At 40.9% G+C, this 142,614-nt stretch overlaps 1 protein-coding gene across 1 annotated transcript; it reads right to left on the bottom strand.

The window, feature by feature from the left end:
• Positions 1 to 49,360: 49,360 nt before the first annotated feature.
• On the bottom strand, positions 49,361 to 132,893 carry PRKCI (protein kinase C iota). Its single transcript, NM_001133474.1, is given in 18 exon segments — positions 49,361 to 52,325; positions 56,267 to 56,382; positions 57,992 to 58,081; positions 59,406 to 59,485; positions 61,862 to 61,987; positions 62,982 to 63,069; positions 70,632 to 70,767; positions 73,218 to 73,304; positions 73,925 to 74,022; positions 74,790 to 74,966; positions 80,781 to 80,839; positions 82,755 to 82,809; positions 85,524 to 85,664; positions 88,097 to 88,182; positions 92,655 to 92,705; positions 95,698 to 95,787; positions 120,242 to 120,363; positions 132,547 to 132,893. Coding segments are annotated over 18 exon segments (1,764 nt in total). The 5' UTR covers positions 132,621 to 132,893; the 3' UTR covers positions 49,361 to 52,237.
• Positions 132,894 to 142,614: the final 9,721 nt, after the last annotated feature.

Genomic DNA, 142,614 nt, shown 5'->3' with positions numbered 1-142,614 from the left:
TCTTCACAGCACTTTAATCATTTTCCTACCTGTTCTCTTCCCTTTACACTTGACTCCTCCATACTTGTTTTGTGTTACTGCTACTGCCAGTGCACAGTATCTTCCCCTCGTTGAGTAGGGTTTCTCCTCTGGACTGCTTTCTCCTCTTATCTGCCAAGTCAGTACTGGATCTACAAGGTCCCCATTTCTACTTTTATACCTTATAATAAGGTATAAAATAAGATGAAAACCAGATGCTTAAAAACTATTAACCTCATCTCCCTGAATAGTGTCACGCAGCACTTCCTTTTATTTTTTTCCAGCTTTTTTTCCTTTCTTTTCTTTTTTAAATAAGATAGGGTCTAGCTATGTTGCCCAGGCTGGAATACAGTAGCTGTTCATAGATGTGATCATAGCATACTGCAGCCTTGAACTCCTGCACTCAAGCAATCCTCCCACTTCAGCCTCCTGAGTAGCTCGGACTATAGGTGCCTGCCACCATGCCCAGCTGTTCTTTCAGGCTTTAGCTTAGGCTCCATGCAACTGGAAGGAAAGAGAAAAAAACAAAAAGGAGTAGCCAGAAATGGTAAAATAGAGAAAGATCATGTTAGAAATGTTTGAATTTTCAATATTTAAATTGCAAAAAATTCTAAAATCAATGTAATAGTCACATTAAGTGTATTTCATTATCAATTCTAGGAATTTCCTAAGTGTTTAGAAAGTTAAGCAGTTTAATTTATTGCAAATCAGAAACTTTTTTCTCTGACGTTCTCCTGGAAAAAAAAATGGGAAGAACTATTATCTTGGCAACAGCTCTATGATATTGCCAAGCTATGATTTGCAAACCATAAATTGAGAGATGCTGAATTAGTAGTGCTAGACTCTACGTAGCTCAAAGTGCTTCACTTATTCTTATAAGATACATACAAGAAATCCCCTTTTTTAACAAAAGGGAAGTTGAGACAGAGTTTAGGTCGCCTGCTAAGCCACATTGCTCATCGGTGATAGAACAGGCATTGAAACCAAATGGACTTGACCCACATCCACGGAGTTCTATTCGTTTTCTCAGTCTTCTTGTGCACATTCAAATAAGCCATAAGGACTACTTCAAATTATTCAAAAAGAGCAAATATTAAAACTCACAGGCTGGGTACATTTATCACAACCCACAATAATACTTATCCTTACTATGAGCAATGCTCTCTGATCATTCATTCTGTTTTATTCTGTTTCTTTGTATTTAAGTCCACTACTAATGCATTGTAATCTGCAGTTTAAGAAACAATGAATTAAATAACAATAATCAATGTTAACATTTATATAGCGTTTACTATTGCTAGGTTCTGTTCTAAGCACTTTACATATAATAATTCATTTAATCTTAATAACAACCATGTGAGGTAATGGCTATTATTGCCCCACTTTATAGATGAGGAAAAGCATAGAGTTATACCCAAGATCACACAGCTAGATAAATCCTTTGCTTAGATTGTGAGAAAGACTGTCCTTGATTTTTAAATCTGAGTTCTATGTAGGATCAATATGGAGGTAAAAAAAAATAGGATATCAAAGTTTATGTCATATGATTTGGGGGTCACTAAAGATTCTAACTCCTTCACTGCAATATGAGATAGTGTTTGAAATCCCTAGGAGAGCTGGGCGCAGTGGCTCATCCCTGTAATCCCAGCACTTTGGGAGGCCAAGGTGGGCAGATCACGAGGTCAGGAGATTGAGACCATCCTGGCCAACATGGTGAAATCCGGTCTCTACTAAAAATACAAAAATTAGCTGGGTGTGGTGGCACGCACCTGTAGTCCCAACTACTCGGGAGGCTGAGGCAAGATAAGCACTTGAACCTGAGAGGCGGAGGTTTCAAAGAGCCGAGATCACACCACCAATGCACTCCAGCCTGGCAATAGAGTGAGATTCCGTCTCATAAAACAAACGAACAAACAAACAAAAAACTGAAAATGTGTTACTTGGAAGGGAGTAAGCATTATTATTATTATTATTATTATTATTAATCTCTAAACCTTAGTGCTTCAAGATAGGCAATATTGTCCCCACTTATCAGATGGGAAAATTGATATTTTGAGTTTATCTGGAAACTTTGCTGGAGTTTGCTGTCAATATCAGATTAATTACTTATACTATAGAGTACTATTTTGATGGAACACAATGTAAAGCAACTTTGATTAGAGGAGGGCGTAGAAATCTTCAGAATGGGGCCGGGTGCAGTGGCTCATGCCTATAATCCCAACATTTTGGGAGGCCAAAGTGGGTGGACCATCTGAGGTCAGGAGTTCGAGACCGGCCTGGCCAACATGGTGAAATCCCATCTCTACTAAAATACAAAAATTAGCCAGGCATGGTGGTGCATGCCTGTAATCCCAGCCACCTGGGAGGCTGAAGCAGGAGAATCACTTGAACCCAGGAGGCAAAGGCTCCAGTGAGCCAAGATCATGCCACTGCACTCCAGCCTGGGTGACAGAGCAAGACTCCATCTCAAAAAAATAAAAAATTAAGCAAAATAAAATAAAGAGATGATCGGGGTGTATTCATGGTATGGCTCAGGGGAGGGAAAGCTCAGGGGAAGGACTAAAGTAGGTAACTGGGAGCCACCAAACGGTAGGATGAGAATTGTAGTGGCCTCCCTGGGGTTGCCTGCCCAGCCCCCATTTCTTTTCGTGGCTTCTGCCCACCCTCCTGGACTACAAGGCCGTAACAGTAGGGCTTCATACAGCTATGGTTGACCTTGCCCCCAGTCACAGACAGTTGGACCAGGAATAGACACCTGAGCCAAGTGAGGCCAATGATCACTTCCCAGAAGTGTTTGGAATGAGCACTGAAAGAGTCTAGTCTCAGCTTGGCTGGTGTACTGAATGGAGGAAACATAATCTCAGGAGCTATTGGCAGTCATACTTGCTTATTGTGGAGTAGAAAAGAAGAGTAAGCCAGTCTGCAGAGAGAAACCAAAATGAGGCAGATGCAAGAGAGGAGCAGATAGAGTGTTGATAAGACTCAAGTCTTAGATTCCAGTTTGTCCCAGAGGCTGAGCTGTGTTTCTGCCCTTGGATGCTCTTGCAACCTTTAAATGAATCCTCTTTTTTGGCTTGAGCTAGCCATCATGGGTTTCTGTTACTTGCAGCCAAAAGAGCCCTAACTAGGCCGAGCACAGTGGCTCATGCCTGTAATCCCAGCATTTTGGGAGGCCGAGGTGGGCAGATCACTTGAGGTCAGGTGTTCAAGACCAGCCTGGCCAATATGATGAAACCCCGTCTCTACTAAAAACATAAAGCATAAAACATAAACAAAACATAAAAAATGCCTCAGCCTCCCTAGTGGCTGAGATTACAGGCGTGTGCAACCACGCCTGGCTAATTTTTGTATTTTTAGTAAACCAACTTTATGATTTGCTTCCTGTCACAGAAGTAACTCTCTATTTTCAATGGTTAGAGGGCTGTGCTGTCCAATACGGTAACCACTAGCCACAGGTGGCTACTTAAATTTAATTAATTAAAATAAAATATTTAAAAATTCAGTTTTTTAGGGTTTTTTCTTTATCTTTTCTTTTTTCTCTTTTTTGTTTGTTTTATGAGACAGGGTCTCACTCTGTCACCCAGGCTGGAGTGCAGTGGCGAGATCTTGGCTAACTGCAACCTCTGCCTCCCAGATTCAAGGAATTCTCCTGCCTCAGCCTCCTGAGTAGCTGGGACTATAGGTGCATGCCACCATGCCCAGCTAATTTTTGTAATTTGGGGTAATTTTTCACCATGTTGGTCAGGCTTGTCTCAAACTCCTGACCTCAAGTGATCCATCCGCCTCTGCCTTCCAAAGCGCTGGGATTACAAGCGTGAGCAAGGTGAAAATCAAAAGAAAACTGGAAGTGAGTACCGCAGAAACACTAGGGGACAACTGTGAAGTACCTGAACCAGTAATTGCAAACTATGTCCCTACCTCCCACTCTATGCAATAACTTGGGGAAAAAAAAGGATATTAAGTTGGCTCTCTGAGAATTACCTGTAAAACAAACAAAAAGAAAGAAACAAAAATGGGAAGGAAAGAAAGAGGAAAGGAAGCAGAGAGAGGCAAAGTCACTTTAAAGAGAGAAAATGATTCTCTGTTCAGAGTAAAATTTGACTGGATGCATTAACAAATCAAAATAAATGTATCCTTCAAAAGGCATAATTGGTCAGCAGGGTTACAAAATTATCTCAGTTGTGGAGATTAAAGAATCAGCCTCAATGTATTCAGAAAGTAAATCAGGTATTTACCTTCCCTTATTCTGATTTTTTTTTGTTTTTTTTTTTTGAGATTGAGTTTTGCTCTTGTTGCCCAGGCTGGAGCGCAATGGCACGGTCTCGGCTCCCCGCAACCTCCACCTCCTGGGTTCAAGCAATTCTCCTGCCTCAGCCTCCCAAGTAGCTGGGATTACAGGGATGCTCCACCACGCCTGGCTAATTTTGTATTTTTTTAGTAGAGACAGTTTTTCTCCATGTTGGTTAGGTTGGTCTCAAACTCCTGATGTCAGGTGATCCGCCCACCTCGGCCTCCCAAAGTACTGGCATTACAGGTGTGAGCCACTGCACCCGGCTGATTTTTTACCCATGAAATAAGCTTGTGATTATAATGGGGCTTCTCAAACCATTTGCACCTGGAGTTCTGTGCCAGTGTAAATGCTCCAGTTCCTTTTCTAACTGTAAGCACATGTATGGCATGCTGGTTGTGTGCTTCCAATGCTGTACGTTTAGTTAAGATGAGTCTGCTCATCACAGACCAGATCAATCTTGTTTGTTGACAAAATCGGGTATCTGAACCTTCAAGGCAAAGAGCCAGGTTCTAATTAACCCAGATAACCTTGGTCTGGCCAGGTCTCTGGTAGACAGCAAGATGACCTCCCTACCAACTCCCTGACCTGTTCCAGGGACGCATCTTCAAAATATTATTTTCTAAGTAGGATCAGGAGAAACTGTGGCGATCCTTAATGGATTCTGCCATGGCCTAACAAGAACAGAGAACCAGAGGGGTTAGATATGGAAGACTATGAGACAGATGGGTTAATCTAAAGGATGATAGGAAAATGAGAGGGCCAGCAGCATTCTTACCTAGGAAGTACTGGGCACTTCAGAATTGAATATCCCCATAAGAAAGTTGTTTGATGAGACCCAGAACTGACTTACTGAAATGAAGAGTAGCACAACCAGTGTTTTTAAATAGAAAACTTTTCATCTTGACTTCTTTTTTTTTTTTTTTTTTTTGAGACAGAGTCTCACTCTGTCATTCAGGCTGGAGTGCAGTGGTGCGATCTCGGCTCACTGCAACCTCCAACTAGATTCAAGCAATTCTCCCACCTCAGCCTCCCAAGTAGCTGGGACTACAGGCACGTGCCATCACGCCTGGCTAATTTTTTGTATGTTTAGTAGAGACGGGGTTTCACCATGTTAGCCCGGATGGTCTCAATCTCCTGACCTAGTGATCTGCCCACCTCGGCCTCCCAAAGTGCTGGGATTACAGGCGTGAGCCACCGTGCCCAACCTCATCTCGACTTCTTACTACCCAAAAAGTACCCATCAAAGCACCAGAGCAATTTTTCTGAAAGTGGGATTTGCCAAGTGCCTGCACCAGAATCATCTAAGGAGCCTGTTAAACATATGGGTTCTTGGGCCCTAGAACTACCAAATTAGAATATTAGGGATCAGAATGCAGGAATCTTCCTCCTTTAACCCTTTTTTTTTTTTTTTGAGACAGAGTTTCACTCCATCACACAGGCTGTAATGCAATGGCTCGATCTTGGCTCACTGCAACCTCCACCTCCCAGGTACTAGCAATTCTTCTGCCTCAGCCCCCAAGTAGCTGGAATTGTAGACGCGCACCACCATGCCTGGCTAATTTTTGTGTTTTCAGTAGTGACAGGGTTTCGCCATGTTGGCCAAGCTGGTCTCGAACTCGTGACCTCAGGGTGACCCGCCCACCTCCACCTCCCAAAGTGCTGGGATTACAGGCATGAGCCACTGTTCCCGGCCTTCTTCCTTTAATCTCTATTAAGCAAGCTCCCAAGTGCTTCTCTGTCCTCTCAAGTTTGAGATGCTCTATACCAAGTGAAGGGAAGTATACAGAAAAAGTAAAGGGAACAGTTCACCTACCCAAAGGGTGACCAAGGGACAATGGTGGCAGCAGGGTCACTCAGATTGGCCATTCAGGCAGGCAGGACAAAAGTGTAATGCAGACTTTCCTAAGAGAAGGAACAGGCCTGACTGTCCAAGATAGGCCTGCTGCTCCACCACCTTGAAAGTAGTGTTTTAAATGCTCTTTAGCAAAATTGGCATAATTAAGTAAAAAGAGCACTCTGGAATTCTCTCTCTGTTTCTCTCTCTCTCTCTTTCTCTGTCTCTCTCTCTCTCTCGGCAACATGGCAAGACCCCGTCTTTACTAAAAATACAAAAAAATAGCCTAGCATAGTGCTGCACACCTGTGGTCCCAGCTACTCAGAGGCTGAGGTGGGAGGACTGCCTGAGCCTGGGAGGCAGAGGTTGCAATGGTCCAAGACGGCACTACTGCACTCCAGCCTGGGTAATGACCAAGACCCTGTCTCAAAAAAAAAAAAAGAAAGAAAAAAATGTCAGGCCGGGCACAGTGGCTCACGTCTGTAATCCCAGCACTTTGGGAGGCCGAGGCAGGCGGATCACGAGGTCAGGAGATCGAAACACGGTGAAACCCCGTCTCTACTAAAAATACAAAAAATTAGCTGGGCGTGGTGGCGGGCGCCTGTAGTCCCAGCTACTGGGGAGACTGAGGCAGGAGAATCGCTTGAATCTGGGAGGTGGAGGTTGCAGTAAGCCGAGATCGCGCCACTGCACTCCAGCCTGGGTGACAGAGTGAGACTCCGTCTCAAAACAAAAAAAATTTTTTTCAAATCCTTTGACTCAACAATTATTCCAAGAAATATATCCTAACAAAGAGAGTGGAAAAAATGCTAAACGATGTATAACAAAATATGTGCATCAACGGCATTTACCATAACAAAAAATTAGAAACTTTATTTTATTTTTAATTTTATTTATTTAGAGACAGAGTTTCGCTCTTGTTGCCCAGGCTGGAGTGCAATGGCGCGATCTTGGTTCACTGCAGCCTCTGCCTCCCAGGTTCAAGTGATTCTCCTGCCTCAGCCTCCCGAGTAGCTGGGATTACATGCACCCGCCACCACGCCCAGCTAATTTTTTTTTTTTTTTTTTTTTTTTTTTTGAGACGGAGTCTCGCTCTGTCGTCCAGGTTGGAGTGCAGTGGCGGGATCTCAGCTCACTGCAAGCTCCACCTCTCGGGTTCACGCCATCCTCCTGCCTCAGCCTCCCGAGTAGCTGGGACTACAGGCGCCCACCACCACGCCCGGCTAATCTTTTGTATTTTTAGTAGAGACGGGGTTTCACTGTGTTAGCCAGGATGGTCTTGATCTCTTGACCTCGTGATCCGCCCGCCTTGGCCTCCCAAAGTGCTGGGATCACAGGCGTGAGCCACCGCGCCCGACTAGAAACTTTCTAATTTGAATTATATCAATCATGATGCATGCAACTCCTCCATCCTCTTCTAACAGAAACCATCTGGCTCACTTACTCTGGCCTTAGGGTATTCTCTGAGCAAAGGATGGTTGCTGAATGAGTCAGGAGCAGGGACCAGAACCATAGTCTAACCAAAAACCTAGACTTAGCCTGACCCAAAAAAGCCCAGCCCAGAGGGTTAATACTGATTAATTAGGCCAGTTAGACTTTCTCTTTTTACAATTTAACAGGAAAAGACGGAGTTAGTTAGCCAAGTGGAATTTATGCATTTTCCCTTATAAATTAGTTATATATGAAGTTATATATTAAAACCCCAGGCAGTAAAATGATTATTTGCAAATATGCCTAATGTAAGTATTAAAGTTATTTTCCAGAAAAAAAAATGTTAACAACACTGTTGTTTTATTCATTAATGTTTCAACCACTTCCCAGTTAAATTAGTTATGGTAGGTGGTCAACATATTCTTTCAATTGACAGCAGGGGAAATAAGTGTTGATACTAAAGTCTTACACTCACGAAGTTAACTATCCTGGATTTAAAGCTCACTAGAATTGGCCTCTGTGGGAAATAAATATTGGCTCTGTTGCCAAAATCAGAGAATGGATTTCTAATGAATAGATTTCTTTTGCACAGGTAATATAGATTTTAAAGAAACCACATGGTCTCATTAAAGGTTAATGTAAATGTGAAATTACTACCCTGAAGTTCCATCAACCACTTTGTCGATTTTTAAATAAATCAGTTTCTCAAATAAAGCGCTATATAATATCTTTATTTAATGATTATTTTATTTTATTTATTTATTTTTGAGGAGTTTCACTCTTGTTGCCCAGGCTGGATGCAATGGCGTGATCTTGGCTCACTGCAACCTCCGTCTCCCGGGTTCAAGCGATTCTCTTGCCTCAGCCTCCCGAGTAGCTGGGATTACTGGCATGCGCCACTACGCCCAACTAATTTTGTATTTTTAGTAGAGACGGGGTTTCTCCATGTTGGTCAGGCTGGTCTTGAACTCCTGACCTCAGATGATCTGCCCGCCTCAGCCTCCCAAAGTGCTGGGATTACAGGCGTAAGCCACCACACCCGGTCTATAATATTTTTAAAATGTGCTTTAGTCAGCTTCTCCTGAATGGACAAAGGCCAGGCTTTCAGTATTCAATATTTAAATATTTTACACATTCTAAAATACATATTAATAAAATAAATACTGCATTTTACGAAAGTGGAGAACAACATGCTAATAAATGTTGCAAAATTATTTAGTTGTAAACAATCATCCACACTGAGGTAGACTTCTGAGGCCATTCACTAAATACATATGTATTGCAGAGATCATGGTGGGCCAAAATAAATAGGAAGTAAGAGTCCAGTCTCCTGCAGGCCTCTGTGACCTCACCAGCAGCATCACACCTGCTCAGATGTTCAGCTGAGATCTCTACCTAAACTGGAAGATCTTCTTATGTTGCCTCTCCAGGTTTGGCTTCTTGCTTCAGAAAATGATACCAATCATAATCTCTGCTCCATCTATTGTTCAAATATCAAAATGTCAGAAGTAGGCTTCAGCTGTCAATCAGCTGTATTGAATTTCTGTCCTTCAGGATATAAGTACTCTGCACTTTAATTCTTATCAAAGCACAATTGTGAGGAATGCTATTCATCAAAGATTGCCTGGAGGACTGCAAGACCATTTACTCTTTAGACACGTTATTTTTCCCTCCTTGGATTTTTCCCTTGGATCAAATCAGACTATTAGAAATGTTCAAACTTAAAACATGAAGAGTTCCCTTTCTGAAGAGGATTTTTTGGCATTATGTTTTCTATCTGTATATGGGATTTTCTAAGAAGGAGCCACCTATCTTTTGTTGGTTGAGGATGACTCGGTGTTTTCTTTATGAGAAGCCATGACAGAAGTTTCTGTTGGGCCTTAACTGCTTTGCTTCTGTCTTACAAAAACTCAAGAGGATTCTTTTTTTTTTTTTTTTTTGAGACAAAGTTTTGCTCTTGTTACCCAGGCTGGAGTGCACTGGCACAATCTTGGCTCACTGCAACCGCCGCGTCCCGAGTTCAAGTGATTCTCCTGCCTCAGCCTCCCAAATAGCTGGGATTACAGGCACACACCACCATGCCTGGCTAATTTTTGTATTTTTACTAGAGACAGGGTTTCACCATGTTAGTCAGGCTGGTCTCAAACTCCTGACCTCAGGTGATCTTCCCGCCTCAGCCTTCCAAAGTGCTGGGCTTACAGGCGTGAACCACCATGCCCAGCCCTAAGAGGATTCTTATTAATCACATTTTTTCGCCAGCTCCTTAGAAGCTCAGGATCACACTTGTAGGCTACCGCTAGCTGCGATTGTGTGTTGACTATCCCCTTGGTTTGATTTTATTTCCCACCTTAAATTTCTCGTTGCTCTCATTTCAGCTATGAGACAGGGAAGAGAGGGGAAGGAGAGAGGGGAGGAAAGAGAGAAGTCCAGGATAAGAGAAAGATAAACTGAAAGTTCTGGTTAATATGTCATTTGTTGACTCCTTTTGCATGCAAATAGAAGTGCCATGTCCACCTTATAAACACTAAGATGACTTTCATCTTAGAACAAAGTATTTGTACCAAGAGGATCTCAGAACTAAAAGAGAAAGAGAGAGGGAGAAAAAAAAAAAACTTTGTCATTATTTTCATCCATCCTGTCCATATAGTTTAATCAGATAATTTGGGTTAATGAGTAGATATCCATTCCATTAGCTTTAAGTCACGTGGAGGTGGTGGATTATAAGGAAAACTGGAACTGGAACCAGAAAGTCCTCAGGCTCCCAAGTAGCCAAGTACACCTTCCTTTCTTCATAACTTTGACTTACAAGTGGTATTGTTAGAGGCGTGTGAACCAGAGCAACTACATCTAAAATAGAAGCCGGGTAAAATAAGGCTGAAACCTACTGGGCTGCATTCCCAGACAGTTAAGGCATTCTAAGTCACAGGATGAGACAGGAGGTCAGCAGGAAATACAGGTCATAGAGACCTTGCTGATAAAACAGGTTGCAGTAAAGGAGCCAGCCAAAACCCTCTAAAACCTAAATGGCCACAAGAGTAACGTCTGGTCATCCTCACTGCTACACTCCCACCAGTGCCATGACAGTTTACAAATGCCATGGCAACATCAGGAAGTTACCCTATATGGTCTAAAAAGGGGAGGCATGAATAATCTACCCCTTGTTTAGCATATCGTCAAGAAATAACCATAAAAATGGGCAACCAGCAGCCTTCAGAGCTGCTCTATGTATAGAGTAGCCATTCTTTTATTCCTTTACTTTCTTGTTTTTTTCTTTTCCTTTTTCTTTTCTTTTTGTTTTTTTTTTTGAGATGGAGTTTCGCTCTTGTTGCCCAGGCTGGAGTGCAACAGTGCCATCTCGACTCACGGCAACCTCCAACTCCCGGGTTCAAGCGTTTCTCCTGCCTCAACCCCCTCTCCCCCCAACCCTCACACACACACCTACCCCCCGTCCCAGTAGCTGGGATTACAGGCACGGCCACCACCCCTAGCTAATTTTGTGTTTTTAGTAGAGACGGGGTTTCTCCATATTGGTCAGGCTGGTCTCGAACTCCCAACCTCAGATGATACGCCCGCCTCGGTCTTCCAAAGTGCTGGGACTACAGGTGTGAGCCACAGCACCCAGTTTATTTCTTTACTTTCTTAATAAACTTGCGGCTCACGCCTGTAATCCCAGCACTTTGGGAGACCGAGCCGGGCGGATCACGAGGTCAAGAGATTGAGACCATCCTGGCCAACATGGGGAAACCCCATTTCTACTAAAAATACAAAAATTAGCCAGGTGTGGTGGCACGCCTGTAGTCCCAGCTCCTCGGGGGGCTGAGGCAGGAGAATAGCTTGAACCCGGGAGGCGGAGGTTGCAGTGAGCCGAGATCGCGCCATTGCACTCCAGCCTGGCAACAGTGCGAGACTCCATCTCAATAAAATGAAATAAAAAATAAATAAACTTGCTTTTGCTGTGGACTGCGGACTTGCCCTGAATTCTTTGTTGCGTGAGATCCAAGAACCCTCTCTTGGGGTCTGGATCGGGACCCCTGTCCTGTAACATATTTCTGGTGACCACAGAAGGGACTATAGTGCAGAAACCCCCGACCCAGCGGCTACCTTTGGGTAAGTGTTGGGGTCTGGTAACATCTTTCTCATGAACCACAAAAGGGACAATACTGAGGAGACCCCCTGACCTGAAGAAAATAGACTGCAGCACTGATTGGATGACTTTGGGTAAGTGATGGGGTACCCAGATAAAGAATGGGATTGGGTTAGAGGCCCAATTTAGGAGAGTTAGAGTCTCTTCTAAAACAGAGTGCATTAGAGGTCCCTCTTAATAAAAGGCAAGGATGCGGCCAGGCATGGTGGCTCACGCCTGTAATCCCAGCACTTTGGGAGGCCAAGGCAGGCAGATCACGAGGTCAGGAGTTCGAGACCAGTCTGGCCAAGATAGTGAAACCCCATCTCCACTAAAAATACAAAAAATTAGCCGGGTGTGGTGGTGTGCACCTGTAATCCCAGCTACTCAGGAGGCTGAGGCAGGAGAATAGCATGAACCCAGGAGGCAGAGGTTGCAGTGAGCTGAGATAGCCCTATTGCACTCCAGCCTGGGCGACAGAGCAAGACTCTGTCTCAAAAAAACAGACAAGAATGCTTCTCTGACCTCGGGGTTAGAGGCCCAACTTAGAAGGGTTAGAGTCCCTTCTAAGATTTAGGGTATTAGAGGCCCCTCTCGGTAAAGTCCCTCTCGGCTAAGAACAAGTTTGGCACTATGGGATGCTATTCTCTTTGGATTAAACTGTTTGCTGATGGCTGTGGGTGACAGTGTTAGGCATGTACAGGATCATGGAACACGGGGAGCTTTTTCCTCCCCAGAAGGGGAAACTTGAGAGCTGATGGCACTGCTGGAAAAGATCCCTTTGCTACTGACAAGCGGCCGCCTGAACTTTTCATTGTCGGCTGCAATGAGTGGGTCTTTTCTCTGGCTCCCTAAGCTCTTCACCTTCCCCACTCTGCCGCAGATAATACTTTCCTTCTCTACTTTTCCTTTCCTATCTTTTCTGGTACTCTGGGCAACCATCTTGGCCAGAGACCACGTGTTGAAACTCCAAGTCAGAGGTTGGATCAAAGGTGACGGGCCTGGCCGGGCACGGTGGCTCACACCTGTAATCCCAGCGCTTTGGGAGCCTGAGGTTTGGGATCACGAGGTCAGGAGTTCGAGACCAGCCTGGCCAGGACAGTGAAACCCCATCTCTACTAAAAATACAAAAATTATCTGGGCGTGGTGGCGGGCGCTTGTAATCCCAGCTACTTGGGAGTCTGAGGCAGGAGAATAGCTTGAACCCAGGAAGCAGAGGTTGCAGTGAGCCGAGAACGTGCCACTGCACTACAGCCTGGGCAACAGAGTGAGACTCTGTCACAAAACACAAAAAACAAACAAAAAATGATGAGGTTCATCTGGGGCAAATTTAAGCCTTGTCAGTTCGATATTGGTTGCTAAGCAGAGTGGCTAATTATGTTTTATCACACATATTTTGCTCTGGCCAAAACAAAAAAATATAATTTCCCTTTATGATGGGGCTTGGCCCCCAGGGCGATGGTACCACAAGCCTGATCAGTAATGCTGCTCAGGGAAAGGGAACCCAGAAGCCTGGCATGCTGGCAAAAGGGTAAGAATTTCCTACCAGTCAGATTTCTGGCTTATCTCTCTGTACAGATGGTTGAATGAATGGTTAAAACAAAACAAACCAACCAAACAAACAAACAAAAAACAGTGCTTATTTCCTCTGTAAAGTTTTGATTAATGTGAAAAGAATTCTAAGGCTAATCTTAAGCTGGTGTATTTTGTGCTATGAATTTGTTTTTCTGTGTTGAAGGGTACTTTAGGATAAAACACGGACTTGGAAAACCTGTAAGCCCACTTTTCAAGACCACCCAGCAAGCTGGTCAGTAACAAGCTTGGCTGCAGGTCCCTGAAACAAAAAAACTGGATGAAGTCTCCATCTTTTTTTATGTTCTTGGGAGCTTGACCTTTTTACCATGTGGCAGTACTTTATTTTGGTCTCTGCCATCAGGGAACAGGAATTTTAGGGTTTATATCATATTCATCTCTAAAAATCATATTAAATTGTTAAAAGCCTTTGGAAGCTCAAAATTAACTACTCTAGGCTCATTCCAGGAAAAAAAGTGGGGACTGCCCGTGCTGTAGCTCAGAAGCTGAGATTTTACACTTTCACAGTGGTGGTCCAGGTTCGATTCCCCACCTAGGAAGTAAGTTGTTTCTGGTTTAATATCTGCATAACCTTGACTATTCTCTTCTCCTCCACAGACTGTCTTAAATTTTCCTTTCTCTATGTACCTGGGAGGTTACCTTTGGTAAGGTTAAAAAGCCAGAAATATCTGCCATTTGGCATAAGAAATTCTAAAAGAACTTTAATAAAGAGTGCTATGGTTAAAATCAGTTAATTAAAAGTAGATATTCAAGCTCTAACAGCCTGGACTCCTTGGGAAAAACAGGAGGCACAGGAGACACCTTTCCTGGCCGTGTTCTTCCAAGGGCTCCACCCTAAAGCCACTAATGCAATTAAGAAATTTAAAAACCAGGCCGAGCATGGTGGCTCATGCTTGTAATCTTAGCAGTCTGGGAGGCTGAAGCAGACGGATCATGAGGTCAGGAGATCGAGACAATCCTGACTAACATGGTGAAACCCCGAATTCACTAAAAAATACAAACAATTGGCCAGGCGCAGTGGCTCACGCCTGTAATTCCAGCACTTTGAGAGGCCGAGGTGGGCAGATCACCTGAGGTCAGGAATTCCAGACCAGCCTGGCCAACATGGTGAAACCCCGTCTCTACTTAAAACACAAAAAATTATCTGGGTGTGGTGGTACGCACCTGTAATCCCAGCTACTTGGGAGGCTGAGGCAGGAGAATCACTTAAACCCGGGAGGTGGATGTTGCAGTGAGCCGAGACCGTGCCACTGCACTCCAGCCTGGGGGACAAGAGTGAGACTTCATCTCAAAAAAAAACAAAAAACAAAAAATTAGCCGGGCATGGTAGTGGGCACCTGTAGTCCCAGCTACTCAGGAGGCTGAGGCAGGAGAATGGTGTGAACCTGGGAGGCAGAGCTTGCAGTGAGCCTAGATTGTGCCACTGCACTCCAGCCCAGGTGACAGAGCAAGACTCCGTCTCAAAAAAAAAAAAAAGAAACTTAAAAACTGGCAAATGAAAAATCTTACACCTACTGTAGTAATCTTCTTCTGTCTTTCTGTGTACCTATATATGTGTTGTGTATAATGTTTATACAAAAAAGCTCTAATTAATTGGCTTAAACAAAAATAAGCACTTAAATCAAATATTTCAAAAGCATGGCCAGGCGCGGTGTCTCATGACTGTAACCCCAGCACTTTGGGAGGCCGAGGTGGGTGGATCACCTGAGATCAGGAGTTCAAGACCAGCCTGGCCAACATGGTGAAACCCCGTCTCTACCAAAAATACAAACATTAGCCAGGCATGGTTGTGCCTGCTTATAGTCCCAGCTACTTGGGAGGCTGAAGGAGAAGAATCACTTGAACTTGGGAGGCAGAGGTTGCAGTGACCCCAGACTGCACAATGCACTCTAGCCTGGGTGACAGAGTGAGACTCTGGCTCAAAAAAAAAATATATATATATATATATATTTTGAAAGCAAAATACAAACTGTAATGCCTTTTAGTTCATGTAACTTCAGTAATCTTTGGGAAATAAAAACAGCTTTAAAAATTATTGATAAAAACATTTAATCTAAATTATGCAGGTCAAATATTAAGTTTGCTAAATGCTTTAAGGTCATAAACTGCTTCTTTAACTTTTAAAAATTGTTCAATGGCTATGTTAAAGCCATTAGATTCTAGATAAGGCCTGCAGACATGTGGAATTAGCCATGCCCCCTAGCTATACAAAGAAGATTATAAAGAAAGAGATTTTATGTAAGAAAAGATCTTGTGTGATAAATTCTTGTTCTAAAGTAAATTGATGGGTTGTTTAAAAGGAGGGATGTTTAGGGCAAGTCACAAAGTCCAAGAATGTCTCAGATGGTCTGTGTAAGTCGTGAAAGGGAATTTATGCAAGAAATGTACAATTCAAAGGTTGTTAGGTCTCCTAAATGCTTCATAAAATGCCACTATGACTCTTACTGTACAACTTGCCTGCTTAAGTAAGGTAAGGCCTGGGGCTGTGTGGAGTTAGCCTTGCCCCCTAGCTATGCTGGAGAGTCAGCCCTTATCTGCACTTCTGCCTGGTGTGTCCTAGGCTAAGCTTCACACCTAGTACACAATTAAAATGGTTTACTAACCAGGGTTTTCACCAAAAGTAGAAGTGGCTAAAAGTTAACATTGTGACATGTAATTGAGACTATTGAATAAACAATTTTACATGTAAGATGTCTAAGGAAAGTAGAATGTACTTTTGGTAAAAGATTATAACAAGGCATGGGAAGATGGTCTTATTGCCTAAAGGGTTAAAGAATTGTTTTAAGTTAGATAGAGTAAAGCTAAAGGTTTAAACAAGTTATGGAAGGTTTATAAAAATTAATTTTAAGAAATTCTGCATGTGAACATGTTGACTAAAGTTAAAGGGGTATTATTCAGTTTTTCCATAAATTAAATATTGGAATAAAAGCACAACAGGTTTTTCTTAGCGCACTAATCTGCTCTTTCACAAAAAAAAAAAAAAAAAAAAGAAGGGGTTATAAAAGGTTTATAAGAATCTTACCTTACGGCTAAACATTAAAATTGGATAAATATGTCTATAAGGTTTTATTAAAAATTGGGTTTAACATTAATAGTACATTAATGTGAAGGTGAAATTTGGCTTATTTGGTATAAAAATCATACAGGAAGCATTATCAAATGTGGAATGGTATTTTGCTTTCTTTGGACTATATCTGCATAAATGTGTTATTGGTATAAGTTCCAAAGTTATGGAAACTCCTATAATTCTAATATGACTTAGTGTATGTTATTAGTAATTATAATTGTTATGTAAAATTTTGTGTGCCACAAAAGTAACCAAATTTCCTTGTCAATTGTGGCTTTAATAGCGGCTGTCCTAAAACTTTTATCTTCCACAGACAATTGTTGTCTTGTTTTAATCCTCTTTAGCAGGTGGTTTATAATCAGTTATAGAACTCTAACAGGTGTTCTTAAATGCAGGTTTTTCTGTAACTTTGGAGACTGTGACATCAAAATAGAGGAAAAAGCTTTCAGAACTCTCAGAGAACTAAAATATTAGTAACTATCAAATAGAAGTTAACTACATGGACTAAACTGAAGAAGTCTAATCTTTTTAACTTTGCTTAAAATGCTGCTGATCCTTTGTTTTGTTTTTCAGAGTCAAGAAAACTTTTCTTTTGAGCTATTTACAGCTTTTAACAGTTGAGTATATTCCTATGAACAAAATTTGGAGCATATTTGTTTCTCTCTACCTGATTTCTCCCAAATTTGGAAAGTAGTTGTGAGTATTCTTAACTTATGGCAATACAGTTATTTGCATAGGTGCAATAAGAATCTGTTTTCTTTTGTAACAGGACACAAGTGGAGAAATTGCTTATTTTGCCAAGGCTTTGACTGGAATGGTGTGTTTTTCTTTAGGGAATTAAACTTGACTTATAGAGCCAATAAAAGCCCTGTGGGGAAGTGGCCTCATACCTTGCCTACAACAGTCCCTGTGCAGGGTTTCTGACCTGTGGTGAGTAAAGAATGTCACTTTCCGACAGGTCCAAGAGCTCCAAGTTATTTTGGACCTCAAGAGGAAAGAAATTTACCCAACTCATATGTATTTGAGGTTACAAACCCATAGTTGGGCTCAGCTTTAAAAAAGCCTTATCTAAAATTCTTTCTATGGAACAGAATTACATCAAAGCCAATTTAAAAAGAGCTTCTGCTGGGCACAGTGGCTCATGTCTGTAATCCCAGCACTTTGGGAGGCTAAGGAGGGCAGATCACCTGAGGTCAGAAGGTTGAGACCAGCCTGGCCAACATGGTAAAACCCCATATCAACTAAAAATACAAAAATTAGCTGGGCATGGTGGTGGGCGTCTGTAATCCCAGCTACTCAGGAACCTGAGGGAGGAGAATCACTTGAACCCTGGAGGCGGAGGTTGTAGTGAACCAAGATCGTGCCATTGCACTCCAGCCTGGGCAACAAGGTGAGACTCCATCTCAAAAAATATAAATATAAAATAAAAAATAAATAAAAACAAAAAGATCTTATGTGAAAAATAATTATTCTTGCTGCACTTTATACAAATAATCAGGCCAAGTATAATAAAGCAAATCACTGTTACCATGATTTGTCTATAGTAAAAATGGGAAAATGGAGAGAGAAATATTATATTTCAAAAACTATGGTATACTTGTTATTAGAGTCTAGTCTCATTAGTTGTTTTTAATTTAGCTTTTTTAATGTAGGCTAACCTTGCTTATTCCTTGTTTTTTTTTTTTTTTTGAGACAGAGTCTCGCTCTGTTGCCCAGGCTGGAGTGTGGTGGCACAATCTCAGCTCACTGACCTCTGCCTCCCAGGTTCAAACGATTCCCCTGCCTCAGCCTCCCGAGTAACTGGGACAACAGGCACGCACCACAACACTCAGCTACTTTTTTGTATTTTTAGTAGAGACGGGGTTTCACCATATTGGCCAGGCTGGTCTCAAACTCCTGATCTCGTGATCCACCTGACTTGGCCTCCCAAAGTGCTGGGATTACAGGCGTGAGCCACTATGCCTGGCAACCCTGCTTATTCCTGTGAACCAACCAGTAATCTCTGACTGTTGCTCAGAAGAAACAAGAGGGATGGGTAATATAAACATTTGGATCAGTATTCTAATTCTGGGCACATTACAATGAGCTAAAAACCCCATATTGACTTAGTTCCAGCAGTTGCCCAGTTCATGAAAGGCCTTCTAATTTAACTTGGAATAACTTACTTATTTCCTTTACTCTTTTTTTTTTTTTTTTTTTTGAGACAGAGTTTTGCTCTTGTCGCCCAGACTGGAATGCAATGGCATGATCTCGGCTCACTGCAACCTTCACCTCTTAGGTTCAACCAGTTCTCCTGCCTCAGCTTCCCAAGTAGCTGTGATTACAGGCATGCCCACCATGCGTGGCTAATTTTGTATTTTTAGTAGAGGCGGGGTTTCACCATGTTGATCAGGCTAGTCTTGAACTCCTAACCTTAAGTGACTTGCCCGCGTCAGCCTCCCAAAGTGCTGGGATTATAGGCATTAGCCACCGTGCTTGTCCTATTTTGCTTTACTCTTGGGGAATATATTGCCGTTATACTCTTTGTGTAGGAACACAGGACTAGTTTACTGAATCTTTTCTTAAAGATTTATTAATCTTCCAGATATCACTTCTTGTCGAAACTCAAGAGTTATGAGTGTATCTTACCATACTGAAGCTTTCTGACTGAGCTCCTCTCTACCCTGAATGCAAGAGACCCTCATAGTTAAGCAGGAATATCATCCCCCTATTCAGCCTGAAGAAATGGATCTTCTTCCCTCTGCAGCCCTTAGGATTAAGGGTTCTCTTTTAAAAGGGAGGGGGGAAATGTCTGAGGTTCATGAATCACAGCAACTCCATCTTTTTTTTTTTTTTTTTGGAGATGGAGTCTTGCTCTGTTGCCCAGGCTGGAGTGCAGTGGTGCAACCTTGGCTCACTGCAACCTCTGCCTTCTGGGTTCAAGCAATTCTTCTGCCTCAGCCTCCCGAGTAGCTAGGACTACAGGTGCATGCCACCACGCCCAGCTAATTTTTTGTATTTTTAGTAGAGACAGACAGGGTTTCACTGTGGTAGCCAGGATGCTCTCGATCTCCTGACCTTGTGACCTGCCCACCTCAGCCTCCCAAAGTGCTGGGATTATAGGCATGAGCCACCGGACCTGGCGCAACTCCATCTTAAATAGGAGCTGGGTAGAATAGGGCTGAAACTTACTGGGCTGCATTCCCAGGCAATTAAGGCATTCTGAGTCACAGGGTAAGATAGCAGGTCAGCACAAAATACAGGTCATAAAGACCTTGCTGATAAAACAGTTTGCAGTGGCCGGGCACAGTGGCTCACACCTGTAACCTCTGCACTGTGGGAGGTCAAGGCAGGTGGATCACCTGAGGTCAGTAGTTCAAGACCAGCAAGGCCAACATGGCGAAACCCCATGTCTACTAAAAATACAAAAATTAATCGGGCGTGGTGGTGGCGGGCACCTGTAATCCCAACTACTCAGGAGGCTGAGGCAGGAGAATCTCTTGAACCCGGGAGGTAGAGGTTGCAGTGAGCTGAGATTGCGCCACTGAACTCCAGCCTGGGCAGCACAGTAAGACTCTGCCTCAGGAAAACAAACAAACAAACAAACAAAACAGGTTGCAGTAAAAGAGGTGACCAAAACCCACCAAAACCAAAATGGTGACGAGAGTGACCTCTAGTCATCCTTACTGCTACAGTCCCACCAGCACCATGACAATTTACAGATGCCATGGCAATGTCAGGAAGTTACCCTATATGGTCTAAAAAGGGGAGGCATGAATAATCCACCCCGTGTTTAGCGTATGGTCAAGAAATAACCATAAAAATGGGCAACCAGCAGCCCTCAGGGCTGCTCTGTCTATGGAGTAGCCATTCTTTTATTCCTTTTTTTTTTTTTTGAGATGAAATCTCGCTCTGTCACCCAAGGTGACGTACACTGACACGATCTCGGCTCACTGCAACCTCTGCCTCCTGGGTTCAAGCAATTCTCCTGCCTCAGCCTCCCAAGTAGCTGGGCCTTCAGGCATGTGCCACCATGCGTGGCTAATTTTTGCATTTTTAGCAGAGACAGGGTTTTCTCATGTTGGCCAGGACGCTCTTGAACTCCTGACCTCAGGTGATCCACCCGTCTTGGCCTCCCAAAGTGCTGAGATAACAGGCGTGAGCCACCGCACCTGGCCAGAATCTTTGTTTTCTTTCTTTTATTGGGATAGATTCTCACTCTGTCACTCAGGTTGGAGTGCAGTGGTGCAATCACAGCTCACTCCAGCCTTCACTTCCCTAACTCAAGTGATCCTCGAACTTCAGCCTCCAGAGAAGCTGTGACTACAGGTGTGTGCCACCACACCCAGCTAGTTTTTATAATTTTGTGTAGAGATGAGTCTCACTATGTTGCCCAGGCTGGTCTCAAAATCCTGGGCTCAAGTGATTCTCCTACCTCAGCCTCCCAAAGTGCTGGGACTACAGGCATGAATCACCATGCCCAGCCATCTCAACCTTTCTTAATCTCACAATCCCGTCCATTTACCACATTATGTCTTAGAATGTAATTTATTTATTTTTAGATAATTTTTTTTCTTTTGAGACAGGGTTTCACTCTTGTTGCCCAGGCTGGAGTGCAATGGCATGATCTCAGCTCACTGCAACCTCTGCCTTCTGGGTTCAAGTGACTCTCCTGCCTCAGCCTTCTGAGTAGCTGGGATTACAGGCGCCCACCACCATAACCAGCTAATTTTTGTATTTTTAGTAGATACAGGGTTTCACTGTGTTGGCCAGGCTGGTCTCGAACTCCTGACCTCAGGTAAAACCTTCATCTACCATGTACAATCTGGCAGGGCAGAAACTGCATCTTCTTCATATCTGTGTCCTCAAGGTTTGCTGTGGTTCCTTTACATGGTACTCTCAATAAGTATTCATTCTTGACAGTGCAGAAGTTGATACATTGAGTCTTTCTGCTAACCCACCAATAAATAATAATCTTACCTGATGAGCAAAATATTGAAACACAGCCTAAATTCTTTTTTTTTTTTTGGTAACAGTTTCCTCTCACCTTCTGATAATTTTTAGCATTTAAAAGAATGCTTTAAAAGAATTATTTGACAAACCTGACAAAAACAAGAAATGGGGAAAGGATTCCCTATTTAATAAATGGTGCTGGGAAAACTGGCTAGCCGTATGTAGAAAGCTGAAACTGGATCCCTTCCTTACACCTTATACAAAAATTAATTCAAGATGGATTAAAGACTTAAATGTTAGACCTAAAACCATAAAAATCCTGGAAGAAAACCTAGGCATTACCATTCAGGACATAGGCATGGGAAAGGCCTTCATGACTAAAAGACCAAAAGCAACGGCAACAAGAGCCACAATTGACAAATGGGATCTAATTAAACTAAAGAGCTTCTGCACAGCAAAAGAAACTACCATCAGAGTGAACAGGCAACCTACAGAATGGGAGAAAATTTTTGCAATCTACCCATCTGACAAAGGGCTAATATCCAGAATCTACAAAGAACCTAAACAAATTTACAAGAAAAAAAAAAAAACATCAAAAAGTGGGCAAAGGATATGAACAGACACTTCTCAAAAGAAGACATTTATGCAGCCAACAGACACATGAAAAAATGCTCATCATATCTGGTCATCAGAGAAATGCAAATCAAAACCACAATGAGATACCATCTCACACCAGTTAGAATAGCGATCATTAAAAAGTCAGGAAACAACAGATGCAGGAGAGGCTGTGGAGAAATAGGAACGCTTTTACACTGTTGGTGGGAGTGTAAATTAGTTCAACCATTGTGGAAGACGGTGTGGCGATTCCTCAAGGATCTAGAACTAGAAATACCATTTGACCTAGCCATCCCATTACTGGGTATATACTCAAAGGATTATAAACCATGCTACTATAAAGACACACGCACACGTATGTTTACTGTGGCACTATTCACAATAGCAAAGACTTGGAACCAACTCAACTGTCCATCAATGATAGACTGGATTAAGAAAATGTGGCACATATACACCATGGAATACTATGCAGCCATAAAAAAAGGATGAGTTCATGTCCTTTGCAGGGACATGGATGACGCTGGAAACCATCATTCTCAGCAAACTATCACAAAGACAGAAAACCAAACACCACATGTTCTCACTCATAGGTGGGAATTGAACAATGAGAACACTGGGACATAGGGCGGGGAACATCACACCCCAGGGCCTGTTGTGGGGTGGGGGGCTGGGGGAGGGATAGCATTAGGAGAAATACCTAATGTAAATGACGAGTTAATGGGTGCAGCAAACCAACATGGCACATGTATACCTATGTAACAAACCTGCACTTTGTGCACATGTACCCTAGAACTTAAAGTATAATAAACAAATAAAAAATTTTTAAAAACTCGGCTTTTCTTTTTTTTTTTTTTTGAGACGGAGTCTTGTTCTGTCGCCCAGGCTGGAGTACAATGGCACAGTCTTGGCTCATTGTAACCTCCGTTTCCTGGGTTCAAGCGATTCTCCTGCCTCAGCCTCCTGAGTAGCTGGGATTACAGGCACCCACCACCACACCTGGCTGATTTTTGTGTTTTTAGTAGAGATGGGGTTTCACCATGTTGGCTAGGCTGGTCTTGAACTCCTGACCTCAGGTGATCCATCTGCCTCGGCCTCCTCCTAAAGTGTTGGGATTATGGGTGTGAGCCACCGGGCCCAGCCATATTTTTAAATTGAATAAAAAATCAACCAATTACAGAGAGAAAAGCAGAAGCAGGTTTTTGCCTCTTTCTAAGGCCCTTACTCCCTGCCTTTACTCTCTTCCGTGCCCAGGGAAGTCTCCCGTGACTGGGCAGTCTAAATATGCCCTTTGTGTGCAAAAGGGTGCCTGCCCTTTGGACCCTTTCACTGTGGCTGCAGGCTATCAGTCCTGATTGGGGACTTCTAACCCTCCACCTGCACGGGTTTCCTGTGCTGGCTGACACACTTACGTGTACAAAATCTTATCATTAAATCAACACAGTCAGGCTCCTCAAGGGATTGCCTTTTTCCTGGTAGGGCACTTCCTACTCATTCTTGCTTTGTCAGTGAGAAGCGTAGTATTTTTAATTCACCCTGATGAAGTGCTAGAGTTTTGTATTGACTGTTAAGGAGATGAGTATGGTCAAAAGTTGTACTTCCAAGAAAAGTCTGCATTTAGCTCAAGTATAGGTTTAGGTCTACTTTAGGGATCATGAATTTGGCCAGAGAATGTAACTTCTTTGGTCTTCAGTGTTTCTCTCTTTCTCTCCCCACCTTCTTCTTCTTCTTCTTCTTTTTTTTTTTTTTTTTTGAGACAGAGTCTTTCTCTGTCGCCCAGGCTGGAGTGCAGTGGTGTGATATTGGCTCACTGCAACCTCTGCCTCCCAGGTTCAAGCAATTCTCTGCCTCAGCCTCCTGAGTAGCTGGGATTACAGGTGCCCGGCACCATGCCTAGTTAATTTTTGTATTTTTAGTAGAGGCAGGGTTTCACCATCTTGGCCAGGCTGGTCTTGAACTCCTGATCTCGTGATCCACCAGCCTTGGCCTCCCAAAGTGCTGGGGTTACAGGGGTGAGCCACCGTGCCCGGCCCACCTTCTTTCATTGAATTTGAAGGCCTTCAGCTAGAGCATACTCTTCAGTTTACCATGGCCCCACCACGTCCTATCACTGGACCAGGGAAACATTTTCACACTCAGCAATTACTACTATTCCCAGTGACCAGCTACCCTGGATCTATCTTGGCTCTGCAGCCCCAGGCTGACTCCGGTGACTCACATAGGCAAATTTTGTGATGAGTCAGAGGGGGCCTGGGTTCCTGGGTGTCTATGCCAGTTTTCTGACTCTGTTGTAAAGAGACCCAACCCTGTGGGATAACAGTTTGTGGGACAAGGAAGGCAGGCCACATAAGCCTCTCTTTACTTTGGTATGTATCCCCAAACAGCAAGAAGTCTTTAAAACACAATAAAAAATAAAACCCACAATCCCAATACCAGTATTGTACCTTAAACAATTAACTATATCTGTATATATTTGTTTGTTTGTTTTGTTTTGTTTAGAGACAGTCTCGCTCTGTTGCCAGGCTAGAGTACAGTGGCGCGATCTTGGCTCACTGCAACCTCTGTCTCCCAGGTTCAAGCGATCTCCTGCCTCACCCTCCCGAGTAGCTGGGATTGCAGGCACGTGCCACCACACCCAGCTAATTTTTGTATTTTTAGTAGAGACGGGGTTTCACCATGTTGGCCAGGATGGTCTTGATCTCTTGACCTCATGATCTGCCCCCCTTGGCCTCCTAAAGTGCTGGGATTATAGGCATGAGCCACTGCGCCCGGCCAACAATAACTTTTAATTGTTAAACAATTAACAATAATTCCTTAATATCATAATATCATCAAATATCTAGCCAGTGTTCACATTTCCTGGATGTCTCATAAATATTTGTTTGTTTGCTTGTTTCTATAGTTTCTGTGCTTGAATCAAGGTTCACATACTGTGCCTGAGTATGTTTAAGTCTCTTAATCTACAGGCACTCCTTTTTTCTTGCACTTTGTGGAAGAAACTATCATTTCGCAGGGTGCTGTGGCTCATGCCTGTAATCCCAGTACTTTCGGAGGCTGAGGTGGGCAGATCACTTGAGGCCAGGAATTCAAGACCAGCCTGGCTAACACTGTGAAACCCGCTCTCTACTAAAAATACAAAAATTGGCCGGGTGTGGTGGTGTACACCTGTAGTTCCAGCTACTCAGGAGGCTGAGGCAGGAGAATCGCTTGAACCTGGGATATGGAGGTTACAGTGAACTGAGATAGCACCACTGTGCTCCAGCCTGGGCAACAGACCAAAACTCTGTCTCAAAAAAAAAAAAAAACTGTATCATTTGTCTTATAGAATTTCTTGTATTCTGAATTTTGATTATCTTTTGAGTCCCTATAATGTCAATTTACCATGTTTGGGCTCCCTGTCTTTTCCCTTTAGCTGCTAAGAAAAAATTTATGGAGAATGGTAGTAAAGTCTAGGGACTTAATCAGATTACATGTGATTTTTTCTGGCAAAAAGATTTTATTGTCAGTTTTGTATACTCTTACATGACATGATACACATAATAGCTACTTATCCCTCTTGTAATATTAAGATTGATCACTGTGTTCAGGTGTTGTCAGCCTGATCCATCTATTATAATGTTCCCCAATCAGTTTTCAGCAAGTGGTTTCAGCAGCCATTAATGATCATTGCTTGGATCTATTATTTCATTAGGGATTGCAATATCATTTATTTCATCTTCATTTACTAGCTGGAAATTTTTTAAAAGGAAGAACTTTTGCTTATCATCTATTGGTTACCTTGAAATACAGCTTTTTTCAGGAAACGAAGGATGTTTTATTTCTTTTTGTTTACCAATTTTCAGGATAATGAACATCCTCCAAACATATTGTGTCCGGAATTGGTGGGTTCTTGGTCTCGCTGACTTCAAGAATGAAGCCTCAGACCCTTGCGGTGAGTGTTACAGCTCTTAAAGATGGTGTCTCTGGGCTGGGTGCGGTGGCTCACGCCTGTAATCCCAGCACTTTGGGAGGCTGAGGCGGGTGGATCGCCTGAGGTCAGGAGTTCGAGACCAGCTTGACCAACCATGGTGAAATCCCGTCTCTATTAAAAATATAAAATTACCCCGGCATGGTGGCACATGCCTATAATCCCAGCTACTTCGGAGGCTGAGGCAGGAGAATTGCTTGAACCCAGGAGATGGAGGTTGCAGTGGGCTGACATCACCCCACTGCACTCTAGCCTGGGCAACAAGAGTGAAACTCTGTCTCAAAAAAACAAAAAAATAACAAAGATGGTGTGTCCGGAGTTTGTTCCTTCTGATGTTTGGATATGTCTGGAGTTTCTTCCTTCTGGTGGGTTCCTGGTCTCGCTGGCTTCAGGAGTGAAGCTGCAGACCTTCATGGTGAGCATTGCAGCTCTTAAAGGCAGTGTGTCTGGAGTTGTTTGTCCCTCCCGGTGGGTTCGTAGTCTCACTGGCTTTAGGAGTAAAGATGCAGACCTTCGAGGTGAGTGTTACAGCTCATAAAGGTGGCGCTGACCCAGAGTGTGCAGCAGCAATATTTATTGCAAAGAGCAAAAGAACAAAGCTTCCACACTGTGGAAGCAGACGGGAGCAGGTTGCTGCTGCCTGCTTGGACAGCCTGCTTTTATTCCCTTATCTGACGCCACCCACATCCTGTGAATTGGTCCATTTTACAGAGAGCTGATTGGTCCGTTTTACAGAGAGCTGATTGGTCCATTTTGACAGGGTGCTGATTGGTGCATTTACAATCCCTGAGCTAGACACAGAGTGCTAATTGGTGCATTTACAATCCTCTAGCTGGACATAAAAGTTCTCCAAGTCCCCACTAGATTTGGACACAGAGCACTGATTGGTGCATTTATAAACCTTGAGCTAGACACAGGGTGCTGATTGGTGCATTTACAAACCTTGAGCTAGACGCAGAGTGCTGATTGGTGTATTTACAAACCTTGAGCTAAACACAAAGTGCTGATTGGTGCATTTACAATCCTCCAGCTAGACATAAAAGTTCTCTAAGTCCTCACCAGATTAGCTAGATACAGAATGCTGATTGGTGCATCCATGAACCCCAAGCTAGACACAGAGTGCTGACTGGTGCATATACAATCCTCCAGCTAGACATAAAAATTCTCCAAGTCCCCACTAGACTGAGGAGCCCAGCTGGCTTCGCCTAGTGGATCCCATGGGCGAGGGCCATCGGCGGAGCTGCCCGCCAGTTCTGAGCCGGGCGCCTGCACCCCTCAGCCCTTGGGCGGTTGATGGGATCGAGCACCATGGAACAGCGGGCAGCGCCCGCCAGGGAGGCTCAGGCCGGGCCGGGGCTGGGGCGGGGGCTCGGGCATGGCGGGCTGCAGGTCCTGAGCCCTGCCCCACGGGGAGGCAGCTGAGACCCGGCGAGAATTGGAGCGTGGCGCGGGGAGGCCAGCAGTGCTGGGGGATCCAGCGCACCCTCCGCAGCTGCTGGCCTGGGTGCTAAGCCACTCACTGCCTGGGGCCGCTCAGAGTGCAGGGCCCACTGAGCCTGCGCCCACCCAGAACTCACTGGCCCGGGAGCGCCATGCGCAGCCCCAGTTCCCGCCAGCGCGTCTCTCTCCACACCTCCCCGCAAGCAGAGGGAGCCTGCTCTGGCCTCAGCCAGCCCAGAGAGGGGCTCCCACAGTGCAGAGGCGGGCTGAAGGGCTCCTCAGATGTGGCCAGAGCAGACACCAAGGCCGAGGAGGCACCAAGAGGGAGCGAGGGCTGCTAGCACATTGTCACCTCTCAATATGACAAGTGAGTTTTTGGGTTTTGGTTTTCTGTGTCCTTATGTGTCTCAATCCATTAAAGTTTGTTTTTGACTCAAATTTCTCACTTTTGGCCACAGAGTCCTTTGGTTCTTGGAGATGAATGACCCACAACCACATAACTGTTCACTTTCCCATATAGCTAAGAGCTACTGCCGGGTGCGTTGGCTCACGCCTGTAATCCCAGCACTTTGGGAGGCCGAGGCGAGCGGATCACAAGGTCAGGAGATGGAGATCATTCTGGCTAACACGGTGAAACCCCGTCTCTACTAAAAATACAAAAAATTAGCCGGGCGCAGTGGCGGGCACCTGTAGTCTCAGCTACTTGGGGGGCTGAGGCAGGAGAATGGCGTGAACTCGGGAGGTGGAGCTTGCAGTGAGCCGAGATCGCACCACTGCACTCTGGCCTGGGTGAAAGAGCGAGACTCCATCTCAAAAAAAAAAAAAAAAAAAAAAAAGAGCTACTTTCCAGAACTTACAAAAGAAGTGGTCATGAGTTTCTTAAATCTGGTATCTGTAGACCAGAATTAGCATTACTAGAGTTTACAAGGACATTTCTTTCCACTGTGAAGTCTGACTGTCATGCAGATAGTTGGAATCATCTCAGGCTAGGGTATGTCATGTTTCCAGTACCTGATAAGCCCTCCCCAAAAAAATAATATCTGTACATTTCTGAACCCTCATAAAAAATGAAGTAAATGTCTAAAATAAGCATAAACCCACAAGGACGAAAAATGCAAGCAAAGAGGACCAACAGAGACTGATGGTGAAGGGAAGCCTCAGAATCACAACCATGTACCAGTCCATATTAATGCAGGAGGATGAGAAGTGACAGAAAATGACACATTTCCTAATGTTTGAACGTGTTGTGAGAGATTTATCATTTAGTGAGACGTTTTGATGGTGAATTGGTAAATAGGTAAATAGAAAACCAAGCAAAATTTTTGTTGTAAGGTACTTATTAACTGTAGGAAAACCCAAAAAGTTGGCCAGGCACGGTGGCTCATGCCTGTAATTCTAGCACTTTAGGAAGCCCAGGTGGGCGAATTACCTGAGGTCGGGAATTCAAGACCAGCCTGGCCAACATGGAGAAACCCCGTCTCTATTAAAAATATAAAAAATTTGCTTGGTGCAGTGGTGCAGGCCTGTAATCCCAGCTACCCTGAAGGCTGAGGCAGGAGAATCACTTGAACCCAGGAGGTGGAGGTTGTGGTGAGCCGAGATCACGCCACTGCACTCCAGCCTGGGCTACAGAGCAAGACTTCGTCTCAAAAAAAAAAAAAAAAAAAGAAAGAAAAGAAAAACCGAAAAGTTACTCAAGAAGGAAAAAGGAAAAATCATAATACATTACCTGGTTCTGCTATGGAAAGCACTGACATAATCATAGCAATGTAAATACCTTATCATTAACCAAAAATTGTGTATAACTATGCTGAGGGCAGCGAGGAGAGGTAAAGTGTATGTGTGTGTGTGCGCGTATGCATGTAAAAAGTGTTGAATTTTTGTATCCCATAAGTGTCCTTAAATTGTAAAACACAGAAACTTCAGAAATAGCAGGGCTGGGCACGGCGGCTCAAGCCTGTAATCTCAGAACTTTGGGAGGCTGAGGTGGGTGGATCACCTGAGGTCAGGAGTTCGAGACCAGCCTGGCCAACATGGCGAAACCCCATCTCTACTAAAAATACTAAATGCTAAAAAATAATAAAAATTAGCTGGGCGGGATGGTGGTGAGCCCCTGTAATCCCAGCTACTAGGCAGGATGAGGCAGGAGAATGGCTTGAACCGGGGAAGCGGAGGTTGCAGTGAGCTGAGACTGCGCCACTGCACTCCAGCCTGAGCAACAAGAGCGAGACTGTATCAAAAAAGAAAAAGAAGATATTTTAAATTTAAAAAATCACACTTTTTTGTGTCCCTAATTCAAATAATTCTGCTGCCAGGAAATTAATCGGTCACGATTTGGGGATTCTCTCTCTCCGTAAGGCCATGCAAGAGTCCCAGATGTTCTCATGTATTCTTGAATATATAGGGCAGACCCTCTGGTTCCCAGTGCACATAGGTTCCCACACCTTGCCCAAGCCCGTAATCTCTTCAGTTCTTGGGCCAGACTTGCGGGGAGGAGTCTTTCACTGCTGCCCTCAAATCTTAGCATCCCCTAATACCTCTCACCAGAAGGTTCTTGTTGCCTCTTGGGGCCCTACATGGAGTGGGACTTGCATTTCTCTGCTCATAGAACCTGAAAACATAGACACAGCTGCCTTTTCAGGTTGCAGTTACTGCTTTCCCAGAACTTTCTTCTCTCCACCCCCATTCCTCTCCTCCACATCTGAGAAAATCAGGAAAATAGCTTCACTTAAAGAACCTTTGGAAACCCAGAGCTTGCCCCTCTTTACTGTAGGGGGGATGGTGAGAGAAGGTGGCAAGGAGCAACTGGGGCCTGCCCTAGTCCTTTCCCACAATCTTTCATTCAAACAAGAGACGTCTAACCAATTTTATGTCACATTCTACTTTAAAAAAGCCTCCCTGCTAGAACCCATTACTTCTTACTTGGCCCCTCACCCACTTGCCCATCCCCAAAACTAAATTCTGTAGCTGTAGCCAGAGGGAGCCTACAGGCAGCCTTTTTTTTTTTTTTTTTTTTTAATTTGTACTATTTTACTTTGGTTGTACTTGTGTAATCTATGTATTGTTGCAATTTTTACTGTAATTTTGATGCTCTCCAATTACCCAGTTTCCCTCCTCAGCAAAGGAGTGTGACAGGTGGGTCTTTTGCCTCATCAAGAACCAGTTCTAAAGTAGCAGCTCTAAAGAGGGATGTGCACATCTCAGGGGTACACAGGATGATCAATGGGGTGTGGGAAGAAGATACTAGGACTTCTATTCTCTTTTTTTTTTTAGTTGGGTTCTTACTCTGTTGCCCAGTCTGGAGTGCAATGGCCCATTCATTCCTGACTGCAGCCTCCACCTCCTGGGCTCAAGCTATCCTCCCTCTTCAGCCTCTGGAGTAGCTGGGATTACAGGTATGCACCACCATCCTCAGCCTCATTCTTTTTGCTTTCTATTTTTGCATGCTTTCTCAAATGTACATATAGTATTTTTATAAACAAAAATTTGGCGTATTTGGGAATGCATTCTAAAACTTCTTTTAAACTGATGGAGTATGTGATCCAATATATTTGAGAGTTATGTTCTAGGGCAATGCTGTCCAATAGAAACATAATGTGAGCCACAAATGTGAGCTTCATGTGTAACTTTAAGTCTTCCATAGCTACAATTTTTAAAAAAGGTGAAATTAATTTTAATATTATATTTAATCCAGTATGTCCAAAATATTCTCATTTCAACAAGTAACCAACATCAAAATTATAAATAAAATATTTTTCCTTTTCTTAACTAAGTCTTCAAAATATAGCATGTAGTTTACAGTGGCACCACATCTCAATTTGGACTGGCTACATTGCAAGTGCTCAATAGTAGTACATGTGGCTCATGGCCACCATGGTGGACAACACAGCTCCCAGGTATTAGGTCCTGGATATTAGCGGATATATGAGACAAGTCCTGCCTCTAGAACTGCTTCTGAACACAGACCTCTTGGGGTTGAGACACAACTGAACCTGCCTCATCTCCGCAGTCCACCCAAGGCGGTAAGAAGTGAATCACAACTCATTAAACATCTACTTTTCAGTTAAGCACTTTTATGTCCATTTCATTTCATTTTCTAGCACCTACTTTGAGGTAGAGCTTATTAAACTATATCAAATATGAAGAAATGGAATCATAGAACTAGTTAGAATCCCAGTCTTTTTTTTTTTTTTTTTTCCTTTTTTTCAGTCATCTTTCCATCAGGCCAAAGAATCCTCTTCCTCCAGAGCCTTGAACCACAAATTCTTCTGAACAACACTCATTGCCTCTTCTAAAAGCTACCGAGCTCATTTCACTTACTGTTTTGTAATGCTGTTACCTATTGAGGACGCTTTCATAGAGCAAGCGAGCAAAGTCTGTGCAGTCAGACCACAGGGCAGTCACAGTGCCCTCCTCCATCTCTTGAAAGGACAAAAAATGCATATTATACAGGCTACTCATACCCTCCAACCATGATCTGTCTGATTTCCCAGCATGGAACTCTCCTGGTTGGGGCTTCTTTATATGAAGTCAATCTGTAGTAGATTAATTAAACACTGTATTGATTTTGTATTCTCTGGGGCACTTCTAAAAGGGTTATATTCTTGAAGCCCCTTCTCTGAGTTAGTAGAACATTTCCCCTTTGCAAATGTGATACTTAGGATTTTATTACAGTCCTCCCACCCACCTCCACCCAGACATCACCCCCTCCCCATCTTCGCGTGGCATAAAATCTAAGTTCTTGCCTTTCCCAAAAGACAGTCATGGCAAGAAAAGAGGGAGGGAGTCCTGCTGGTTTTCAGGTCATGTTGATTTAACACTTCATGATTTATGCATTCTGGCTGTCTTGCTTGTAGATTTTCATTTTTACATCCTGCTAAATACCTTGCAGAGGTGTTGTTTCTCTTAATTAGTTAATGTTTGTAAGGCAGGTTACAGATGAAAGTGGTGTGTCAGTGCTAAATGTGAACATTCGGGTATCCTCAAGCTGTCCTTTGTCTGCCCAGAGGTTTTCAGTGTAACGCAAATTGTGAGAGAGATTTGCATTTGGAAAAAGGCTTGGCTATTCTGTTTTAAACTGTAGGTTACTAAAATATATGTATTTGGGAATTAAAAATGGCAGTAAACACAGGACATTTTGCATTAGCACAGTTTTCTGACCTTGATGTAACAGTGCTTTCTACGCTTACTGGAAGTGTGATGATCTGATACAGAGTGAGAAAAGAACATTCCCTACGAATTGGAATTGCACTGTTTCTGTGGCAGACCCTTAACCTTCCGGATATGTAACAAATAATACATGGTTGGGTTTATGTTTTGTTTTGTTTGTTCAGTGAGTGGGTGACTGAAACAATTTAGCTGCATTTCTAGTGTGTCTGCGTAGGAAAATGGATTCATTTAAAATTACAGCACGTTAATTAAGTGTTCAGTAATATTTCACTAAGAAAAATGTTAAATACCAGTTTCATTTGTTTTTGCAACATATTCACTAAAACTGAGTTTGTCACATTTCTACAGGTGTAAAGATTCATGTTAGGCATGTTTATTAAGGTATTTGATTTCATATGGACCATGTTTGGAAACACAAAAAATGTTTTCTTGTGGAAGTTGGCTTTCCATTCTCTATTATTTTCTAATCATCAGCTATTAAGCTAGGTTGATATTTAAAAATAAGAAAGCTGCATAAAACAAAGCAGAGATAGTTGGAGACTTCTATTTTACATAACAGCAAGGGTTTACAAAAAATGTGACTTTTTTGGTACCTTTCATTTCGTATATAAACAAAAAATAAGGTAAATTTGCAGCCTAAAACCGACTTGATAGTTCCTCTCAAGTCCACAAAATGGCTGTTACCTGCAACAAATTTACAGTAACATTAATAAATGATATTTTGGCTGATTCAGAATTTATTCTAAGACTAAAGCAAATTATCCTTCCTCTTTTCATTGATTTTCAATGTAAGAAAATCCTCACTTTATTCTTAATAATTAACATTCCTAAATGCTCCAGCAGGATCCTCAGTCAATGTAAATTTACATAATTCATCTTCTTCCACTCAACTTGTTTTTCTATAATTAGTGCAGCTGTCACCAGGGAGCCACATTCTTGTGGGCAGGTAGCTATGGGTACAGAAGGCAGGCTTCAGTCAAACATTTCCTTTTAAACCATCCATTTGTTTTTTTCTCCTCTTGTTTCAAATAAGTCGAGTCCTGTAACGAAGAATTTGTTTCCTACCTAGCCTATCCTTTTAAAATTCTATCATTCCAATCATTCCATAACTTACAATTCCTTCTCCAGGTCCACTTAGCCAAAAGACATAAGTCTTTTTTTCTTTTTCTTTTTTTTTTTTTTTTTGAGACAGAGTCTCGCTCTGTCACCCAGGCTGGAGTGCAGTGGCACGATCTCGGCTCACTGCAACCTCCGCCTCCCGGGTTCGAGCGATTCTCGTGCCTCAGCTTCCCAAATAGCTGGGACTACAGACACACACACCACCAAGTGTGGCTTTTTTTTTTTTCTTTTTTTTTTTTAAGTACAGATGGGGTTTCTCCATGTTGCCCAGGCTGGTCTTGAACTCCTGAGCTCAGGCAATCCACCTGACTCGGCCTCCCAAAGTGCTAGGATTACAGGTGAGAGCCACTGCGCCTGGCAAGACATAAGTCTCTAAAGAATTTTTTGGTCAGTCCAACTTTTAGGCTGCATACATATTTCTCTTTATAGCTTTCATATTTTTATCAAAACAGATCCTCATTTCAAAATGTAGTTATAACACTTAAAAACATGGAAAGGCCATATAAGCACAATGACAAAGCAAGCTTTGGAATGGTATAGGTAATACCTAGCTTTATCTTTTATACGGAGTCTTTAAACTGCCTTTCTCTTTGAACTACCTTTCTCCTTAGCGTTTAATATAGTCTTTGAAAAGGATGGGGAAAACAAAACAAAGCAAAACAAAGTGTTTTCCTGCTCTCACACAGTTAAAATACTCAACACAGAATACTTCCCCTCCGGTCCCCAGAATGTGTGGGGATTTCATCCTGTCAACAACCAAGCAATTCTCCAGTGGATAACAAGTGAGTGTCCTACAATTTAACTCACTTCTAACAAACACTGTCTACCTGGTGATAGTGTCAGAGGCAGGTGAACCAGAGCAACTCTATCTTAAATAGGTGCTGGGTAAAATGAGGCTGAAACCTACTGGGCTGCATTCCCAGACAGTTAAGGCATTCTAAGTCACAGGATGAGATAGGAGGTCAGCAGGAAATACAGGTCATAGAGACCTTGCTGATAAAACAGGTTGCAGTAAAGGAGCCAGCCAAAACCCTCCAAAACCTAAATGGTGACGACAGTGACCTCCGGTTGTCCTCATTGTTACACTCCCATCAGCGCCAGAACAGTTTACAAATGCCATGGCAACATCAGGAAGTTACCCTATATGTTCTAAAAAATGGAGACATGAATAATCCACCCTTTGTTTAGCATATCATCAAAAAATAATCGTAAAAATAAACAAGCAGCAGCCCTCGGGGCTGTGGGGCTGCTCTGTCTATAGAGTAGCCTTTTTTGTTTTTTTGAGACAGAGTCTTGCTCTGTCGCCCAGGCTGGAGGGCATCGGCGCAATCTCAGCTCACTGCAACCTCCGTCTCCCAGGCTCAAGCAATTCTCCTGCCTCAGCTTCCCAAGTAGCGGGGATTACAGGTGTGTGAGACCGTGCCCAGCTAATTTTTGTATTTTTAGTAGAGCCAGGGTTTTACTATGTTGGCCAGGCTGGTCTCAAACTCCTGACCTCAGGTGATCCACCTGCCTCTGCCTCCCAAAGTGCTGGGATTACAGGCGTGAGCCACAGCGCCCAGCCTTAGAGTAGCCATTCTTTTATTCCTTTACTTTCTTAATAAACTTGCTTTCACTTTGCACTAGGGACTCGCCCTGAATTCTTTCTTGCATGAGATCCAAGAACTCTCTCTTGGGGTCTGAACTGGGACCCCTTTCTTGTAACATATTTCTCTGTCCTGTAAGATATTTCTGGCGACTACAGAAGGGACTATAGTGCAGAAATCGTGATCCAACAGCTACCTTTGGGTAAGTGTTGGGGTCCTGTAACATCTTTCTGGCGAACCACAAAAGGGACCATACTGTAAAGACTCCCGACCCAAAGGAAAATCATCTGCGCTCACCAGTCGGCTGACTTTGGGTAAGCAGGGTGCATATACCCAGGTAAAGAATGGGATTGGGTGGATCGCGAGGTCAAGAGATCGAGTCCATCCTGGCCAACATGGTGAAACCCTGTCTCTACTAAAAATACAAAAAAGCCAGGTGTGGTGGCGGGCGCCTGTAGTCCCAGCTACTCAGGAGGCTGAGGCAGGAGAATCACTTGAACCCGGGAGGCAGAGGTTGCAGTGAGCCAAGATCACACCACTGCACTCCAGCCCGGGCAACAGAGCAAGACTCCATCTCAAAAAAAAAAAAAAAAAAAAATGGGATTGGGTTAGAGTCCCTCTGAGATTTAGAGGATTAGAGACTCCTCTAAGTAAAGTCCTTCTTGGCTAAGAACAGGTTCAGCACTGTGGGATGTTAACTGCAATTCTCTTTGGATTAATCTGCCTTGCACTCTTTGCTGATGGCTGTGGGTGACAGGGTTAGGCACGTACAGGATCGTGGGACATGGGGAGCTTTTTCCTTCCTAAAAGGGGAAACTTGAGAGCTGGCGGGACTGCTGGGAAAAACCCCTTAACGACAGCATCCGCAGCCACCTGAACTTTAAAGCGTCGCTGCAATGAGGGGGTCTTTCTCTGGCCTCCCTGATCATTTGGACTTCCCCATCCTGCTGCAGGCAATACTTTCCTTCTCTACTTTTCCTTTCCCTTTCTATCTTTTCTATTACTCAAGGCAACCATCTTGCCCAGAGACCACGTGTTGAAACTCCAAGTCAGAGGTTGGATCAAAGATGACGGGGCCCATCTGGGGGCAAATTTAAGCTTCGCCAGTTTGATATTGGGTGCTAAGCAGAGTGGCTAATGTCTATGTTTTTTGTTTGTTTGTTTGTTTGTTTGTCTAAGACGGAGTCTCCTCTGTTGCCCAGGCTGAAGTGCAGTGGCGTGATCTCGGCTCACTGCAACCTCAGCCTCCCGGGTTCAAGCGATTCTCCTGCCTCTGCCTCCCGAATAGCTGGGACTACAGGTGTGTGCCACCAGGCTCAGCTAATTTTTTGTATTTTTAGTAGAGATGGCGTTTCACCATGTTGGTCAGCACGGTCTTGATCTCTTGACCTCGTGATCCGCCCACCTCGGCCTCCCAAAGTGCTGGGATTACAGTCCTGAGCCACCGCGCCCTGCCATATCTATGTTTTATCACATGTATTTTGCTCTGGCCAGAACAAAAACAAATAATTTTCCTTTATGATGTGGCTTGGCCCCCAGGACGATGGTGCCACAAGCCTGAACAGTAATGCTGCTCAGGGAAAGGGAACCCAGAAGCCTGGCATGCTGGCAAAAGGGTAAGAATTTCCTACCAGTCAGATTTCTGGCTTCTCTCTTTGTGAAAATGGTTCAATAAATGGAAAAATAAATAAATAAACAAATAAATAAGTGTTGATCTCCTCTGTAAAGTTTTAATTAATGTGAAAAAAATTCTAAGGCTAATCTTAAACTGGTGTATTTTGTGCTGTAAATTTGTTTTTCTGTGTTGAGGGGTACTTTAGAGTAAAACATGGGCTTAGAACACCTGTAAGCCTGCTTTTCAAAACGACCCAGCAAGCTGGTCAGTAAGAAACTTGGCTGTAGGTCCCTGAAACAAACAAAAAAACTGGATGAAGTCTCCACTTTGTTTTATGTTCTTGGGAGCGTGACCTTTTAACCACGTGGTGGTACTTTCTCTTGGTCTCCACCTTCCAGGGAACAGGAATTTTAGGGTTCATGTCAAAGTTAGCTCTAAAAATCATATTAGATAGTTAGAAGCCTCTGCAAGCTCAAAATTAACTACTCTAGGCTCCTTCTGAGAAGGAACACACACAGAATGCTGCCCACTGTAGCTCAGTAACTAGGATCTTGCGCTTTCACAGTAGTGGTCCAGGTTTGATTCCCCACCTAGGAAATAAGTCATTTCTGGTGTAATATCTGAGTGACCTTGTCTATTCTCTTCTCCGTGGACTGTCCTAAATTTTCCTTTCTCTAAGCGCCTAGAAGGTTACCTTTGGTAAAGTTCAAAAGCTGGAAATTTTGGCCGCTTGGCATGGCTACAGTCGGGTAATAAGAGATCTGAAAAAAAAATTTTTTTTTTTTAAAGAGCACTATGGTTGAAAGTCAGCTTAATTAAAAGTAGATAAACAAGCTCTAGATATATTTAAAAGGCCTTTATGTTTTTCTCTTCTTGGAACTTCTTTTTCTGGAAAAGTTTTTTTTTTTCTTCTCAGTCAACTGAATTATTTTTCTCCATTTATTGTTTGTTTGTTTGTTTTGCCACTCTCAATGCACACATGAGGGGCCCTAAGGTAACTGGTAGCCTGGGACTCCTTGGGAAAAACGGAGGAGGCGCCACAGACTCCATTTTGGGAAAAAAAAACCCTCTGTTTTCTTCATGAAACCCCAGGAATTAAAAGCAGACAGATCTCTCTAAAAAATCAAAGGCTCTGTTCTGTTTTGCATTGTGTTATCTAATGGTTTTGAGTTTTGGGGGTATCAGAAATTACTTCGCATTATGAAAAAGCTTTGGTGTTTTATAATATAATAACTAGGTAGGAAATATACTTTAAGGGATGGCTAATAATAGCTATCGAGGGATACTTGACTCTTTGCATACTTGAATCAAAAAAGCATGCTCTTGGCCAGCTAGAACATAGGGAAACACCCCAACCCCACTGGGAAATAAAACTCCCATGAGGAATGGGGCTGATTGGCTTTGCGTTGCCTTGCAATGAAATGCAGAGTAGAAGCACTGCACCGTCTGCTCCCGTAGTATTTCCTTCCTTTTGGGAATCCAGGAACCAGTATAAAATGGCACCCTTAACTTTGGGGATCTGTCTTTGCTTTCAGCTGCTTATTTGGCCCTAGAAACGCAAGCTTTCCTGGCCCTGTTCCTCCAAGGGCTCCGCCCTGAAGCCAGTAATCCAGTTAAAAAACTGGCAAATAGAAAAATCTTACAAGTTCTAAATCTTCTTTCTGTGTATTTATATGTGTTGTATGTTTATATGTAAAAGAGCTCTAATTAATTGGCTTAAAAAATAAGCGCTTAAATAAAATATTTTGTCAGAAAAATAGACACTTTAATGCCTTTTTGTTCACATGACTTTAGTAATCTTTTAAAAATAAAGACAGTTTTAAAGGTTGTTGGTAAAATAAATGTCTTAAAAATGTAAACATTTAGGCCAGGGCAATGTGCATGCCTGTAATTTCAGCACTTTGGGAGGCCGAGGCAGGTGGATTGTCTGAGGTCAGGAGTTCGAGACCAGCCTGACCAACATGGTGAAACCCCATCTCTACTAAAAATACAAAAATTAGCTGGGTGCAGTGGCAGACACCTATAATCCAAGCTACTTAGTAGGCTAAGACAGGAGAACCACTTGAGCCCAGGAGGCAGAGGTTGCAGTGAGCCAAGATGGTGCCACTGCACTCCAGCCTGGGCAACAAAGCAAGACTCCATCTCAAAATAAAATAAAATAAAATAAAATATTCCTTCTATGGAACAAAGGTCCATTAAAGCCCATTTGTTAAAAGCCTATATAAAATATATTCTTGCTGCACTTTATACAAATAATCGTCAAGTATAATAAAGCAAATCAGTCTTACTATAATTTGTCTTTAATAAAAATGGAAAACTGGAAAGAAAAATATTATGTTTCAAAAACTATTGTATACTTGTTATTAAATTCTAGTCTCATTAGTTATTTTTCAGTTTGTTTCTGCAATTTAGGCTAACCCTGCTTATTCCTGTAAACCAACCAATGATCTCTAATTGTTGCTCAAAAAAAAAAAAAAAAACCCCAAAGGGATGGGTAATGTAAAAATCTGGATCAATATTCTAATTCTGGGCACATTACAATCAGTTAACAACCCCATACCAGCTTAGTTCCAACAGTTGCCCAGTTCATAAAAAGCCTCCTAATTTGTTTACTTGGAATAATTTTACTTATTTTGCTTTACTCTTGTGGAATATGTTGCTGTTATACTTTTTGTGTAGGAATACAGAACAAGCTTACTAAATATTTTCTTAAACACTTATTAATTGTTTGGGAGGCACTTTAGGAGGCTGAGGCAGGCAGATCACTTGAGGTCAACAGTTCAAGACCAGCCTGGCCAACGTAGCAAAACCCCATCTCTACTAAAAAAATACAAAAATTAGCCGGGCGTGGTGGTGCACACCTGTAATCCCAGCTACTTGGGAGGCTGAGGTAGGAGAATCGCTTGAACCTGGGACATGGAGGTTGCAGTGAGCTGAGACTGCGCCACTGCACTCTAGCCTGGGCAACACAGCAAGACTCCATCTCAAAAAAAAAAAAGCATAATACTTTAAAAACTAAAGCCAAAAATATTTTGTTGCTTCTGCACTTCTGCCTTAAAACATTACTGGTTCCTTAGCCTTCAGCCAGCAGGAGCAGTGAAAGTTTCCTTGCCAACCTCTACTGATGGTGGAACCATGAGCCAGTGGGAGCTCTCTCCTTTCAAAGTACACAGCTAAGTCTATCCACTCATTTATTTATTTATTTTATAAATATTTCTGGAGGGTCTGTGTGCCAAGCATTGTTCTTATGCTGAGACTCCAAAAGTAAATGAAATTGACATGGCCCCTGTCCTTGAGGGACATACAGATTGCTGGAAATGACAGATGACAATGAAATAAACCAGCAAATATATATATATATGTATATATATATGTATATGTGTATATATATATGTATATATATATGTATATGTGTATATATATGTATATATATATGTATATGTGTGTATATATATGTATATGTGTATATATATGTATATGTATATATATACACACACACACACACACACACACACACACTGGGAGAGATGCTAGGAGGAAGAGGCGCTATGAAGGGTCATTGATAGAGAATAGCAGAGGGAACCACTAGATAAGATGGCCTTGAGTACATGTTTCTGGGGAAGTGACACAAACCTGAAGGCTATAAGGGGAAAGAGGGAAGGAGAGTATTCAGGTATGGGGACAACATGAGTTAAGATCCTTAGGTGGAAACAAGCGTGGTAGGACACACTAAGAAGAAGGAAGGGATGGGATTTGGTGTTTGATTGCAGTCGGATCCTTGGCCTGTTTAGACACTGAAGTTATCAAAGATGGCAGGCCTTGGGGTAGAGCAATCAGTGACCCAGGTGCCAAACCTTCTGCAGATGAAATTCAATAAGCAGCAATGTGGCATATGGCAAAGAGGCACAGCCACGTAGTATAAACCCCAAAGACGTAGGTTTTTTTACACATGATGGAGGAGTAATAGCACACAAGCAGCATGAAGGAGCCAGAACGCGGAACCCAGGGAAACAGCAAGAGAATACGCAGTCTCCTCTTGAGAGAGGGTGGTAAGAAAAGCTATGTCGTCAGGGGATAGTCAGAAGGGGAAAAGTGCAATGAAAAAGCTGAGAACATAGATGCTCATTTACTCCGAAAGAGGGTTCCAGTGTGCACAGGAGAAAGGAGGGGAGGACAAAGGGAAGGTTGAGTTTGGTAAGGGCAAGAACAGAGCAGGATGGGAGGGAGGCTGGGTTACTGGAGGCACATCTCGGATGGTCTCCATAGATAACTATTCCAAGATATTCAAGAGATCTAACCCCAGCAGTCATCTAGTGGATTAGAGGCACCCTCCCTCCTTTCCCAGAAATCAGCAGCCTCCTGTACTTTTGTATCCAAGGGAGTCATAGTCAAGTGAGGAGGCCAGCAACAGTACTATTTTGTTGGACAGGCTCACATCCCATGATGGCAATAGGAACCATTTCTGATGGGCTACCACACAGTTCTGAGAATTTCAAAGAAAGGGAACCTGGGCTGCCTGAGAAAGTGTATTTCATAGGTACATGACATTGGAGGCTCAAACCATTGAAAGATAGAGCACAACATTATGGAAAAAGCCTGGCAGGGTTGAGTCAACGCAGTTTCAGAGAAGGAAGTAAGGCCTTAAACAGATACCCAGAGATGGCCATCAAGAAGTAAGCAAGACACTTTGACAAACAGTGCACTAGTTGTGTGTGTGTACTTTCTCCCAGTGAGACTGATATTTTATTTTTATTTATTTATTTATTTTTAATTTTTGAGATAGCATCTCACTCTGTCGCCCAGGCTGGAATGCAGTGGTGTGATCTCAGCCCACTGCAACCTACACCTCCCAGGTTCAAGCGATTCTCCTGCCTCAGCCTCCCAGGTAGCTAGGATTACAGGCATACACTACCAAGCTCGGCTAATTTTTTTTTTTTTTTTTAGTAGAGATGGGGTTTCACTATGTTGGCCAGGCTGGTCTCGAACTCCTGACCCCAGGTGATTTGCCTGCCTCAGCCTCCCAAAGTGCTGGGATTACAGGCATGAGCCACTGCACCTGGCCTGAAACTGATATTTTGGAGCAAATTTTGTATTTGTTTTCTTGAGAGGCAATGGCATACTGGAGCCATACGGACATGAATAAGCTACCTAACTTCCTTACATCTATTTCCCCCTCCATCTGTTGAATGGGTATAATAGCACATATTCGTACAGTCTAGTGGCTCTCAAAACTTAATCTGAGGCTGACCTGAGATGCTAGTCCCAGATCCTACCTCCCAGAGATTTCAGTTCAGTAGTTCTGGGGTGGGAAACATTGTCAGAGGACTGTTTGAATTAAATGAGACATGTACAAAATGTTTAACACATGTCTGGACAAGGTCAGCAATTGTAACCCATAAATAATATTTCCATTTACTGGACCTAACATGAGGAGTAACTTCTTTTGGGAAAGTTAACTTACTTTGGCATCACTGAAAATCAAACATAAGTTAAAAACACCAGACCCCATTACGGTTATAAGGTACCAGCTTCCCCCTCTATTTATTATTATTATTATTATTATTATTATTATTATTATTTTGAGACAGAGTCTCACTCTGCCACCCAGGATGGAGTGCAGTAGCTCAATCTCGGCTCACTGCAACCTCCACCTCCCAGGTTCAAGCGATTCTCCTGCCTCAGCCTCCCAAGTAGCTGGGAGTACCGGCTAATTTTTATATTTTTAGTAGAGATGGGTTTCACCATGTTGGCTAGGCTGTTCTCAAACTCCTGACCTCAAGTGATACACCTGCCTCAGCCTCCCAAAGTTCTGGGATTACAAGCGTGAGCCACCGTGCCCAGCCTCCCCCTCTATTTAAAAATTTTTTTTTAATTCTTTTCTTTTTGAGACAGTCTCCCTCTGTTGCCCAGCCCAGAGTGCAGTGGCATGATCTCGGCTCACTGCAACCTCTGCCTCCCGGGTTCAAGTGATTCTCCTGCCTCGCCTCCCTAGTAGCTGAGATTACAAGCGTGTGCCACCACGCCCAGCTAATTTTTTATATTTTTAGTAGAGATGGGGTTTTGCCATGTTGGTCAGGCTGGTCTCAAACTCCTGACCTCAGGAGTGATCTGCCTGCCCCGGCCTCCCAAAGTGCTGGGATTCCAGGTGTGAACTACCGCGCCTGGCCTAAAAATTCTTGTACTTTGTAATTGGACAGATTTCATACTTCCTGATTACTCTTACTACCAAGTTAAAATGAGCAGATTATTATTATTATTATTATTATTATTATTATTATTATTATTATTATTTTGAGGCTGGAGTGCAATAGCACAATATTGGCTCACCACAACCTCTGTGTCCTGGGTTCAAGCTATTCTCCTGCCTCAGCCTCCCGAGTAGCTGGGATTACAGGCATGCGCCACCATGCCCAGCTAATTTTGTATTTTTAGTAAAGACGGGGTTTCTCCATGTTGGCGAGGCAGGTCTGGAACTCCCGACCTCAGGTGATCCGCCTTCCTCTGTCTCCCAAAGTGCTGGGATTACAGGCGTGAGTCACCACACCTGGCTAAAATGAGCAGATTATAAAGTGTTGTCAATAACACAACAAATCTAAAAAGTTGTTGATGAAAAAAATCTGTGGAGAAGATCTGAGGTTGTTTAATGCAACTTACTGCACATTGTACAGTTATTTTGGGCAATGAGGTAAATAACTGCCTGGAATTGAGGTATGGCAAAAACTAATTTTCAATAGGATTAAAAGACAAATGTCTTTCCTTGGGAAAAGACATTTCAAATATTTACCTCCAGTACATAAGTGTTTAGTGGGCAGGGCGTGGTGGCTCATCCCTGTAATCCTAGCACTTTGGGAGGCTGAGGAAGGAGGATCGCCTGAAGCCGGGAGTTCAAGACCTTCCTGGCCAACATAAACCCCATCTCTATTTTCTTTTTTTCCAAAAAGTAGTGTTTGTGAAATAGCAACATAATCAAAACACCTCTGAAATCATGTTTCTAATTGACAATTTGAGTGTCTGTAAATATCCATGGGTTAAATTTGTGAGTAACACTGTTTTTAAAAAGTTTTTCTTTGCATATGAATGCCAAGTCATAGTAAATGACACTATTTTAATGCCAGGAAACATTTGATATAGAAAGTTCACAACTGGCCAGGCACGGTGGCTCACGCCTGTAATCCCAGCACTTTGGGAGGCCGAGGCGGGCGGATCATGAGGTTAGGAGATAGAGACCATCCTGGCTAACACAATGAAACCCCGTCTCTACTAAAAAAAAAATACAAAAAAATTAGCCGGGTGTGGTGATGGGCACCTGTAGTCCCAGCTACTCGGGAGGCTGAGGGAGGAGAATGGCATGAACCCAGGAGGCAGAGGTTGCAGTGAGCCGAGATCGCACCACTGCACTCTGGAGACAGAGAGAGACTTCGTCTCAAAAAAAAAAAAAAAAAAAAAAGTTTACAACAACTGAAGAATGTGGATAATTTCCTGGATTTTGTTTTAATTGAATTCCTTTGTGTCTTAATGACCAAAAGCAGCCCTGGTTTTATTTTCAACTGAAAGTATTCTTCACAGATGAAACATGACACAATTAGACTCTTGCTTGATGAATCTCCAGTGCCTGGCACTTAACAGGCCCTATTTGTGTTTAATTTATATGGAAGTTCTGACATCCAGAATGGTTAAAGTTAGGTAGAGCAATTCTATTACAAAACCTTCCAGGTTCCCTGATAACATATTAGAGAGTTCTGAAGAACAGTTCAAAGGGTATATTGACTTTTTTTTTTTTTTTTTTTTTTTTTTTGAGACAGAGTCTCGCCCTCTCGCCCAGGTTGGAGTGCAGTGGTGCGATCTCGGCTTATAGCAACCTCCATCTCCCCAGTTCAAGCGATTCTCCTGCCTCGGCCTCCCGAGCAGCTGGGATAAAAGGCATGCACCACCACACCCGGTTAATTTTTGTATTTTTGTACAGACGAGGTTTAACCACGTTAGCCAGGCTGGTCTCAAACCCCTGACCTCAAGTAATCCGCCCGCCTCGGCCTCCCAAAGTGCTGGGATTACAGGCGTAAGCCACCGCGCCCGGCCGGTATATTGACTTTTAATAGTTCCGTAAAATCAAAATACACATGATCAGCAACTGATAAAATCCTGGAACCTCTAGGTAACCGGCCTGTAGTGAATACACAGGCTCCTCCAGAGGGCTATGGTGCTGGTAACTCTGACCTTCATTATAGCAAGAGACTGGCCCCTGGTGGTGGTGAAGCAGATAGAATCAGTATTCTGCCAACCAGGCAGTCTACTAGGCCTACCCCGCCCCCTTACCACGCACTCCCCACTATTGGGGGAGAACATTCATTTTTATTTTAATCATGGGAAATATCTTCTAAGTAAAGGAATAACATACACACAGGCCTTTTTTTAAAACTTTAAGCCAACTTTTCTGAAATGCATTTATTCCTTCTGTCACAAAAAATTATTTAACATAACACTTTCCCAAATCCTACAGAATCAGCCTAGTGCTAGACACATTATAAGGCCCTCAATAAATACATAAATTAAAATTTAAAACATAAAATAATCTAGGAAGATAGCAAGTCTTTAGCACGCTGATTCAAATTTCCCTGTTAGAAAATGAATACTTTCTAACTGGATAAACTTGAACCAAACTGTACATAAATGCATGTTCTTTCATGATCTTTAAATTAAAAAATCTGAGCTGGGTGCGGGAGCTCACACCTGTAATCCCAGAACTTTGGGAGGCCGAGGCGGTGGATCACTTGAGGTCAGGAATTCAAGACCAGCCTGGCCAACATGGTGAAATCCCGTCTCTACTAAATACACAAAAATTAGGCGGGGGTAGGTAGCACACTCCTGTAATCCCAGCTACTCGGGAGGCTGAGGCATGAGAATCATCTGAACTTGGCAGGCGGAGGTTGCAGTGAGCTGAGATCGTACCACTGCACTCCAGCTTGGGTGAGAGCAAGACTACTGTCTCAAAAAAAAAAAAAAAAAAAAAAAAAAAGAAAAGAAAAAGAAAAAGAAAAAATCTGGCTGTTTAAATAAAAATCTATTGCCTCAAAAAATTTTTTCTTAAAAAATTTTCTGTAAAAGGCCGTAAAATGTGAGCTAAATTTCTGTATTTTCTGTATTTAAGTTCCTTTATATGTTTTTATTCCTAAATATATTATGAATAATGTAAAAAGTCATCAAGTGTAGCCACCCACATTGCAGATAGTTTATCTCATGCAAGTTTTAAATCTGGTTATGTGGCACTACCTCTAGAAATCACCCGGCACTTCCCTTTTATGGAAAAAACAAAGCATCTAAATTTTCAAAAATTTTGCTAGAGCGTTTCAACAGGCTCTTTCTTAAACAATTAGAATTTGCTTCTGACCAGCTAAATTGTTGATGAAAACTTAACCCTCTCAAGTCTAGTGAATCCATCTGGCATGGGTTTTCATTTTCAGATATCTTGTAAAAGATCACATTAAACAGCCACTTAATTCTTAGGTACTTATAATTTGTTTATCCATACAAATACTAAAAATACTAATTGGAGTAAAAATAAAATATCAACACCAGTAAGGCACAAGTTACTACATGAAAGTGAATCGCACTGCCACAAAAATCACTCTGAAGTTCTGAGCTGGATTCATTTTAATTATAAATTTCAGAGATGGACTGTAAAAGATCTAATCTAAGCAGAAGCATCTGACAATCTGCTCTCCCATTCCCAGGCAAAATCCAATTCATATTTCTCAGCACAAAAGCCAAAAACAATCTCATAGTGTGTATGTTAAGAGATTGATCTAAAGATTCTATTCTTATTGTGTATATATAAACCCAGAAAGCTGTGGAATCTACCGTAAATCTGAAAAATGTCCAGCATTAATTACAAAAGAATGTTAAATTCAATTCCTGTAAGTTTCATTAATGAACCATCATGATTACATAATGTGTATTTTCATGCATTTATTTGGCTTTTGTCACGGACTATTCATTGTGGAGATGAACATCTCAGTATGTCTGTTTTCTACGTTTAACATCAAGGGCAGAGGTTGTTTTTATTAGCCTTATTTAGCATCGTGCATAGTAAATTCCAGTATATTCTGGAATAAGCTAGGGATATAAACTATTCAGATTTTTATTTTTTGAGACAAGTGTCTTGCTTTGTCACCCAGACTGGAGTGCTCACTGCAGCCTCACCCTCCAGGGCTGACGCAATCCTCCCACCTCAGCCTCCCGAGCAGCTGGGATGACAGGAATATGCCACCACGCCCAGCAAATTGTAGAGATGGTGTTTCACTATGGTGTCCAGGCTGGTCTCGAACTCCTGGTCTCAAGCAATCCACCCGCTTTGGCCTCCCAAAGTGCTGGGATTCGCGCCCAGCCATATGGTTCTTAACTGATCCTTCAGTACTAGAATAAACAAGAGCAAATCTAGGAAAGGAGACCTTCAGATAGACCAAATGACTCATTGTTAGGCATTGTCCACAAAGCAAGCTGTTGAATTTCAAGGACTGGAGATTGGTTGTAACTTTCGGGGAGAAACTGGTTATCCCAGTGATGGAATGCCTTAATGAAAAATTTCCCTAAAGCTTCAAGTTCCTCTGTGGAGTCTGTTTTAGGATTTTACTAACTCACAGAAAACAACCAAATTTATGATGTGATACAGGGAATAGCCTGGAAAGTACTTTCTTAATACTGCCTAGAACTTCATTTTAAGCAAGAGTTGAAATTAGGATAAAATAATTATCCTATCTGGGAAGGCGGGGTGCGGTGGCTCATGCCTGTAATCAAGAAAAGAAGTAGAGATGGGGCATGGTGGCTCATGCCTGTAATCCCAGTGCTTTGAGAGGCTGAGGCAGAAAGATGGAGGAGTTCAAGGCCAGCTTGGACAGCAGTGAGATCCTGCCTCTACCAAAAAAAAAAAAAGAAAAGAAAAAAGAAAGTAAAGGCACTCACACTGTTTATATAGACACCAGCTACAATATGGACACGTTACAATTGAAAAAGAAGAAATATTAGATTTTAGATTACTGTAAAGCATGAAGAGATAATCTGTTCTGAATCTTTAGATTTGCTTTGGTTTTATTTATTTATTTATTGAGACAGAGTCTTGCTCTGTCACCCAGATTGGAGTGCAGTGGCGCGATCTCGGCTCACTGCAAGCTCTGCCTCCCAGGTTCACGCCATTCTCCTGCCACAGTCTCCCCAGCAGCTGGGACAACAAGCGCACACCGCCACACCTGGCTAATTTTTTGGTATTTTTAGTAGAGGCGGGGTTTCACTGTATTAGCCAGGATGGTCTCGATCTCCTGACCTCGTGATCCGCCTGCCTCAGCCTCCCAAAGTGCTGGTATTACAGGCGTGAGCCAGCGCGCCCGCTATTTATTTTTTGAGAGAGTTTCACTCTTGTTGCCCAGGCTGGAGTGCAGTGGCGTGATCTTGGCTCACTGCAATCTTTGCCTCCCAGGTTCAAGCTTCTCCTGCCTCAGCCTCCTGAGTAGCTGGGATTATAGGTGCCCACCTAATTTTTTGTATTTTTAGTAGAGACGGGGTTTCATCATGTTGACCAGGCTGGTCTCCAACTCCTAACCTCAGGTGATCCACCCGCCTCGGCCTCCCAAAGTGCAGGGATTACAGGTGTCAGCCATTGTGTCCAGCCTTGCTTCAGTTTTAAAACCAGTTAAAATGTTCTATGATCAGCTGATGTCTTACTAATTTGTTTTCCAATTAAAAGAGATGAATGGAAAGATGAGTTAAAAATATAGTGGAGATGGTTGGGTGTGGTGGTCGTCTACTACAATCTAAGCGCTCTGGAAGGCCAAATTGGGTGGATCACTTGAGCCCAGGAGTTTGAGACCAGCCTTGGCAACATAGCGAGACCTCATCTCTACCAAAAAAAAAAAAAAAATAGCCATGTGTCTGTGGTGTATGCCTGTAGTCCCAGCTACTCCAAGCTGAAGATCCCATGAGCCTATGAGTTCAAGATTATTAGTGAGCTATGACCATGCCACTGCACTCTAGCCTGGGTGACTGAGACCCTGTTGCTAAAATAAATAAAACAATGGAGAATATTTTAATTAATTTTTAATATCTACATTCATAAATACAACATTAAAAATTTTTTGAGAGACAGGGTCTCACTTTGTTGCCCAGGCTGGAGTGCAGTGGCATGATCATAGTTCACTGCAGCCACAACTTCCTGGGCTCAAGCAATATTCCCACCTCAGCCTTCTGGGACTATAGGCACTTTGCTGGCTAATTTCTTATTTTTCTGTTTGTAGAGATGGGGGTCTCACTATATTGCCCCAGGCCAAACTCAAACTCCTTGGGTCAAGTGATCCTCCCACCTCAGTCTCTCAAAGTGCTGTGTGAGCCACTATGTCCAGCTAAATGTAACATTATTAAATGTAAATACTACAGCATCAGTTCTACCAGAATGCTGCTTTAAGTACAGCAAAATTCCAAACTCTAAAATTTTCATTTTTTCTTGAACAAATTTTGATGCATCTTTGTTCTTATACAAATTTCTGACATACTACATATGAAAAATGATCCACTCTCAATGGGTATTATACATTTTATTTAAAGACTTCAAAGTAAAAAAAAAAAAAGTACAGAAATACAGATTACATTATGATGACCACAGTAGTATTCTACATGACAACAATAAAAACAGATTTAAGTAAATGTACCGGCACTGAACAAGCATTTACTTAACATCCAATCCAGGCTGCATATGCACAAAATGATCTGACCACATGCTTATGCAAAATAAAGTTTTTCTTAGAATGCCAAAATTCCAACCATTCTGACTGTCCGCTGCCTATTCCCCTGTTGAGTATTTTGAGCGAACTTCTATAGAATATAAAAACAATTGGCATGGCACTTAAAGACTGCAAAAAACAGAACACAATTAAAAACATTTATAATGCATTTCTGTATAAAATATACACCGTAAATATTATTAGTTAAAAAAAGATTTAAAAACAAAAGACCACCCTGAATAATGGTTAAGACCTCATCATAGAAAAATGCTCATCATTTTGTACATTACTGATAGAAACTACTGAGAGGTTTTTTTGGGGGGCTGGTGGGAAGGTAGATACCTAACTTAAAGATTCATTCAAAATTTGCTTTAAATTGTGGGTAATAACTCACTGCTTACCCCTTCTCAAAATGTTTTATCATGAATACTCTAATATTTAACCATAGGACAAACATAAAGAATAACCTCAAAAAGGTGTTTCTCAAAGTGAGGTCGAAGGCCCCAAAAGAAGTCTAAGGTGGGCCCACTAGTGTGCATTTTAAACCAACTTCCTAGGTGATTATTTCACATTCCAAAATCTGAGAACTAATGCCCTATGGGAAACAGCACCACTTAAAAGCAAGGCCATAAACATATTTCTCACATGAGATACAGAATTCTAAGTTTATGATTTGAAGTGAATACTGCTTTTTGTTTTAAAACAAGTTTCAGGTGTTAAGAGAAACATATTAAATAAACATGTGGATGTAGATAAACATTTTCCTTTGAGGTTTTCATTGCTTTCAGACTCATGTTATTTGAAGGAAAGAGAGTACACAGGCCAGAAACTTTGGAAAAATGACATTTCCAATGAAATGTAGCATCCACCCCTCCAAAAAAAGATAATTTATTAAATGCCTACAAATTTTAAAACATTTGAAATTTAAACTAGATAACTTTCCTAAAATTTTTACTAAGATTAAAAAATTTTAATTTAGATAATCATGGTTACTTTTTAAGTCTCTTTTCATTAAAAAAATATTTAAAATAAACAGCAGAAGGATGCTATATTTGGCACCCCTTTAAATAATAAACTGCTAAACACTAATATTAATAAAAAATAATCCGAGGAACTCTGCCTCTGAAATGTATTCTACTATGTGTTACATGTGTTATCCAGTTAATAAAAACTCACTGAAAGAGCTGATACTGTGATGTGTGTGAGTGTATGTGTGTGTCTGAACATTTATTCATGCCTACTTTATTTTTCTGATTTCACTAAAGACTCTATAAACAGGGTCCAATCATATAGATAATGTGGTTTAGGGGAAGAAATGAGCATAATTAAGATACCCTACTTAAAAAATAAATAATTTTCCTGTATGCTTAATTATAAGGAAAAAATATTATACATTCTGCCTCCACTGAATACATGGAATGCTTTTACAAGTTTGGTAACAATAATGAGTGCCTCATTTGAATCAAGTCACAAAAAGCAACTGTGGGGATTCACTCTCCAATAGGAAATAAAAATATTACCACTGTACTTTTCTGTATCTATTTTAAATTTCTGGTTTTTTCCTTTCTATATACTGAGTAATTTTCCATTCAACTGCATCCTTGGTCTTTTGCAGTATATATATTAACACTGCAGTTAAAATTTCCAATAAAGGGATAGGCTCAGGAGCTATCCCATTAATATACTTAAAAAGAAAAATCACTTGTGCCAGTTTTGCAAAAATAATGATTTGGCATCTGATTCATAATAAAAAGTGTCTGTTTTTTAACTCAAGAAGAACTTCCCAATTTGGTTTTTGGTTTTGTTTTGTTTGAGACCGAGTCTCACTCATTGTTGCCCAGACTGGAGTAATCTTGGCTCACTGCAAACTCCATCTCCTGGGTTGAAGCGATTCTCCTGCTTCAGCCTCCCGAGTAGCTGGGATTACAGGTATGTGCCACCATGCCCAGCTAATCTTTGTATTTTTAGTAGAGACAGGATTTCACCATGTTGGCCAGGCTGATCTCGAACTCCTGACCTCAAGTGATCTGCCCACCTCAACCTCCCAAAGTACTGGGATTACAGGTGTTGAGTCATTGCACCCAGCTGAATTTCCCATTTCTAAGCAAGCAGCATCTTCTATTACCAATTTAATAACTGCTGCCTTAAAAAATCAATACTTTATTTATTCAAGGCAATAGAAGTTACACCTGAATTTTTAAACATAAAGAACTCCAAAACTAATAGGTAATATAAAAAGTTGTTCCATTTTATATTAATCTTTTATTTCAAAATTAAACCCTGAAATGATTTAACACAGAATGACAAAAATTATGGGAGGTTTATGATGTAATCCCACTATGTGCCTTAATGCAACAGATACTTTTTCAATGCAGTGGTTTTTGTTTTTTTTTTTTAAGCAAAAAAGATAACTTCATTACTAATCTGTAGGCCTTTTAAAAACTGAAAAACCAGTTCAACTAAATTTTGACATGATTGTCTGGAAGCTAGTAGTATTAATTTCTTTTTCATAGTACAACAGATGTAATAATTGATTCATGTAGTCTATGAGAGAAGATATTGGGTGTTTTTTTGTAGGTGGCAAATATAAAATGGTTAATTGTATCCAGGCTGGCAGCAAGTTTATCCATGCATTAAATGGCAACATGAGTAGACTACATGGTTGAAAAATGAGGATCAGACACATTCTTCTGCAGACATCAAAAGAGGATTGATATACTCAAAACCTTCAAATTCAGACTGATCAATCTTCCTCACAATGTCACTGTTGAAAGAAAAATAAATTTATTTTCATCATAATCAAGACTTCTTCAACCTTTAAATGGTAAAATAAGATTAAAAAACAAATAATTAGGCTAATTGTACTGAAAGAAAATCTATAAATTTTTAGATGAATCCCCCAAATTTTCTAGACGAATCAAGAATGGAGTACTGAAAATTAAAAAAAAAACCCGATAATCCCACAAGCAAGTTTAGAGCCAAAAAGGAGTTCAAAACTGAGGACTGCGAATAAAAAAGACACCAGTTGTCACCATTCCAGTTAATCTTAACTTTTGACCAGAACAACATTCTTAGTTACAGGTGAACATCCAGGTTTGAATAGCATTCAATTTAGTAGTCATCTCAACAGCCAGACATTAGATAGTGTAGCCCAGAAGAAGTTAGCCAAAAGGAAAAGGCAATAGAACAAGTACACTGAGAGACCTGGAATGAGGAGAGAACACCGCAGGGAGATCATGGGTCACAGAGAGGGGAGAGCTTGGCATTTTGTTACACTGGGCTTCTACTTTAATATACAGTGAGTAGTGCTATCAAATATTTAATACATAAATGTATACGCCATACTAAGAAGCACAAAGTTACAGAGGATACAGTCCCTTCCTTCAAGGAGGGGAGGTAACTCCTACTGGAAGAGAAAGCAGTACTTGTTAAATTTTATACACAATAAGCTAAGTCCTGTTCTAACCATGGTTCTAAAGAAAGGCGTGACTTCTAGTTGGAGAAATTAAGGAAGGCAGTATTCATTCTTCAAACACTTAATGAATGGAATGATGAAAGACTGCGGTAGGTCTGGGGAAATGCAAGTAATTAGGGTGGAGCACAGGAATAGAAGTGTGTTAGATGATGCTGAAGAAAAATAATGGCTAAATCGAAGAGGCCAGTGATGTTTACACTAAGGAGTTTCACCTTGATCCATCAAAGATCTGGTTGCATCTGAGGTGGCTCTGAAAGATGGGAAGATTTCAATAGGTAAAAATGAAGGCGGGATATACAGGAATGAGCAGGCAGAGGCAGAGACAATAATACTATTAGGGAATGGTGAGTAGCTAAGACTGATCAGAACACCGTTTGTATTATGGTGAGAGGTATCGCTAGAAAGTCAGGCTGGAGCAGATGTGGGGAGGCCTTAAATGCTAGCCAAGAGGATAGATGTTACCTGATAGGCAATGAAGGAGTTACTGAACGTTTCTGATTAAAGGGGTTCAAGAATTAGAGTGGCACTTCACAAGGCATACAGAATAGGTTGCAAAGTGAAGGAGTAAAGATCAATTAGGAGGCTGATACAATACTCTGGGTATGACTTGAATGAGGCCTGAACTAGGGTGTGTCAATGGGAAGAGAAAAGAAGGATCTGATGTAAATGATGAAATAATGAAAACACAGACAAAGACTTGGCAGCTGCAGGTATTATGTAATCTGTTAAGAAAAAGGAGGAGTCCACAATCACTGACATCTGGAATCTGAACGACAGGGACACACTGTGAGCAGAACTAGGTAACTAAAAAAAAGGAACTGATTGAGAACAATAGAAAGGGACCATAAAGGGTCATTACTTTGATTTTAGACTTCATATATTTGAGCTGCTTGGCTGCCAAACTGGGGGCCATGTTAAACAGAAATGCAGCTCAGGAGATCTAACGGCAGGGGATAAGTGCTTCAGAAACCATCATGCATTTATTCTTCACAGCAACCTTATGAGGTAGGCAATTTGAGAACAGGCTCAGAGAAGTTATGCAATGCCTATCCAAGGTTACCCAGTTGGTAAGAGGTGGCATCGGGATTCAAACTCCTATCTTTTGATTAAATCCAGTGTTCCTTCTAATACACAATGCTGTCAGAAATAATGACTTGGTACACATCTTTCTCCTCTAGTAGACAGTATGCTTTTGGGGAGATCAGACTGTCTTGATTGTCTTTGAATGTCTAGTATTTAGCATAACTAACACCTTTTGCTCAATAACCATTTGCCATTTAACAGAGAGCCATTTAATTAGCTGGTATCTATACTACAGAGCTGGCTGAAATCTCCAAGGTACAAACTGCATATAGCAAAAAGAAGGCTGTCATGAACCGAACTATGGAGCATCCTGGTCTCAAGGAGACAGGGAAAACACGAAAGGAAAAGTAGTCACAGAGATGAAACAGAACCAGAATAGGCAGTGCTACCCAAGGCAAAGCCATGAGTACCAAATGCTTTACATTCATCAAGGGAGAGGAGGACTGACCCCAAAATGCTTTACAATTTAGAAATTAAGAAACTGATTCAACCTTCAAAAGCTAGAGGACAGGTTCAGTTGTAAGGGGTTGAAGTGTTGACAGTAAAAAAAAAAAAAAAAAAAAAAAAATTCAAGACAATCAATGTTGACTAGTCTGAAGAAGTTTGATTAGAGGTGCTGCATATTTATTTTTCTTTGACCATGAACATCTATTAACTTTTTTTTTTTGAGGCTTCAAGATGAAATGAAAATGAGGAAAAATGTGGTTGTTCAAAGAGGGGCTATGAGTTAGGGGGAAAAATCGGAGTATCTGAGCATGCTTACACAGAGGGAAACAAGCTAGAAAAAAATAAATCAAAGAAGGTCCAATAAAAAGATAACTGACAAAATGAAATCTTGGAGAAAACTAAGGAAACAGGTCTAGGAAAATAGGAGGGACACCTCTTGTAAAGGAGAGCCTTCCAAGAGTAGGGAATAAGAAAATGATTAAAAGAGTTAGAAAGCAATTCTGAGATGCAAGGTGGTCTGGGGACAGCTGGAAAGGAGGCAAGGTCACATCAGAGAGGTTATCAGTCCTTGCATCAAATTAAGACAAGGTTAATCCATTAACAGTGATGGAAAAAGGAGTAGAACTGAAGGCTTCTGAAATGAAGAGACTGTTTGGAGCAGGTGCTGGGAGAAATGTGGTAAGAAATAAGATAGAAGTGAAATGACTGCCAAACAATAAGGGCCTCCTTGAGATGAGAGAGAATGAGTCTGCAACAACAGGTAAATAATCAAAATATCTCCCAATTATTCCAAACTATATGTTTAAAAGATGCAGTATAAGCACCAAAAATATACCAGATCACTGATGGCTGGATTTAATAACTCAATGTAATTTCTTAAAAAAAGCAATTTGGCAATACATATCAAGAGCTTTAAAATGTTAATACCCTCTGACCTAATTCTCTTTCTAGGAATCTATCTTAAGGCAATACTCAGGAACTCAAAGACCGTCCTTGTCAAATGGGAAACAGTGCAGCGTGGTAGAAAGAGCACAGGCCTTAGTCAGTCAGATTTGGCTTTGAATCCTGACTCTGCCACCTGATAGCTGTGTAACTTTAACCTCTCTGAGCCTCGGTTTCCTCATCTGTAAAACGAAGATGACAATAACTAGTTTACAAAGTTGTTGTGAAAATAAGATACTGCACTATAAAGCAAAGGAGAAAATGACAGTTACTATTAAAACTTATAATGGTACAGTGGATACAAATACCGGTAACTGAATGGTTGTATAAATTATAGTATAGGCCAGGCACAGTGGCTCACGCCTGTAATCCCAGCACTTTTAAGAGGCCAAGGTGGGTGGATCACCTGAGGTCCGGAGTTCAAGATCAGCCTGGCCAACATGGCAAACCCTGTCCTTACTAAAAATACAAAAATTAGCCGGGCGTGGCGGCATGCGCCTGTAGTACCAGCTACTCAGGGTGTCTGAGGCAGGAGAATCGCTTGAACCTGGGAGGCAGAAGTTGCAGTGAGCCAAGATTGCACCACTGCACTCCAGCCTGGGCAACAGAGTGAGACTCCATCTCAAAAATAAAATAAAATGAAATAAAATTGAAAATAAAAAAATTATAGTATCATCTGATAATGAAACATTGCATAGTCACTAAAAATGGGATTTCCAAAGAACTTAAAAAAAATTTCAGTGTACAGAATTACTTACTCGTCATCCGGAGTGAGCTGGACAGGTTCATTAGTAAACTGAGAATCAAAGTTGTCCAAACCAAATTCCCCAGAAATATTTGGTTTAAAGGGAGGTACCACCTGTTTTTGCTCCATCTGAAAAGACATATTGGATGACAGTTCAAGTCGGTATTCTTAGAAAAACTCCACCTCTACAGTTCTCCTCTGCACTCATTGTTTACCTTATTAAAGTGAGTCCTGAAGCATGGTTCAATGATACTAGCAATGATGAACATAATTTACAAATATGAGCTGGGCATGGCGGCTCACACCTGTAATCCCAACCGCTTGGTAGGTTGAGATGGGAGGATCACTTGAGGCCAGGAGTTCAAGACCAGCCCGGACAACATAGCAAGACCCCATCTCTATAAAAAAATTACAAATTGGCTGGGTGCAGTGGCTCACGCCTGTAATCCCATCGCTTTGGGAGGCCAAGGTGCGCAGATCACCTGAGGTCAGGGATTCAAGACCAGCCTGGCCAACATAGCTAAACCCTGTCTCTACTAAAAATACCGAAATTAGCCAGGCGTGGTGGCGCACGCCTGTAATTCCAGCTACTCTGGAGGCTGAGACAGGAGAAACCGCTTGAACCCAGGTGGTGAAGGTTGCAGTGAGCTGAGATTGTGCCACTACACTCCAGCCTGGGAGACAGAGCAAGACACCATCTCAAAAAAAAAAAAAAAAAAAAAACTGAAAATTAGCTGGGTACCATGGCTTATGCCTGTAGTCCCAGCTACTTGGGAGGTTAACACAGGAGGATCTCTTGAGCCCAGGAGTTCAATCAAGGCTGTCGTGAGCTACACTACAGCCTGGGCAACGGAGTGAGACTGTTTCTCTTAAAAAAATAAAAACAAGTATAAACATTGATATGGGCCTCAATAACATTACAACCTGCTTTATTACATTAATATTCAATTTTTTGGCTGGGCATGGTGGCTCACCCCTGGAATCCCAGCACTTTGGGAGGCTGAGGCGGGCAGATCACTTGAGGTCAAGAGTTCAAGACTAGCCTGGCCAACATGATGAAACCCCGTCTCTACTAAAAATACAAAAATTAGCTGGGTGTGGTGGCGTGTGCCTGTAATCCCAGCTACTCAGGAGGCTGAGGCAGAATTGCTTGAACCCAGGAGGTGGAGGTTGCAGTAAGCAGAGATCACACTACTGCACTCCAGCCTGGGCAACAGAATGAGACTCTGTCTCAGAAAAAATAATTAATTTTAAAAATTTGAATATTTTTGTTTTAAAAGTTTTCTAAAAAGCAGTTTAGAAAGTGGTTTTAAGTTTTTAAAGCTGTGATATGTTAGCTAAGACAATAAAATTTGGCCCAAGATAGGCCGGGTGTGGTGGCTCACACCTGTAATCCCAGCACTTTGGGAGGCCGAGGCAGGTGTATCACCTGAGGTCAGGAGTTCGAGACCAGCCTGGCCGACACTGTGAAAACACCCCATCTCTACTAAAACCACAAAAATGGGCCAGGCATGGTGGTGAGTGCCTGTAATTCCAGCTACTAGGGAGGCGGAGACAGAACTGCTTGAACCCGGGAGGCGGAGGTTGCAGTGAGCTGAGATCATGCCATTGCACTCCATCCAGCCTGGGTGACAGAGCAAGACTCCATCTAAAAACAAAAAAACAGAACAACAACAACAAAAAATTGGCCCAAGATAATAATGAAACCTAATAGAGAAAGTAATCAAAATTTACATACCATATCCCAATCAACATTTCGGAAGAACGGGTGTCCCTGAATATCAGCAAATCCTGTTTGAGGATGACAACCCAATCGTTCCTTAGGGTCCTATGGTGAAAGAAATGTTTCAAGAATTGGGTGAATGTCATGCTTTAAAATAAATCACCTTTGTGATCTGTGTTTTGTGCCCTCACACGATACTCTTATTTCTGAAGTTGGAATGGTCTACCTTTTATTTCTAGAAAGTACAACTCCAGAACAAATTGAGTTATTTGAAACTTGTGATAGGTAAGATTTCCTCATGGCACTTTCTCCACCTATCATGTAATTAAAACAGAGAATCATCACCAATTCCTTGCTAAAGAAAAATAAGAGGAAAAGAGAACAGCAGAATCATTTGAGCAGCACCCAGCCATTTCTTTGGCATGACCTAGTGTGAGAGTCAAAACATGCAAACCTCCAAACTTCATCAGAAGTTTGTTTTTAGCTTAATTTAAAAGCCTCGTGCCCAATTATAGCAACAAACCATCACCTGTGTAAGACAATGATACAACCATTATCTGAATCACTGGACTGAGAAGGAGCCTGCAACTTATAAAAAGTCTTGGCTTATTCATCACTATGAATGAGAATATGTTCCCATTTTTCTTTCTGATAAAAGGTATTTTATTTTGCATATCAACACCTCTTGCCTTCATTTTTCACTATGTGAAAAATTAGGTTTCAAGTTTAAATCTTTCCTCACATAAATTGTTCATTTTTTAAAAGGCTTCAATTTCTTATTTTATTAAAATTCATTATCTTATCTATTTACCTTAGAAGGTAAAGGTACATCAACCTTTCTATCATACCATTTATTTAAAGTAGAATTTATAATTGCCAAGACCACACTCCTAGATCCTAAAACTCCTCTAGCCTACCAACAGCAACAAACAATTGAATGATGTTCACATTTTTAAGAGCCAAAGATAGCATTTCATTTCTTCCGAATCTTACCTAATTATAGCATTTTTGACATGAGAATTTGTAGGGAGCACTACGGCCCACGTGCTCAAAAAGTACATGGTAATAAATAGATTCTATGGATAATGATACAGAGAAAATGGAAACAGAGTTCAAAGTACAATTATGGCTAAACCCAAAGATTAACTCTTCCCTTATGTGAGAATATGGTATATATTATTTACGCACAAAAAAATTACGTAATATATAGCTGGGGAGTAAATTTTATTGCCAAAATGGAAAGGACAACTAACTTATCTCAGGATCTAATGCTGTCAATTACTCTTTCGGTAAGAGACAAATTCTGGGTCAAACTGAAAAAGTTACATTCTCTACTGTTTTGGAATTTTACATTTCCCAAACCGCTACTGACAGTTTGATATATATAGAAAGAGACAAATCACAAAATATTCTTATACACAATTTATACCTTGTTAAGAAAACTCTTCAGAACACTTGCAGCTTTTACAGACAGAGAACGTGGTATGCGAATTTGTTTTTCCAAAATAACTAAAAAGATAAAAATTATAGTATTATATTTAACTTTTACATGGCTTTAATCTTTTTTCTTCTTTTTTGAAAGGGTCTTGTTCTGTTGCCCAGGTTGGAGTGCAGTAGTGCAATCACAGCTCACTGCAGCCTTGACCTCCCGGGCTTAAGCAATCCTTCCACCTCAGCCTCCCAAGTAGCTGGGACCACAGGCGCCACCATCACGCTCGGCTAAATTTTTTTTTTTTTTTTTTTTGAGATGGAGTCTTGTTCTGTCATCCAGGCTGGAGTACAGTGGCACGATCTCAGCTCACTGCAACCTCTGCCTCCCGGGTTCAAGTGCTTCTACCACTTCAGCCTCCTGAGTAGCTGGGATTACAGGCGTGTGCCACTATGCTCAGTGAGTTTTGTGTTGTTGGTAGAGATGGGGTTTCACCACGCTGGCCGGGCTGGTCTCGAACTCCTGACCTCATGAAGGTAAGTGATCCGCCCACCTCAGCCTCCCAAAGTGCTGGGATTACAGGCGTGAGCCACTGCGCCCAGCAATGGCTGGCTAATTTTAAATTTTTTTGTAGAGATAAGGGTCTCACCATATTGCTCAAGCTGGTCTTGAACTCCTGGGCTCAAGCAATCCTCCTGCCTTGGACCCCCAAAGTGCTGGGATTACAGGTGTGAACCACTGCACCTGGCAATCTTTAAATTTCTTTTTTCTTTTTTTTTTTTGAGACAGAGTGTCACTGTCTTGCCCAGGCTGGAGTGCAGTGGCAGGATCTCAGCTCACTGCAACCTCCGCCTCCAGGCTGAAGTGATTCTCCTGCCTGAGCCTCCTGAGTAGTTAGGATTACAGGTGCCCGCCATGACGCCCAGCTAATTTTTTTTTATTTTTAGTAGAGACGGAGTTTTGCCACGTTGGCTAGGCTGGTCTCAAACTGACCTCAAGTGATCCGCCCAACTCGGCCTCCCAAAGTGCTGGGATTAGATGTGAGCCACTGTGCCTGGGTGCAATCTTTAAATTTTTATTATAAGATATTTAAGGCATTCCAGGAGAAAAAATAAGATATTACATATATAACTGAAGTGCCTCCTGTACTTTCCTAAACCGCTTCTTTTCCCATCTTCTCAGAGAAAGCCTCTAATCTGAATACTATTTACCATTTACATGAATGTCTTATTCTTTGACTACCTAATTGTGCCTCAGTTTCCTCATCTGTAAAATAGGAATAAAAAATACTTCATAGTATTGTTATGAGGTTTAAATGAGTTAATATTTGTAAAATGCTTGGCATATATAATATGCAATTTTATTGGACACTGCCAAATTATTCTTTAAAGCTGTTGTGTCAGTTTTCATTCCTACCAGCAGTCTAGAAGAGTTCCAGTTGCTCCACATCCTCACCAGCACTGGTATTATCCAACTTTAATATTTTAATCAAATGTACCGATATGAAATGGTAACTCATTAACATTTAATGTGCATTCCCTTAATTGCTAGTGAGACTGAATGTCTTTTCACATATTCCATGGCCATTTGGGCTTCCTATTACATGAAATGCCTATTTATATCCTGTGATGGCTTTAATTATTAAATGTAAAATTTTATAGTGGTTTTCATACTTCTTTGGATTCTGTGCTAGAGGTCCCTATACTTGTCTGCTTGTTTCTGTCAATTCTGTATATTCCCTGATGCGGGGCCTTTTTTCCTCATCTTTTGATCACTCATCATCTTGGTGCTCTATTTTCCCCTCATACTGTTCTTGAACTTAGGCACTCAGCCTCGGGGTCCCTGTGTAAAGGTTATCCTCTCTAGTCACAGGATTCCTTTCTCCAATCTGTTTGTGATGGATAATTCTAAATAACCCGTTATGATTTTGAGTATGAGAAGGTAACTGTGAACAGGAGTGAAGACTATAGGAAAGAAAGAATGTATTAAAAACCATCAAAACCTAATACACAGAGGCCGGGCACAGTGGCTCATGCCTGTAGTCTCAGCACTGTGGGGAGGCTGAGGTGGGCAGATCACTTGAAGTCAGGAGTTCAAGACCAGCCTGGCCAACATGGTGAGACCCTGTCTCTACTAAAAATACAAAAATTATCTGGGCATAGTGGTGTGTGCCTGTAATCCCAGCTACTCGGGAGGCTGAGGCAGAATTGCTTGAACCAGGGAGGTGGAGGTTGCAGTGAGCCGAGATTGCACCCCTGCACTCCAGCCTGGGCAAAAGAGTGAGACCTCGTCTCAAAAACAAACAAAAACAACAATAAAACCTAATACAATGAGTCAGAAGTATATTTTCCAGATTATGCTCATTTTTCTTACTCAAAGTAGTAACCTGAATCACTCTCATTTGTACTCTAGAATAGGTTTTTCTCAGAGAATCTCTGTAAAATACTCCAAATTACCTTGGAAGAGATAATCCTCTGTGTTTTGGTCAGGGTTATCGGAGCTCCCAACAATATCAAATGGAGACCTTCCTGCCATCATCTCAAACATTAGCACTCCAAGAGCCCACCAGTCAACACTGAAACCTTTAGAAAGAAATTTTAAAGCAATAAATTATACACTTTGCATTCTTGAAAGTTAGTAACTGGAGATTTTATCACATAAAGGAAAAAGAAACAATGAAAAAGTAAACTCTAAATGCATTCCAACTATCATGGTAGGCACTGAAGATCATGGAAATGCTTCATTTATCAACAAGGGTAGGTACCTAAAAGATAATTTTAAAAATAATGAGAAAAAAAACTTTCTTTTTCCATGTATGTCTACTTTCAGACTCATGCCCAGTATCTAATATTGTGTGTTGAGGATATAATTAAATTGTATTTCAGAGTAATCTCCTTGGTCTTAAACTTGATCTTTTGCTAGCTGATAAAGACCAGTGAAGGACAGTGGATTCAGACTCTGAGCAGCTTTTACAAGTACCACATTCTCCTTTATATCTGCTGAAGGCAGAGGGCCAAAACCCAAAAAGTCAAATGTTTTCTCAAGATAAGTGTATCTTCGGGTGCCTGAGATCCAGTTAATCCTTCCACCATCTTTCAGATTCCTGGGGGAAATATCCCGGGAAATATCCCAGGAAATCTGAAAAATTTTCCAGGGGTTCATGACTCTGGAGTCACATGGGTGCTGTTCTGAATCCTTGACCTTAGGCGAGTTATTTATACTTTCTGTATGTCAGTTACCTCATCTGTAAAAGGAGAATTAACAGTACTTACCTCACAGGGTTGTTAAGAGGATTAATTTAGTTAATATATGTAAACTGCTTAGAATAGTGCCAGCTACTGTTTAGTGTTTGTCACTAATAAAATATTATTCAGCTTGGTACCCCCAAATACTGCCAAGGTCCCACTGTCTCTGATTTCAAAGTCTGGGGCTCTCCATGTAGCTTTTAACAGGATCAAGAATGCTTATATTAATAAGATCATGTCAAAATGCATTAGTGTACTGTAATGCAATTGGTACCACATTTAACCACCCATCTAGCAATAGCTAAAATAATACCACCAATTTATTTATTACCATAATCTTCTCCTCTTAAAATTTCAGGAGCAATGTAATTAGGAGTACCACAGAAAGTGCTGGTTGTATCTCCTGGCCGTAATCCTTCCTTTTATTAAAAAGAACAGAAAGAAAGAATGAGATAAAAAATTCTGTTTTAAATTCACCCTTTCTATTTCATCTATAAGTTTAGCATCTGTAGTGATACATTAAACTCACTTAACATCACTAGAACAATTGCCTTTATGATTATGATGATGATGATTATTATTTTTGACAGGGTCTTGCTCTGTCGCCCAGGCTGGCATGCAGTGGCACGATCTCAGCTCACTGCAACCTCCACCTCCTGGGTTCAAGCAATTCTTGTGTCTCAGCCTCCTGAGTAGTTGGAATTACAGGCATGCACCAACACACCCAGCTAATTTTTGTATTTTTAGTAGAGACAGGGTTTCACCATGTTGGCCAGGCTGGTCTCGATCTCCTGGCCTCAAGTGATCCACCTGCCTTGGCCTCCCAAAGTGCTGGGATTACAGGCGTGAGCCATCATGCCTGGCAACTGCCTTTATTATTAAAATCACAGATCACCACTAAACAGCTTGAAGAAAACCTGTCTTCATTAGATGTTGCTAGAGTTGATTCAATTAAGGCAAGACTTGAATTTAAAATAATTTACATACAAGTTAAAATTTAATATCAAAATTTTAATATTAGTAGAATAAGGCATATTTCATGAAGAAAAGCACTTTAAATCTCACCTCCTAATACAACCATTGATAAGACTACAATATTTTCCTTCTGTTTATTTTTCCTAAGAACACCTTTTTTTTTTTTTTTTTGGAGACAGAGTTGCACTTTGTTGCCCAGGCTGGACTGCAATGGCACAATGTCAGCTCACTGCAACCTCCACCTCCCGGGTTCAAGCAATTCTCCTGCCTCAGCCTCCAGAGTAGCTGAGATTATAGGCGTGTGCCACCACACCCAGCTAATTTTGTATTTTTAGTAGAAAATGGGGTTTCTCCATGTTGGTCAGGCTGGTCTCAAACTCCTGACCTCAGATGATCCGCCCACCTCGGCCTCCCAAAGTGCTGGGATTACAGGCATAAGCCACCACGCCGGGCCTGTATTTTAATAGCTATAGGATGGAAAAAATTAAGGCAGAACACACTAACAGGCAGAGTAAAGGAACTACCCAATAATTAATGGGGCAATCACCAAGAAGTTGTTAACAAATATAAACTTGCATACACTCAACAACATGGCCTCAAAATACAAAGAGTAAAAAAGGACAAAATTATCAGAATTTCACAATCTCCAATCATAATAGGAGAAGTTAATATGAGAATAATCTGTATTAGAAAATGATAGATCACACATACTAAAAATCAGTAGGCAGAGAAAGATTTGGAAAAAACCTAGAGTTAAAAAAAAAAAAATATATATATATATATAATACATATATATGTAGAATATATGTATGTCTATATGTGTGTGCGGAGTGAGGGAGAAAGAAGAGAGACATTAGAGAGAGAGACTCCCTGCATGTAAAGATTATATATCCTTTAAGTACACATGGGCTACTGGCCATATATTAGGTCATAAAGGAAATCTCAATGTATTCCAATGAACTAATATTCAAACCATTCTCTGGCCACAAGGCAAATAAAAAAAATCAACAATAAAAAAGTCTAAAGACAACTGAATCATACATAATTAAGCATGTTTTAGAACTTTATAAGCATTTCCTACAAAACTGAAGACTTTCTAATATTAACAACTATATGAAATTCAACAGAACATATGTACCTAGAACCTAACTACTTTCCTATAGATTATACGGTACAAAATTCTAAACCAAAAAAGAGGAGCAGTACAAAAATCAAGCCTTTCTTCTTTTTTTTTTTTTTTTTTTTTTGAGACCGAGTCTCGCTCTGTCACCCAGGATGGAGTTCAGTGGTGTGATCTTGGCTCACTGCAACCTCTGTCTCCCGGGTTCAAGTGATTCTCATGCCTCAGCCTCCCAAGTGGCTGGGATTACAGGTGCATGCAACCACGCCTGGCTTTTTTTTTTTCTTTTAAGATGGAGTTTCACTCTTGTTACCCAGGCTGGAGTGCAATGGTGCGATCTCGGCTCACTGCAACCTCTGCCTCCCAGGTTCAAGCAATTCTCCTGCCTCAGCCTCCCAAGTAGCTGGGATTACAGATAATGCATCACCACGCCCACCTAATTTTGTATTTTTAGTAGTGACGGGGTTTCACCATGTTGGTCAGGTTGGTCTCGAACTCCTGACCTCAAGTGATCCACCCGCCTCGGCCTCCCAAAGTGCTGGGATTACAGGCGTGAGCCACCGTGCCGAGCCTCTGGCTTTTTGTATTTTTAGTAGAGATGGGGTTTTGCCATGTTGGCCAGGTTGGTCTGAAACTCCTAACCTCAGGTGATCCACCCACCTCAGCCTCCCAAAGTGCTGGGATTACAGGCGTGAGCACTGCGCCCGGCCCTTCCTTCCATTCTTGTCCCTGACTCACCCAGTTCCAGCTCCCTAGAGGCAACCACTATTATGTGGCCTTCCAGAGACATTCTGGGCATGGTGAACATATTTTTCTTCAAATTTCACCCTGTTATATATAACACTGCTATAAACATCTAGAAGAAATATTTAGTAATATGTTGTGACTGCAAGAATTTTTTAAATGATTTCTAAAAGGGATATATGCTATTTTTAGAAATATGAATATGGTTTTTGTTTTCTATTATTGGCAATGGCAATACATTCTCATGAAAAATGACATGTACTTTCAGTGCAATAGTCAGAGATAAGAGATGTAGTCTGTTAACTTGTAACAGCTATGCTTAATCATTCACTTGTTGACTGAATGTCGGAATGTAGGTCCATTTGCTAAGTTTTCTACAGCATAACAGATATTATTAGAATTCCTCTGTTGATGAAAAAAACACTTAAAGGCACATCAGTTCATAAAACCACGAAAGGTTGCCACTTAATAAAATCAATGTTCATAAAATATTTCAAACATAACTCTAAAGATACTAATTCAAGTTTTCATCACTATCCTCTGCAATCTTTATAAAGAAATTCATCCAACACTTGCATGAAGTCAAGCTTCAGGTAAGTTAAATATTGACTCTAAGTCATAAAAGAGCATTCAAACTTTTGGAGGGTTAACTTCTCATAAGCTTTATTTTTTATTTTATATGTAGATATTTTGAGACGGAGTCTCGCTCTGTTGCCCAGTCTGGAGTGCAGTGCAGTGGTGTGATCTTAGCTCACTGCAATCTCCACCCCACCCCGGGTTCAATAGATTCTTCTGCCTCAGCCTCCCAAGTAGTTGGGATTACAGGCACTCGCCACCACACCTGGCTAGTTTTTGTGGTTTTAGCAGAGATGGGTTTTCACCATGTTGGCCAGGCTGGTCTCAAATTCCTGACCTCAAGTAATCTGCCCACCTTGGCCTCCCAAAGTGCTGGAATTATAGGCATGAGCCACTGCACCCGCCCTAGGCAGCTCTTGGAGAAGGGAGAAAGGCAGAAAAGGGAGGTAGGAGGACATTTGATTTAAAGACCTACTCGATAAAGATCTCAGATTTATCAAAGACCTGGACTAACTTGATTGAGGATCCCTGTAAGAAATGAAAATGTATAAGAAGCCAATATTATTTTCCAGTAAGAGTAACAAAAGACTAAGAAAGACAAAAAGAGAAAAGTCTTTTTTTTTTTTTTTTGAGACGTAGTCTCACTCTGTCGCCCAGGCTGGGGTGCAGTGGCGCAATCTCGGCTCAGCTCACTGCAAGCTCCACCTCCCGGGTTCTCGCCATTCTCCTGCCTCAGCCTCCCAAGTAGCTGGGACTACAGGCGCCCACCACCACGCCCAGCTAATTTTTTTGTATTTTTAGTAGAGACGGGGTTTCACCATGTTAGCCAGGATGGTCTCAATCTTCTGACCTGTGATCCGCCCGCCTCGGCCTCCCAAAATGCTGTGATTACAGGCGTGAGCCACCGTGCCCGGCCAAGAGAAAAGTCTTAATTCATTTTTGTGATTTTCTTTTTTTTTTTTTTTTTTTGAGACAGAGTCTCACTTTGCCACCCAGACTGGAGTGCAGTGGTGCAATCTCCACTCACTGCAACCTCTGCCTCCCAGGTTCAAGCAATTCTGCTGCCTTAGTCTCCTGAGTAGCTGGGACCACAGGTGTGCCACCACGCCCAGCTAATCTTTTGGTGTTTTTAGTAAAGACAAGATTTTACCATGTTGGCCAGGCTGGTCTCAAACTCCTGACCTCAAGTGATCTGCCTGCCCGGGCCTCCCAAAGTGCTGGGATTACAGGTGTGAGCCACCACGCCCTGCCCATTTTGATTGTTTAAACAATGCAGTGATTCCACTAAAGTTGTTGTTTAAAAATAACATTTTAAAATGTTATTAAAATGCATTAGTGTACTGTAATGCAATTGGTAACCACATTTAACATAACATTTTAGAATAACAACTTGAAAAATGCTGAAAAGTAAACAGAATCAACGTGTGATGCTACATAACAGAATGATACATAAAAGAATCAGACAACTCTATATGTTAAGACTTCACCTGTTATAAGCATTATATATATATATATATATATATATATATATGACAGGATCTCACTCTGTCACCCAGGCTGGAGTGCAGTGGTGCGATTACAGCTCACTACAGCCCCAGGCTCAAGTGATCCCCCCATCTCAGCCTCCCCAGTAGCTGGGACTACAAGCACAACCAAGCCAGTGTAATTTTCCTATTTTTTGTAGAGATGGAGTTTTGCCATGTTGCCCAGGCTGGTGTCGAACTTCTGAGCTCCAGCAATCTGCCTGCCTCGGCCTCCCAAATTGCTGGGATTACAGGTCTGAGCCACCATGTGTTATGCATTTTTTATAAATATCTTCAGTCAGGCGTGGTGGCTTGCTTTCCTTGTTAAGATAACTGGAACAAAATTATCCTCACATGGTAACATGACAAATATGTAAATGTATGAACTGCATTCCCCATTCACCTGAGGAAAGTGCCTCCAGAGCCTGGAGATTATCTAAATGCGGACATTATGAACTCTTGGGTTTGAGACGAGCCTGGGCAACACGGCGAGACCTCGTCTCTATTTGAAAAAAAAAAAAAAAAAAAAGGTAAAAATAAAATAAAAATAAAGATCTTCTTAAATGACTTTATAATATTTATCATAAACTACAATAAAAGTTTTGGTCAGAAATCTCTCTTCAAAACCAAAATATTTACTCAATATCCAAGAGGCAGAATTACTGGATCAAAGAACATGGCCATCTTTAGGATTCCTGATAATTCCCCCATCAAACTGCTTCTCAAAAGGTTTGTAACAATTTATATACACACCAGTGACATATGCCCATTTCTTTAAACTCTTGTACATACAGGCTATTCTAACTTTAAAACCAATATCTCACAGGCAAAAAAAAAAAAAAGCCTCATTGTTTTAATTTGTGCACTTTGTATGAAGGTTAATACTCTCCATGTTTTTTGTTCAGTTTCATTCATTCTTGGGGATAAGACTCCTCTATCACTGTCACTTTTTTCTGAAATGAGAAAAAAATCCCTTAGGAAAAAAAATGACACAGAGATCAAAAAGGTATCACAAATAGAAGTGATAGGTACACGGGGTTCCACTCGCTAAGCTTTCTAATTGTTTATGATTGAAAACTTGTATAATAAAAATATGTAAGGGCCGGGCATGGTGGCTCACATCCGTAATCCCAGCACTTTGGGAGGCTGAGGCGGGTGGATCACCTGAGGTCAGGAGTTCGAGACCAGCCTGGCCAACATGGTGAAACCCCATCTCTACTACAAATACAAAAAAATTAGCCAGGCGTGGTGGCAGGTGCCTGTAATCCCAGCTACTTGGGAGGCTGAGGCAGGAGAATTGCTTGAACCTGGGAGGTGGAGGTTGCAGTGAGCCAAGATCATGCCATTTTACTCCAGCCTGGGCAACAAGAGCAAAACTCTGTCTCAAAAATTAAAAAAAAAAAAAAAAAATTAAAATTAGCCAGGGATGGTGGGGCACACCTTAATTTCAGCTACTTGGAAGGCTGAGGCTGGAGAATGGCTTGAACCCAGGAGGTGGAGGTTGCAGTGAGCCAAGATCGTGCCATTGCACTCCAGCCTGGACGACAGAGCGAGACTCTGTCTCCAAAAAAAAAATAATAATTAATTAATAAGTATCATGTGAAAAGTGCAGTTGAATTCTGTACATAAAAGCAAACATAGTTTAAGTGAAGATTTTATTCTTTAATGCATGCTGAACAGATAATAAAGTTAAATCTTCGATACAACTAGGTTGTCATATGCCATGTTATTAGCATTTAGATAATCTCCAGGCTCTGGAGGCACTTCCCACAGGTGAACAGGGAATGCAATTCACACATTTACATACTGGTTGTTGTATTACTATGTGAGGATAATTTTGTACCAGTTACCTTAACAAGGAGTAGTTCCTTACACATTTTGTGGGAAAATATCAGACATTTAAAATGGAACACTGTTATAAAAAGGATAAAACATCAAGAAATAGGCCAGGCGCGGTGGCTCACGCCTGTAATCACAGCACTTTGGGAGGCCGAGGTGGGCGGATCACCAGGTCAGGAGATCGAGATCATCCTGGCTAACATGGTGAAACCACGTCTCTACTAAAAATACAAAAAATTAGCCGGGTGTGGTGGCGGGCGCCTGTAGTCCCAGCTACTCGGGAGGCTTAGGCAGGAGAATGGCGTGAACCCGGGAGGCAAGGCTGGCACTGAGCCGAGATTGCACCACTGCACTCCAGCCTGGGTGACAGAGTGAGACCCTGTCTCAAAAAAAAAAAAAAAAAAAAAAAAAGAAATAAGGAAGACATATTCTGAGAGTAACTAAAATTCTTGTTTTATCCTATTATGCTTTATGTCAGATGTTTAAAATTTTTTTTTTTTTTTGAGACGGAGTTTCACTCTCATCACCTGTGGTGGAGCACAATGGCACAATCTCGGCTCACTGCAAACCTCTAACTCTGGGTTCCAGCAATTCTCTTGGCTCAGCCTCCTGAGTAGCTGGGATGACAGGCATGTGCCACCACACCTGGCTAATTTTTATATTTTTTAGTAGAGATGGGGTTTCACCATGTTGGTCAGGCTGGTCTCAAACTCCTGACCTCAGGTGATCTGCCCGCCTCGGCCTCCCAAAGTGCTGGGATTACAGGCGTGAGCCACCGCGCCTGGCCTAAAATTTAAATATAAAAAATGTTTGACTTCTGAGGAAAATCCTGAATGCATTATATAAGATTCACTACTAAATGGCAAAAATTGGAAGGTCATATGCAAATGGTTGTGTTAAGCAGTGGAATTGCAGACAATTTTTATTTCCAAATTTTCTTCAATTGTATTTCAACTTTCAAGATAAAAAGTTATGTATAATAAAAAGAAATTAGCTCTTATTGTAGTACACATAACACAGAAGATACAAATTTTGCAAATGGTTAGAAAAAAAAGTACATTTTTCTTTGTGCTAGAATTCCACAAAGCTTCTTAAGTAAATTAGCAAAATTAGTAATCATTTCCCCATCTTTAAACATGAAGTTATTTTACAAAGACTACTAGCTGCTGAAGACCTTTTAAAATAACTAGAAAATTTTCCTTACCTTACACATGCCATAGTCAGTGAGTTTAATGTGGCCTTCAGAGTCCAGTAATACATTGTCCAGTTTCAAATCTCTATAAATTATCCCTCGCTCATGAAGATAATTTAATGCTAGACTGATTTCTGCAGAGTAAAATCTAAAATAAAATGAAAAGTCACTTGATTCAACCATATTTAAGTTCTACATTTACAACTGGAAACACAAAAATTCATATCAAAACATATTTTTTTCTCCCAGTGATTTTAGGAACAAATTTAAAAAATGAACTGAAGTACCACTTTAAAACATCTGAGCCCAAGACACAATTGTAAAAGTTCCTGTCTAACTTAAACTCACATTTTTCATAAAGCTATTAATTTGATAGTCTCAAACAGGGGTTCTTAATCTGGGTCCTTGGGTGAACTTCAGGCAGTCCATACTTCTACAACTGGGGGCAAAGGTGTATGCCCATATGTACATGCACAGTATCTACAGAGTCCTCAAAGCTTTCATCACTTCTCTAAGGGACCCGTGATCCTCCGAGAAGGCTAAGAACCACTGACGGGGTCGAGAATAGAAAGAATACTACAAGCTGACTACTCAAAACTATAAAATCCTCATGAAGGTTTTAGAAAAGGAATTAAATGAAAATATTCTACAACTATAAAATTTAATATTAAACGAAGAACTTAAAAAAACTACTACCAACTCACTGATGACAACCCAGAACTTTTGGCCTGAATAATGAAAATGCAACGCCTGAGCTGATGTATGGCTGTTTTGGTGGCACATTATCATGATCATGTGTGGAGGTACATAACATACACCTCCTAGGTACTTAATTATGTGATTCGGGAACTTAAGCCCTTGTTCTGGGCTTTAGTTCTTACAAAAGCAAAGATGGTATAAAACCAGAACTGGCACATTAATATAGTAAAAACCAGACTAGCTTTCCCACATTCAACTGAACAAACAAGGAACAAATATTGGCTATGTTCACAATTCAAAATATCATCTGTGGCTCTGCTATGAAGGGTGACCATTTGATAAGGCATAAATACACATGAACATAAATGAACACCAAAACAACAACAAAAAAACCCAAATAAACAAAAAACCCGGCTTGGCCTCAAGATTAGATAAGTACAATTTACATCTTCTTATGAAATTTTTGACAAGCAATAATGAAGTAGCAAATTTTCTACAAGTTTTTAATTTAAATGAAATTTCTAATATTTATTCCCTGCATGATAATAACATACATATACAAACTCACATGCTTCATTTTGGCATTACTCTTGTAAAGTAGGAAAGGGTGAGAATTACTGCTGATTATGAATAAGAAACAAAACATGGTATTGATGGATTAAACTTTTTACTCAAGGCCAGAATCCCTTCCCACCTGTCTCCTCCATCCAACACATAAACAATTTACAATCTTGCATATTAATATCAAATTAAGGGAACAAAATTAATATTCAATACTTTTTTTTTTGAAACAGAGTCTCACTCTGTCACCAGGCTGGAGTGCAGTGGCGCAATCTCAGCTGACTGCAACCTCCGCCTCCCAGGCTCAAGCGATTCTCCTAATTCAGCCTCCTAAGTAGCTGGGATCACAGGCGCCCGCCACCATGCCCGGCTAATTTTTGTATTTTTAGTAGAGATGGGGTTTCACCATGTTGGCCAGGATGGTCTCGATCTCTTGACCTCGTGATCCACCCGCCTCAGCCTCCCAAAGTGCTGGGATTACAGGCATGAGCCACTGCACCCAGCCTATTTGATATTCTTTTATTCATCAGTAATTATGGGATTAAAGGGAAAAAAAGGCAAAGAACAGTCGGAAGTATATACTAGTTTAAGAGGGATCTTTTTTTTTTTTTTTTTTTTTGAGACAGAGTCTTGTTCTGTTGGCCAGGCTGCAGTGGTGCGATCTCGGCTCACTGCAACCTCCGCCTTCCGGGTTCAGACAATTTTCCTGCCTCAGCCTCCTGAGTAGCTGGGATTACAGGCACCCGCCACCACGACCAGCTAATTTTTGTATTTTTAGTAGAGACAGGGTTTCACCATGTTGGCCAGGCTGGTCTCAAACTCCTGACCTCAGGTGATCCACCCGCCTCAGCCTCCCAAAGTGCTGGGATTAGAGGTGTGAGCCACTGTGCCCAGCCAGAGGGATCATTTATTTACTCTCAAGTATGTATGAATAGCACTCTTATCATGAAGAACTCTCTGAGAGACCACTACAAACCTGAAAAGACTAATAAGTGTTTATTAGTCTCAATTATTTAAACGGCTGATGCTAAATAGACAAAATATTTGAAAAGGATTGGTTTTAGTAGACTAAAGGTTTCCCTTTTAATACTGTTTACACTTTTCAATTGCTTAGGAAGCACTGTGTGCATGTGTATGTACATGTATGTGTATAAATGTAAAAGAATATATAATTGTTTTACACATATATAATGTAAATTAACTTTTAGCTCAGCCTCTGCATGACTTACAAAGAATTAACTAGTATCAAAATAAATTATCTACTGTTTCCAACCACTGCACATAAAAAGCCACATGGCCCCGAAAAGAAAACAATACAAACAGTAAACAAAAACTCACCTGGCATGTTCTTCAGGAAGTTTTCTTTGTCGCTGCATATGAAACATTAGGTCTCCTCCATTTACATACTCTATGACAAAGAACAATCTAAAACACAGGAGAGAACCCATGAAATCAAGATCCAAAATAAGGTAGTGTAACTTTGCATTTTCAGAAACCATCACAACAGAGAGCATTCTCTACTATTTAGCCTTTAAAAAGATGTCAAAATTTTGGTGGAAACAAAGGGTATCTAGGGTACGGAAGATACGAGAAAGTAAACCAGCATGATAATAATTTTGTAACCTACTACTTCTGTTCTAAACTAGTACCACTTTTACAATCCAGAGCCACTCATTACCATCCTAATTTTAGCATTTGCTAAATAAGTCATTTTCGACTGTCAAGGTATTTTTCCTCCTTGTTAAACTCTAGAAAATTTTAAGTCATAAAACTAGAATACTGGGGATATTTAAAAGGTTGGATTTCCACTGCCATAATTCTGACATGGCTATTTCTTGTTCTGCCTAAAGTAGGTCATTTCCTAATGCTGATCTAATATCAAACTGATATCATTGATGGCAGTATTATTAGTAGGAAGTTATAAGCCTAACACTGTTGCGTCCTCCATGATATCTACTTCATGAATTAGAGCAGAAAGGTTCTAACTGTGTAATATGACCAAAATTATGAAGCCCAGTAATCATTCCACTATCTTTCAATCTTACCTGCTTTCTGTCTGAAAGCAAGAATGCAGCCCAACAAGGAAAGGATGATTAGATGCCTGCTCAAACACATGCTTCTCTGTCTGCACCCAATCAATATCCTATTTTGAAACATGTAAGAAATCTATGTCAAACTTATATCACAATTAATGATAAATTTGCTCTGAGCAATTCAATGGTCACAAATGCAATGGTTAACTAGGCTAAATATCAAAACCATTGATAATCATGAAACGAAAATTTACATACAAAGAGAAAAATAACACTAGTCAATCTTTCAGTATTATAAAACTGTCTAGAAAACTTTTACAAAGCTCAAGTATTTCTCCTGATAATAATGTGGTTTGATTTTGTTTTTTTAAAAAAATCTAATAATAATCAAATTACTTTAAATATCTTATACAATCTATAAGAAAAGTAAACCGAAATAATATATTTCATTTACTTAGCACATATTTAGAAAAGCAGAATGAGATAATAAAGCACAAACATAGAGGTTTTCTTTAAAATAGTACTCTTGGCTGGGTGCAGTGGCTCATGCCTATATTCCCAGCAACTTTGGGAGGCTGAGGCGGGTGGATCACTTGAGGTCAGGAGTTCGAGACCAGCCTGGCCAACATGGTGAAACCCCATCTCTACTAAAAATATAAAAAATTAGCTGGGCATAGTGGTACATGCCTGTAATCCCAAGCTACTTGGGAGGCTGAGGCAGGAGAATCGCTTGAACCTGGGAGGCAGAGGTTGCAGTGAGCCAAGATTACACCACTAGCACTCCAGGCTGGGTGACAAGAGCGAAACTCCGTCACAAAAGAAAAAAAAGAATAGTATTCTTAAGCAGTTTAGAAGCAATAAAATATGCAGTGCTTACCTCATCATCATTAACAAGCTCTTTTTTCACAACTTTCATTGCATAAATACGATCTGTTTTTTTTAATCGAACCAACAGTACTTTGGCATAACTTCCTCTTCCTATTACCCGGAGCAAATCAAAATCCTGAAGACCTAGACTGGATGAAGCTTTGCCACTTTCCCTGGTGTTCATTGCCTGTTGAGAACATTTGTATCAGAGTTATAATGGGAAATGCTTTGCATAGTACATTATATATTTCTAACACCTAGTTGTACCTATAACGATTTAAAGATATTTTCCTAACATAAAAATATTTTAAGTTCTTAATATTTTTCAAATGTCATTCCAAACCATATAATCTAACTATCCAGATTATATGGATGAATTTTGAGATAAGAGGAATGGTAATAAGAATGGGAAGGGAGTTGAAATCACAAAAACATCGAAGGATGTCTTAAAAACGGTACGATAACTTTTGGGTACAGAGGCAATAGAGATACAGGAATTAAAAAAACACATTAACTTTGGTGACCAAGAGATTGGGGGTACCACTGACAGGGAACATCAAGTGTGGCTAGGATACGATTGACAGTTACTGGAGAGAACGATTGGGTTTTTCATGATAAATTCAGAAGTTATAACGAGACATCAAGATGAAAGAGTCTGCTGGAAGCTTGATACATAGTGAGAGGACACATTCAGAGGCGTTTTTGGATGCTATAGACAGAAAACAAGCATGAAGTAGTTCAGCGAATGGAAGACATTCTTTTCCACAGAATACCAAGACCCCTTTGGGACGACAAAGTAAGCCTTAAAATTCATTCACAACTACAAATGTAAGCTTCTGGCAATTTACAGAGAAGCCTGAAGACAGTCTTTTATTAGATGCCTGCAAAATCATCAGCACACAATGGACCCATGAGAATAAAGTATGAAATCTCTGAAGTGAAGAATACCAAGAAAAGCAAATAGTAAATTTTGAGAAAGATAAACCCGCAAGCACAAAACTGAAAGAAGGGTATTAGAAAAACTGAGTGAGAATGACAACTTAAAAACTTAGAAATAATAATTCGGGCTGCGCACAGTGGCTCATGCCTGTATTTCCAGCACTTAGGGAGGCTGAAGCAGGTGGACTGATTGAGCCCAGGAGTTCAAGACCAGCCTAGGCAATGTGCAGAGAAACCTCATCTCTACCGAAATATACAAAAATTAGCTGGATGTTGGTGGTGTGCACTGTAGTCCCAGCTACCTGGGAGGCTGAGGTGGGAGGATCACCTGAGCCGGGCAGGTCAAGGTTGCAGTGAGCTGTGATTGTGCCAGTGCGCTCCAGCCTGCATGACAAAGTGAGACCCTGTCAATAATAATAATAATAATAATAATTTGATTTGGTAACAAGGTGATACAGTTTGAATATTTGACCTCTCCAAATCTCAAATCTCATGCTGAAATGTGATCCCTAGTGGGAGGTGTTTGAGTCTCAGGGACAGATTCCTCATGAATGGCTTGGTGTGTTCCTGTGTAATGAGTGAGTTCAGAGTGTGGCACCTCCCCTGACTCTCTTGCTCCCTCTCTTGCCATGTGGCACACCTGCTTCCCCTTTGCCTTCTGCCAAGACTGAAAGCTTCCTGAGGCCCTCACCAGAAGCAGATGTTAGTGCAATACTTATTGATCAGCCTGCAGAACCGTGCACCAAATAAATCTTGTATAAATTACCCAGCCTCAGGTATTCCTTTATTCCTTCATTCATTCATTTATTTAAGAAAAGGTCTTATTCTGTCACCCAGGCTGCAGTGCAGTGGCACGAACATAGCTCACTGCAGCCATGAACTCCTGGGCTCAAGTGATCCTCCTGCCTCAGTCTCCCAAGTAGCTGGGACTACAGGCATGTGCCTCCAAACCCGGCTAATTTTTTTTTATTTTTTGTAGACATGGGGGGTCTTGCTATGTTGCCAAGGCTGGTTCTGAACTACTGGCCTCAAATGATCCTCCCGCTCCAAAGTGCTAGGATTATAGGTGTGAGCCACCACACCCAACCTTCAGGTATTCCTTTGTAACAACACAAAACAGACTAACACACAAGGATAAATAAAGCAGAGTGAAAAGAAACCAGGTTTGGGCAGGTTAAGAAAGAAGAGAATTGTAAGAAAATAAGTCAACACATAGACTTGAAATATGGCTAACTGGAAACTATAAGAGAGAATCAAGTGGAGCAAAAAAGATAGAGTTAACTTCACGGACACAATAATAAGGCTGAATGAAATGACAGACGCCACATAACAGTGAAATGTCATCTTCAAAGGGCCTAAAAAAGAAGAAAACAGCTGACCTAGAATTCTCTATCCTGCAAAAGTAGCTCACAAAGTGAAAGTGAAAGAAAAATATTTTCAGACAAACAAAAACTGAGTGGATCCATCACTACTAGGTGCTCACTAAAGGAAAAACTAAATTTAGTTCTTGAAGGAGAAAATGCATGATCTCAGATGGAGGAACAAAGACGTAGGAAGGAAAGAAAAACAAAAAGGGTAAAATGTGGGTAAATCTACAAAAGGAGTAACTGTTTAAAAAAACAAATATACACACACACAGAATTTTAAACTCTGACAATAATAGCACCCAAAGGCAGGAATGGAAAAGGAATGAATTTAAGGTGTGCCAAGGTCACTGCATTTTCTAGAGAAACAGTAAAAGTGTTATTTGTAATTTTTTTTTTTTTTGAGACGGAGTCTTGCTCTTTCGCCCAGGCTGGAGTGCAGTGGCACAATCTCGGCTCACTGCAAGCTCCGCCTCCTGGGTACACGCCATTCTCCTGCCTCAACCTCCCGAGTAGCTGGGACTACAGGAACCTGCCACCGCTCCTGGCTAATTTTTTGTATTTTTAGTAGAGACGGGGTTTCACCATGTTAGCCAGGATGGTCTCCTATCTCCTGACCTCGTGATCCACCCACCTCGGCCTCCCAAAGTGCTGGGATTACAGGCGTGAGCCACTGCGCCCGGCCTATTTGTAATATTTTTTAAACTCAAATTTTATCTTAGATAGAGGGGCTATGTGTGTGTGTTTGTTACATGAGTATATTGCAGCCAGGTAGTGAACGTAGTACTGAATAGGTAGTTTTTCAACCCATGCTGCCCCCCGCCGCAAGCAGTCTACAGTGTCTGCTGTTCCTATGATTATGTTTATGTGCACTCAGTGGCTAGCTCGTACTTGTGAGAACATGTAGTAGCTAGTTTTCTGTTCCTGCATTAATTCGTTTAGGATTATGACCTCCAGTTCTATCTATATTGCCACAAAATACATGGTTTCATGTTTTCTTTGCCCAATCCACTAGTGATGGACACCTAGGTTGATTCCATGTCTCTGCTATTGTGAACAGTGCAGTGATGAACACAGGAATGCATGTGTCTTTTTGATAGAATGATCTATTTTCCTTTGGGTACATACCCAGTAATGGGAGATTGCTGGGTCAAATCGTAACTCTGTTTCAAGTTCTTTAAGAAATCTCCAAATTGCTTTCCACAGTAGCTGAGCTAGTTTACATTTTCACCAACAGTATATAAGCATTCCCTTTTCTCTGCAGCCTCACCAGAATCTGTTGTTTTTTGACTTTTTTTTTTTTTTTTTGAGACAGTGTCTCACTCTGTCACCTAGGCTGTAGTGGCGCAATCACGGCTCACTGCAGCCTCGACCTTTGGGGTTCAAGCAATCCTCCTACCTCAATCTCCTGAAGAGCTGGTACTACAGGGGCGCAGCACTGGACCTGGCTAATGTTTCATTTTTTTGTAGAGACTATGTTGCCTAGGCTGCTCTTGAACTCCTGGGCTCAAACAATCCTTCCACCTCAGCCTCTCAAAGTACTGGGATTACCAGTGTGAGCCATCATGCCCAAGTTGATTTTTTAGTAACAGTTATTCTGACTGGTGTGAGATGGTATCTCACTGTGGTTCTGATTTCTATTTCTCTGATAATTAGTGATGATGAGTGGTTTTTCATGTTTGTTGGCTGCTTATAGGTCTTATTTTGAGATATATCTGTTCATGTCCTTTGCCCTTTATTTTTTTCTTTTTTTAAACAGTCTTGCTCTGTCCCCCAGACTGGGGTGCAGTGGCACGATCTTGGCTCATTGTAACATCCGCCTCCCCAGTTCCAATGATTCTCGTGCCTCAACCTCCTAAGTAGCTGGGATTATAGGTGTGTGCCACCACGCCCTAATTTTTTTTTATATTTTTAGTAGACATGGGGTTTCACTATGTTGGCCAGGCTGATCTCAAACTCCTGGCCTCAAGTTATCTGACTGCCTCTGCCTCCCAAAGTGCTGGGATTACTGGTGTAAGCCACCATGCCCGGCCCTTTGCTCATTTTTTAATGGGGTTGTTTTTTGCTGTTAAGTTCCTTATAGATTCTGGATATGAGATCTTTGCTGGATGTATAGTTTGTGACTATTTTCTCCCATTCTGTAGGTTGTCTGTTTATTAGTGGAATCTTTTGCTGCGCAGAAGCTCTGTAGTTTAATTAGGTCCCACTTGTCAATTTTTGGCTTTGTTGCAATTTTTTGGAGACTTAGCCAAAAATTCTTCGCCAAGGCCAATGTCGAGAGGGTATTTCCTAGGTTTTCTTCTAGGATTTTTATAGTCTGAGGTATTAAATTTAAATCTTTATTCCATCTTGAGTAAATTTTTGTATATGGTGATAAGGGTCCAGTGGTGACACATGCCTGTAGTCCCAGCTACCTGAGAGGTTGAGGTGGCTTGAACTCAAGAAGTTGAGGCTGTAGTGAGCCATCACTGCACCACTGCACAGGTGCCTGTGCAATAATCCTGTCTCACAAAAAAAAAAAAAAAGAAAAAGTTAAAAAGAAAAAAAGACTCTTTCAGACAAACAGAACAAGAAACTAAAACATAACATCAAATAGGTGACTAACAGGTTTCTTCAAAATAATACAAGAGTGAGGGAAGTGAGTAGACAAAATAACGCTGGATATGAATTGACAACTGTTTTAACTAACAATAGATACAAGGGCTTTGTTATATTATTCTGTTTACTTTTATTTATGTTTCGAAGTTTTGGCTGGGCATGGTGGCTCATGCCTGTAATCCTAACACTTTGAGAGGCTGATTTGGGAGAACTGCTTGAGGCCAGGATTTCGGGACTAGCCTGGGCAACATAGTGAGACTCTGTCTCTACAAAACAGAAAATGAAAAAATTAGCTGGGTGTGGTGGCACATGCCTATAGTCCTAGCTACTTGGGAGGCTAAGGTGGGAAGATAACTTGAGCCCAGGAGTTTAAGGTTGCAGTGAGCCACGATCACACCACTGCACTCCAGCCTGGGCAACACAGCAAGACCCCAACTCAAAAAAAAAAAAAGAAAGATATAGGAAAGAGAGGAGGCAGTGTGAACTAAATCTTTCATGTCCAGAAATACACAAAAATGAAAAATTGAAAAACAGAAATATAAATATTATGGACGTAACTAGAAATGGTTTAAAAGGTTGCCAAGAAGCCATACTGGGAGTGGAAGGTGGGAGACATGATTATCTTTTTCACTATAAGCTTTTTTCAAAAAACTGATTATTATTTTAATCAAATAATTTTAATTAAGAATTTTTGTTTTAAAAACTGATAAAATACTTAGTAGTCAAAAAAATAATGACAGTTAATATGTTTAATCATTTATTGTCTAAATAAGCAATTCAGGCACAAAACGGAAGGGTCTACTATATATTTTAAACAATACTACCAAGTATTTTAAATAGTATCCTTAAATACATTGTAATTTTCAGATTAAGCTATTTTAAAATGAAAATAAGTTATCCCACTAAATTATTTCCTAGTTTAAATTCATAATTTTATTACTAAATTAAATCAGAATAAAACTCTGGAATCATTACAAATCATTTTTGCATTTCACCATTATGATCTAAAAGTCTAAGCAGGTCAATATGTCATACTTTTAAACTCTTGAGCCTTATTAAAAAGCTAATGATATGATGTACAATAAGACAAATTATCTTACCTCTTTTTCTTCACCAACTTGATCCAAACTCTCATGACTTGAAGGATTATATGGAATTACTAAAAACCCAATACCAAACATTTAAAAAAAAAAAAAAAAAAAAAAGGCGCAGGGAGAAAAAAACAGCAACCATTAATGAGTTTGAAATAAAAATTGTCTCCTGATTTTTATTTTAGTTTTTATTTTAGTTTTTACTTCTGAATAAATTTTCATTATTTAAAACTGAATACCTGTCCTACTAATAACAAATTGTATGTAAATATAATAGTTAAATCCTAATCTTTAGTGAGGGTAAAGAGAGCAAGCATCACAACCTGGTAGCCAAGTACTGCTTTTAACAAGTACTTTCGTTATTTTTAAAACATTTCTTTACAAATTAATCAAACACTTCCTGCTAAACAAATGACTCTATAAGATACGTTTAAATTTTTTAGTATGACTAAGACATAGAGATACAGGACCTCTGGTTTTCACTTCTCACTCCATCGTACTCAAAATTTTCCTGACTACCACAATGGTCAAGTAAAGAACAGACAAGGATGGAACTTCTACTTCTTAAAGCTACTTCGGGCAAAAAAAAAAAAAAAAAAAAAAGAGCCTGCATTTCATAGAGTTGATCATTCTATGACTACGAGATTGCATTTTGTCTTTCCAGAAAAACTCCCTTGTTTTCCCTTTCTTGATTTAGTCCAGAGAAGATCATGCTGTTCTACCTCCTTTCACTGCTCTCCAAATTTCCCAGATACGTGTTTAAGGTTTTGTATCTATCTAACATTTTCAGTTACACCATCTTCCTGGAATTTCCTATACTGCATCTCTCTATGTTTCACATAATTTCTACTTCTGATAATAAAGCTTTTAATAAAAACAAGTCACTTTGGCTGGGCGCGGTGGCTCACGCCTGTAATCCCAGCACTTTGGGAGGCCAAGGCGGATGGATTACTTGAGGTCAGGAATTCAAGACCAGCTTGGCCAACATGGTGAAACCCCGTCTCTACTAAAAATACAAAAAAATTAGCTGGGCACGGTGGCATGAACCTGTAATCCCAGATACTCAGGAGGCTGAGGCAGGAGAATTGCTTGAACCTGGGAGGTGGAGGATGCAGTGAGCCGAGATCATGCCACTGCACTCCAGCTTGGGCAACAGAGCAAGACTCTGTCTCAAAAGAAAAAGAAAAAAACGAGTCACCTGAACACAGTCAACATGGGCCACAAAATCAGCTTCATGTTTTTCATTATGGAAAAAAACTGAGTTTGCTGAATTTAAAGGCGTCTCAAAAGAAATTTATGTGAACTAGAAAAAATAGTCATTTGTTGTAGTTTACATACTTTTTTTTTTTTTAAAATAGAGACAGAGTCTCCCTGTGTTGGCCAGGCTGGTCTTGAACTCCTGAGCTCAAGAGATCCTCCTGCCTCGACCTCCCAAAGTGCTGAGATTACAGGCATGAGCCACCTGGCCCACAGTTGTCTTTTTTTTTTTCTCTCTTTTTTGAGATGGAGTCTTGAGGAGTCTTGTTCTGTCGCCCAGGCTAGAGTGCAGTGGCGTGATCTTGGCTCACTGCAACCTCCGACTCCTGGGTTCAAGCGATTCTCCCACCTCAGCCTCCTGAGTAGCTGGGACTACAGGAGTGCGCCACCACACCCCGCTAATTTTTGTATTTTTAGTAGAGACGGGGTTTTACCACGTTGGCCAGGCTGGTCTCGAACTCCTGACCTCAGGTGATCCACCTGCCTCAGCCTCCCAAAGTGCTGGGATTACAGGCGTAAGCCACCGCACCCAGCCCACAGTTGTCTTTTAAAAATGCCAAATGTGTATGTTAAATAGTGTGACTGACTTTACCACTACAAAATATATGTATTTACTTTTAACTGGGAAGAAATAAATGTTTTTAAACTTGGGTAAGACATCACCTAAGTAAGTCTTTACATGCTACTCTGTAAATGAACAATGGGTTGTGCCAGCACCACTCTTACCTGTCTGTGCATGGTCAGAATGCATGGATGACTGATCCATGGGCATCATTGGTTCCTACAAACATTTCCAAAGACACAGTAACTCAGTGGAGTACCCTATTATACCCAGAAATAACACTATTTCAACAACACACAGCATATTAAAATTTAATTTTGAAAGAATATAACTTAAGTGAGAATTATATTTACTTTTAATTTTGTTTTATGAAACTATACAATACTGCTGTGAATGAGGTAATGTTAGTCACATTTTACAGAAAACACAAAACTAATTTCAGACCACCAATTAGAAATCAAATTAAACTGCCATATATTCTGCTTTGCTTCTCTTCAAAACCACCTATTCTTTCTTCAAGCTCCACTTCAGATCTTTGGCAAAAATAAGTCTCTGGAATATGCATTCTTTAGCTGGGGTCCGGGGTAGACTTCAGGATGTCTATAACCTCTTAAAATTACATGTAAAATTTTGTGGGGTTCCCATTTTCCTGAAGATTCTCAAGGGTGTCAGTGGCCCCAAAAAAGAGAAAAGAAATACTTTCTAGAATCTAACTTACCCAAATAACGGTGAATAATCTCAAGAAAAAGGTAAATTCAAACCCAAGTTATTACTGATTTATTCTTACACTCACATTTAATGAATACCAGCAGGAAAAAGTAAACTTGAGAAAGAACATTAATGATACAGTTAGCATTTCAAGGCTGCCTTAAAGAAAGGCTCATAAGTAAGCTTAAGGATTTTTAAAATTTCAATATAATCACTAACCTCGCCCCCTTTCCTTCCATATGACACCAAAGAATACTCAAAAATATTAACAGTAACCTACATAAATTATGTTGGAAATATTCAGCCTTCTGTTTTTCCTTAAGATTGGATTTTCCCCTTTACTACAAACCCATTCCTAAGCTTATATGAACTAATTAAAGATTTTAATACCAAAGAGCTACCAGTAATAACCTGCTTTCACAATGTCCAAAGCAAGTCCCATGAATAAACATGGAATAACAATTGTAAAGGACAATTTAGAAAGATGCATCCAGTTATTTTTCTTTCTTTTTTTGACTGTTCCTTGTGGAGCAGGGCTAATAGATAGGCAGTGCGCTTAGACAGCTGCATCCAGGTATTTTTTTAAATGCGTATCTTTTAACCCAGTAATTCTAATTCTGGATCCTTAAGGAAGTAAGATTTGCCAGAAAGTTCACTAAGATTGGCCAAGTGCAGTGGCTCATGACTGTAATCTCCTTTGGGAGACCGAGGCAGGTGGATCACCTGAGGTCAGGAATTCAAGTCCAGTCTGATCAACGTGGCAAAAACCCCGTCTCTACTGAAAATACAAAAATTAGCTGGGCGTGGTGGCACACACCTGTAATCCCAGCTACTTGGGAGGCTGAGGCAGGAGAATTGCTTGAACCCGGGAGGTTGCAGTGAGCCAAAATTGTGCCACTACATTCCAGCCTGGGAGACAGAGCGAGGCTCTGTCTCAAAACAACAACAAAAAAGACACACACAAGCACATGTGCCTTCTGGTGGATAAACAACCCTCTGTAAAGTCGACTCAAAAACAATCCACCAAAACAAACAAACCAACCCCAGTATCTAATCAAACCTCGACATCCAACTGCTGTACAAGATAAAAGAATAAAGAAGACAATAACATACTGAACATAACCAGGAGAAGTAATGAGCAAAATTTTGCAACAGTGTAAATGACAAACAACTGTTTCTTTTACAATTAAATTGTAAGGAAAAAAAGAAGAGAAAGAAATGAAGAAAGAACCAGTAAATTAAAGAATATGTAAGAGATCAATCAATTGTACAAGTGGATTTCATTTGGATCCTGATTCATAATGAAAACTATAAAAACAAAATTATAATATTTATGAGAACACTTACTGGATATTTGACATAAGGAATTTGTTTTTTAGTTAGGTTTTTTAAAAAGTCCTTCTCTTTTAGAGGTACATACTGAAATACGTCTGAGATTTATTTGAAAATAATACAGGGCAAGGGGAAGTTAAGTGAATGGGGGTACAGATGAAACCAAGATTAGACATGAGTTGATAACTGTTGGAGCTGGATGTCTAGTAAATAGGAGTTCATTATAGTGTTCCACCTACTCTTATACATGTTTACATTTTTTCCATATGGAAAATTAAAAATGTTTATGCATATAAATTTGCACAGGAAAAGTTCTGGAAGGATATCCACCAAATGACAATTACCTTTAGATGGTAGAATATATGTGGACTTTTACTTAATTTTTTTATTCATCTGTATTCTGCATTTTTTTCTATAACAAACATGTTTTATATACTTAAAACAGAAATTAATAAAAATTTTAAATGCTTTCCTCATCAGTAATCTCACAGTTTAAATAGCAAACATGATACCTTTGACTCTTCTTACCTGATATCTGCTTAGGATAGAAGCTAGAATAATGTGAGCTATAAACTAATATGTTCAGATTAAAGGAGAGGGGAAAAAAACTCTTAAACGGTTCTCTCTGTAGCTTCCTAATTTAGACGAGAGGATTTTATAGCAGGTCAAAGAAGTTAACTATATCCCACAAACAAATATTACCACAGATATTTCGAAGTTCCAAAGTTCACGGTATGTTAACAGTAACGTAAGGTATTCCTACCCACACTCTGTAGCTACTCTGTTGTGCTGTAATTCCTGAACACCTCCCTATTTTAGCACTCTGTTCTAGTAGTGTTATCAAGCACGCTCTTAAAAAAAAAAAAAAAAAAGGACAGACAACTGTATCTTACCGGTGGCAAAGAATGCCGCCCACATTCAATTGTGACGAGTTTGTGGCACTTCTTATGAACCAAGAGTTTGCAGTTGATGCACTTATATCCTTGGCGTCCAAGTCCCCATATTCGGTCTGTGCAGATGGCACAGTGAGCACGCTGAAAAGAGTAATTTAACAATATTTTATTAACCAAAAAGAAGGTCATAATCATTTCCCAGACAGTTTGCTGACTCAATTACCTTTGTCACGGTGTCAACTGTCAGCCCACCACAAAAACAAAAACAAAAGCAAAACAAAGCTTCCTCATACATAATTTTTTAAAAGCTACGAATGTCAGCGGAAAACAGAGCTTATTTTAAAGAGACAGTGAAATCTGCAACCACACTTCTTTCTGTTATAAGTCTAAGAATTTTCAGTCTTTACATAATCAAGTTCAAAATAACGAAAACAGAATTAAACTAGAAATACATATGGCAGAAAAAGCCATTGAAGGACTCCTAAGCAAACATAAACCTTGCAGGCTGTTCAGAGGTCAAACCAAAGCTCTGTTTTCTTAAAGAGCAATAACCTAAAGTGACTTTTCATTTCAAAGCCACCTTCTTCTTCTTTTCTTTCTTTTTTTTTTGAGACAGAGTTTCGCTCTTGTTGCCCAGGCTGGAATGCAATGGCACAATCTCGGCTTACCGCAACCTCCGCCTCCCAGGTTCAAGTGATTCTCCTGCCTCAGCCTCCAGAGTAGCTGGGATTACAGGCATGCGCCACCATACCTGGCTAAGTTTTGTATTTTTAGGAGAGACGGGGTTTCACCATGTTGGTCAGGCTGGTCTCAAACTCCTGGACCTCAGGTGATCCACCCACCTCGGCCTCCCAAAGTGCTGGGATTACATGTGTGAGCCACTGCGCTCAGTCTCTCTTTTTATTTATTTATTTATTTTTAAGAGACAGGGTCTTGCTCTGTCAGCCAGGCTGGAGTCCAGTGGAGTCACTTTGATTCACTGCAGCCTCAACCTCCTGGGCTCAAGCTTCCTGAGTAGCTAGGACTACAGGTGTGCGCCACCATGCCCTGCTAATGATTGTATTTTTTGTAGAGATGGGATCTCACACTACGTTACCCTGGCCGGTCTCGAACTCCTGGGCTTCAGTGTTCCCCCTTCTCAGCCTCCCAAACTGCTGGGATTACAGGCATGTGCCACTGCACCCAGCCTCAAAGCCTTCTTAAATGTCAGTGCTACTGGAAGTAAAAGAGTTTGGAGAGGGATTTCGGGTGGTGGTTTCTCTATTTACGTTAATTAATTACATGGCATTAGTTTTAGAATGGAAATGGCATCCAAAAATTTGCAGTTATCAAGAGTATTTAAAAAATTCATTTCTGGCCAGGCATGGTGGCTCAAGCCTGTAATCCCAGCACTTTGGGAGGCCGAGGCAGACGGATCACGTGAGGTCAGGAGTTTGAGACCAGCTTGGCCAACAAGGTAAAACTCCATCTCTACTAAAAATACAAAAAATAGCCAGGTCTGTTGGCTGATGCCTGTAGTCCCAGGTACTCAGGAGGCTGAGACACAAGAATCGCTTGAACCCAGGAGATGCAGGTTGCAGTGAGCTGAGACTGTGCCATCGCACTCCAGCCTGGGCAATAGAGCGGGACTCCATCTTTAAAATTAAAAATAAATAAATAAATAAATAATAAATGAATAACTGACTCTGAAGACAGACTGCTGCTTTCAAACTTTGGTTCTATCACTTACCAGCTGTATTATCTTGGACAAGTTACTTAACTGCCCTGTACTTGAGTTTTGCCATCTATAAAGTGGAAATATATAGTGCCTATCTTACAGGGTTGGTGTAAGGATTAAATGAATCAATGTATATAAGGCATTTGGAAAAGTGCCTGGTACATAGTACAACCCAGATAAGTGTTTGCTATTATTATTTTCTAAACAGTGAAAATCAAATTACAACACTAACTGGAAAAATAAAGATTAAATAAATAAACCTTGCTTGTTTTCTGGCTGCCTTAAATTATATTTTAAAATCCAATTTTCTTACAGCTAGGTTATATTATGTGGAATAAGTAATCATTCAATCTGGAGCTTTTTTTTTTTTTTTTTTGAAACTGGGTCTTGCTCCATTGCCCAGGCTGGAGTGCAGTGGCACAATCTCAGCTCACTGCAACCTCTGCCTCCCAGACTCAAGTGATTCTCCTGCCTCAGCCTCCCGAGTAGCTGAGACTACAGGTGCATGCGACTGCACCCAGCTAATTTTTGTATTTTTAATAGAGATAAGGTTTTGCCATGTTGGCCAGACTGGTCTTGAACTCCTGGCCTCAACTGATCCGGCAGCCTTGGCCTCCCAATGTGCTGGGATTATAGGCCTGAGCCACCACACCTGGCCTGGAGCATTTTTAAGAGTGAAAGAGATGCTATTAAAAATTATAGGCATACTGCCTCAGGCAAACTGGAAATGTAAGGTCATGCTACTTATGTATTTAAAAGTGTATAACAAGACTTAATAACAAACTACCTTTCTTTCATAGTAGAAAGGGAAAAAATAGCTGTTTCACATTATCAGCATTCAACAAACTATGTTTACCCTGTTGAAACGCTTGGCTTGGAAAGTGTGGCCATTGGCACAATAAAGCTTTCTCCAGCGGCGTGCACCTCTACGGTAGATGGATTCTGAAGAGAGAGTAATAGTTAAAAAAGAAAAAAGAGCAAGTGTGAGTAAAAATCATTTTATAATTGTCTGTAATTTTTTTCATGATACTCATTGCAAGAAAAAAAAAATATTGATAAAAACCTGAACGTCAAAAAGTAAAATAGATTCATCAAGGGACCAGATAAAAATAAAGACCACAGAGTATAAATATTTGACTACTACTGCCTACTGCTTGTCCTTTTTTTTTTTTTTTTTTTTTGGTGAGACGGAGTCTTGTTCTGTCACCCAGGCTGGAGTGCAGTGGCACAGTCTCAGCTCACTGCAACCTCCACCTCCTGGGTTCAAGTGATTCTCCTGCCTCCCAAGTAGCTGGGATTACAGGGATGCGCCACCATGCCTAGCTAATTTTGTATTTTTAGTAGAGACGGGGTTTCTCCATGTTGGTCAGGCTGGCCTTGAACTCCCGACCTCAGATGATCCGCCCGCCTCGGCCTCCCAAAGTGCTGGGATTACAGGCGTGAGCCAACGCGCCCAGCCTACTACTGCTTTTCTTTTTAAAAATTTTCCTCCAACTTTTTATTTTAAACACCTTTTAATCCTACAGAAAAGGTAAAAGAATAGACACCTGCATCTTTCACCGAGATTTACCAATTATTCACGTTTTGTCATATTTACTTTCTTCACTACAAAAAACACACACTTTTTTTTTTTCTGAATTACTTGGAAGTAAAATGCAGACATCATGGCACTTAAATACTCTTAAATACCCAAGTATCCATTGTCTGAGATTAAGGATATTCCGCACCACCCCCCACCCAATTCTACCTAACCACAATACAATTACCATATCTTAGAAAATAATATTAATTCAATATCAACCAATATACAATTCATATACAAACTTCACTAACTGGTCTCAAAGTGACTTTCTTTTTTGAGACACAGTCTCACTCCATCACCCAAACTGGAGTCCAGTGGTACAATCTCAGCCCACTGCAACCTCCGCCTCCTGGGTTTAAGCAATTCTCCTGCCTCAGCCACCCGAGTAGCTGGGATTGCAGGTACACGCCACCACACCCAGCTAATTTTTTTGTATTTTTAGTAAAGACGGGGTTTTGCCATGTTGGCCAGGCTGGTCTCAAAACTACTGACCTCAAGTGATCTGCCTGCCTCAGCCTCCCAAAGTGCTGGGATTACAGGCGTGGGCCACTGTGCCCGGCCCCAAAGTGACTTTCAAAGCTCACTTTTTCTATCCAGGATGCAATCAAGATTCAGGGACTGCATGCGATCATGTCTTTTTGGTCTCCTTAGCATTCTAAAACATTCACTCTGCCTCATTTGTTGTTACTTCTTTTTCACGGTTGACTTTTTTTTTTTTTTTTAAAGAGTCTGGTTAATTGTTTCATGTTATATCCCACATTCTGGATTTGTCTGTTTACTTACGATTGGAGGCAGTATTAAATACCTTTGGCAAAAATGACACATAGGTAGTGTTGCATATTTCTTATCTCATTACTTTTCACAAGATAGACAAATGTCGGAATATCAACTCCCACTACTGATGTTCAATAACCATTAAAGGTAGTGACTGCTAGATCTCTTCATTGTAAAGGTACATTTCACTCTTTGTAACTAATCAGTTAAGTGATATTTTGTACCAGAAGCATAACTTTTTCCCCAACAACTTTTCATCCAGTGGTCTTTACATGTTTCTTAAATATAGTTAGAGAAAGAGGTTCCAAACAATAAAATCTAGTCCACCTTCATATTTTTAAGTCCATGATTATTACATATATTGTCTATTAGTCATTAATAATAACATCCCACAGTAATGGTAATAACAGTAATAGTTAATACCATAGAAAGATTACAATAGGTTCCCAAAGTCATATTTTAAAGCAAATGTAGCAATGGGTTTACTATTTAAAATTAAGATACTAAAGACCAGTTACAGTGCTCTCAATTAGAAATCTTAGGATAGCTTAATACAGAATTGAAAGTTTAGGCCGGGCACGGTAGCTCATGCCTGTAATCCCAGCACTTTGGGAGGCCGAGGTGGGCGGATCACAAGGTCAGGAGATCGAGACCATCCTGGCTAGCACGGCGAAATCCAGTCTCTACTAAAAATACAAAAAAAAAAATTAGCCAGGCGTGGTAGTGGGCACCTAAAATTCCAGCTACTCAGGAGGCTGAATGGCATAAACCCAGGAGGCAGAGCTTGCAGTGAGCCGAGTTCTCGCCACTGCACTCCAGCCTGGGCAACAGAGCAAGACCATCTCAAAAAAAAAAAAAAAAAAAAGTTTAGAGCTAGAGCTATTTCAATTAATTCAAAGCAAAGCATTTAGCATTTACCACTATTCCTTCTAAAGTGATGGGCGTGTGCAGAAACCACAAATGAAAATGAGTTGCCTAATATCCACAATTAGTAAATTATGCCAAATACCAAAAGCAATAACTTACAATCAAACATAAGTTTGCATATTAAATTACATTAGAACAAAGAGTAGTTGGACACTCTTAGTTCATCTCATTAATAGTAACCATTGGCTTAGATATTCCAAAGAAATTCCGTTAACAATTCCTGACCTGGGGAAGCTTTTAAATGGTGGTTCTCAAACTTTAGTGTGCATCAGAATCACCTGAAGAGCTTGTTAAATCTGGTAGCTCAGCCCCAGTCCAAGAGTTTATGAATCACGTAGAATGGAGTGCAGTTTTTTTCTTTTTTTTTTGAGACGGAGTCTCGCTCTGTTGCCCAGATTGGAGTGTAGTGGCGCGATCTCAGCTCACTGCAACCTTCGCTTCCCAGGTTCAAGCAATTCTTCTGCCTCAGCCTCCCAGGTAGCTAGGATTGCAGGTATGCACCACCACACCAGCTAACTTTTTTTGTATTTTTAGTAGAGATGGGCTTTCACCATGTTGGCCAGGCTGGTCTTGAACTCCTGACCTCAGGTGATCTGCCTGCCTCAGCCTCCCAAAGTGCTAGGGTTACAGGCATGAGCCACTGCACTCAGCCTGGAGTGCAGTTTCTATTCAGTTCTCGGGTGAAGCTGATGCTGTGGTCCCCAATGGCTACATTTTGAGAGTCCATTTTAAAATACAAAGATGTCCAGATTTCACCTCCACACTAATTCATTAAGCTTGGGGATGGAAATCTGGCATTGATCATTCCCTCCATCCTACAATTTTAATGTGTCCAAGGGTAAGAACCACCATTCCACTGTGGACTCTGGTTGGTTACCTGAAGTTACTAGGAGTTGGAGATCTAATAAATATACACATTTCTCTGGGTCAACTGTAGGAAGTCTGCAATATTTAAAGATATTTAATAAGGAACGTGGGGCCAGGTGCAGTGGCTCACACCTGTAATCACAGCACTTTGGGAGGCTGAGGCAGGTGGATCACCTGAGGTCAGTGGTTCAAGACCGGCCTGGCCAACATGGTGAAACCTCAACTCTACTAAAAGTACAAAAATAAGCTGAGCATGATGATGGCGCCTGTAATCCCAGGTACTCAGGAGGCTGAGGTAGGAGAATTGCTTGAACCCCAGAGGTGGAGGTTGCAATGAGCTAAGATTGCGTCACTGCACTCCAGCCTGGGTGAGAGAGCGAGATTCTGTCTCAAAAACAACAACAAAAAAAGTGACTTAATACTTGTTTAAGAAAAAAACACTGCAGAAAAAAAAAAAAGCCAATTCCTAATTACGTGTGCTGAGTGTCACGTCATTCTCAAGTGGTATAGCCAAAAAAAAAAAAAAAAGTGCATTTGTTATGTATAACTGTGCATGCATGTATGAGACACAGACAGATACAGAGATAAAGCAAACAGGGAAAATGTTTAAAATTGGTAAATCTGGGCAAAGGATATATAGGTATCCTTGTTTTCCATGTTGTTTCAACTTCTGCATAGGTTTGAACATTTCCAAAATTGAATTTTAAAACTTAAATTTAACTTAATATTCCTTTCATACGTGCAACGGACAATCATGTAAGTTGTAACTAAGAACTATCTGAATTTGATCTGGCAAAGTAGCATTTGGGCAGTCACTAATATATTCTAAATTGACTGTAATATGGAAAAGAAATCAAATGAATTAGAACTTCTATTTCCTTTTTTTTTTTTTTCCTTGAGACAAGGCCTGTCTCTGTCATCCATACTAGAGTGCAGTAGTGCGACCTTGGCTCACTGCAGCCTCAAACTCCTGGGCTCAAGGGATCCTCCCACCTCAATCTCCCAAGCAGCTGAGATTATAGGCACACACCATGCTAATTTTTTTGTATGTTTTTGGAAAGACAAGGTCTCACTTTGTTGCCCAGGCTGGTCTTGAACTCCTGGGCTTAAGCGATCCTCCCACCTCAGCCTCCCACAGTGCTGGGATTACAGGCATTAGCCACTGTCCACTGCACCTAGCTAAAAATTCTATCTCTGATTTCTTTTTCACTTGTACCATAGCATAGTAACTCTTGTAAAAGGTATGAAGTATATAAACACTCACTATCTTCTCCTGGACAAGGCATCCCAGGACGTTCTGGTACACAAGGGAACACTGAAAGAAAATAAACGAAGATGAGTTAACAGCATATTTAAAACATACAAATTACACAGAATTTAAAATTCAAATGTAAAAGAAACTGACCCAGATTTCAACCTGACCCTCTCTTCACTTGAGACAAGATACTTAGCATGTGGTCAATATTATTTGCCAAAGGGATTCATTTTACCAAGGCCATATAAAAGAAGGTTTTATTTGCCTTGCTTTGTTGATGTTAAAAAAGAAAAAAAAGGTCTTATGAAAACAAATATGTCTATAAACAATGCATTAGGCTGGGCACGGTGGTTTATGCCTCTAATCCCAGCACTCTGGGAGGCCAAGGTGGGTGGATCACTTGAGGTCAGGAGATGCCAGCCTGGCCAACATGGTAAAACTCTGTCTCTACCAAAAAATACAAAAAAAATTAGCCTGGCATGGTGGCGTGCCTATAATCCCAGCTCCCTGGGAAGCTGAGGCCCTGGAATCGCTTGAACCTGGGAGGCAAAGGTTGCAGTAAGCTGAGATCATGTCACTGCACTCCAGCCTGGGTGACAGAGTAAGACACCATCTCAGAAACAAAAACAAAAACAAAACAAAACAAAAAAACCAATGCATCAGAAGCTCAAATGACTAATTCCAGTCCCTGTTACATCATGAATTATTTTCTTATCCTTAAAGAAATCATTAACTAGTATCTCCTTAAATCCTTGGTATAGTGGGACAAGTTTGTCACAATGAAGGATGAAAGTTAAATTACAAAAATGTATACAAATATGGAACATAAAATATTGGTTTTTAAAAGATGTGTACTAAACTTAGGAATAAATTAACACCAGAAACAGTACCAAAATCAAAAATGTAAATTTACATTAGAAACTTTAAATTTATATACTAATTCAAACCATTTTTATAACAAGGTAGAATAAAAAGCAACAATTTATTTATGAATACCTAGTCAGCTATTCCTAGTCTGTGATGTACTAAAGGACACAGTTTAATAAAGAGCACAGACTATAGGAAGCACAGTTCCTAATGCATATTTTTAAAAGCTGAAACATAAGCTAGCTTCTGAAAACATCTGTGATGTAGTATTAAAAGGCCATAAGACTTAAAACTGACTGTTTAATACCATTCATCAATCACTTCTTTATGCATTCATTGTAATTTTATTCTGGAAAGAGATGACCAAAAAAAACAGACTCTTAAAGCTCTTTTAGAATCTCAACAAAGTACATTATGGATCCCTTGTGAGTTACTACGTCAAATTCTGGAGGTAGAAGGCGTGGTGGCTGACGCCTGTAATCCCAGAACTTTGGGAGACCAAGGCAGGCAGATCACCTGAGGTCAGGAGTTCGAGACCAGCCTGGCCAACATGGTGAAACCCCGTCTCTACTAAAAATACAAAAATTAGCTGGGCATGGTGGTAGCCGCCTGTAATCCCAGGTACTTTGGAAGCTGAGGCATGAGAATCACTTGAACACAGGAGGCCAAGGTTGCAGTAAGTTGAGATTGTGCCACTGCCCTCTAGCCTGGGCAACAGAGTGAAACTGTCTCAAAAAAAAAAAAAAAAAAAGATAAAATCAAACCACTGTTTCTAAAAAAAAAAAAAAATACACTGTAAAGAAAAATACAAAGAAATAATAATAAGGCACTGAAATGATTCATTATACTTAAGGAAAGATTTACATTTGTTTCACTTTTTTAGACGTTTCCTAAGTCTGGTCTCATAGCTTTCAAAAATGTTCAACGAAATACTGCCAATATATTGCAATTAAATGCAGTATATTAAGAGGTTCTTGGCTGGGCATGGTGGTTCATGCCTCTAATCCCAGCACTTTGGGAGGCCCAGGTGGTAGGACTCCTTGAGCACAGGAGTTTGAGACCAGCCTGGGCATCATAGTGATATCCGATCTTTACAAAAAAAAAAAAAAAAGATTAGCCAGTCATAGTGGTGCGGCAGTGCCTGTAGTCTCAGTTACTCAGGAGGCTGAGGTGGGAGGATCGCTTGAACCTGGGAAGTCAAGACTGCAGTGAGCTATGACTGCACTAATGCACTCCAGCCTCGGCAACAGAGTGAGAGAAACTGCCTCAAAAAAAAAAAAAAAAAGTTTTACATGACTTTTGATGGTTAGCATAGTTGAATGAAATAAACACAAATTTGGAATCAGAATTCCTAGATTCACAATCCAGGTCTACAATGCGCCAGTTACATGATAACTGAGTTTAGGTTACTTCTTCTATGCCACTTCCTACATCTCAAGGTTGCTGAGGTATAAACATATTAATGTCTCTAAAGCATCATGTAAATGGGCCTGGTGCAGTGGCTCATGCCTGTAATCTCAGTACTTTGGGAGACCAAGGCAGGCGGATCTCTTGAGGCCAGGAGTTTGAGACCAGCCTGGCCAACATGGTGAAACCCTGTCTCTACTACAAATACAAAAATTAGCCAGCCATGGTGGTGCACGCCTGTAATCCCAGCTACTTGGGAGGCTGAGGCGCTTGAACCCGGGAGGCAGAGGTTGCAGTGGGCCGAGATCACACCACTGTACTCCAGCCTGGGTGACAGAGTGAGACTGTCTCAAAAATAAATAAAGGAATCATGTAAATAGTTTCACTATTAACCTTTAAGCAAAAGAAAAGATATTTAAGATACCTTACCTTTGGAGGTCATTATTTGTATACATTATAAAATTTCAAGTAGATGACTTAGATTCCCCAGGCTCTCAATTTTTAAGTTCTATCATAAACTTGCTGTGATACACTGAGAAATCACATTTTAATATCCAACAAGACATACAGAGACCACAAAATTCCCCAGACTATAAGAAGCAGATTAATTTTACCTTCTGTAGCACATGAGAAACTACTAAATAATGACAATTCCTTAGGCATGAGTCACAGATATTGAGAAAATGACATTGAGATTATGTTTCAAAATGGTCAAGAATAAAGACTGATTTCAAAGAAATTATCAGTCTGGACGAGTATGAAATGACTACTCTCTTACCATGAATCAAGAGTTCAGAATCCTTGTTTAGCTCATAAAGTCTAAAGGCTTCTTCTAACTCCAACTGAGATGATACTGTACACGGGTCTCCTAAAAAACACAAAAGTAAAGTAAAAGTCACTTTAAAACCCCTAAATGTGATGATTGCTAAACAAATTTCATAATGTAAATTTTTAGAAAAAATAATCTCATATTTATAAACAGAAATATAGCACAAGGACAAATATTTATTTACTTATTATTATTATTTGGAGACGGATTTTTGCTCTTGTCGCCCAGGCTGGAGTGCAGTGGCGTGATCCAGGCTCACTGCAACCTCTGCCTCCTGGGTTCAAGCGATTCTCCTGCCTCAGCTTCCCAAGTAGCTGGGATTACAGGTGTGTGCCACCACACCCAGCTAATTTTTGTATTAGTAGAGACGGGGTTTCACCATGTTGTCCAGGCTGGTCTCGAACTCCTGACCTCAGGTGATCCGCCTGCCTCGGCCTCCCAAAGTGCTGGGATTATAGGCGTGAAGCACCATACCTGGCCTAAGGACAAATATTTAGATATTTATTTAGACAATTCAATTTTCTGAAGTAGGTAACATATAACTTCCATTTCTATTTGCATAAAAATACTACATGAGGTTCACAGACACCAATGTATATAGATATAAAATTTTGTTCTTTGGTTTTCTTTTTTGGTGAGACAGGGTCTCACTCTGTCACTCAAGGCTGAATGCAGTGACATGATCATGGCTCACTACAGCCTCGACCTCCTAGGCTCAAGCAATCCTCCCGCCTGGGCCTCCCAAAGTATTGGGATTACGGGCATGAGCCACCACACCTGGCCATTTTGTTCTTAACATTGTATATATCCCAAATACAGCGAACAGAATCTATTCCTGACCACATTTTTTTGTTTTGTTTTTTTTTTGGAGATGGAGTTTGGCTCTTGTTGCCCAGGCTGGAGTGCAATGGTGTGATCTTGGCTCACTGCAACCTCCGCCTCCTGGGTTCAAGTGATTCTCCTGCCTCAGCCTTCCAAATAGCTGGGACTACAGACGTGCACCACCATGCCTCGCTACTGACCACAGTTTAAACTGTCACTGCTATGTGTCTAATGGGAAAGTCTAAAGAGCAGACTTTCTGTTACCTGTTTCTTTAAAAGAGGAAGTGAAAATAGTTCCATTGCCACAATACGATTAGTTAGAAGTCTCCACGTAATCATTTTATCAAATTTTTCCTTTCACATGACAGAGCCTCCTCAAAGGAGTCACAGAAATGAAAAGCTACAAAAGTACTGAAGAACAGTTGCACTTGAGCTGCTATGAAATATAAATGAACAGTTTTAGTAACAGACACACAGAGAAGGGATGGAAGAAACACCTCCCTTACCTAACCAGCCAGACAACTGAGTCATTCCTGGCAATCAATGAGGTGGCACATCTGCCTGGACTATGGCATTCCTCAATGAAAAAGTCATTCAGGCCAGGTGTGGTGGCCTGTAATCCCAACAGTTTGGGAGGCCGAGGCAGGCGGGTCACTTGAGGTCAGGAGTTCGAGACCAGCCTGGCCAACATGGCAAAAGCCCGTCTCTACTAAAAATACAAAAATTAGCCAGGCACAGTGGTGTGTGCCTGCAATCCCAGCTACTCGGGAGGCTAAGGTAGAAGAATCGCTTGAACCTAGGAAGCAGAGGGTGTAGTGAGTCAAGATTGTGCTACTGCACTCCAGCCTGGGAAACAAAGCAAGACTATCTCAAAAAAAAAAAAAAGAAGAAGAAGAAGTCATTTAAAGCCTAGTTTGGACCTGAGCGAGTGAGAGTGAATCCTTCACTCTGCCATTGATTTGCTAATTCCCATAGTTACTACGCACTAGATGCCACCAACCCTATCCAAACCTCAATCACCAGCATACAGCTTGGTCTGCTAATTGAGAAAGAAAAACAAAGTCATTTTTTCCTGGCTACTCAAAGAAAAGAGTGCCTCTCCTTTTTTTTCTCCCACTTGACCACTGCATCCCTACTTCCTTTTATCTTCTTTGAGCTCCTCCGTTCCATTTCCATTTTTTCTTTCCTTCTATTTCCTAGCTCTTCTCAGGCAAAGGCATTTCTGAGTCTCCTTCTCAAAAACCTCTTTCAGGCCAGGTGCAGTGGCTCACACCTGTAATCCCAGCACTTTGGGAGGCCGAGGTGGGTGGATCGCCTGAGGTCAGGAGTTCGAGACCAGCCTGGCCAACATGGTGAAACCCCGTCTCTACAAAAATTAGACGGGCATGGTGGCACGTGCCTGTTGTCCCAGCTACTCGGGAGGCTGAGGCAGGTGAATCGCTTGAACTTGGGAGGCGGAGGTTGCAGTGAACCGAGATCACACCATTGCACTCCAGCCTGGGCAACAAGAGCGAGACTTCGTCTCCAAAAAAAAAAACAAAAACTCTTTCCCATTCAGATTGACACTCCAGTCATTCAGTAGTCACAAATCTCAAGAGTAAAACTAGAGACTAAAACTGGAGGAAACAGGTGAGAAGAAGAGAAAGGAAAAGGGGCAGGGTCTTTGTTTTTTTCACTTCATACTTCTCTTTAATATTTTAAAAATCATAAGTTTGTAATCTTTTATAATGAAACAACTTTTTTTCACATAGTGATCATATCCTTTCTCCATGTTCTTATCTTCCACACATTTCTCAAAATGCTCCTGCCAGGTTTTAGCCCAAACACTCCACCAAAACTGCGGTTGCAAAGGTCATGAAACCAGCTGCTGAAACCTATGACATCTTTTCAGTCCTTTTTCTAGGTGATCTCTCTTGTAGCCCCTGACAAAGTTGCTCACTATTAAGAAATCCTGTGTCTCGGTTTCTAAAACACTACTCTCTAGGTTCACCAACTGTTCTTTTTAACTGTTTAATTTGGAAAATTTGAAACACATTTCAAAATGTTTTTTTCCCCTATATACCCACCCACTTATTCTCTACCATGGCAGCATTCTGAGAAAATCTCTATAAATCTAGATAAAAACTCCTTAGTATAATCCAACTATTGTTATTAACCTACAAAAACTAACAAGTATCTTCTCTGACCACAATGGAACAAAACTAGAAATCAGTAACAAGATGGACTTTGGGAACCACAAAAACACATGAAAGTTAACAATATGCTCCTTATCAACCAGTGGGTCAATACAAAATTAAGAAGAAAATTGAAAAATTTCTTGAAAAAAATGAAAATAGAAACACAACATACTACCAAAACCAATAGGATACAGCAAAAGCAGTACTAAGAGGTGAGTTTATAGCAAGCAATAAGTGCCCACATCAAAAAAAGGAGAAAGGCGCTAAATGAACAAACTAATGATGCATCTTAAAGAACAAGAAAAGCGAGAGCAAACCAAACCAAATTAGTAGAAGAAAAGAAGTAATAAAGATCAGAGCAGAAATGAATGAAATTGAAACAAAACACACAAAAGATCAACAAAATGTAAACCTGATTTTTTGAAAAGATAAACAACATCAACAAATCTTTAACCGGACTAAAAATAAAAGAGACAAGACCCAAAGAAATAAAATCACAGATGAAAAAGGAGACAATACAACTAATACTGCAGAAATTCAAAGGATCATTAGAGGCTACGATGAGCAACTATATGCCAACAAATCAGAAAGTCTAGAAGAAATGGATAAATTCCTAGACACATACAACCTACCAAGATTGAACCAGGAAGAAATCCCAAAGCCTGACTAGACTACTAACAAGTAATGAGATCGAAGCCATTATAAAAAGTCTCTCAGCAAAGAAAAGCCCAGGACCCAATGCCTTCAATGCCATTTAAAAAAAACTAATACCAATCCTACTCAAAATATTCCAAAATATGGAGGAGAAGGGAATAGTTTCAAACTCATTCTAAGACCCAGTAATACCCGTCAGTATTACTAAAACCAGAAAAATATGTCAAAAAAAGAGAAAACTACAGGTCAATATCTCTGATGAACATTGATGCAAAAATCCTCAACAAAACACTAGCAAACTGAATTCAACAACACATTAAAAAGATCATTCATCATGACCAACTGGAAGTTGTTCCAGGGATGCAAGGATGGTTCAACACATGCAAATCAATCAAAGTGATATATCACATTGATACAACAGAATACAACGTGATACAACAGAATAAAGGACAAAAACCATACAATCATTTCAACTGATGCTAAAAAAAGCATTTGGTAAAATTCAACATCCCTTCATGACAAAAATCCTAAAAAAAACTGGGGATAGAAGGAACATACCTCAACACGATAAAAGCCATACAAGACAGACCCACACCTAGTATCATATTGAATGGGAGAAAATTGAAAGTCTTTCTCTAAGATTTGGAACAAGACAAGGATGCCCACTTTCACCACTATTATTCAACATAGTAATGGAAGTCCAAGCTAGAGCAATGAGACAAGAGAAAGAAATAAAGGGCATCCAAATTAGAAAGGAAGAACTCAAATTATCCTTGTTTGCAGATGATATAATCTTATATATTTGGAAAAACCTAAAGACTCCACAAAAAAACTATTATAACAGATAAACTAATTCAGTAAAGTTGAATGATATGAAATCACCATACAAAAATCAGCAGCATTTCTATATGCCACAGCAAATAATCTGAAAAAGTAATCAAAAAAGTAATTCCATTTACACTAACTGCAAATAAAAAAAATACCTATGAATAAGTATCACAAAAGAAGTGAAAGATCTCAGCTGGGCACGGTGGCTCACGCCTGTAATCTCTGCACTTTGGGAGGTCGAGGCGGGAGGATCACCTGAGGTCAGGAGTTCAAGACCAGCCTGACTAACATGGAGAAACCCCGTCTCTACTAAAAATACAAAATTAGCCAGGCGTGGTGGTGCATCCCTGTAATCCCAGCTACTCGGGAGACTGAGGCAGGAGGACTACTAGAATCTGGGAGGTGGAGGTTGCGGTGAGCTGAGATCGTGCCATTGCACTCCAGCCTGGGCAACAAAAGCGAAACTCCGTCTCAAAACAAAACAAAACAAAAAAAAGTGAAAGATCTCTTTCTTTACAATGAAAATCATAAAATATTGATGCAATAAACTGAAGAAGACATACACATTTCAAAAAAAAAAAAAAGGAAAGATATTCCATGTTCATGGATTGGAAGAATCAATACTGTTAAAATGTCCATACTACTGAAAGCAATCTACAGATTCAGTGTAATCCCTATCAGAATACCAATAACATTCTTCACAGAAATAGAAAAAAATCATTGTAAATTTATATGGAACCACAAAAGACCCAGAATGGCCAAAGCTAGCCTGAACAAAAAGAACAAAACTGGAGGGATCACATTCTATGCCTTTAAATTATACTACAAACTGTAGTAACCAAAGTAGGATGGTGCTGGCATAAGAACAGACATATAAACCGATGGAACAGAAGAGAGAACCCAGAAATAAATCCATACATCTAGAGTGAACTCATTTTTTACAAAGGTGCCAAGAACATACACTGGGGAAAAGACAGTCTTCAATAAATAAGACTGTCAATAAATAGTGCTGGGAAAACTGGATATCCACATGCAGAAGAATGAAACTAGACTCCTATCTCTCACCATTTACAAAAATCAAATCAAAATGAATTAAAGACTTAAATCTAAAACCTCAAACTATGCAACTGCTAAAAGAAAAAACTGTGGAAACTCTCCATGACATTGGTCCAGGCAAGTAATTCTTGAGTAGCACCCCACAATCACGGGTAATCAAAGCAAAAATAGGTAAGCAGGATCACATCAACTTAGGTTTCTACAAAACAAAGCAATCAAAAAAGTGAAGAGACAACCCACAGAATGGGAGAAAATATTTGCACACTATGCATCTGACAAAGATTAATAACCAGAATAGACAAGGAGTTCAAACAACTCAATAGGGAAAAAAAAACCTAATAATCTGATTAAATAATGGGAAAAAGATATGAATTGACATTTTTCCTTTTTTTTTTTGGAAACAGATCTTGCTCTGTCACCCAGGCTGGAGTGCAGTGACGTAATCTCGGCTCACTGCAACCTCCGCCTCCCAGGTTCAAGTGGTTCTACTGCCTCAGCCTCCCAAGTAGCTGGGATTGCAGGCACGTACCACCATGTCCGGCTAATTTTTGTAGTTTTAGTAGAGACAGGGTTTCACCGTGTTGGCCTGGCTGGTCTGGAACTCCTGACCTCAAGTGATCCGCCCGCCTCAGTCTCCCAAAGTGATGGGATTACAAGCGTGAGCCACCATCCCTAGCCCTGAATAGACATTTTTTTTTTTTTTAATGGAGTCTCGCTCTGTCGCCCAGGCTGGAGTGCAGTGGCACGATCTCGGCTCACTGCAAGCTCCGCCTCCCAGGTTCATGCCATTCTCCTGCTTCAGCCTCCGGAGTAGCTGGGACTACAGGCGCCTGCCACCACACCCGGCTAATTTTTTGAATTTTTAGTAGAGATGGGGTTTCACCATGTTAGCCAGGATGGTCTTGATCTCCTGACCTCAAGGTCTGCCCGCCTCAGCCTCCCAAAGTGCTGGGATTACAGGCGTGAGCCACCGTGCCCGGCTCCTGAATAGAGATTTTTAAAAGGAGACATACAAATGGCAAACAGATATATGAAAGGGTGTTCAACATCATTGATGATCAGGGAACTGCAAATCAAAACTACATCAAGATATCATCTCATTCCAGTTAAAATGGTTTTTATCCAAAAGAGAGGCAATAACAAATGATGGAAGGATATGCAGAAAAGGGAATCCTCACATGCTGTTGGTGGGAATGTACTTTAGTACAGTCACTATGGAGAACTGTATGGAGATTTCTCAGAAAACTAAAAACAGAACTACCATATGATCCAGAAATCCCACCACTACATATACACCCAAAAGAAAGGAAATCAGTATATTGAAGAGATATGTACACTCCCATGTTTATTGCAGCACTATTCACAATAGCCATGATTTGGAAGCAACTTAAGTGTCTAGCAATACAATGGGAGTACTATTCTGCCACAAAAAAGAATGAGATCCTTTCACTTGCAACAACATGGATGAAACTGGAAGACATTGTGTCAAGTGAAATAAGCCAGATACAAAAAGACAAACCTTATGTTCTCACTCATTTGTGGAAGCTAAAAATTAAAACAGTTGAACTCATGGAGATAGAGAGTAGAATGATAGTTACCAGAAGCTGGGAACGATAGTGGTGGAGAGTGGGTACAAAACTATAGTCACACAGAATGAGTAAGATCTAGTATTTGGTTCAAGACCACCCTGGGCAACATAGTGAGACCTCCGTCTCTACAAAAAATTTTTAAAAATAGCCAGGAATGGTGACTCAAGCCTGTAGTCCCAGTAGGCTGAGGCAGGAGGACTGCTTGAGCATGGGAGGTCAAGGCTGCAGTGAGCTGTGATCATGCTACTATACTCTAGCCCGAGCAAGAGAGAGACACTGTCTTAGAAGAAAAAAAAGGTTAGAAAAAGTAAAAAAGAAAAAAAGATCTAGTACTTGATAGCACAACAGGGTAATTACAGTCAACAAAATTTATTGTATATTTAAAAATAACTAAAAGAGTGTATTTGGAATATTTGTAACACAAAGAAATGATGAATGCTTGCGGTGATGAATATCCCATTTACGCAACATGATTATGCACTGTATGCCTGCATCAAAATAGCTCATGTACCCCATAAACATATACTCCTACTATGTATCCATTAAAATTAAAGTAAAAAATTAACAAAAAAAGTCTGCCTATTTAAAATTTGGTCAAGTATTTCCAATTGTCCCCCAAAAGAGTTATGACACATACATTCATTCAACCAACAGGGTATCCTTCCTAATTTCTTTTTTTTTTTTTGAGACGGAGTCTTGCTCTGTCGCCCAGACTGGAGGGCAGTGGCGCAATCTCAGCTCACTGCAAGCTCACGCCATTCTCCTGCCTCAGCCTCCCCAGCAGCTGGGACTACAGGCACATGCCACCACGCCTGGCTAATTTTTGTATTTTTAGTAGAGACGGGGTTTCTCTGTGTTAGCCAGGATGGTATCGATCTCCTGACCTCATGATCCGCCCACCTCGGCCTCTCAAAGTGCTGGGATTACAGGCGTGAGCCACCGTGCCTGGCCAATCTTTCCTTATTTCTTCTTTTTTTTGAGACAGTCTCACTGTTGCCCAGGCTGGAGTGCAGTGGCATGATCTCGGCTCACTGCAACCTCCACTTCCTAGGTTCAAGCAATTCTTCTGCCTCAGCCTCCTGAGTAGCTGGGACTACAGGCGCCCGCCACCATGCCCAGCTAATTTTTGTATTTTTAGTAGAGACAGGGTTTCACCATGTTGGCCAGGCTGGTCTTGAACTCCTGACCTCAAGTGATCCACCCGTTTTGGCCTCCCAAAGTGCTGGGATTACAGGTGTGAGCCACCACACCTGGCCCTAATTTCGTAGAGATAATTACTAAATTCTGTATTTTCCAGTCCAATAGGTGAAAAGTAATGTCTCACTTTAATATTTTAAAACTTCTTTAATTATTAGTGATTTTTGAGCCTGTTATTTATGAATTGGCTATTTATACCTCATTATGTAGATTTTTCATCTATTTCTTCTTGGCATTTATTGTACAATAGAGATAGCAATCCTTTGTTGTAAATGTTGCAAATATTTTCTCTCAGTTGTTACTATTCTTGTATACAAAATTAGGAAAAGTCCTCTCTTTCCAAACTTTCTTTTTCAAAATTTTCCTGTTTATTTTTGAGCATTTATTTTTCCTGATGAAATTTTTGTCAGATTTAAAATTCTGTTGGAAATTTGGGAGAAATGTTCTCTTCACAGATTGATATGTAGGGAATTCACTTTGTACAATGTTGCTTTTTCCCAAACCATTCATTCAAGTTTCGTTTTATGACACTCAATTTAGTTTTTTTTCTTTATACAGTTTCTTCAAATTTCTCTAAGGTTTATTACTAGATTTTTTTTAAAACCAATTTTTATGTTGTTACTGTGGATTAAATATTTTCTTTGAATATACTTTCTGATTGAATATTTTCAATCTGTAGGAAGGAAAGTTACTGGTTTTCATATGCTCATTTTATAAATGTCTTAGTATTGATATTTTAAGAGGCTAGATGAGTGAGGTCAACATGATTTAACCACATTACACAGATACACTATTTTTTATCAAAACTCAGTACACTGATAAATAATAAGCCTAAGTGTATGTAGAGAAATTGGAATTCTCATACACTGCTGGTAGGAAGGTAAATGGTGTAGCCACTCTGGAAAACTGGCAGTTCCTCACAAGGTTAAACAGCTACCATATGAAATGAAAACATATTCACACAAAAAGTTGTAACCAAATGTTCGTAGCAACATTACTCACAATAGCCATTGTCCATCAATTGATAAATGGATAAATATGTATATCCATACAATGGAATATTATCCACCCATAAAAGGAATTAGTAATGACACTGTATAGGAAATGTCTAGAATCAGTCTATCTGTAGAAACAGATCGTGGATTAGTGGTTGTCTAGGTCCGGGGCCTGCAGAGAAAGGGGCAGGAGGGAAACAAGTAGCGACTGCTAATAGACACGGGATTTTTTTTTGGGGGGGGGGTTGGTAATGAAAATGTTCTATAATTGATGGTGATAACAGCTGCACAACTCTGTGATTATACTAAAAACCAATGAATTGTACACTTTACAATGGTGAATTATATCTTAGCAAAGTTTTTTTTTTTTAAAGAATGTGGAGTCTAGCTTTTTTTTTTTTTTTGAGACCAAGTCTCACTCTGTCACCCAGGCTGGAGTGTGGTGGTGCCACCTCGGCTCACTGCAACCTCCAGCTCCCAGGTTCAAGTGATTCGCCTGCCTCAGCCTCCCTAGTAGCTGGGATTACAGGTGTGCGCCACCACGTCCAGCTAATTTTTTTTTTTTTGTATTTTTTTAATAGAGACAGAGGCCAGGCTGGTCTCAAACTGCTAACCTCAGGTGATCCACCTGCCTAGGCCTCCCAAAGTGCTGGGATTACGGGCGTGAGCCACCACGTCCGGCCAGAGTCTAGCATTTTTACAAAAGTAAGTTTGCCTGCAAAGTAGCATTCTAGTCCAGGAGCAAAGTTTACAAATCTGTTTTATTTTTCCTCAAAGAAAGAAAGAAATTCATTTAAAAAAAGACTCCCTTTTTCAGTTACATAAATTTCTTTCATTTTGCCACAAATATGAAAGTTGGTATCCTTTTTTTTTTCTTTCTGAGACAGAGTCTCACTCTGTTGTCTGGGCTGGAATGCAGTGGCATGATCTTGGTTCACTGCAGCCTTGACCTCCTAGGCTCAAGCAATCCTTCTACTTCAGCCTTCCAAAGTGGGAGCTGAATCCCACAGGCTCATGCCACCATGCCTGGCTTTTTTTTCCTTTCATTTTTTGTAGAAACAGCATCTCCCTATGTTGACCACGCTGGTCTTAAACTCCTAGGCTCAAGCAATCCTCTCGCCTTGGTCTCCAAAAGTGCTGGGATTACAGGAGTGAGCCACCACGCCCAGCTAACACTTCATTTCTAATATTCCAGGTGAGAAAACTGAGTCCAGACTGTTTTTTAAACAAGATATACATACACACACAGACACACACATGCGCGCGCTCTCTCTCTCTCTCTCTCTCTGTCATAAATGATACCAATGAGTGTTTTATAAGCATCTTGGCTTTTCAAAATCTAAACATTAAAACATTAAGTCCAAATTTCCCTAGACTCACTGGCTAATTTTGATGTCCCAGAAAGCCAAAAAAAGACTGAACCAATCCAATACATAGCAAACTGTGATTTCCACATTTCAAGTGACTTCTGCAGTTAGGATGATTTTACTGTAGTAGTCTATGAATGAAAAAAGCCAATTCTAGCCGGGCGTGGTGGCTCATGCCTGTAATCCCAGCACTTTGGGAGACCGAGGTGGGCAGATCACGAGGTCAGGAGATCGAGACCATCCTGGCTAACACGGTGAAACCCCGTCTCTACTGAAAATACAAAAAAATTAGCCGAGCGTGGTGGCGGGCGCCCATAGTCCCAGCTACAAAGGAGGCTGAGGCAGGAGAATGGCGTGAACCCGGGAGGCGGAGCTTGCAGGGAACTGAGATCATGCCACTGCACTACAGCCTGGACGACAAAGCGAGACTCCCACTCAAAAAAAAAAAAAAAAAGAAAAGAAAAAGGCCAATTCTAATCATCTCACTTTTGCTGGACATCATCTTTTTATCAGGCCAGTATCTGCTTGCTGTTAGTTAAAACCTAAGCCAGATCAAGTACTTGCTTTCAAAATGTACCTAGAGACCAACACTTCTGAATAACCATAAAGAAGTATGAAAATAAGAGTTAAAACCCATTTTGTCTTTCTTGGACTGAATGTCTTTAGTTCAAGTATTACCTGTTTTGGCCAACTGCTTAATACTTGATAAAACTGAATACATAAGCGTGAAGCAAAACATTCCATGCAGTCATCATGAAACTAAAATGAGCAGAAAAGCTATTTCTCAAAGCCCACTCTATTACAAAAGTACAAATTCACATCCTAGAGCAGGAATACACCCAGAGTGAGAATTGTTCAGTGCAGTGAACTTCAAGGTAATGAAATCTGTATATTAACCAGCAGGTTTCCCCCTCCCAATATATCTACTGTTTTTGTTTTTGTTGCTGCTGTTGTTTTTTACCTACAAAAAGAAAGCAGCAAATTAGGGCATTAGACCTCAAAAAGTTAGGTAAATATTCACAATCCAATTATTTATATGAGATAACCTGACAGGATGTAGAACATGAAACATATATGTAACTCTTGTTTTATTTAGTTATTTCAGTATATGCCTAAACTCAGTGCCCCACATTTCAAAGAACACAGCCTAATACCAAAGTTGGCAGCCTCTGAGACAGTACCACACATTCTTCTCCCTGACGTCTGAGTTGGCCACAGACTCACAGACTCTCACTCTCTGTTCCCACTAGGACCTTCGTACTGCCACCCTGCCTCTGGACATGCAGTCAGAACACTAAACCACTTGCAAAAGTCACTGTACTCCCTTACTGTAAAGGGTTACACTGCTTAAAGTACAGATTTGCAAAAATTTTCCAAGAGTGCCATAATTTTTAGGTGGTCATCCTTTCACTATCAGGCCCAATAACAACAGTAGTGAATTTTTGGCTTGTTGCTTCCTTTTTCTGGGAGGTGGAAGTCAGTGGTTACAGAAATACATGCCATCCCATGAAGCTGCTCATCCTCAACTTTTTTTTTTTTTTTTGAGATAGAGTTTCGCTCTTGTTGCCCAGGCTGGAGTGCAACGGCACGATCTTGGCTCACTGCAACCTCCACCTCCCAGGTTCAAGTGATTCTTCTGCCTCAGCCTCCCAAATAGCTGGGATTGCAGGCATGCACCACCACACCCAGCTAATTTTGTATTTTTAGTAGAGACGGGGTTTCTCCATGTTGGTCAGGCTGGTCTTGAACTCCCGACCTCAGGTGATCCGCCCGCCTAGGCCTCCCAGAGTGCTGGGATTACAGGCGTGAGCCACCGCATCCAGCCTCAACATTGACATCGGGAGAGATGAAGTAATAGGAATAGACATAACCTTCCATCTAAAACAATTTTAAAACACTGGATTAAACAGTGGTTTAAGGCTGGGTGCAGTGGCTCACACCTGTAATCCCAGCACTTTGGGAGGCCGAGGTGGGAGGATTGCTTGAGTTCAAGAGTTCAAGACCAGCCTGGGCAACATAGCGAGATCCCATCTCTATTTAAAAAAAACTAAAAAAGTAGCTAGGCATGGTGGCACACACCTACTTGGGAGGCTGAGGTGGGAGGATTGCTTGAGACTGGGAGGTCAAGGCTGCAGTGAGCCATGACTGTACCACTGCACTCCAGGCTGGGTGGCAGAGTAAGACTCTGTCTCCAAAACAAAACAAAACAAAAAAGTCTTAAAAGCAGCCAGAGAAGAGATGCTTCACATACAGAAAGGAAGCTGACAGCAGATTTTGCATCAGAAACAATGCAAGCTATAAGACAGGGTACTGAAAGAAAAAAAAAAAAAACTTCCAAGCTGGAGTTATTTACCAATCACAATCATCTTTCAAAAACACAAAAACAAAGGTGACCAAGCATAGGTAAATTCACAGACAGAAAGTTTAATACAGGTTACTAGGGACTGCAAAAGAAGGGATAGGGAGTTATTGTTTAATGGGTACAGTTTCTGATTGGGATGATGAAAAGTTCTGGAAACGGAAGGATAGTTGTAACAGTTGTACAACACTGTGAATGTGCTTATACCACTGAACTGTACACTTAAGAGTGGTTGAACTGGTAAATTTTCTTATTTATATTTAATTACAATAAAAAAATTTTTAAAGGGTACACTAGTCCTCTAACTACATTAACAGATCTCAAGACACCTGCTGGGCATGGTGGCTCATGCCTGTAATCCTAACACTTTGGGAGAGCAAGGCGGGAGGATAACTTGGGCTTAGGAGTTTTGAGACCAGCCTGGGCAACATAGCAAGACTCTGTCTCTACAAAAAATAAAATAAAAAATTTAGGCTGGGCCCAGTGGCTCACCCCTCTAATCCCAGCACTTTAGGAGGCCGAGGTGGGCAGATCACTTGAGGTCAGGAGTTTGAGACCAGCCTGGCCAACATGGCAAAACCCTGTTTCTATTAAAAGTATAAAAATTAGCTGGGCATGGTGGCAGGCACCTGTAACCCCAGCTACTCAGGAGGCTGAGGCAAGAGAATCACTTGAACACGGGAGGCGGAGGTTGCAGTGAGCTGAGATCGTGCCACTGCACTCCAGCCTGGGCAGCAAGAGCAAGCACTACAGCTTGGGCGACAAAAGCGAGACTCTGTCTCAAAAAGAAAAAAAAGAAAAAAAAAATTAGCTGGGCATGGTGGAGCACTCCTGTAGTACCAGCTACTCAGGAGGCTGAGGCAGGCAGACTGCTTGAGCCTGAGAGGTAGGCTGCAGTGAGCCATGATCACACCACTGCATTCCAGCCTGGGCAACAAAGAAAGGATTTGTGTCAGAAAGAAAAAAAAAACAAAAAAAAATAACATCCAGGGAAAAAAGAGACATTTCAGAATATGGGATACATAATGTCATTTATTAAAAAGCACAAAAACACTATGCTTGAGCCAGGAGTCATGATGTGCATCTGTAGTTTCAGCTAGGAGGACTGCTTGAGCCCAGGAGTTGGAGGCCAACCTGAGCAACATAGTGAGATCCTGTCTTTCAAAAACAAAAAAACCCACTATATTTTGTCATTTATATGTATGGAATAGTGACAGAAAGCAGATCAGTGATTGCCTAGGGATAGAGAAGTGAGAGTGAGGTGAAAACAGTGTGGGGATCATAAGCGTATCCCACGTGAACAGTGGTCTATGAGGGAAAGGAAGAAGACAGGGCAACTGGAGACAGGATGCCAATGAGGAGGACAGACCTTCCCAGATACTGGAGCAGATGATAGCGTCTAAGGTCCCCAATACCGCCACAAGACTCCCATAGCCTCTCTTGCCTCATAAATAAAAAATTGTTTCTCCACTCACAATGCTTCTGACACCAGACGTGTGAGTTTTCCACAAGCAAATCTTCTATTCTCTGTGGAGACCAATCGAGCATCCTACAATCTAATTAAATTCTGACACTACCTGGAGTTAGCACAGACCCCATAGGTTTAGGGCTCAGTCCCACAGACTGCTCCCCACTTCAGATGCTAATTGCAAGTAGTGGATCCTCAAATTAGCCACAAATCAGCCATATTAGTCTGACTTGGTGGCAAACGGCATTCCCATGTCAGGACTCAGTAACCAATACTTCAGGGTCTCTCTGACTTTCTCCCCCAACCACCCACCCCTACAACTGACTTCTCCCAAAGCCAGAATGACATTCTCTGAAGTTCCTTTATCACGTAAAATCCAGACCCACCAAGGAGAACAATTGTTTTGTCTTCCCCTCCCAGTAAGACCAAGAATGTAATCACATCTGAACAGATCCTTCCACAAGATAATGTACAAGTTAATCTCCCTTCCCTGATCCATTCATTCTTCCTAGTAATCCCCAGAACAGATTTCCTCTTCTCCCTTCTCCTATAACCTGTTTTATTTAATTAATTTATTTTTTAGACTAGTCAAGTGAAGCAGTGGGAGTGGAGAAGGAACAAAGAAATCTGTAACTGGCTGTGATCAATTAGCTGTAAACACCACTGCATCTGGACCAGCCATATAACCTGTTTTGCCAGGATATTATACATGCTTCCGAACCCCACTGGGGGGTGAGTAATCTCAGTGGTTCCCCCGTGTACATGTAATAAAATCTGTATGGCTTTTCTCCAATTAATCTGCCTCTTGTGAGTTGATTTTTCAGCAAACCTTTGGAGAGCAATGGAGAAGCTTTTCCCTGGCCCCTACACCCACAACCCCCTCCTCATGTTAAACAATTTGCTCCAAAAACACTTTATTATAAAGGATACTATAAAGGATACAAATGAAGAGCCAGATGAAGAAGTACATGGGGCAAGGTACGGGAGGACGCAGAGCTTCCAAGCCGGGTCCAGATGTACCATCCTCCCAGGACCTTGATTTGTTCACCTAGCAGGAAGCTCTCTGAACCCCTACATTTTGGGTTCTTAAGGGGGTCCCATTACCTAAGCAAGACTGATTAAACCATTGGCCACTGGTGATTAACTCTATCTCCAGGCCCCTCTGCCCTCCCCAGAAATAAGGGGGAGGTAGGCTGAAAGTCCCAACTCTCTAACCACATGGTTGATTCCTCCGGCAACCAGAAGCCATCCTCCAAAAGCCACCTCATTAGCATAAAATCAGGTTTGGTTGGCAGGGGCTTATCATAAATAACAAAAGATGCTCTTCTCACTTCTATTACTCAGGATCTCATGGGAATCAATAGACCTTATTGAAAAATTTAACCTTTTACTTGAACAAGGGTTTTAGGCACTGTTAGGAACCAGCAATGAATAGCACATATATTTTTTCATTATATTATAGTATCACACCTCACCTCTGAATCCATCCCCACTCTACCACTGCCAAGGGGTTCTCCCAGGTGAATCCCAGTCTAATTCCTTTTTCTCCCAGGCCTCCAGACAGCCTGGTGTGTAAAAGATGGCAGCCAGAATTTCCTGGGCATAAGGTCCGTCTGAAGAACAGAGCTGGGGCAGAGGCCAGAACTAAGAGAAGTAGTTGGGGACATCTCTAAGTCAGCTGTCTTTTAATTGGAATACAGTACCCTTGGAGTGCAGGAAAACTTTTCAGGGACTAACAGGCATAGACAGTTTTTAAAAGGAATCAATTTCCTGATCCTCAACTTTCATCTGAATTCCTTACTAAAACCATCTGCCCAAGGATGTGCCTGGGATGAAATGCCCCATCTCATCTCCTTTTCAAAATCTTCTTTTTCCATTTTATAAAAGCAGCATATATACCTACCACATGATCCAGCTATTCTACTTCTAGGTTTGACTCAAGAAAAATGGAAATATATTTCCATTCAAGGACTTGTACATGACTGTTCATAGTACCTTTATTTAAAACAGCCAAAACCAGAAACAATCCCAATGATCTTCAACAGATTAATGAATTGTAGTACATCCACAGGATAGAATACTACTCAGCAATAAGAAGGAATGAACTACTGATATACACATCCCACACATCCCACCAAAAAGTACATGCTATATGATGATTCTATCCATATAAAACTCTAAAAAATGCAAACTAATCTGTAGTAACAGAAAGCAGATTAGTAGTAGCCTGAGGACAAAAGAGCAGGAGTGAGGCGCTGCTTAGCACAAGGAAACATTTGGGGATAACGGATACGTTCTCTACCTTGCTTGTGCTCATTGGTTCCTAGGTATCAAAACTCATCCAACTGTAAAGTTTTAATATGTATAACTTATTGTATGTCAATTATACCTCAATAAATCTATTTTTAAGTGAGATTAAAAACATGAATAATTTGTCACCAGCAGAACTTCTCTATAAGAAATGTTTAAGAGGCTGGGCGCAGTGGCTCACTCCTGTAATCCCAGCACTTTGGGAGGCTGAGGCAGGCGGATCACCTGAGGTCAGGAGTTCGAGACCAGCCTGGCCAACATGGCAAAACCCCATCTCTACTAAAAATACAAAAATTAGCCGGGCATGGTGGCAGGTGTCTGTATTCCCAGCTACTTGGGAGGTTGAGGCAGGAGAATCACTTGAACCCAGGAGGTTGAGGTTGCAGTGAGCTGAGATCACACCACTGCACCACAGGCTGGGCGATCGAGCAAGGATCCATCCCAAAACAAAACAAAACAAAACAAAAACAAAAGAAATGTTAAAGGAAGTTCTTCAAACAAAAGGAAAACTATATCAGTTACAAAACTAGATATGCTTGGAGGTACTTAGCTTTCCTTTTCTAAGTGCTGTTAATTTTTTCTTTTCTTTTCTTTTTCTTTTTTCTTTTGAGATGGGATCTCACTCTGTGGCCCAGGCTAGAGTGCAGTGGTGCAATCTTGGCTCACTGCAGCCTCAACCTCCTGGGCTAAGCAATCCTCCTGCCTCAGCCTCTCAAAGTGCTGGAATTACAGGCATGAGCCCTATGCCTGGCTGTTAATATTAATTTTTCTATTTTCAGGTTTGGAGCCATAATACTGCTATCTAAATAGGTGAAGTAGCATTGGCTACACATTCAGCCAAAGAGTTGGCTGAATTCAACTCCTGGCTAAGGCCAGGAGTTCAAGACCAGCCTGGGCAACAATGTAACAAGACCCTGTCTCTACCAAAAAAAAAATTTTTTTTGAGACGGGAGTTTTGCTCTTGTTGCCCAGGCTAGAGTGCAATGGCATGATCTCGGCTCACCGCAACCTCCACCTCCCGGGTTCAAGCAATTCTCCTACCTTAGCCTCCCAAGTAGCTTGGATTACAGGCATGCACTACCACGCCCTGCTAATTTTGTACTTTTAGTAGAGACGGGGTTTCTCCATGTTGGCCTGACCTCAGGTGATCCTCCTGCCTCGGCCTCCCAAAGTGCTGGGATTACAGGTGTGAGCCACTGCACCCAGCCAAAAGAATTTTTTTAAAAGTAGCTAGGCATGGTGGTACACAACTGTAGCTAAGAGGCTGCAATGGGAGGATCCCATAAGCCCATAGGCTTGAGGCTGCAGTGAGCTATAATTGCGTCAGTACACTCCAGCCTGGGTAACAGAGTGAGGCCTTTTCTCTCTCTCTCTCTCTCAAAACAAAGCTGAAGTGTGCTGTAGCATCTGCATCATTCACAATAGCTAAGATATGGAAACAACTGAAATGCCCATCAATGGATAAACGGATAAAATAAATATGGCTTATCTACACAATGGAATACTACTCAGCCTCAAGCAGAAAATTATGTCATATTCAACAACATGGATGAACCTAGAGGACATTATGCTAAGTGAAATAAGCATAAGCCAGGCATACAAAGGCAAATACCACATGATATGTGGAATCTAAAAAAGTTGAACTCATACACGTAGAGAGTACCAGAGGCTGGAGGGAGTGGGTTACATAGAGAAAGGAGAGGTGCCAGTTAAAGGGTACAAGGTTGTGGTTAGACAGGAGTAGTAAGTTCTGGTGATCTATTGCATAGCATGGTGACTACAATTCATAATAATGTATTGTGTATTTCAAAATAACAAAAAAAGTGGATTTTAAATGTCCTCACCACAAAGAAATAAGTATTTGAGGTAACAGATGTGTTAATTACCCTGATTTTTTCATTCCACAACATATACATGTATTGAAACATCACACTGTATCCCATGAACATATATAATTATTATCTGTTAATTAAAAATTTAAAAAAAGAACTGAAAACTCACATTTGTTAAAAAAATAAAGTCACATTTGTCATTCCCTGTCCCACACTTTTGTTAAACGAGAATTTATGAGAAAGAGGAGTGTGGCATGATGGTTACAAAATTACTACTCATTCTGAAATGTTTAGTTAGATTAAGCAAACCAGTTTTTCCACAGTAAAACAAATCACTAAGACTGGTTTTGAGTACAAGGAAAAAGGGCAGTTGTCTTAAATCTCTTTAAACAGATGAAGTAAGCTTAAGATCTTTACTTGCTCCAACATAAAATCCCAACAATTAAATGTTTGGCTTGAGGAACAGCACTTCTCATATGCCAGAGAAATCAAATGACTGTCCTGTCTTTGATCCTAGAGAATTTTTTTCTCCAGATCAGACCGACATGCCCCAATGCTTACATGATTAAAAACAAAGGTGACAAAATTACAACTGAAAACTAATTGAAAGTAACTTAAAAATAATTACTGTTGGCTCTGTATGCCTAAAATTAAGAAAAGATTGGTATCAGAATTAAGCAAGGTAAGAAGAATCGCATGGGAATCAACAGACCTTAATGAAAAATTTAACCTTTTACTTGAACAAGACAAAGCCTAGAGCTTCACAGCTTTCCCCAGAAAACTACGAAACTTAATAGTTACTTAGGGAGAAAGAAGTATGAAATGCATTATAATAAGACTGTTTCATCAGAAAGTTAATTTACTATGTGCATCTGTTAATTAAAATATGCTACTTTAATTAAAAAAAAACCAGAATAAACAGTAACTGTCAATGCTTAAGTCTCCAATAACTGAACCAAAATTAAACCAGGGAAAGGCTTGCTGCTAGCCTTTTGTACAACTCACAAATATGTATATACACATATATCTTTTTTCTGGAGACAGGGTCTTGCTTTGTTGCCTAGGTTGGAGTGCAGTGGCACAATCATGGCTCACTGCAGCCTCGATCTCCCATGCTCAAGCGATCCTTCTGCTTTAGCTCTTCGAGTAGCTGAGACTATAGGTGTGCACCACCATGCCCAGCTAATTAAAAGAAAATTTTTTTTTGTAGGGACAGGGTCTCACTATCTCACTATGTTGCCCAGACTGGTCTCAAACTTCTGGGCTCAAGGGATCCTTCTGCCTTGGCCTCCCAAAATGCTGGGATTACAAGCATGAGCCACCGCACTCAGCCACAACTATTTTTTGAGCATAGTATTATTCAGTATTGCTCTAGGCACTGCAGCTCCAACATGAACAAAACAGACAAGACCTCTGCTCTAATGGAGCTTCCACTCTACCATACAAAAAAAAAAAAAACAAAAAACCCCACCAAAAAAGAAACAAGAGAAAAAACAGGGCAAGAAGATACAAAATGAACGGAGGTAGGAAAGCTTCTTGAAGGACATGACATTTGAGTTAAAACCTGAATGATGAGAGACAACCAGGTGACAATCTGGGAACAGAACTCTCTAGGCAAGGATAACACAAAGGCATTATAAAAATGTTTAATGGACTATCGCTAAACTAAGTACGTCTAATAAAAAGCATTATCCAGTGATTCCTATGTGTGCTGCAGTTTGAAAATCATTGACTGAAAAACAACTCTAATCAGCAAATAAATGGTATGAAATCATCAGGACAGGATTAAAATAAGAATATTCGTTTATGATAAGAAGCATTTTATTGAATGCTAAGCATAAGTTGCACACTGTGCTACATTATATATAGTCTCATTTTCTGGCTGAAGACATAATGTGAGATAGTCATGACATTTATAAGTAACCATATTTAAACTATCTTTGTGATAGGGTAGGTCAAAAAGATAAAGATACTGAACCTTCCTCTTAATGCAAAATTTAAAATACCAGGTTAGCATTTCACTTACTGATCTTTAAAAATGTTAATGATTCATATCTAAGGTTGCTAAGGGCAAGAATGAAAAAATCCTCTCATTTCACGTAGTTGTGTGAAAAACTAGTTTAATTTTTTTAATTGACAAAAATTATATTTATGGTATATAACATGATGTTTTGATATACATACGTTTTGACATAGTGGCTCACACCTGTAATCCCAGCACTTTGGGAGGCTAGGTCAGGAGGATCACTTAAGGCCAGAGTTCAAGACTAGCCTGGGCAACATAGTGAGAACCCAGCCTCTATATTAAAAGAGAAATAAATAAATAAGGCTGGGAGTGGTGGCTCATGCCTGTAATGGCAGCACTTTGGGAGGCCAAGGCGGATGGATCACTTGAGGCCAGAGTTCAAGACCTGCCTGGCCGACATGGTGAAACCCCGTCTCTATTAAAAATACAAAAATTAGGCAGGCATGGTGCCGCACGCTTGTAATCCCGGCTACTCAGGAGGCTGGGGCACAAGAATTGCTTGAACCCAGGAGGGGGTTGCAGTGAGCGGAGATCGAGCCACTGCACTCCAGCCTGGGCAACAGAGTGAGACTGTCTCAAAAAAAAAAAAAAAAGAAATGTTCATTATATACTATTTATGGTAGTGAAAAACTAGAAATAGTCCAAATGTCCATCGATAAGGGATTAATCATGAAACATCTATAATATGTAATACTACGCAGTACTAAAAAAAAAGAGTAATGATGCAAATTGAAGTACACTGAAACGAAAAAATGTCCAGCACATACTATAAATGAAAACACTGCATAACAACTTGTATATAATTTTTTTTTTTTTTTTGAAATGGAGTCTCGCTCTGTCGCCCAGGCAGGAGTACAACGATGCAATCTCGGCTCACTGTAACCTCCGTCTCCCAGGTTCAAGCGATTCTCCTGCCTCACCCTCTCTAGTAGCTGGGATTACAGGCACCCACCACCACGCTCAGCTAATTTTTGTATTTTCAGTAGAGATGGGGGTTTCACTATGTTGGTCAGGCTGGTCTCAAACTCCTGACCTCAGGTCATCCACCCGCCTCGGCCTCCCAAAATGCTGGGATTATAGGCATGAGAAACCATGCCCGGCCCCATATAATTTTTTTTAAGGTCATGGAGGGCCAGGGTGGGTGGCACTGGGCTCCAAGCTCCCCATGCCCACCAGGACTGCAAAATACCAGCTGTATGTTATTTGTCATGTTAATAAAACTGTTAATAAAGAATTTATAGAAACATACATGTTTGCAAATGCACAGATAATATATGGAAGGATACATACTAAGCTATTCTTCTCTTATAATTGGAATTGGTGAGGGAGGAGAGAGAAAAAAGGAAAAACAGGAGGCTTCTTTTTACATTTCATAAATTTTTGTACTATGTTTTTTCCTGAACAGTGAACATTAATTACTTCAGGAGCACTGTTTTAAAAAATGAGAATGTGTTTGTGTTTACCTATAGCTTGGAGCCTCAATAATGACTTTCCAGAGCTCTTTATATCAGGGAAGATAGAAATGGTCCCAAATATTGAGCTAAATATTATGACATCCCTTAAAATGAAATTCTATTTGTATAACAATTAACAGAAAACTATTGTAAAAAAGTAGTATATTTAGGGTATCCTTTTTTTTTTTTATTTCCACAGGTTTTCAAGGAGCAGGTGGTGTTTGGTTACATGAGTAAGTTCTTTTAGTGGTAACTTCTGAGATTTTGGTGCACCTATCACCTGAGCAGTGTACACTGTACTCAATATGTAGGACTTTATCCCTCACCCCCAACCCACCCGTTCTTTAGGGTACGTTTTAACTAGACTTCCACAATAGTCATGTAAAATAAAATTTAATGTGATCTGCAAAGCTCTTGGGGATCTAGTCTCATGCTTCTCAAACAAATTTCTGTATTCATACAACTCACCCGTGGATCCCTTTTAACTGCAGGCCAATTCATACCTCACCACTTCATACTTCAGATATAGTGAATTACTGCTTTTCACTCATCATGTTCTTCACATTTCTGTGCCTTTCTATGTATTCTTCTTCAGCCTATATGGTTTTCTCCTCGCCTCCTCTACCTCAAAAACTTTTACTCTGTTATAGGTTTAGGTCAAACATTGCAGATGTATTACAGATGCATCTTCTTTTGTATTCCTCAAGGCCCCTATGCGTTCATGTTCCAGAATTTATCACATTTGTTACACATGTGTCCATCTCCCTATCAGACTATGGGTTTGAGGATAGGAAGTGTCTGTCCTCAGCACACAGATATTTGCTTCTTTTTTCCTTTTTTTTTTTTTTTTTGAGACAGGGTCTTGCTTTGCTTGCTTTGTTGCTGGAGTGCAGTGGCACAATCAGGGCCCATCTTCAGCCTTGACCTTCTAGGTTCGAGCAATCTTCCCACCTCAGCCTCCCAACTAGGTGGGACCACAGGTGCACGCTACCACCCAGCTAAGTTTTAAAAACTTTTTGTAGAGACAGGGTCTCACAATGTTGCCCAGGCTGTTCTCGAACTCCTGGCCTCAAGCAATCCTTCCACCTTAGACTCTAAAGTGCTGGGATTATAGGTGTAAGCCTACATATATGATAAATGTTTTCTGAGTACAAGTCACTGAGGTATCAGGTTTCTTTGAAATAATGATTGTCAAAATCACTTTCATTCCACAATATTTTCTTTAAGGTAATATTCAGCTTAAAAATAGGTAATCTCTTAAATTAAAATATAAGACAACACATATTCAAAATTAAAGTGAAGCTGGGGGCCAGGTGTGGTGGCCCATACCTGTAATGCCAGCACTTTGGCAGGCCTAGGTGGGCAGATCACTCGAGGCCAGGAGTTCAAGACCAGCCTGGGCAACATGGCAAAACCCCGTCTCTACTACAAATACGAAAATTATCTGGGTGTGGTGGTGCATCCCTGTATCCTAGCTACTTGGGAGGCTGACGCACAAGAATTGCTTGAACCTTGGAGGTGGAGGTTGCAGTGAGCTGATATCATGCTACTACACTCCAGCCTGGGCGACAGAGCCAGACTCTGCCTCAAAAAAAAAAAATTAAATTAAAAAATAAAGTGAAGCTGAATGCGGTGGCTCATGCTTGTAATCCCAGTGCTTCGGGAGGTCATGATGGGAAGATTACTTGAGGCCAGGAGTTGGAGACCAGCCTGGACAACTTAGCAAGACCCTGTCTTTAAAAATAAAATAAAAAAAAATTTAATTCAAAGAAAAAACAAAATTAAAGTAAAATATTACACTATTTGATGATATGCTTACCTTATGCTTAAAAAAGTCAAGTTAGGCTGGGCACAGTGGCTCACGCCTGTAATCCCAGCACTTTGGGAGGCCGAGGTGGGCAGATCATAAGGTCAGGAGTTTGAGACCAGCCTAGCCAACATAGTGAAACTCTCATCTCTACTAAAAACACAAAAATTAGCCGGGCATGGTGGCGCACACTTGTAGTCCCAGCTACTTGGGAGGCTGAGGCAGGAGAATAGCTTGAACCCGGGAGGCAGAGGTTGTGGTGAGCCGAGATCAGGCCACTGCACTCTAGCCTGGGAGACAGAGCGAGACTCCGTCTCAAAAAAAAAAAAAAAAAAAAGTCAAGTTAATTTCACATCATTTTGGCGTAAAAGGGGCAAAACAAAGATTGTACTCTTCGGTATTCTTTTAAATACTTAAAGAAAAAATAAGAATGGCATCAAGTTTCTAATAGTCTTTCCTCTTGAACTTTTTAGGACTCATTATATTTTTAAAACAAATGATAGAATAAGATCTTAAAATGCTTACACAGGCAGCCCTGTCTTTACCACTCACCTTCCTCATCTATCCATTTCATGGTGAAGAGCTGTTCGTTGTCAAAAGAACACATGTCTCGAACCTCATTGCAAAGGCCCTCAAAGGAGATGGAAGGTTCAAAATGAGTTATCATGATATCCCTGAAAAAGAAAAGGAGTTTTAAGTTTGAAAATGATTAAAAATAATAATGCTCTATATATTACTGAATGCTTGACAATTTGATGAACTTCAGTAATTTTGTGTGTGCATCAACATGCATTGCTTCCAGTAAATTATTTCATTCAAGTAAAAATTAAAATATCAAGCTGGGCACGGTGGCTCATGCACTTTGGGAGGCTGAGGTGGGCAGATCACTTTAGCCCAGGAGCTCAAGACCAGCCTGGGCAACATGGTGAAACCCCGTCTCTACTAAAAATACAAAAAAAATTAGCCAGAGGCTGAGGTGGGAGGATCCCTTCTCAGGTGGGGAGCGTGGGAGGTGGAGGTTACAGTGAGCTGAGATCACATCACTGCACTCCAGCCTGGGCAACAGAGGAGACTGTCTCAAAAAAATAAATAAAAACAAAAGAAAACAAAAAAAACAAATACATATATATACACTTGCATAATTATACTGTTTTAAATAGTTTTTAAAAATAAAAATAGAAAATAGCTTATTTTAATGACAAAAGAGAATTGCTTGCTTTAAAGCAATCTTTCTTTCAAAGAACCCTCAAGGTTACTAGTATGAGGGCATAGGGTTGACAGAATGTATTCTGGAATTAAATTAGAAGAAGAAAATTCTATAGAATTTCTCTGTCAAAGAATAAGTGTAAAATTATCTTTCTTGAATAAGAGGGAAAAAATTTGTTACACTGGATATCATCGAAATATAACTTCCTTGTCAAAGTCCACATTTAAAATTAACATATAGGTAAACATATTTGTAAACAATACGGCTTTTTCATAAATTTTACTTTTCAAAAGCTAAAAAACACTTATCAGAACATACAAATACTTTTAAAACATCTGTGTAATACTTAAAAAGTGTAAGTATAAGGTTGGGCGTGGTGGCTCACGCCTGTAACCCCAGCACTTTGGGAGCTGAGGCAGATGGATCACCTGAGGTTGGGAGTTCGAGACCAGCCTGACCAATGTGGAGAAACCCTGCCTCTACTAAAAATAAAAAATTTGCTGGGTGTGGTGGCACATGCCTGCAATCCCAGCTACTCAGGAGGCTGGGGCAGGAGAATCACTTGAACCCGGGAGGCGGAGATTGCGGTGAACCAATCACACCATTGCACTCCAGCCTGGGCAACAAGAGCAAAACTCCATCTCAAAAAAAAAAAAAAAAAAAAAAAGTGTAAGTATAGGCCGGGTGTGGTGGCTCACACCTTAATCCCAGTACTTTGGGAGCCTGAGGTGGGCGGATCATTCGAGGTCAGGAGTTCGAGACCAGCCCGGCAAACACAGTGAAACTCCGTCTCTACTAAAAATACAAAAATTAGCCAGGCATGGTGGTGGGCGCCTATAATCCCACCTACCTGGGAGGCTGAGGCAGGATAACCGCTTGAACCTAGGAGGCAGAGGCTGCAGTGAGCCGCAATCGCGTCACTGCACTCCAGCCTGGGCGATAAAGTGAGATTCCGTTTAAAAAAAAAAAAGTTTAAGTATAGACACCCATCAGAGACTCAATGAAGGAGTTATGCTTTATCAACTACCACTCCTTAAGTTCCAGGAACTAAAACATTCAAGGGAGTTTTATATAAACACTTCTCTCAGTAATTGCAAAACCACTGTGTTCAGAACATTCCACAATCACCAGATCCTTGTTACAGTACCAAAGCTAAAAATGAACTACAAAATAAAGATATTACATTCTGAAGGTATACAACAAATTATGCATGTATGATGTTTTTTCCAGTTTAACTTCAGCATTAGCATAAATTATTTTACCACTGATCTTCAACAGAATATAATCTGCTTTATCACAAAGATTCCCAAAATGGCAAATTTAGATATGGTTTTAGCTGAATTTTTTAAAGCATTTTTAATTTTGCTATTGAGCTTCAGAAGACAAACTGCTTTCAATGTGCCTATATTCTAAAATGTAGAATCTACTATAAAGTTTTTCCTTAGGACTAATTGCTTTTAAAAATAAACCCCCAAAAGAATCACATTCAGTCCTTGTGCTACCTCAGTGTAAGCTTTTCTCCTAAATTAGACTATTCAGAAAAAATACTTTTATTTGCAATAACCATTATAATAATGGGTTTAGGCAGGATTATACATGAATGGTAAGACCACTGGGCAAAATGTTTTGGGGGACTAGAGTATCATATAATCTCAAACTATCACCCCCCCAGATTACTAATTACAAAAAAGGTCATAAAGCAATTTCCACCCTTTAATAATCAAGAAGATAGTGAATTCAAAAATAACAATTGTGAAATATGAATTTAACAATAAAGTAAAAAAGCAATGTTATAAAGCCCTGTCAATGTTGTAAGGGGAAAAGAGAAATCTCTTTGAAGTTCAAGGTCCAGTTTTGGCTGGGCAAGGTGGCTCGTGCCTGTAATCCCACCTACTCAGGATGCTGAGGCGGGAGGATCACCTCAGGAGTTCAAGGCCAGCCTGAGTGACAGAACAAGACCCTGTCTCTAAAAAAAATTTTTTTGTAATTAGCCAAGCATAGTGTAGTCCCAGCTACTGGCAACAATCATTTGAGCCCAGGAGTTCAAGGCTGCAGTGAGCCATGATTGAGCCATTGGACTTCAGCTTGGGCGACAGAGCAAGACTCTGTCTCTAAAAAAAAAACACACCTAGCTTTGTATTGTGGGTTGGTAAGTCTCAATGTTATCATCTGAAAAATGGAGATAATCATATCTGCCTCTGAGTATTATCATGAAGACTAAATAAGTGCAGCTTGAGCCTGGGAAGTTGAGGCTGCAGTGAGCTGTGACTATGTCATTGCACTCCAGCCTGGGTGATGGAGGAAGACGCTGACTCAAAAAATGAAAAATAAATGAAAATAAATGAGTGCAGCCAGGCAAGGTGGCTCATGCCATAATCCCAGCACTTTGAAAGGCCAACGTGGGAGGATCGCTTGGGTACAGGAGCTCGAGGCCTGCCTAGGCAACATAGGGAGACCTTGTCTCTACAAAGAAATTAAAAATTAGCCAGACATAGTGGTGTGTGCCTACAATCCCAACTACTTGGGAGGCTGAGGTAGGAGGACTGCGTGAGCCTGGGCAGTTAAGGCTGCAGCGAGCTGTGATTACACCACTGTACTCAGCCTGGGTGACGGAGTAGGAATGCACCTCAAAAAAAAAAAAAGTGCAAAATACTTATCACGGTTCTTTTTCTTTTGTTCCATTTTTTTCAGTTGAGTTTTTTTTTTTTGAGACAGAGTCTCGCTCTGTCACCCAGGTTGAAGTGCAGTGGCATGATTACAGGCGTAAGCCACCACACTCAGCCTCAGTAACATTTCTGAATAACACTAACTTTAATTCTTTAAAAGCTTTTTTCTTTAATTGACAAATTTTTCTATTATATTTCACTAAGATAAGAGATTATTACTATAATTCAATACTGTCTAGAAAATTCTAGCCAATGGCTAAAAATAAATAAGGCTGGGCGCAGTGGCTCACACCTGTAATCCTAGCACTTTGGGAGGCCAAGGTGGGTGGATTACCTGAGGTCAGGCATTCGAGACCAGTCTGGCCAACATGGCGAAACCCCATCTCTACTAAAACTACAAAACTTAGCCGGGTGTGGTGGTGCATGCCTGTAATCCTAGCTACTCAGGAGGCTGAGGCAGGAGAATCACTTGAACTTGGGAGGCGGAGGTTGCAGTGAGCCAAGATCACGCCACTACACTCCAGCCTGGGCGACAGAGTGAGACTCTGTCTCAAAAAACATAAAATAAATCATAAATAAATAAATAAATAAGATATAGAAAAGAAGAGGCAAAATTGCTACTTGCAGATGACATTATCTAGCTTAAAAATTCTAAGACAGTTAAATTATTAGTAAGGTGGAAAGTTTAATTTAAACATACAAAAAGAAAACAGTATATGATAGGTCTACAAGAAGACCCCATTCACAAAAGCACGATTATAAAATATATAGGAATAGGCCAGGCACGGTGGCTCAGGCCTGTAAACTCAGCACTTTCGGAGGCCAAGGCAGATGGATCACCTGAGGTAAGGAGTTCCAGACCAGCCTGGCCAACATGGTGAAACCCCATTTTCACTAAAAATACAAAAATTAGCCAGGTATGGTAGCGCCTTGTCTGTAATCCCAGCTACTCGAGAGACTGAGACTGGAGAATTGCTTGAACCTGGCAGGCGGAGGTTGCAGTGAGCCAAGATCACGCCACTGCACTCCAGCCTGGGTGACAGAGCAAGACTCCATCCCCAAAAAACAAAACAAAACAAAACAAACAAACAAACAAATTAAATAATGAATCAAGCCATTCCATAACATATATCAAAGTTATCTATAATATTACAATAATTAAACCAATAGTGGTATGTGCAAAGATAGATCTCTCCCCTAAAATCAATGAAACGATAGAAAGTACCTACGCACATTGTGGGAAATTTAGTACATAACAGAGTTACCATTTCAAATCAGTGGTGAAAGGACAATCTGTCCAATAATGGTATTAGAATAAATTTTGAAAAAAAAAAAAAAAAGTTGTGTCAGTACCCTATAAATGACTAAACCCCAAAATACCAGATTCACTGAAAAGATAATCACTTTAAAAGTTTCATAATAGGCCAGGTGCAGTGGCTCACGCCTAAAATCCCAGCACTTCGGGAGGCCACGGCGGGTGAATCACTTGAGGTCACGAGTTTGGGACCAGCCTGGCCAACATAGCAAAACTCTGTCTCTACTAAAAATGTACAAATTAGCCGGACATGGTGGTGCATGCCTGTAATCCCAGCTACTTGGGAGGCTGAGGCAGGAGAATCACTTGAACCCAGGACGCAGAGGCTGCTGTGAGCCAGGATTGTGCCACTGCACTCCAGCCTGGGCGACTAAGCAAGACCCTGTGTCAAAAAACAAACAAAAATTAGCCAGGTGTTGTGGCATGTGCCTATAATCCCAGCTACTTAGGAGGCTGAGGCAGGAGGACTGTTAGAACCCAGGAGGCAAAGGTTGCAGTAAGACGAGATCACGCCACTGGGTTCTACCCTGGGCAACAAAGCAAGACTCCGTCTCAAAAAAAAAAAAAAAAAAAAAGTTGCATAATAGAAGAAAAATAGAATATTTTTAGAAGAAAAACACTTATACCTAAGACAGTAAATCCAGAAACTATCAAGGAAATTTTTTAAAAGGACAGGTTTGATGACACAAAAACGAAAAACTCCAGACTACCAACAGATTGGGGAAATGCTGGCAACTTTAACGAAATGTCAATGTCCTGTCAACAAATTAATAAGAAAAATAATACAATAGAAAATGGGTAAAATAGGAACAGTCCAGAAGAAATACAAATGATCATTAACATATAAAAGATACTTGTAAAAATAAGTTACCATTTTTTGCCAATCTGACAGTCAAAAATTTAAAAGACAGATAACACGCAATGGGAATATATAAGGAAGAAGCTTCACTAGTCCTGTTGTTAAGAATGTAAATTAAGCTCTTTTGGGGAACAATATCAAATTTCAAGATAGGCATATCTTTGACCGTATTTGCAAGAATATGTATTAAATATAAGGAAGTTCCTTCAACATTATTTGAAATAGTGAGTTGATAAAGACAACTTTAAATGTTCATCAATCCGAAAAAAGATTAAACATATTATGGTGGCTGGGCACAATGGCTCATGCCTGTAATTCCTACACTTTGAGAGGCCGAGGCAGGAGAATTGCTTGAGCACAGGAGATTGAGCCAGCCCTGTCTCTACAAAATATATAAAAAAAAATTAGCTGAGCCTAGTGGCATGAGCTAATCCTAGCTACTCAGGAGGCTGAGGTGGGAGGACTGCTTGAACCCAGAGTGGTTGAGGCTGCAGAGGGCCTAGATCATGCCACTGCACTCCAGCGTAGGCAACAGAATCAGACTCTGTCTCTTAAAACAACAACAACTGTAGAACACTACATTACCAACTATAAAGAGGTCTGTCTACCCTGGAATGGAAAGATGACCACGATTTTTAAAATCAAGTTGCAGATGCATGCGTGGAAATATGAACTCATTTATTGGAAAAATAAAAGGGTTATGTCTATGTGTGTGTGTATGCACATACATATCTATACTTATAAATATACCAGTATGACATAGAATATCCCAAACTGTTAACAATGGCTACCTCTAGAAAGTGGGAGCAAGACAGTCATAAAAAATAATGAAATCACGTCTTCTATACCAGCATGGATGGAACTGAAGACCATTATCCCCAGTGAAAAAAAATCAGAAACAAAAAGCCAGATACCACATATTCTCACTTATAAGTGAGAGCTAAACAAAAGGTACACATGGACATAAAGAGGGAATAATAGACATTGGAGACTACAAAAGGTGGGGAAGGGGTGAGGGTTGAAAAATACCTATCGGGTACAGGTAATTTTCTAGGTTTTACTGTTTACTGTTCAGGTGATGGGTACACTAAGTGACCAGACTTCACTGCTACATGATACGAACATGTAAGAAAGAAATCTGCACTTGTACCCTTTAAATATATAAACTAATAAAATAAGGTGGGAGTGAGAGACTACAGGGGAACTTTATATGTGTGTGTGTGTGTGTGTGTGTGTGTGTGTGTGTGTATATATCTATATTTTATTTATTTTTTTGTAAGACAGGGTCTCACTCTGTTGCCCAGGCTGGAGTGCAGTGGTGCAATCACAGCTTACTGCAGCCTTGACTTCCTGGCCTCAGGTGATTCTCCCACCTCGCCCCCCTAGTAGCTAGGACTACAGGCTAACTTTTTTGTAGAGATAGGGTTTCACCACATTCAGCCCAGGCTGGTCTCCAACTCCTGGGCTCAAGTGAGTCACCTGCCCTGACCTCCCAAAGTGTTGGGATTACAGGCATGAACCACCGTACCCAGCCTCTTTCTGTATTTCTATATTTTTAAAATTTAGTTTTAGTGCCTTGCCTTTGTGATCTGTATTTGGCCACTGGTGTCATTTTTGTTTCTATTATCATTCTCAGCCACATTCCTACATAGGTTAGCTATCAAGCATAGTGCTTGCAACACAGAGCAGACAGACAATAAATAATTGTTCCATTCTTTCTGACATTTCCTCCTGAATGCCTCATAAACACCTAGAACTCAAAATTCAGTGAACTGTTTCAGCCAAATAATTAACTTCTCCCACAAATCTCTTCCACATTCCCCAGTCTCTCTTAAACGAGAAACCTATGAGTTGTCCAACTCCTGTCACCCCTACAAGACTATCTTCAACTCTACTGATACTACCCCTTAAAATTTCCACCGAATCCATATACTCTTTTCTCTCTCCTTAAAATCTCTCACCTGGACTATTTCAAAAGCCTCCAAATTAGTTTCATCCATCACCAATCCATCTCCCATATTGATTTCAAGTGTTCTTTCTAAAATGAAAATCTGATCATGTATTTCTCTTACTTAGAATTTTCATCAAGAGAAAAGTCTAAACTCTGCAGTATGACATTCAAGGGTCTTCACAATCTAGCCCCTGTGAACTTTCTTACCCTCATTTCTCATCAGTGCCCACTTCATACTTTATATCCTAATAAGGAATGAATATGAGACTAACAACCAAAGTGATCTTAATTCTCCAAACTTACCATGTGGTTGTTTAATGCCTGTAACACCCACCTAACATCGTTATTCACCAGGCAAACTCCTAGTTATCCTTTAAAAGCCTCAGACATTCCCTCTAGGAAGGCTTCCATCACCCCAAACTCCTCCCCAATATCCATTCCTGCAAATACCTTATATACGTACTTCAAATTTCAAATTTAATTGTTTCCATTGTAACTCTTATATGTCTTTCCCTCCACAAGTCTCTTGGTTCCTTAAAGGCAGAGCCTTACCTACCTCTACATTCTCTGTGCCTACGACAGCATCATGTGCCTGGATTACAGATGTTCAACAATATTTACTAAACTCAGTTTGAATAATCTCTGGTAATATTTGAAATCTTAAGCAAGACCGGAATTTTTAAAATTCATGTTTAAATTAGGCTCATTTCAATCATAAAAAAAACAGACACTAAAGTTGTAAAAGGGGGGTGAGAGTTGCATTAGAAAGCCATCTTGAACTAAGGACCTGTGGGGAGAATTTTTCTGTACAGAGTTGCTTCTTTCTCCTTTGCTTCCTCAGTTTCTGCTTCTTCACATCTTTCATTTGCACATTGTCAGTTCTGGCCTTGCCAGATTCTCCCTGCAACTTCAGCTTCGGTTCCCAGTGCTGACCAATTTTATCTCCATATTTTCTCATTCAAATTTCTGAGGGTTTTTTGTGTTTGGTTTGGGGTTTTTGGCACCAGGCTAGCATGCTCTATTTTTTTCTCTCTCTGGCCAAGCTATGGATCAGCTGCCCTAGGATTAGGTGCCATGGCTGAAGCTCTAAGACCAATCAGCTAACATCCCCCAACCCTCAAGATACCACTTGTATTTCCTCAGAACCATTACTAAATTATATTGCTAAAATAATCTTGCATTTTTTTCAAAAACAAGTCTTGCCAAGACTTGTTCACAGTAAGAAAAATCCTACATACTTCTTCACTGAAGCAGCTATTCCAAATATGCAAAGAGTTAACAATCTTTTATTTCTAGATGTGCACAGAAGGAATCCTCTGTATTGTTATTACTGCTTGACAGCAGTGGTTTAAAAAGAACTTTTACAAGCTTTCTGCAAAAATTTCCATACATATATAAAGAAATGAGCAGTCCAGATGTTGCCTTGTTAAAGTCTATCCCATAATGTCAAGTAATTTTATATAAGGATAAGCACATACATTGACAGTTTATCACTAATTAATGAAACCTGTTTCTCTTCCTCCAAACTAATACTACTAGGTAATGATTGAAAGCCCCTCACTGAAAACCTTCCTTGCTAGGAAAAGACAGGTGCACGCCATGAGAAAGGCATCTAAGTAAGATGTGGTGTCCAATAAAATTGAATTTTCAGTGCTATTCATCTCTTGCTTAAAAACTAGATATAAATTGGCTGGGCAAGATGGCTCATACCTGTAATCCCAGCACTTTGGGAGACCGAGATGGGTGGATCACTTGAGGTCAGGAGTTGGAGACCAACCTGGCCAACATGGTGAAAACCCATCTCTACTAAAATACAAAAATTAGCTGGGCGTGGTGGCGGGCGCCTGTAGTCCCAGCTACTCAGGAGGCAGAGGCAGGAGAATCACTTGAACCTGGGAGGTGGAGGTTGCAATGAGCCGAGATCACGCCACTGCACTCCAGCCTAGGCGACAGAGTGAGACTCCATCTCCAAAAAAATAAATAAATAAAATAAAATAAAAATTAGAAAAAAATTAAATGTTATTAGATCGAGAGAGATTACACGTTTTCACTGAGATCAAGCTTAACAGAATAATAACACTATATACATCTTTGAAAAGAGAGGGCAATTTTTTCACTAAAAAAATGCTGGCTATTAAATGAGTCAACATTCACTGGAAAGAAATATTGTTAGAAAAGGGTAGTGGAGCCAGGTACAGTGGCTCACACCTGTAATCCCAGCACTTTGAGAGGCTGAGGCAGGAGGATCACTTGAGCCCAGGAGTTTGAGATTAGCCTGGGCAACACAGTGAGACCTTGTCTCTATTTAAAAAAAAAAAGAAAAGAAAAGGGTAGAGGGATAGAGGAAATGCTATGTAATAATGGCCCTTCAAGAAGATTGGAGAGAAAAGAAAACTTTTTCAAACGCAGAATGTTCTTACATTTCTTGGCATAAAGGAAGGATTTTCTATTTTAAAATCAGGTAGGTGTTCTAGTTAGCCAACCTGTTTATTAACTATCCTTGTCCATGACTCATTTTAGCTTCATCTATATTAATGAGCAGCTGACTATGTAATACCACAATCATCAGTTTAGACTACACAAACACATAACCTTAACATCTAATTTCAGAGAACAGGAATTTGGTACAATTTAGAGTGCTGATATTGTCTTTAAATGAGGCTTGAAATGAAGGTACCATTAGAAAGCTTTCATTGAGCAAAGACCAGTATAGAATGGGCAAGAGGTTATTTGTGCCTCAGCAAAATTTCACAGATTTTAAAAGACAATGTTACCTTGAATGTCTTGGAAAAATTTTAGTCAAACACTAAAGAAGCTGTATATCCTTATTCTCTTCTTTTTAATAACTGCAGCAATAAGCCAAGATAATTTTCTATCTAAATTCATGAAGTACAGCAAAACTTTGATTTCTTCTCAAAGGAGAAGTTTACAATGATTTTCACTTACTAACTGGGCCTATTTACATGTGTCAAACTAATACAAATGGGAAAATAGAAGCACTAATTTCTTACCTTTCATAGACTCATTGGAGAAGATGATCTCAATTAATAAGTCAATAATTTATTGAAAGCCTTAGTGGCCGGCCAGGCGCAGTGGCTCATGCCCGTAATCCCAGCAATTTGGGAAGCCGAGGCGAGCGCATCATTTGAGGCCAGGAGTTCAAGACATGCCTGGCCAACATGGTGAAACCCCGTCTCTATTAAAAATACAAAAATTAGCCGGGTGTGGTGGCACATGCCTGTAATCCCAGCTACTCTGGAGGCTAAGGCAGGCGAATTGCTTGAACCCGGGAGGCGGAGAGTGCAGTGAGCCGAGATTGCGCCACTGCACTCCAGCATGGGTAACAGAGTAAGACCCTGTCTCAAAAACAAACAAACAAAAATAAAATAAAAGAATAAAGTGAAACATCTCATTCATCAAATTACAGGTAAGGGTTTAAAAAAAAAAAAGCAAAGGAAGCTTTTTTCTCACCTTGCAAAGTTCATGGCTGACCATCCTCAAATCAAAACAGCTCTTGTGACAACTACAAACTTTAAAAGATATCCACACGTTTCTTGGTACTGATTTAAAATCAAAACCTCCTTAATCAATTTTACCTGCTTAAACACAAAGGTATCATACTGTCCAATATAACTCCAATAAACTACTCCTGCATACAGTCAGGCTAATAATAAACAGAGGCCAGAGGCTTCATGGCAGCAAACTTGAAAGTCCTTACATCAAATCAATACAGCATTTAGGGGCTTAGATTTTCTTTGAAATCAAAACAAGAGAGGCAGTTTGAGAGTTTGCTATCTTCACTGATCCTCTCAGGAATGTAAAAGTATGCATTGCAATTTCAACCTGGCACTGCTTGAGTTTTTTAAAGCAATTTACTTGTACCTGGACAAGCAGTAAGGCAAGCCAAAGTAGCTGGGTTTTCTGTGACTTGTCGGTCTCAAACCTTTATGGTCACACTAACATTTCACGTTTCTAATGCTCCTAAACATAATTATCTCAAAAAAAATTCAAACCACAACTGAATTTAAAGGAAGGGGGGCACTTTGCGTCACTGATAGAAAATGATTTAACACAATGAACTTAGAACTGGGTTTTTTCTTGTAACCATAGTAAGGGAGTGAAGATCGGAGAATTTAAAACTGTAACTAGGCTAGTCTCCTCACCTTGCATGCAGCATGTCACCCTATCGGGTAGTCGTTGAAACAACACTGAGAAAGAAAGGCTCACAAAATTTTGATTTACACACATGCAACTTAACCTTGACGACACATACGTACCCACTGCACGTCCCTGAAAACGCATCGACTTGATTCTTAAATACAACCCCTATGTCTAATATACTGGCAGTGCAGATACACTACGTGAACACAACGGGGATGAAGGTATATCTAAGAGAACCAGAGGCGTTAGGCCTGCTGGTAATCAAAACGTCCAGCTAACTGAAGCACTCCCGTTTTCTATCCCCACAGCAAACTGAGTTAACTAAGGCATCACTTGGAATCCTCAACTCGCACCCCAAATACACCCAGACTTAAGGATGCAAGGCCCCTACAAAGCTCTCAGGAGGCGAGTCTCTCGTCCACACCAGGTGCACCTACTCTATCCCTAGGTTCCTCCTCGGACCCTACTCTGGCCCCTCGGGTCCCCCCCACCGCCATACCTGGGGGCGCCCCCAGTCCTGCATCCCCTTGCTTCGCCCCCACCCCTATCACTTCGTCACTCACCCTGAGTCACCGGAGCCGCCCGCCCGCCCAACCCAACCCGCCCACAACACCTCCAGCCCCTCACCCTCCCCTCCTCCACGCCGAGTGGAGCCGGCCTGTCCCCTCCCGCCCACCGCCCTGCCCCAGGACACTCACCCGCGGTAGTAGGCTTTCACCCGGACCTGGTGGGAATGGTCCCCGCTGCCGCCGCCTGCGACCGTGTGGGACATGGTGCTGCTGTCCCTCTGGGTCGGCATCTCCTCACTCCCCCGCCTCAACACTGGAGGCCGGGGGTGCGGAGGGGCGCTTCGGACTCCGTGGGGGACTCCGCCGCCCGCGCCTGTCGGAGAACCGCGGCCGTCCGCCCACCTACCTGCCCCCCTCGCCCGCAGCGCGGACCCAAGGGTCGCCTCGCCCGAGCAGCCGGAACCGCGCGGCTCCTCCCACTGCCCGTAGGCTCCGCCGCCTCTACAGCCGCCCGGGCCCAAGACACCTCCTGCGTCGGTCCCTCCCACTTCGCTCGCTCCAAAGGCCCACATTCCGGGGTAGGGCGGGCGCAACCATCCAGCCAGCTCAAGGAGCCTCAATGCCGGGCTGAACCATCCTTACGGGGGCAGAGAAAGGGGACAGAGGGAATGGGAGACGCTGATCATGGCATCAAACACGCCGGGAGGGGTGCTTTCACGCGAGCTGTGAAAGAGAAAATGACCAGCTCTAGAACACTAAAGTCTCTTCCCTGCAGGGACAATGGTAGGGACAAATTCTACGACAGCTCACCCTAGCCTCGCAACTTGGTCACGTCTGCGGTCGGCCGACTTGGCACCCGGGATAGATTTGCGTGCAGGTTTCTGGGATTTGGAGTCCTCATGGGATTCTGGGACTTGAGGTTCCTTGCGCGTAGGGTGCCGCGCCTTCCCGCTGGTGAAGTCTGTCTCTCCAGCGTGCTCTCTGGAGCTGTCGGGGTGGAAAACCTGGATCCAGCTTGGGCATCTGAAGGTCCTGGAAATGACTGGGCTTCCTCACGTTCTAGACTTTATTAACAGATGAAGTCTCCCTTCTTCTAATTGCATAAATCGTCTGAATTATACATGTCTTTTGGAGGAAAAAGAATTTGGTTACCTGCTCAGCATAACCTCTTTTATGGAAATAATTTAATAACATGTGTAACAAATATAATAAAGGAAGAAACTCAACCAGAAGATATGATGAAAAACCGATTTTTCTTCTTTGGGGGCCCCCATGTCTAGGCCCTTGTAGACTGCCCTTGCATGGAACAAGAGCACAATGAATACTTACCCAATCAAGTCAGTCAATCCAAGAGCATTTCATTCTGTTAAAAACTGGCTTACCAAAGATTAGAAAGAATCGTCCTTGGCCGAGCACGGTGGCTCACGCCTGTAATCCCAGCACTTTGGGAGGCCGAGGCGGGCGGATCACAAGGTCGGGAAATCGAGACCATCCTGGCTAACACGGTGAAACCCCGTCTCTACTAAAAATACAAGAAATTAGCCGGGCGTGGTGGCGGGCGCCTGTAGTCCTAGCTACTCGGGAGGCTAAGGCAGGAGAATGGCGTGAACCAGGGAGGCGGAGGTTGCAGTGAGCCAAGATTGTGCCACTGCACTCCAGCCTGGGCGACAGAGCAAGACTCCGTCTCAAAAAAAAAAAAAAAAAAAAAAAAAAAAAAGAAACGTCCTTGTAACCTAGTCTCTGACTTTCCTGGGATCTTGGCTCTGACACATAATTTACACTGCCAACTACAGGTAGCATGAATACAGCCCCTGCAGCAGTCCTGGTGCTGAAAGAGTTGGAATAATCAAAGAAATAGCTTTCTTTACGATGATAAAATAGGCTTGGGGGACTGAGTCATCAGTTATGTGTGACACTTCAGCGTGGTACGACATCCTCCAACTGCTACAGACTTGGATTATATACTCTTATTAAAAATTCCCCTTGAGTCGGGCAAAGTGCTACATGCCTGTAGTCCCAGCCTTCGAGAGGCTGAGGCAGGAGGATCACTTAAGCCCAGGAGTTGAAGGCCAGCCTGAGCAACATGGTGAGACCCCATCTCTTACACAAACAAACAAAAAAATCCCATTGAAAAACTTTGTATCAGGTTTTTCAGCAATTGGAGACCTGCATCAGCAAGTTTAATACGGAGCGATTAATTATGGAATATACTATAAAGTATACGGACACCTGTAATCCCAGCTACTCCGGAGGCTGAGGCACGAGAATCGCTTAGACCCAGGAGGCAGAGGTTGCAGTGAGCCTCTGAGACTGCACCACTGCACTCCAGCGAGACTCGGTCCCTGGGCAACACAATGCACAGTGAGATCCTGTCTCATTTTTTTAAAAAAAGATAATTCACATGCCATACAATTTACTCATTTAAAGTATACAATTTGATACTTTTAAGTATCTTCACAAAGTTGTGCAACCATCACCTCTATCTAAACTCAGAGTATTTTCAGCACCCTGAAAGTAACTGCATATCCATTAACAGTTACTCCCCACTCTCCTCAACCTCTGGCAACCAATAATATCTTTTCTGTTGCTATGAATTTTTCTGTTCTGAACATCACTAGTAGCTGGGACTACAGGCATGCGCCACCCACCCGGCTAAATTTTGTGTTTTTTGTATCGCTGGGGTTTTGCCATGTTGCCCAGGCTGGTCTCAATCTCCTGGACTGAAGCCATCTGCCTGCCTCGGCCTCTCAAAGTGCTGAGATTACAGGTGTAAGCCAACGTGCCCAGTGAAGGTTTCAGCTTTTTTTTATGTCCTTGCCAATACTTGTTTTTTTCCCCATCTTCTTTATCATAACCATCCTAGTGGTTGTGAAGTGGTATCTCATTATGGTTTTGATGTGCATCTGCCTAATGACTAATGATGTTGGGTATCTTTTCATGTTTTTATTGGCCATTTATGTATCTTCTTGGAGAACTATCTGTTCAGATCCTTTAATCATTTTTAAATTGGGTTGTCTTTTTTCATTGAGTTGTAAGAGTTCTCTCTTTTCTTTTTTTTTTTCTTCAAGACAAGATCTTGCTCTGTTGCACAGACTGGAGTGCATGGCATGATCACAGCTCTCCAACTCCTGGGTTCAAGTGATCCTCCCACTTCAGCCTACTGAGTAGCTAGGCCCATAGGCATATGCCATCACACCCAGCTAATTTTTTTTTCTCATTTTTGTAGAGACTAGGTCTTCCTGTAATGTCAAGACTGAACTTCAACTCCTGGGCTCAAGTGATCTTCCCACCTTGACTTCCCAAAGTGCTAAGATTAAAGGTGTGAGCCACCATGCCTGGCCAGAGGTCTTTATATATTCTGGAAATACATCTCTTATTAGATTATTTGCAAATATTTTCTCCCACTCTGTGCATTATCTTTTCTTTTTTAATCTTTTCATATTTTTGATGGTATTATTTGCAGCATAAAATTTTTTAATTTTGACGAGGTCTAATTTATCTATTTTGTTGTTGTCACGTATGGTTTTTATTTGTTTTACCATGTGCCAGACTATATGTTATTTATGTTTTTAGTGTCATGTCTAAGAGGGCTATGTATAATCTAAGATCATGAAGATTTACACCTGTATTTCCTTCTAGAAGTTTTATAGTTTAAACTCTTACTTTTTAGCTTATGATCCATTTTGGGTTAATTTTTGTGTGTAATGTAAGTGTCCAAATTGATTTCTTTGCATGTGGATATTCAGTTATCCCACCACCATTTGTTGAAAAGACTATTTTTCTCCCATTTAATTGTTTGCACAATTGTCAAAAATCAAATGACCAAAATTTAAGGGTTTATTCCTGGATTTTAAATTCTATTCTATTGATTTATCTGTCTATCCTTCAACAATAATCACAGTGTCTTCATTACTGTAGTTTTTTAGTAACTTTTAAAACAAGGAAGTGTGAGTCTTACAACTTTGATTTTTTTTTTTCAAGAGTGTCTTGGCTATTCTGGACCCCTTACATTTTCATATGAATTTTAGGATCACCTTGTCAATTTCTTTAAGAAAGCCAGCTGAGATTTTGATAATGATTGCCTTGAATCTGTGAATCAATTTGTGTGGTTTTTGTCATGTTAACAGTATTAAACCTTCCAATCCATGAACATGGGATAACTTTTCATTTATTTAGGCAGCTTTAATTGCTTTTCATTTTCAGAGTATACATTTTGCACTTCTTTTACTCTTAAATATTTTATTTTTTATAATGCTATTGTAAATGAATTGTTTTCTTAGTTTCCTTTTTGGATTATTCACTTCTACTGTATAGAAATGCAGTTGATTTTTGCATATTGTTGATATTGTATTGCAGAACTTGTTTATTAGGCGAATTCCTTAGGATTTCCTGTATGTAAGACTGTCATTTTTTTTTTTTTTTTTTTGAGACAGACTCTCGCTCTGTTGCCCAGGCTGGAGTGCAGTGGCACGATCTGGGCTGACTGCAAGCTCCGCCTCCCGGGCTCATGCCAGTCTCCTGCCTCAGCCTCCCGAGTAGCTGGGACTACAGGCACCCACCACCATGCCTGGCTAATTTTTTGTATTTTTAGTAGAGACAGCGTTTCACTGTGTTAGCCAGGATGGTCTCAATCTCCTGACCTTGTGATCCACCCGCCTCAGCCTCCCAAAGTGCTGGGATTACAGGCGTGAGCCACTGCGACTGGCCAAGACTGTCATTTTAAAATACAGATTAAAAAATAAATAAAATAAGGCCGGGCGTGGTGGCTCATGCCTGTAATCCTAGCACCTTGGGAGGCCAAGGCGGGCGGATCACGAGGTCAGGAGATGGAGACCATCCTGGCCAACACAGTGAAACCCCGTCTCTACTAAAAAAAATACAAAAAATTATCCGGGTGTGGTGGCGGGCACCTGTAGTCCCAGCTACTTGGGAAGCTGAGGCAGGAGAATGGCGTGAACCCAGGAGGCGGAGCTTGCAGTGAGCCCAGATCGCACCACTGCACTCCAGCCTGGGTGACAGAGCGAGACTCTGTCTCAAAAAAAATAAAATAAAATAAAATACAGATAGATTTATATTATCCTCTTCAATCTGGATGCCTTTTATTTCTTTTTGTTACCTGATCATATTGGCTAGAACCTCCACTACCAAGATAAATAGAAGAAGAGGCTGGGTGCAGTAGCTCATGCCTGTAATCCCAGCACTTTGGGAGGCCAAGGCAGGTGGATCACTTGAGCCTCGGAGTTTGAGACTAGCCTGGACAACATAGTGAAACCCCATCTCTATTAAAAATAAAAACAAGGCCAGGTGCAGTGGCTCACGCCTGTAATCCCAGCACTTTGGGAGGCTGAGGCAGGCAGATCATGAGATCAGGAGATCGAGACCATATTGGCTATCATGGTGAAACCCTGTCTCTACTAAAAATACAAAAAATTAGCCAGGTGTGGTGGCGGGCACCTGTAGTCCCAGCTACTCGGGAGGCTGAGGCAGGAGAATGGCATGAACCTGGGAGGCGGAGCTTGCAGTGAGCCCAGATCCCGCCACTGCACCCCAGCCTGGGCGACAGAGCGAGACTCCGTCTCAAAAATATAATAATAAAAATAAAAATAAATAATAAGAATAAAAACAAATTAGCCAGGTATCGTGGTAGATGCCTGTAGTCTCAGCTACTCAGGAGGCTGAGGTGGAAGGAATGCTTGAGCCTAGGAGGTGGAGGTTGCATTGAGCCAAGATTGTGCCACTGCACTCCAGCCTGAGCAACAGAGTGAGACCCTGTCTTAAAAAATAAATAAATAAATAGAAGAAGAAGTGTGGACATTCTTGTCTTGTTCCCAGTCTTAGGTAGATAGCTTTCAGTCTTTCACCATTAAGTGTTATGATGATTGCTCTAGGTTTTTTGTGGGTGTCCTTTATCACATTGAGTGTCAGTCTATTCCTAGTTTGCTGTTTTTATTATGAAAGGGTGTTGAGTTTTGTTAAGTGTTTTTCCTATGTTTATTGAGATAATCATGTGGTTTTGTTTCTTATTGTGTGATACGGTGTGTTACATTAATTAATTTTTGGAGATAAGCCAACCTTGCACTCCTGGAACAAATTCCATTTTGTTATAGTGTATAATTTTTTTATATGTTGCTGGATTCAGTTTCCCAATATTTTGTTGAGAAATTTTACCTCTATACTCATAACAGATACTGGTTATTGTTCTGTAGCTTTTGTTTTTCTTGTGATGACTTTGGTTTTGGTTATCAGGGTAACTATCCTTATAGAATTAGTTGGAAAGTATTCCCTCTTCTTATGTTATTTGGAACAGTTTGTGAAGAATTAGTATTAATTCTTATTTGAATTTTTGAGAAAATTCACTAGTGAAACCATCCAGTTCTCACTTTTCTTTGTTAAGAAGATCTTGGCCAGGCCCAGTGGCTCATGCCTGTAATCCCAGCACTTTGGGAGGCCGAGGCGGGCAGATCTCGAGGTCAGGAGATCGGGACCATCCTGGCCAACATGGTGAAAACTTGTCTCTACTAAACATACAAAAAATTATCCAGGCATGATGGTGCGCACCTGTAGTCCCAGCTACTCTGTAGGCTGAGGCAGGGGAATTGCTTGAACCCAGGAGGCAGAGGTTGCAGTGAGCCGTGATCGTGTCACTGCACTGCAGCCTGGCGACAGAGCAAGACTCCGTCTCAAAAAATAAAAAATAAAAAAGAAGATCTTACACTTCAGGAGGCTGAAGTGGGAGGATGGCTTAAGCCCAGAAGTTGAGGACCATCTTCGATAATATAATGTGACCTCATCTCTACTAATAATTTAAACAATTAGCAGATGTGGTGGCACCTGCCTGTGGTCCCAGCTACTCAGGAGGCTGAGGCTGGAGGATCTCTTGAACCCAGGCAGTTAAGGGTGCAGTAAGCTGTGATCACACCACTGTACTCCAGCCTTGGAGACAGAACGAAAGCCTGTCTCAAAATAATAATAAGTTACTGATTCAATTGCTTTTTTTGTTATAGGTTTATTAATATTTTCTATTTTTTTCTTGAGTCAGTTTTGGTAGATTGCATCTTTCTAAGAATTGGCCCATTTCATGTATTAATTTCTTCACATACAATTGTTTATAGTATTCTTTAATATTAGAATTTAATAATTCTTAAGAATTCTTTTTATTTCTGTGAAGTTGGTAGTTATGTTCCCTCTTTCTTTCCTGATTTTAGTAATTTGGTCTTCTTTTTTTTCTTGGTGAGTTAAAATTTATCAACTTTGTTGATCTTTCAAAGACCAATTTTTGGTTTTGTAGATTTTTCTCTATTATTTTCTGTTCTCTATTTTATTAATTTTTGCTCTAACCTTTGTTATTTATTTCCTTCTTGTTGCTTTAGGTTTACTTTGTCCTTCTTTTTCCAGTTTATTAGGATGGAAGTTTAAGTTACTGATTTGAGATCTTTCTTCTGTTTTATTATAGGTGTTTATAGCTATCAAAAGAAATACTCCAAACACTTCTTTAATTGCATCTCATAAATTTTGGTATGCTGTTTTTGCATTTTCATCCATTTCTTAGTATTTTCCATTTTCCCTTGTGATTTTGTCTTTTTATAAGTGTGTTGCTTAATATGCCCATATTTTTGAATATCCCAAATTTCCTTCTGTTATCAATGTCTAATTTCATTTTGTTGTGCTCGGAGGACATGCTTTGTATAATTTCAATTCTTTTAACTTTATTGAACCTTATTTTATGTCTAGCATATGGTCTTCTGGGAGAATGTTCCACGTGCAATTGAGAAGAATGTGTATTCAGTTGTTAATAGGTAGAGTTTTCTACAGATACCTGTTATTAATAAATGTAGTTTATCTTGTTGTTCAAGTCTTCTATATCTTAGTTGGCCTACTGCCTAGTCATACTATTTAGTATTGAAAGTAGGATATTGCAGTATCTGACTATAATTGTTGAAGAGTCTATTTCTCCTTTCAATTCTGTTAGTTTTGTTTCATTTATTTTAGAGCTGTGCTGTTAGGTGCATATGTGTTTATAATTGTTATATATTAATACTTTGGAATTAACGCTTTTTTCATTATAAAATGTCCCAATTTATTTCTAGTAATCTTTCTGGCTTTTTTGTTTTTATTTTGTTTAGAGATGGAGTCTCACTATGATGCTTAGGCTGGAGTGCAGTGGCTAGTCACAGATGCACTCATAGCACACTACAGTCTTGAACTTCTTGACTCAAGCAATCCTCCCACCACAGCCTCCTGAGTAGCTGGGACTACAGCTGCATTCCACCATACCTAGCTAACATTTTTTGTTTTAAACTCTATCTTTTCTGATAGTAATATAGATACTGCAGCTCCCTTAAGGTTGCTGTTTAGATGGTATATCTTTTTTTTTTTTTTTTTTTTTTTTTGAGATGGACTCTCATTCTGTTGCCCGGGTTGGAGTGCAATGGCATGATCTCGGCCCACTGCAACCTCCACCTCCCAGGTTCATGTTATTCTCCTGCCTTAGCTTCCTGAGTAGCTAGGATTACAGGCACGCACCACCATGCCTGGCTAATGTTTGTATATTTAGTAGAGCCAGGGTTTCACCATGTTGGCCAAGGTGGTCTCAAACTCGTGACCTCAGGTGATGCACCTGCCTTAGCCTCTCAAAGTGCTGGGATTACAGATGTGAGCCACTGCGCCCAGCCAGTATAGCTTTAAAAAATTTTTTTTTAACTTACCATCTGTTTGCATCTTTAAATCTAAAGTGTATATCCTGTATATATAATATCACATAGTTGGAACTTGTTTTGTTATCCAGTCTGACAATCTCCATCTTTGATTAACTTATTCAATTTGGCCAGGCGTGGTGGCTCATGCCTCTAATCCCAGCACTTTGGGAGGTCGAGGCGGGTGGATCATTTCGGGTCAGGAGTTCCAGACCAGCCTGGCCAACATGGAGAAACCCCGTCTCTACTAAAAATACAAAGATTAGTCAGGCGTGGTGGCATATGCCTGTAATCCCAGCTACTCGGGAGGCTGAGGCAAGAGAACCGCTTGAACCTGGGAGGCAGAGGTTGCGGTGAGACGAGATCACGCCACTGCACTCCAGTGTGGGCGACAGAGTGAGACCCTGTCTCAAAAAAACAAATAAACAAACAAACAAAAAAAGTTATTTAGCTGAGTGCGGTGGCTCACACCTGTAATCCCAGCACTTTGGGAGGCCGAGGCGGGGGGATCACCTGAGGTCAGGAGTTCGAGACCAGCTTGGCCAATATGGTGAAACCCCTCTACTAAAAATACAAAAATTAGCCCGGTGTGGTGGCAGCCACCTGTAATCCCAGCTACTCAGGAGGCTGAGGCAGGAGAATCACTTTAACCTGGGAGGCAGAGGTTGCAGTGAGCCGAGATTGCACCATTGCATTCCAGCCTGGGAGATAAGTGTGAAACTCCATCTTAAAAAAAAAAAAAAAGTTATTTAATTCATTTAATTTTTGTTATTTATGTGACTGGAATTTCATCTGCCATTTTACTCTTTGTTTTCTATGTCTCGTGTGTTTTTTGTTCCTCTGTTTCTCTGTACTGCTTCCCTTTGCATTAAGTGAATATTTTCTGGTGGATGATTTTAATACCTTCAGTGACTTTCTAAATATACATATTTTGAGTTATTTTCTTAGTAACTGCTCTAGGGCTTAGATTATACTTTTTTTTTTTTTTTTTTTTTTGAGACGGAGTCTCACTCTGTCACCCAGGCTGGAGTGCAGTGGCACAATCTCAGCTCACTGCAAACTCTGCCTCCTGGGTTCACACCATTCTCCTGCCTCAGCCTCCCCAGTAGCTGGGACTACAGGTGCCTGCCACCACGCCCGGCTATTTTTTTGTATTTTTAGTAGAGACGGGGTTTCACCGTGTTATCCAGGATGGTCTCAATCTCCTGACCTCGTGATCCACCCGCCTAAGCCTCCCAAGGTGCTGGGATTACAGGCGTGAGCCACTGCGCCCGGCCCTAGATTATACTTTTTAAATGTATCAGGATCTACCTCAAATGTATGCTAATTAATCCCAATGAGATATAGAAACATTACTTCTATATAATTATTCCTCCCTCTGATATTGCTAATATTTTTGTAATGTATATTAAATATACATTACAAACCAGTTGTTATAATTGTTTATGTAATTTTATGTATTTTAAAGAAGCTAAGACAAGACAAGAAAGCAAGCATATATTTATAGAGCCTGTTATGTTAACCTTTTTATTCACCATTTCCAGTTCTCTTCATTTCTTTTGGT

Source organism: Pongo abelii, chromosome 2 (genome assembly GCF_028885655.2).
Source record: "Pongo abelii isolate AG06213 chromosome 2, NHGRI_mPonAbe1-v2.0_pri, whole genome shotgun sequence".
NCBI classification, from domain to species: Eukaryota; Metazoa; Chordata; class Mammalia; order Primates; family Hominidae; genus Pongo; species Pongo abelii.
Note: the sequence above shows the minus strand (reverse complement) of the source record. Positions and strands in the feature narration are given on the sequence as shown.